General features: G+C 40.5%; 3 protein-coding genes across 3 annotated transcripts; all 3 read left to right on the top strand.

Moving 5' to 3' along the window:
- Nucleotides 1-16381: 16381 nt before the first annotated feature.
- Nucleotides 16382-34854, top strand: LOC132385049 (signal peptide, CUB and EGF-like domain-containing protein 3). Its single transcript, XM_059956753.1, has 7 exons — nt 16382-16484; nt 19455-19688; nt 29048-29198; nt 32167-32306; nt 32396-32542; nt 34114-34362; nt 34847-34854. The coding sequence occupies exons 1-7, from the start codon at nt 16382-16384 to the stop codon at nt 34852-34854; spliced, it is 1032 nt and encodes a 343-aa protein (XP_059812736.1).
- A 6729-nt stretch (nt 34855-41583) lies between these two features.
- On the top strand, nt 41584-55307 carry LOC132385048 (multiple epidermal growth factor-like domains protein 6). Its single transcript, XM_059956752.1, has 7 exons — nt 41584-41600; nt 41811-42013; nt 42371-42604; nt 45060-45311; nt 46704-46838; nt 53646-53822; nt 55111-55307. Exons 1-7 carry the CDS (start codon nt 41584-41586, stop codon nt 55305-55307), a joined length of 1215 nt encoding a protein of 404 aa, XP_059812735.1.
- A 2630-nt stretch (nt 55308-57937) lies between these two features.
- Nucleotides 57938-116419, top strand: LOC132385198 (neurogenic locus notch homolog protein 4-like). Its single transcript, XM_059957095.1, has 31 exons — nt 57938-58011; nt 59115-59293; nt 60366-60468; nt 60655-60819; nt 62081-62243; nt 63447-63550; nt 64718-64885; nt 65102-65209; nt 65832-65967; nt 67292-67425; nt 70258-70467; nt 73471-73668; nt 74509-74610; nt 81144-81299; nt 83359-83541; nt 84428-84589; nt 85750-85956; nt 86692-86871; nt 92480-92629; nt 93807-93929; nt 95123-95257; nt 100232-100456; nt 103223-103354; nt 104579-104743; nt 106435-106557; nt 107590-107767; nt 108782-108921; nt 110008-110199; nt 110806-111027; nt 113294-113443; nt 116259-116419. Exons 4-31 carry the CDS (start codon nt 60762-60764, stop codon nt 116366-116368), a joined length of 4314 nt encoding a protein of 1437 aa, XP_059813078.1. The 5' UTR covers nt 57938-58011; nt 59115-59293; nt 60366-60468; nt 60655-60761; the 3' UTR covers nt 116369-116419.
- The last annotated feature ends 27760 nt before the right edge of the window (nt 116420-144179 follow it).

Below are 144179 nucleotides of genomic sequence, written 5' to 3'. Positions count from 1 at the left end.
CTTATCATGCCTCTGTTGTCTCCTTGCTTACCAACTTGTCCTCTAAGATTTGAAAAAATGAGAAGAAACACATTAGGTAAATAGTTAATGCAGGTCAGAAAATAAAGGAGAACCAAAAGTAAATGGAGAGACTGACAAGAATAATGGAGAGTAGTTGAAAATGAATGGGTGAAACATATGTGACAATTCATTAATATATGGAAAGAAAATAAATCCACTGTTAACAAAAGGGTCATATTATTTCTGACCATTTGTATTAATTTTAATTACATTTGTATGTACAGTTATATAATTAGTATCTTTCTATGGGATGTAACTCTTTAAATACTCCTTTAAATTATCCATTGGCTTCAAATAAAGTGGACCAAGTATATCATAATGTAACTTGTATGAGATGGAGAGAGCTTTATCTTGCAATCATTCGCAATAAGTTGGTGCAGTAGTCTCCGGCACTGACTTGTCTACCATAGTATTACACTTGAAGACAATCGAAGCAAATGCGGCAGGCCCTGTTGATATTGTTGCATCCATTTAGCACTCATGATGAAATATGAAATTTCTAATTTGTGCAAAATTTTATTCCGGACAGGAACTCCTATTCCCATTCCATGTCCAGCTGGTACCTGGTCAAACAGCACAGGCAGTAAAACCCAAGAGGAATGTCAGCTGTGCCCTGAGGGATGGTACTGTAACAGCACTGGGCTGAAATCACCATCAGGACGATGTGCCCCTGGGTATGTCAATATATAACTTGCAAAGTGCCAAGTTGATTTCTAACATTATACTACACCATTAGCAAACCTCTGCTGGCTACCTTTCTACCATAAACTTCTCCTTACAGACACTGCTTTTGCAATGGCACCCAGGTGTCTTAAAGTAGAGAGAGCCTGAGTAGAGGGATAAAAAGTTTCTCTTAGATCCTGTGGAAGATGACATTCCTTGGTTCTATGCATTGGTAGATACAGTAGAACATCTTTCATTTATATCTGGCCCAAGCTTGCACTTAACCTGGCAATGCTTGATTATAGTGTCTTAAATAATAAAAAAAAGGATGTCCTATTCCTTAAAAATAACAACAATCCATTTAATACCTGAAGAAGGCTCTTGGCCCAAAATGTCAACTGTCTATTCATTTTCATAGATGCTGCCTGATCTGCTGAGTTCCTCCAGTAATTTGTGTGTGTTACTTTGGATTTCCGGCATCTGCAAACTTTCTTGTATTTACAATCAGTTTAATTACTTTGTTATATTATTATTTTCTCCATTGCAAAATTGATAAAAGGGATAATGTACCCAGATAAGAATACCAGCACTGAAAATACATGTTTGCAATAGAGAATTGCTTTGTAGGAATGGTGATTGTTCTTCTGAGAGGGGGAAGTAGTTTTGACAATTGATGCATATTGGGCTTTTCAAATATCTGAGTACAAATGTAGATGTATTTTTAATAAATGTCAGTACTAACTCTGGTGAATAATATAATCTCCCCAAATAGCCTGTGAGCTTTGTTTCCTCACATTTTACAATAGTCTCAGCAACTTAATCTAACAACAAACCATCTTCCAGGTTATTTCATTTCTGTTTTGATTGCCATTCATTTTAAAATTATGATAACTATTTACATACAGCATGAATGCTGTAAATGTATATCATTTTCCAAAAAATAATACTTGTTCTCTCTGCTGAATACCACTCACAAGTCTTTTGTAGACAGCAACATGCAGAAAAGAAGGTCCAGTCTCCACTGCTCTGTCATAGAAACTATTTTAAAAACACAAACCAAATCTATTTTGTCCTATGTGATTAAAGTCAATCCCATTCATCATAATTCTCAATCTGCATATGCTTGAAATGCTTTCTTAAGAGAAATAAAAGAGACACAACGGGCCTTTAAACAAAAATATATCTCCTAATATTTACCCATCCTTATGTTACATTTTGACAGTAATGGAAGTAATGAGTAAAATGAAACACTTTTGTTTTATTTTAAAACAAGAAAACTGATATTATCACAAGAATCACATTGAAGTAGCTCTTCTGAAATCAAGATTGACAATAATCATGTTTTCTATTTAAGTTGGTTCTGCAGTTGAATGTCAATTTGTGTCAGCTTATCTCAGTACTGAGTTCTCAATGTTAGTGAGATATGATGATGTGCGTTATTTTGTTTTATCTCTGTTCACAGGTACTACTGCACCAGAGGAGCTACTTCTCCCAGGCCCACTGATGGGATTACTGGGAACCCATGTACGGTGGGCCACTTTTGCCCAGAAGGGAGCATTGACCCCCTTCCTTGCAAATCTGGAGCCTATATGATGGCAACACATGCCAGTGAGTGTCTGGTCTGTCCAAGTGGCAGATACTGCATTACTGGGTTGGAACCATCACCATGTCCTGCAGGTATGGAAGATTCCCCAACTCACACAGTCTTATGAGGAAAACTTCATTATACAGTATGTAAACTTTGCCTGCATTACACGTAAAAATGTGGATTTCAGTACAGTGATGTCTATTTAATACATTGAAATGTTCAGAATAAAAACACAAAATGCTGGCAGAACTCAGCAGGCCAGACAGCATCTATGGGAGGAGGTAGTGTCGATGTTTTAGGCCGAAACCCTTCATCAGGAGTGAAATGTTCAGAAGCTTATTTTTATTTTATACAACAGGTTTCTATTGTCCACAAGGAACAGGCTATGACTGGCAGCCCTGTCCACGTGGAACCTATAGCCCTGTGGAAGGTTTGGCACGCGTCTCGGAATGCAGAGCCTGCGATGGAGGAAAATATTGTGCGTTTCAGAATTCAGTGGAAGTCACGGGGGAATGTTGGGATGGGTACTACTGCACGGAGGGAGCTGATTCACCAGCACCTGACTTCAGTCTTAGCGGTGAGCTCATAACCGGAAGGTTCCCCCGTGCTCATAGTGACAGGGTTCATTCTAGCTGTGCTCTGCCTCAAAATATCCCCAGAAAAAAAACACATATATAGCATAGAAATTTTTTCCAAGGTTCTTTGCATTCTCAAACAACATCATTATCAAGTCATGTAAGATTTTAAAAAATGATCAAAATCTTGAGCAAAGTTGTGCCTTAAGCTGCATTCTTTGAGAGAAGTGGTGGGTCACAGGTTTTGGAAAGGATTTCCAGAAATTAAGATCTTGGTTAACAGAAATGTGGTGCCAATCACAGGGTAATGACATTCGAGATGTTCAGAAGAACATAAGTACAAGAACACATATCTGAGAAAACTTTTTAGAGTAGCAAAGATAGAGAACGATATAGGTATTGTGCAAGGAAGAAGCACAACTGAAGGTATTCGAAAATTTTCCAGATGATATTGGCACACCTTTACAAGGAAACAGCAGGGCTACTGTTAATGAGGCAAAAGATTCTGCAGATGCTGAAAATCTTGATCACCATACAAAAAACGCTGGAGGAATGTAGCAGATCAAGTAGCTTCTATGGAGGGAAATGAACAAAGTCAATGTTTCAGGCCAACACCCTTGACAGGAAAAGAAGGGGGCAGAAGACAGGATAAAAGGTTGGGTAGAGGGGGAGGAGGACAAGCTTGGCAGGTGATGAGATACTGTTACCTTTGTGTCTGCAGAATAGGAAACCTTGATGTATAGAGACTTTTCCTTTCATCTCTTTTCCTTTGGCTTTCGGTCTGTTTTGTTTCATTTTCCTTATCTACATATTTTGGTCAATCTTCCACTCCTCAGTCTCTCTGTCTTTAACCTGTGACATTTTCTCATTAGTATTGTGTGTTGTGGAGGTTGTAAGGTTGTGGACCATGACAGCCCCTCAGATGTGCCAGAAAAAAAGAAGCCAATGACATTCTGATACCACAGCTTATCACAGTTAGAAATGAGTGTTCAGCCAGCATCCTGAAGCAGTTCACCCATTATACACTCAGTAACCTCTTTATAAAAATTAGTAGTGTACCTAGTAAAGTGGCCGCAGGAGTATGGTTTTCTGCTGTTGTGGCCTGTCCTCTCAATGTGTCATGCATTCAGAGATGCTCTCCCACACATCACTATTGTAGCACATGATCATTTGAGTTACTGCTGCCTTTCTGAAACAGTCTGGCTGTTCTCCTCTGACTTCTCTCATTAACAAGGCATTTTCGCCCTCAGAATTGCTGCTCACTGGATGATTTCTTTTCGGGTTTTTTTGCACCATTCTCTGTAAACTGCAGAGCTTGTTGTATGTAAAAATCCCAGAACAGTAGCAGTTTTTGAGATACTCAAACCACTCCATCTGGCACCACAGTCAAAGTCACTTAGAACACATTTCTTCCCCGTGCTGGTGTTTTATCTGAATCTCAATGTTTTTACACATTGAGTCGCTGCCACATGATTAGCTGGTTAGATACAATATTTGTATTAATGAGCAGATGTACCTAAAAGTGCAGGTCCTGCTTTATTGGAGTATTTTGCCTCTGTTCATTTTTCACACATACAGACACCCGGTAGTAGTTGCTGGTTAAACATCGTGAATGAAAGTCTATCTGGCTATATTTCTTTTCACCATTTTGGAAGCACTGAGTCTAGTTGTACCGCCCGCACTCTGACTCTGGCCCAGACCAAGATTTATATCTAGAACCAACTGGCAACATTCTGTAGAACGCCATGCATTCAGTGCTGGAAAGTACTATTTTAATAGTACTTATTTGATAGCAACTGGAAAATTGTGAGAGATGATGTAAAGGAAAGTCATGGTGTTGTAAGAGAGATTATTTTCATCACTCGTAAACTTGTTATTAATTAATACTAGCACATTAGTGTAAGCTAAAAGCTATATATTTTTGCTGAATATCTGATGTTCCATTTATTAACACAGGGAATGCTGGGCCTTGTCCACTGGGGTATTATTGCCCCTTGGGAACACCTAGTCCCAAGCCATGTCCATCAGGAACATTTAGCAACCGATCCAAGCTGGTTTCTCAGGTACTGTTTTAGAAGAATATGAATTGCACTATACACATCTATTGAAATTAAATCACAGACACCTGCAATTTGGCTCTAGATATTGATGATTGTGCCCCACACTAACCATCTGCACTTTATTCCATTTAATCCAATCAACTTTCACAATTGAGAGCATCCTGACTGGCTGCATCACTGACTAGTATGGGAACTGTACTTAATCGCAGGACTCTGTAGAGAGTGGTGCAGGCAGCCCAGCACATCTGTGGATGTGAACTTTGCACTATTCAGGATATTTACAAAATCAGGTGTGTAAAAAGGGTCTGAAGGATCATTGGGGACCCGAATCCCCCCACCCACAAACTGTTCCAGCTGCTACCATCTGAGAAATGGTACCACAGCATAATAGCCAGGACCAACAGGCTTCAGGACAGCTTCTTCCACCAGGCCATCAGACTGATTAATTCATGATGATACAATTGTATTTCTATGTTATTTTGACTGTCCTGTTGTACAAACTATTTATTCCAAGTTACTATAAATTGCACATTTAGACAGAGATGTAATGTAACGATTTTTACTCCTCATGTATATGAAGGATGGAAGTAATAAAGTCAATTGAATTCACTCTTTCCTTTCTCCATAATGCCATTAAGCAATCCAAACTATTTACTTCAACTGTTCTTTTTGGTTTTCAGCTTTCAAATTCCAACTACACTGAATAAAGACATTCTGTCTTTGTTTCTGGTAGAATTTCATGGTGACCTTTTTTTAGGGCCCACAATACTGAAGTTCCCAAAAGTGGAAACATCTCTGCATCCATCCTGGGAATTCCCTTAAAAATTGACCTCTGAACTAGCCAGTGCCCATTCTTTGCAAAACAACTTTGTAAGACATAAGCTTACACATAGACACATCTGTTAGATGTATTCTTTTTAATTTCTGATATGCATTGGATCTGAAAACATTAAATAAATGATAGAATTTTTTTTTTTACTTGTCAGAACTGATAGACGCAGGTGCAAAAACAATTTAGACACACAGACAGGCAGGGAGTGGAAGGAGATGAACCATATGCATGTCGATGGGATTAGTTTAGATCTACATCGTGGTCAGCACAGGTATGGTGGGCTGAAGGACCTGTTCCTGTGCTGTACTGTTCTATGTTTTACAACCATGTACCAATTGTAATTCATATATGTACTTTAAGCAATATAATTCTTCCTCTATTTTTTCTGCTTGAAAGAAATTACCCCATAAATTCAATAACATCAGATATTAAAGATTATTTCTAGGTTATCTTGTGCTACTGCACAAATTGGATGTAGCAGTTAATAGGATTTCCACATCTTGTTATGGAAAATAAATGAAAAGAATTTCATCACATAGCTTGAAGCACTTGCGTGAATTAGCTACAGTAGATATGCAGCCTCTGTTGTCCCATAGTTTAGATACACAATGTTGATTAAGCCTGCTGAATTTGGCTTAAATACAAAATATACCTTGTCAAGGCATAGCACAGACTTCGTGACAGCTGGCATCTCAAGCCCAGTCTCGGGAATGGATTCCAAATATGTGCAATGCCTGGCATATTGGTCCTTCAATAGCCTGAAGTGTTATTTGAAGAGTCATCAGTGGAAATGGTTGGTAGCTTGTTGATGTGACTCTTGTGGTTTCACAAGACTTTTTTTTAAAAAAAAATATCTTTTATGTAACCTGAATTCAGCCAGCATTTCCAGAATTCTCAGAATTTTTCAAAGTAAGGAAAAATAATTTATTCCCTCACAAAAATATTCTGTATTGAAGATACTGTGGTAATATTGTTTCATTTATCACAGATTTTAAGATCCTAAATATGGAATCCAAGGCAGTACATTACTGTTTATTATCTCACACAATATGCAAGAGGAACTCAGCAAGTCAGGCAGCATCTGTGGAGGGAAATGAGCAGTCAGTGTTTCAGACTGAGACCCTTCAATAGGATGGAGCTCCAAATGCTCCAGATTTCCAGCATCTGCAGAATCTCTATTGTCACAGCTTATTATCAATTGTCTTTTTCAGAGTGACTGTACTCCTTGTATCTACGGTCATTACTGTGGCTCAGAAGGTCTCGTGACACCATCAGGTGAATGCTGGGAAGGTTTCTATTGCTTACGAGGAGCAAAACTGCCAAAGAATCCAGTCGCAGATGGCACTGGAGGACCCTGCCCTCCAGGTAGGTACATTTTGGACTTTTTATCTGTCTATTAGTGCTTTACCTAGAATACCTAGAGCTAAGTATTAATGTTCTTTGTGGCCACAACTGCTATATTTTTTATTGTGACAACTTTAGATTAACAACCTGAATATGTAACAAATGTTGAAAACTACTGGCTTAGCTAAATTGTTCTGAATGAAAAGGGCTGCTTCCAAACTCAGAACAAATATTCATTTTTGTACTTTTCTATAAATAATGTGACAAACCTCTGGGGGAATGTTCAGAACAGAGACTGAATTCATAAAAAGTTTTTAAAAATCCATTTGATTTGGCCTGTTCCATCAATCAGTTGTTAAATGTTAATTTTACAACTAATTGCTGCTAAATTTTCTTTCATTTTATCCTCACAATTTTTTCTTTTGCTACCAAAATATTTATTAAATGAGTGACCATTATGGATGATATTGGAAAGATTCAAAGTGCATTTATTATCAAAGAATATATATAGAACCTAGAAATTGCTGGGTTGACTGAACAATTATCTGTCTTTTTATCCCCAATAATGTTAGTTTCTGCTTCCTTTCAAGAGACTGTTTTAAGCAGTAAGCACGCCATTAAAGTCTCTGAGTGAAGTCAAGACCCTTCGTTAGTGAATCAGCCATTCAGCTGTTGACAGCACAGGTTATTACAGTCAAATGTTCCAGTGTGGATATTTACCCAATATCAGAAATAGATTGATTTTCTCCTCTCTATGTTAGAGGTTGAAGGACTTCAATCTAGACTAAGATAAATTAACAACTATAAATTGGAGCATTCCTTAACTGCTTGTCTGCAGACAAATCCTGCTTATAAACTGGCCAAACATCATCACAAGCAGTTAAGGTGGCAAATGCTGGTAAATTTTGGAATGCCTCTATAAAGTTTCAAGTTAAATCGAACTGATTCTTGATAGAATCAGGACCAACATCAGGGACCTTAGCAGAATACAAGGTCTGCTCACCTTCAGCAAATCTTGCCCAGAATCTTCACTCAGCCTTAGCCACTGTCCAAAAATTGTTTTCCTTCTCTCAGCCACAAACAACACAGGATTTCCAGAGAAATTTTGTTATTAAACATTCTAAATGCAAAACAAAACAAACACAGAGAAACATCAATATTTTGAAGAGCAGAATCTTTAGAGAAAGAGTGATTTTGTAACAACAATCCCAGGTTTTCAAACATAAATTTTGTGGGATGGAAACGTTCATGAGGTTTAGGAAAGAATTAGAACGGATAACTTGATGACATTTGATGACTGAGCAGTTAACCTATTTTTAATGTTGAAGCAAGTAATTGAATTATTTAAAATGTGTGGTTCATTTGGGAGTGTTCCTGCTTAAAACCAGATAATTATAATTTCAGGTCCTAGCGTAAAATATTTAAATTGACACACTACAGCTGTGCCAAGAGAGTGTGACGTTATCACTCTCTGAGAATGCTGCACTGTTAAGCAGTTTATGGATTTAATGTTAAACTGAAGCCCGTCTGCTTTACCAAGGAAGGGGAAAAAAAAATCTGTGACTATTTTGAAACTAATGAGGACCAATATCAAAGAACAGACTCTGCTGATCATTACTACTCTACTGTTTCTGGAACCTTGCACAATGCCTTCAACTGTTTGATTTCCAAAATTTCAACAGTAATGATATTACAAAAATGTTTACCATTAACAATAGAAAATGCTGGAATACTCAGATCAATGGGAAAAGAAATGGAGTCAACATTTCAGGTCAGAACTAAGAGGGTGGACAAAAGAACCATTTTAAGGCTGCACAGAAGATGGAGGAGGGGAATATCTCAGGGCAAAACCAGTGTGGCCTTAGGGATAAACTGAAAGAGTGAATGGGAGCAGTTAAGAGAAAAAGAACCGAGACAAAAGCGTGTAAGAGTTGTGAAATGCACATCAGTAGGATATGTCCAATTGCAGACAAGAGAAAACTTGCAGAGGCTGGAAATCTGAGCAACACACAAAAAATGCTGGAGGAATTCGGCAGGCCAGGCAGCATCTATGGAAAACCCTTCAGTCTTGCTGAAAGGTTTGGGCCCAAAACGAAACGTCAACTGTACTCCTTTCCATAGATGCTGCCTGGCCTGCTGAGTTCCTCCAACATTTTGTGTGCGTTGCTTAGGACATGTCCAGCAGGTCAGGCCGGGAATTTTTTTCCACTCCCAGAGGAAATTTATGGGGAAAAGATAAATAAACTGACCTAAAACTACAGATGGATGACTGTAATATCAAATTATATGAAGTAATAGAATTCAGTATTGAGTCCAAGTGCTCTGCATTTCAGAACTCCTGCGTTATGTTGTCTGTATTCTCACTCTGTAACTGCTCCCTTTCACTCATTGATCAGATTATCTTGTTCAGTGTTTATCTCCATGGTCACCTTGGTTTTACCTTATTGGTGACACGCCCCATCTCCTACATTATAGTTTAACAGCTCCTTTTGTTTCCTTTCATAGTTCTGACAACAGGTCTTTGACCTAAATAGTTAGATACTTAATTGATCCCAAAGGAAATTACAGTGTCACAGTAGCATTATACAAGTGCACAGATATAAACATGAGAAAGAATAACAAATAAGTTACCACAAACAGGCTAAGAGGGGATCATCACTTCCCTAGCTGTAGGTTGACTCATTATAGAGCTTAATGGCTGAGGTTAAGAATGACCTCATATTCTGCTCTTTGAAGCATCACAGTTGTCTTAGTCAAATGAGTACTTCCAGCATTTTTGTTTTCTACTTAAATTTACAGCATCAGTTTCTTTTAATTTTCACTTACAAAAGTTCTTCCTTGGTTGTAAATCGATTTGGGGCATTCAAATGCTATGAAAGGATCTAAAACAATTTACTATTTTGCATTAACTTGTCAAAAGCCTCTTGTGTTTTTGACATTCATCATCTTTATTTTTAATGTCATAAAACAAGCTGAACTGTGTACTGAAGTAAGATGACAACACCTAATGCATTATGGTTTATTGTATCAATTGTTGCAATTACTCGCAATTGCATCTGACACAAAATATTAGGTTATGTTAGGATTATGTTTCACTTGCTCAATGTTTTAAGCATTTGGTAAATGTCATATTAATCTCTGTAGTTCATTTTTGTATGATCACACTGACTTTACATCATGGCACATTGCAGGGCACTTCTGTCTGAGTGGAACAACTTTTCCATTGGGATGTCCTGCAGGAACCTACAATGCTCTTGAAGGTCAGAGTTCCTGCAGTCCATGTGTTGAAGGGTAATTTCCATTTGATTAAACCACTTTGGCAAGACTATTGGAAACATTGAAACATCAAGACATGATACATGTTTAATCTACATATACAAATATAATCTCACTGCTCGTGTTGGGCAGTAAACCAATCATACAATCAACAGTAGGGAAAACATGGATTAATTTTAATACAGCCAGGTGGTATGCTCTACCAGTCCACCACCAGGGTAATGAGGAAGAAAATCATGCCAAGTTAGGTGAATATTTAAGGAACAGATGGGTATAAAACGCTTGTTTCTAGCTCATAATACAATGACAAAAGGGTACAAAAAAACAACAGTGGACAATTTGTGCATTCCCAGTGTAGAAATGATTATGAACATAGTTTTCTGAAAGACCTGTTTGATTTTCTGGCAAAGTAAAGATACTTATCAGTGTGCAGTACACTGAGATCTAAAGTACTGCCACATGTTCAGTGGCAGTTCCCTTGTGGGTTGCTGTACCCACTAATAAACAACATTTCTGGAAGATGCATTTAGGATTTTGGAAAAGTAACTAATGTGTTGATGAGTTGTCAGTATCTTTTGACAGGAATGGTCTGCTTTTCTATGGTAGACATTAAAAGCCTCTGCACTATCCTCCTCCACCCATCTTCATTTAAGCCACGTGCACAGTGTCATCAATTTTCAGCTTTCCTGGATTGAAAAGTTTAGGTTCAATCAGAATCTCAGGAGCTCAAGGGGAGCAAGAAATTGAGTAGGAGGTGAGAGATCTTGAGGGTGGGAAATCAGATGGGAGCAGACAGATAGCTTCGGGAAACAGAAATGACAGTGAATAAGCAGGGTGATGAGCAATAGGAAAGAGGGAATGGGAGACACAGAGCAGAGATGATCAGAAGATATCTCAATCAGTGAGATGAGATGGAAAAAACAGCAGTCAACACAACAGACGCGGCTCATCAACCTACACACGAGAGTACGCCATACATGCACAGCCTATCTCATTCATCTGTGCACAGCAGCTTTTGATAGTGACACCAGCAATTCTGAACAGTGATATATTATTTATAAGCTGGTCTGAATGTGCTTCAGTACTTCACATCACATCAGTCACATTTAAATTCACATTTATTTTCCATTTGCAGTATGTATGGGAAACTGTTGAACTAGAGACTACTAAATCTTTTGCCTTTTTACTTTGGACCGTTTCCATTCTGGCCGTTTTGCTGTGCTCCTGGCTTGTGTCTCCAGATTCCATTCAGATGATGTTTAAAATAGTACTTTTGTATAAAATAGTATTTAATCTTGAGCAGGAAATGCTGGAAATAATAAGTCAAGCAGCAATCATGGAAGCAGAAAGTGATGACAATGCTTCAGATTTGTGGCCTAAATAATATTTTCCACTTTTTAGAACACTTGGCACATATTATAGTGTAAGTGTCTGTCTCTGTTTAGAGACAGACACACAGTCCACAAGATGTAAAACTAAACATTTTTTTGTATTCCAGGAGTTCTCCCTAACTCTGTTGCTTCCCCACAGTTACTTCTGTCCTTCAAATACTTCATCTTATGAAGATAATATCTGCCCACCTGGCTATTACTGCCCTCCGGGAACAGAATCTAAAGACAAATTTCCCTGCCCCAGAGGGACTTATAACCAACAATCAGGAAGGACAAGTGTTTTGGACTGCGAGCCATGTGATGCAGGTAGAAAATTAAAATATTATTTCTATTCTAGCATTTCTTAATTATAATAAATGTAAAAATTAAATATACATTAGAGGTGCTTTTTTTCAAACAACGTACTATATGTGGAATTTTAGTTACTGGAGGTTTATTTTTATGCAATCTGCCATTCAAGGATTCAGCGGTGTTACCTTGGGGAGGTGTGATACCATGTACTTTAAGTAAATAATAATAAGACCATGAGACATACGTTGAGGCCATTTAGCCCACTGAATCTGCTCCCCCATTCAATCATGGTTTCCCTTCTCAACCCCATTCTCCTGCCTTCTCCACATAATCTTTGATGCCCTTATTAACCAAGAACACATCAACCTCAGCTTTAAATATCCCCAATGATTTTCCCTCCACAACCATCTGAAGCAATGAATTCCCCAGATTCACTATCCCCTGGCTGAAGAAACTCTGTTCTAAAGAGACATACTTCTACCATGAGGCTGTGCTCTCGGGTCCTAGACGCTCCTGATATTGGAAACATCTACGCTATCTTGGCCTCAATATCTGATAGGAATAAACGAAGAACTGCACAATGTTCAATGAAGAAGAAATGACAGCTGCCAATAAAGCAAGTCAAATAAGGCCATCATCAGCATGTATAATCCACCTGCTCCTGACATCTTCAGTATTGTTTCCAATTGTGCTCACTGATGACAGGTATAGGGCCAACAAAGAAAGCAGAATGTCAAAGTGGATCCCTGACGTCACAGTCCAGGGTAACAGAGGAAAAACTAGAAAACCTTGGCATTGAAAAAGGATTACAAAAGTATACAAAACCCACCTTTGGGTACCAGAGAGATAAATGTTTGGATTCCATTGGCACACTTCCTAGCTACACTGTGACCTAGAGAGTGCAGAGCCATTGCTTCAATGTTGTCACTTAAATCTTTCTCATTTCTTCCAATTTGTCAAGTGGAACCGTTCTGCTTCAAACAATCTTAAACTCGTGATGTCCTATTTTCATTCTATGTCAACTTCATTAATCTCAGGAGAAGATCTGGAACAAAATGTTGCAGTTCAAAAGTTAAAACCAACAAAAGTAAATTGTTGTTGCAACTTTTTGGAATCTTATTGATTCTGAGCAGCTGGACTTCAGACCCATTTGTAGTAGATCAGGTTAATGCACCATCAGCAAAATTGCACACAACTCTCCATTAATAGACAATGGTTCATTAATTTGTTCATTAGTAAGTACTGCACGGTAGAACGTGGGAATTAAGAACATAAATAGGCATTAGGTATGTTCTGCTGTTAAGATCCAACAGCTTTATCACCCCAAAATGAGGAAATCATTAGCTGTGGCATTAACACAACTCCCTTTGGGATACTACTAGTCACATTATGTCTATTGAATTCCTGCCTATTATCTTCTCCTTCTGGTTCATATCCAGTTTCTTAGCTAGGTCAATCATTTGCCTTAATTTTCACAAACATCTCATGGGGACTGTGTAAAAATAATTGAATGCACATTTGCCCCTGATTCAAAATTAATTTCCTTTGATTATCCAAGTGTGACAGAACTGAAAGACTTTACGTAACTCAGAATCAGGTTTATTATCATTGGCATGTGTTGTGAAATTTGTTAACTTAGCAGCAGCAGTTCAATGTGATACATGATAATATAGAAAGGAAAAAAAAGTAAATCAATTACAGTATATATATATATATGTATATTGAATAGTTTAAAAATAGTGCAAAAACAAAAATAACAGTATATTTTTAAAAAGTGAGGTAATGTTCATGGGTTCAACGTCCATTTGGAATCGTATGACAGAGGGGAAGAAGCTGTTCCTGAATCACTGAGTTTGTGCCTTCAGGCTTCTGTACCTTCTTCACTGTAACAATGAGGATAGGGTGTGCCCTGGGTGACGGGAGTCCTTAATAATGGACATCAACTTTCTGAGGCACTGCCCCTTGAAGATGTTTTGAATACTACAGAGACTAGTAACCAAGATGGAAATGACTAATTTTACGACTTTCTGCAGCTTCTTTCAGGTCTGTGCAGTAGCCCCCCCCCCCCCCCACCCCCCATACTAGTGATGTAGCCTTTCAGAATGCTCTCCACAGTACATATATAGAAGTGTTTTAGGTGACAAACCAAATCTCTTTAAACTCCAAATGAAATATAGCCACTGCTTTGCCTTTATAGCTGCATCAATATGTTCAGACCAGGATAGATCCTCGGAGATCTTGACACTCAGGAACTTGTAATTGCTCACTCTCTCCACTTCTGATCCCTCTATGAGGATCGGTTCGTTTTCCCTCGCCTTACCCTTCCTGAAGTCCACAATCAGCTCTTTCATCTTACTGACTTTGAGTGTAAGGTTTTTGCTATGACACCCCACAATTAGCTGGTGTACCTCACTCCTGTACACCTTCTCATCTCCATCTGAGATTCTCACAACAATGGTTGCATCATCAGCAAATATACAGATGATATTTGAGCTATGCCTAGCCACACAGTTATGGGTATAGAGAGAATAGAGTAGTGGGCTAAACACACATCCCTGAGGTGCACCAGTGTTGATTATCAACAAGGAGAAGATATTATCACCAATCTGCACAGATTGTGGTCTTCCGGTTAGAAAGTCAAGGATCCAATTACAGAGGGAGGTAGAGGCCCAGGTTCTGCAGCTTTTCAATGAGGACTGTGGGAATGATTGTGTTAAATGCTGGGCTATAGTCAACAAACAGCATCCTGACATAGGTGTTTGTATTGTCCAGGTGATCTTCTAAGGCCATGTGAAGAGCCATTGAGGTTGTATCTGCCATAGGTCTTTTGTGGTGAAAGGCAAATTGCAGTGGGTTCAGGTCCTTGCTGAGGCAACAGTTCAATCTAGCCATGACCAACCTCTCAAAGCATTTCATCACTGTAGCTGTGAGTGCTACTGCGCAATAGTCATTAAGGCAGCTCACACTACTCTTCTTAGGCACTGGTATAATTGTTGCCTTATTTAGGAACTCACTGTTCTAGGAGTCCTGAGTTCTGTGAGTTTGGCCTGATAGACTAACTGTAGATGGAAATATCTATAGTGCTTTTGGAATAGAAGAATGATCATTGTTAGCCTGGGGAACAGTGTCCACCAGGATAAGCCAATAACATCCTAGAATGTGTCTTTGTTGTCTGCTCACAAACTCTTGTGGTGTGGGGAGTGGAGCTCAAAGATTGAAATAAAGTTGACATACAAATTCCATGACAAAATATTAAGATAAAAATGAGAAATACTTTAATCCTTGAGCCAATCTGGTTATTCTCCTCTGAGCTCCCATTACTAAGGCATTTTTGCCCACATCATTTGATCTTTTTTTTTGTTTTTTGCACCATTCTCTCTAAACTCTAGAGACTGTTGTGCATGAAAATCCCAGGAGATCTGCAGTTTCCGAGATACTCAAACCACCCCATCTGGCACTAACAGTCAAAGGTCAAACAACAGGCACGGTCAAAGTCACTTAGATCACATTTCATCCCCATTCCGATGTTTGGTCTGAAAAGCAACTGAACTGCTTGATAATGTCTGTATGGTTTTGTGCATTAAGTAACTGCCACACAATTGGCTGATTGGATATTTGCCATAGCAAGCAGGTGTAGCTAGTAAAATGACCACTGAGTGTAAGATTACAGTTGCGAGCAAATTATTTGGCAGTTTTTGTTATTGTGTAGTAGTGAAATTTCTGTTTCTCTCAAAATTCTAGTTGAAAAATTATCAAATGAAATATTTCACACTTCTATATCATGGCTCATCCTAATCTCCTTTTAGCTCTTAGAGCCTTGGTGACTGGGCCACCTAACTATTTAACTTACAGATAATTTTAGTATTGAATTCAGATTATTCCACTTCTGAACAAAACTAGGGCCATCTTTAATTTGATTAAAAGTGTTCAATGTTCAGATGAATATCTGTGTACATCTCTATTGTTTGCAGGAAAAAAATCGGCATACCTCTGCTCTTAACACAGAAATGTTTTAGGAATTTTATTCAGACATTTTAGAAAGTGTGATAGTCTATTGTTTCAATCTTTTCACATTTGACAGCAGCTTTAATGATCTTATTCTAAAAATGACTTTCACGATGTTAGGTTTTAAAGTGGTTTGATTAATATTTATGTTTTAAGCAATACTGCCAAAAACAAATATCTGATCATTTATCTTGTCGCTCTTTATGGGATTCTGATGCCTAAATGGGCAGCTGCATTACATCCCTTTCACCAAATCCCTCTATTACTCTTTCTTTGGTGGCACTTCAGCATCAGGGATGACTTTCACTTCAAGCTCTGTAGATTCTGAGGTGACTAAGGCCAATGTGAGAACCATGGACTTTCCAAAGTTGGTAGAGGAGGAGTCTGACCAGATGGACAGTAGGGTTATTGGGAAGTAACACTCCTTCTACTGTTTATACTGAGCTTCTGTGCATTCCAAATTTATGCACTTGAGGTCTCAGTGCAAATCCAAAGGCCCCTTCTCCATTTAGAGCAACCAAGTGCTAGAAATTCCCTCTAGGTACTAGGAATGCAGTATTTTATCAAGATGCTATTTGTCTAAGTTGTTGTCTGTCACACTTGGTAGTATCTTCCCCTGCCAGCTTAGAACAGTACGACTGTTTCAGGAGTCTAATGTTTGGTAGTCAAATGACATTGTTTGGAATTGTAATTAAGATTTCAGTGCTGGGGATGTTGGTCTTGGAGAGGGCGTTAATGTTGGGTAAGTAATCCTTCTTGTGGACTGAAATCATTTAGTAGCGAGACTATTGGTTTTCATTGCAGTTAGGTGCATTTGTAAGTATTCTGAGCCTTAGAAGTATAAAGAAGGGCAGCAATCACTGGTGCCTGGTAAAATTTTGAGATATTGATCTTCAAATGCACATTTCATTAGCCATCCAAAGGCTGTGTTGGTGCACTAAAGATGACAATGAATAGCATCATTAATGTCTGCCTTTGTGATGCTATTAAGTGTACCTGTTCCAGAGTCTTAAACTTAAGCCAAGACCGTTAGTCTTTTGGATATAGGTGTCTAAAAGTTTTTGGGAAATTATATTAGCCTATATTTCAAAATACTATCAAATAAAATCTAGTTTAATTATCATTCAGACCATACATGGATACAGTCAAACGAGGCAGTGATCATCTGGGGCCCAGGTGTGTAACATACATTCAAAATAGCGAGAGAGAAACAAAAACACATCATTTCGCAAGAAAACACACATCCCTGGGTCCAAGTCCCTGAGGAACGTGCAAGTTAATGGTACAACTCCCAGCAATCCAGCCTGTCCAGCTGCTGGTCAAACGCTAGAGTGTAGTGCTGACAGGAGAGGAAGCTCCCAACCAAACACAGACTCCATGCTATACCGCCTCCAGCATCGTCTCTCCTGGATTGCAGCGGGACCGCTTATTAACTCAACTATTTTAGTTTCTTCCAAAGGGTCTTAGCTCTCAATAATTACTATTTTGAGTGGTGATTCCCCCTCCACCAAACCAAGGAGGATATAATTCCAGCTAACAAAGCAGATTAAACGTCACTGTTTTATTTTAAACAGTCATAGATTCACAGTCATAGAATCACTACAGCGCAGAAACAGGCCCTTTGGCCCATCTACTTGGTGTCAAGCTATTATTCTGCCTAATCCCATCGACTTGAACCTGGACTATAGACTTCCCATCCATGTACCTATCCAATCTTCTCTTAAATGTTGAAATCAAACCTGCATCCACCTATTCCACTGGTAGCACATTCCACATTCTCACCACCCTCTGGGTGATAAAGACCCCTTCAGGTTCCCCTTAAAAAATATAACCTTTCACCCTTAACCTATGACCTCTCGCCCAACATCAGTGGAAAAAGTCTGATTGCACTTACCCTATCTATAACCCTCATTTTTTTTATACTTCTATCAAATCTCCCCTCATTCTCCTATGCTCCAGGGAATGAAGTCCTAACCTATTCATCCTTTCCGTATAACTCAGGTCCTCAAGTACCAGCAACATCCTTATGATTTTTCTCTGTACTCTTAAATAGAACACATTTATTTTGAGTAATAACTTTAACCAAGATTTGTACGGATGAACATGCCATTGGCCTAAAAAAGGCTCTAGGAAACTATGCTCTGGGAAGAGTTCCTTCGCAAATCAAGGCTGAAGAGTGGACACTGTGCTCATCTCTGTAACTCCTTCCCCCTTACTGTCTTCCAATATTTATAACTTTGTTTTTGGCAGTCATCTGCATCGCTTCCCCCCCCCCCCCCCCCGCAGTTGCATTGATTAGGTCAGATGGCAGGAGCCTTAACACACAATACTTTTTTCTTCTGATCAGATTGGAGACTCAGTTAACAGGACACTTCCTGATCCTTGAAAGTATTATTCCTCAAAGATGATGAAATACTACAAATAAACATTAACAATAAACACCGTGAACCTTGAACAGTTTCTTCTGCTGTGCTAAAAAGCTGAGTTTAGCAAAAAGCCTCCTGAACCTGGATAGTGAATATCCTTTCCACCTTCACTGAAAGTTAGCTCCTGAGAAATGGGAAGAGAATTGAAATTTCTAAGATCTCATTATGATCCTTTGTTATTGAGAATGGTGTTGTACAGCAGGGGCTGGGTGGTGATAGGAGATGTTAAGTATAAAACTCGTATTCTTAATGCTTCAGTATAGTCTACAATGACTTGGAGCTTAGCCTCTGTATATGCACAAATGACCCATTATCTGCATACTGTATCTCGTTTACTGAGGGACCACAATAGCACATCAGAGCTGTTTTCATGAGTTGTGAACCCACTTCATGGAGTCCTGAATTTCAAAACACCTCTCCACTTTTTCCATACCCCTTTGTAGCAATGGCTTCATTTCAACATTGCTTTGAATGTTTACAAAGAAAAGAGTAATTTACTCAGAAAATTCTATTTTAACTTTCAGGCTTATTTTGCCACTGTCACTCATTCCTGTTCCTTGAAGGTTTTTCTGAGCTTCTAGATGCCATTGCTGGATTCCTCTCCGGCACTCTGGTTACAGTTGTCTAATTAAGACTCCCAAAATATCACTCTGCACTCCTGGTGTCAAAAGATAGTTTGCCGTTGCTGTTAATAGTTTCTTATCATTGTATTACTAATGTGAAATCATTTCTAAACTTAAAAATTGCCCATGGAAATTGATTTGGCATTAAAAATTGAACTGTTTTACTCAGGTTTCTGCAGGCCCAAAGAAACAAAAATCTTTATCTGGAATTTTGAAGTGAAAATTTCCTCGAGCGCTTTGTCAGAGAGCAATAGATGAATGACACTTTACTAAGAAAATGTAATACTCTTTGAAATTGATATCTTTATTGTTTCCCTTAGGACGTTACTGTGAAGGGGTTGGTCAAGCAGGTGTCACAGGACTCTGTGCTGCTGGATATTACTGTGTGAAGATGGCGACAACTCCAACTCCAAATGATGGTATTTCTGGAAAAGCCTGTCCTTCAGGACATTTCTGTGTCAGTGGAGCTACTGCTCCTCAGCCATGTCCACTTGGTTATTATAGCAACAGCTCTCAGAACTCCAGGGTAGAAGATTGTCTTTCATGCCCCCCAGGTAATCACTTCATTGCCCTTTGCTTCAAGTACATCAATGAGCTCAAGAATATTTGGTTTAGTCTGGCTGGCTCCACCTCTATTATTGTTCTTCTAACTCAACCTGGCTTTTTCTGGGAGATCATAAATTTGGTAACTTATGCTATACTGTAAAGTTTGTTAATTATATGTAAAAAAAAATGTGTAAAATTACACAGTTCACTGCCAATTTCCATGACAAAATTCCAGTGGAACATAAATATAAGAATATCTATTTCTTAAGGAGTTTCATCTGTATATGCAAAGATTGAATATCATAAATAGTATCTGTTGTAACATCTCCCTCACTGGGTTAAAAGATTTTAGATTCAAGATCAATACCAAGGATTTAAGTGAGTAATCTGGACTGGTATGTCACTGCAATACTATATTCTGTATTATTGTAATTGCCAATGCTCAGGTTAGGCACTAAATCGAAAAGGACTGCCCTCGTAGTTTGAAGAAGGCGGCCCCAGAATTCTATGCAAAAGACATCTTGGAATCTTTGTAATTTATTCCTTCTTCAGCACCTTGTTATTACTAATTTTAAATGCTGGAGCTCTCTGCCCAGCGGTATCACGGGAGAACTTTCACCAGAAAAACTGCAGCAGTTCAAGAAGGTGGCTTCACAGCACCTTTTGAAAGGCAGTTAGGCATAAATTCTGGCTTAGCTGATGATGGCCACATCTTAAAAATAAAACTGAATTGCTGTCTGAAAATTGACTGTTGGATTTCCTGCATTGTCAAAGTAGCTGCGATTCATGAGTAATACATCAGTTTTGGGGAGTAGCTTGATGTGATCAAAGCTGCTTTCCCTTTCCTCATGTTAATGCAGGCTTCCACTGATCAGGATGCAAATAGGATTTCTGAAAACCCTCTGGTAAATGATTCTGCTAAGCAAAGCATAGTTGTGGCCAAAGTTTCACTGCTGTGTTCAGGTATTTGATGGAGGGAAAATCTGTGTTACCTCTCACAGCGGTGCCAGGTTCTAACCCTACAACAGGAAACTAGTGAGTGAATCCTGCAAATGGAATTAAATCCAGAGAAATACGAAGTAGTATATTTGGGGAAATGCAATGCTGAAGGGATTATGCAATAAATGGGGTAATGTTGATCATATAGAGGAACAAAATGGGTCTTGGAGCATACTTCCAAAGAGCACAAATGGAGTTAGAATGCATGGAGAGTACTGTACATTATTATCGAAAAGGCATGGCATTTAACAGGGATGTTATGCTAGTTACCATATGACCATAAGTTATAGGAGCATAATTAGGTCGCTTAGTTCATCAAGTCTGCTCCACCATTCCATCATGGCTGACTTATTATCCCTCTCAATCTCATTCTCTTGCCTTCTCCCCATAACCTTTGACATCCTTACTAATCAAGAACTTATCAACTTCCACCTTAAAATATATCCAATGACTTGGCCTCCGCAGCTGCCTGTGGCAATAAATTCCACAAGTTCACCACCCACTGGCTAAAGACATTCCTTGTCATATCTGTTCTAAAGGGATGTCCTTCTACTCTGAGTCTGGTCCTAGATGCTCCTACTATAGGAAATATCCTCTCCACATCCACTCTATCTTGGCCTTTCAATAATCAGTAGCTTTCAATGAGATTTCCCACTCCTTCTGAACTCCAGTGAGTACAGGCCTAGAGCCTCATATATATGAACCCTTTCGTTCCCAATATCATTCCCATAAACCTCCTCTGGACATTTCCAATGCTTGCACATCCATTCTTGGATATGGGGCTCAAAACTGCTCATAATACTCTAAGTATGGTCTGACTAATGCTTATATAGCATCAACATTATATCCTTGCTTTTATATTTTAGTCCTCTCAAAATGAATGCTAACGTTACATTTGCCCTCCTCAACATGGACTCAACCTGTAAGTTAACCCCTAAGTAATCATGCACTAGGATTCCCAAGACCCTTTGCTCCTCCTTTGCTATTCCATCTCCCAAAGTGCATGGCCATATGCTTCCCTACACTGTATTCCATCTGCCACTTCTTTGCTCTTTCTGCTATTCTGCTAAGTTCTGCTGCAGTCTCTCTCCTTCCTCAATACCACATGCCCCTCCACCTATCTTCTTGTTATTTGCAAACTTGGCACAAAGTATCAGTCCATCATCCAGATCATTAACATATAATGTGAAAAATAATGGACCCAACACCAGCCCCTGTGGAACACCACTAGTCACTAGCAACAAACCAGAAAAGGTCCCCTTTTTTCCCACTCTTTGCCTCCCGCCATTTAGCCAATCTTCTCTCAAAGCTAGTATCTTTCCTGTAATACCATGGGCTCCAACTGTGTGTAGCAGCCTCATTTGTGGCACTTTGACAAAGGCCCTTTGAAAATCCAAGTAAATGAGGCACTCCTGGTGAAACATGCCAGCTTGCTACCAGTTGAGTGATGTTAATGTGAAGTGAAACGGATCCTTCTTGGTGGGGTCACTGCCTTGCAGAGCTTGATTCTGAATATCAGCTTTTAAGCAGAACATTTGGAATAAAAGATAATCTTGCACATTAAAGTTTTAGTAAATTTTAGTATCTCAGCAGCATGAAAAATATTGAAAAGTTTGTTTTCTTTGCTAGGATTTTCCTGTGACAGGAAAGGACTCATTTCACCTTCCCAAGCCTGTGATGCTGGGTTTTATTGTCCAGCTGCCCAGAATTCCAGCAGACCAGCTCCTTTCATTTGTGCTAAAGGACACCAATGTCCTCAGGGAAGTGCAGAACAACAACCGTGTTCCTCTGGCACATATCAGGACCAGGCTGGACAGGTACAAAGTACAAGATTATTCAAGAGTCCTAAGGCAAGGTTTTGATCCAAAACATTGGCAGATCCTTACCTTCACAGATTCTGCTTGATTTCCTATGTTCCTCCAGCAGATCAAGTCAAGTCGAGTCACTTTTATTGTCATTTTGACCATAACTGCTGGTATAGTACATAGTAAAAATGAGACAGCATTTTTCAGGACCATGGTGTTTTATGACACAGTAGAAAAACTAGATTGAACTACGTAATAAAAAACAACACAGAGAAAGCTACACTAGACTACAGACCTACACAGGACTGCGTAAAGTGCCCAAAAACAGTGCAGGCATTACAATAAATAATAACCAGGACAATACGGCAAGGTGTCAGTCCAGGCTTCGAGTATTGAGGAGTCTGATAGCTTGGGGGAAGAAACTGTTACATAGTCTGGTCGTGAGAGCCCGAATGCTTCGGAGCCTTTTTCCAGATGTCAGGAGGGAGAAGAAGTTGTATGAGGGGTGCATGGGGCCCTTCATAATGCTGTCTGCTTTGCGGATGCAGCGTGTAGTGTAAATGTCCATGATAGCGGGAAGAGAGACCCTGATGATCTTCTCAGCTGACCTCACTATCCGCTGCAGGGTCTTGCGATCCAAGGTGGTGCAATTTCTGAACCAGGCAGTGATGCAGTTGCTCAGGATGCTCTCAATACAACCCCTGTAGAATGTGATGAGGATGGGGGGGGGGGGGGTGAGATGGACTTTCCTCAGCTTTTGCAGAAAGTAGAGACGCTGCTGGGCTTTCTTTGCTATGGAGCTGGTGTTAAGGGACCAGGTGAGATTCTCCGTCAGGTGAACACCAAGAAATTTTTTACAATCTCTACTGAGGAGCCATCAATTTTCAGCGGAGAGTGGTCACTCTGTGCCCTCCTGAAGTCAACAACCATTTCTTTTGTTTTGTTCACATTAAGAGACAGGTTGTTGGCTCTGCACCAGTCCGTAAGCTGCTGCACCTCCTCTCTGTAAGCTGATTCATCGTTCTTGCTGATGAGACCCACCACGGTTGTGTCATCGGCGAATTTGATGATGTGGTTCGAGCTGTGTGTTGCAGCACAGTCGTGGGTCAGCAGAGTGAACAGCAGTGGACTGAGCTCGCAGCCCTGGGGAGCCCCCATGCTCAGTGTGATGGTGTTGGAGATGCTGCTCCCGATCCGGACTGACTGAGGTCTCCCAGTCAGGAAGTCTAGGATCCATTTGCAGAGGGAGGTGTTCAGGCCCAGTAGGCTAAGCTTTCCAATCAGTTTCTGAGGGATGATTGTGTTGAATGCTGAACTGAAGTCTACGAACAGCATCCAAACGTACAAAGTATGTTCGATAGTCCGTATAGTATGACGATAGTCCATCGGACCAGATTCCAGCACCTGCAGTCTCAAGATTAAAAATTAGCTTTATTTATCGCATGCACATCAAAACATACAATGAAATGCATTAGGGTTAGGATTGTGCCATGGCCACAACTTGCTAACCTTTACTAATCCATACGTTTTTAGAATGGCAGGAAACTGGAGGAAACCCACACAGTCACGGGGAGAACGCACAAACTTCTTACAGAAAATTGTGGGAATTGAACCCTGATTGCTGACACTGCAAACATTTTCACTAGGCACTATGGAATCGTATTAGGTGTACAAGAATGCTCATCATTTGCTATGGATGTACAGTACTTTGCAAACGTCTTAGGCACAGATTTACAGTGGGGTGTATTTGTCAATGTAGGATAGAGAGCGAGTTTGTAAAATCTGGCAGGAGCAAAGGATGTTGGGAATGGCAAGGGTGGAATGCCACAGGAGAGGGTGTGGGATAGGTGACAGAAGGAGTGCCAGGGTGGGGGGGTGGCATGGGTATGACACATCCAGCCCTGAGACACCAGGCAAGATCAATTGATTCCAATGTCTCTCTGGTGCTTTCTGCTCTCTCCCCTTCCCTTCCCAACCATGATTTCCCTCTCCCTGACCTCTTCCCACTCTCAGTCCACAACAGAGACCCATACCAGAATCAGGTTTATCATCCCTCACATATATCATAAAATCTGTGGGGTTTTTTGCAACAGTACAGTGTAATACAGAAAATTACTCCAGTACTGTGCAAAAGTCTTAGGCACCCTAGCTATGTGTACAGTATGTGACTTGGGCCTTTGCACAGTACTGTTATAGAACGGACATAATAGAAAATGAGTGCAGTCAGACTCTCAGCTGTGAGCAGTTTACCTATAATGTGAGAATTCCAAGCAGGGATTAGTCATACAGGCCCATGAGCCTGCTTTGCCTTTCAATGTCAAAAACAATTCTCAATCTCTTTCGCATTCCTGACCCATTTTCCCATAACCTTCAATTTATTCAGTGCCAAAAACACTCACTAAGTCTTGGGTGTACTGAGTATCCATATCCTTCAGAAGTGGAGAATTCAAAAAATTCACTATGTTTTGAGTAAAGAAATACTTTCTCATCTCAGTTTTAAACAGCAAATAATATCCTGAGCAGACAATGTTTTGCACATATTCCCCATCCAGAGGGATAGCCTCTCAGCATCTTACCTGTGGACCGACTGCACTATCTGATATGTTTCAAACACAGGAAATAAATAGACAATTAGGACACTTGCCTGCTCCACCATTTTATAAGATCATAATTGATCTGATTGTAACCCAAAATCTATATTCCCAGGAACTTTCACTCACTTGGTTATCAAGTATATAACTACCCCTTTACTCTTTTCTTGGTCCATGACCAAAAATATTCATTGGCGCCTCCTTCCACAGCTTTTGCTTGATTGGCTGAGTTCCACCAGTAATTTGTGTTTTTGTTTCATATTCCAGCATCGGCTTTTCATTTCCCATGTAACTAGTCACCTTAAGTTATTCAAAGGGTCTGCAATGGGGTTACCTCCTATTCTTCGAAACTCCACTGTGTTTAAGATTATCTTAATCTCTTCACCCCAAGTCTAGTGAACCCATGATGCCTACCTCCGGGCCAGTTTATCTTTCTCTGAGTTTGAAGAAATATATTTTTACTTGCAGATTTCAAATATAATAAACCAGCTCTGAAGTTTCACTTCATTTCAGATGTGGAGTAATCACCTGTAGAGAATTTATTGTTTAAATATTTGCATTGCATACTATTGCATAAAAATGTGTAATATTTGAATTCATCCTCAGAATCATTCACTGTTGCATTACTGCACCATGTCTGTAGGATAGACAAAAAAGAATCAGTTGATGTTGTGTAATTGGATTTTCAGAAGGCCTTTGACAAGGTGTCACACAAGAGGCTGCTTAACAAGCTACGAGCCCATAGTATTACAGGGAAGATTCTAGCATGACTAAAGCAATCACTGATTGACAGGAGGCAAAGAGTGGGAATAAAGAGAGCCCTTTCTGGTTGGTTGCAGGTGACTAGTGGTGATCCCCAGGGGTCTGTGTTGCAACCGTTTCTTTTTATGTTATATGTTAATGATTTTGATAATAGAATTGCTGGCTTTGTTGCAAAGTTTGTAGATGATATGAAGATAGCTGGAGGAGCAGATAGTTTGGAGGAGGTAGAGAGATTACAGAAGGACTTGGACAGCTTAGGAGAATGGACAAAGAAGTGGGTAGATGGAACACAGTGTCAGGAAGTGTGTGGTTCCCCACTTTGGTAGAAGACATGAAAGGGTTGACTATTTTCTAAATGGAGAGAAAATACAAAAAACTGAGATGCAAATTGCTTTGGAAATCCTTATGCAAGATTGCCTTATGGTTAGTTTGCATGTTGAATCGATGGTGAGGAAGGCAAATACGATGTTTGCATTCATTTCAAGAGGACTAGAATATAAAACCATGGATGTAACATTCAGACTTTATAAAGCACTGTTGAGGCCTCACTTTGAGTACAGTTTTGAGACCCTAATCTTAGAAAGGATGTGACGAAACTGAAGAGGGTTCAAAGAAGGCTCACAAAAATGATTCCAGGATTGAAAGGCTTGTCATATGAAGAGCATTTGATGGCTTTGGGCCTGTATTCACTGGAATTCAGAAGGATGAGGGATGACCTCATTGAAAATTATCGAATGGTGAAAGGCCTTGATAGAGTGGACATGGAGAAGATGCTTCCTATGGTGGGAGAGTCTAAGAACAGAGGACAAAGCCTCGGAATAGAGAGGTGTCATGTTAGAATGGAGATGGGGAAGGAGTTCTTTAAGCCAGAGAGTGGTGAATCTGTGGAATTCATTGCCACAGAGTGGCTGTGGAAGCCAAGAGTGTGTTTAAGGCAGAAATTGATAGATTTTTGATTGGTCAAGGCATGAAGGGATACAGGCTGGGGCAATCCCAGAAAATTCAGACTTCCACCACTCTCCCATCACAGAATCACCTCCTCCTACACCTGTATCTTCATGTTTTAATGTCCCAGTCCAAAAGTGGTCAAATCTAAATTTCTGCCCATAACTCAGGGTAGACTGATGTTACACAGTGTATGCAGAGGTACATTTGGCATAGAAGGATTGGCTGGCTAATAGGAAGCAAAAAAGGAGATAAGAAAGGGTTGTTTTTACTTGGTGAGATGAAGGGGCCCCAACATAAAGAAATTGACCATTTTAACACAGGAAAAAATAAGAGAAGCACTTTGTCTAACTGTTGAGAGCTTGCAAATCTCTGAGATGTAGAAAGGTCTGCATTGCATGCTTCATAAAAATAGTAAGCACATAGAGCAAGTAGCTAGGATAACTAACAACGTTATTGTTTATTGTGAGGAGAATGAAGTACAGAAGTAGGGAGGTCTGCTTCAGTTGTCTATAAGCCCATACCCGGAAAATCAATTATATTGTCACCTTACCTTGAGGTACCTTGAGGAAATCAATTCAGAGAAGGTTAATAAACTGATACCTGGAATGGGTGGATTATGAGAGGCTTGGAGAGGCTAGGCCGTATCCACTGAAGTTTAAAAGAGTGAAAGGTGACAGACTGAAATCTGAAAAATACTGAGAGGTCTTGAAAAGGTGAAGGTGGTGAGGATGTTTACTCCAGTGAGAGAATCTAGAACTGGGGTCACTGTTGTAACAATATGTGGTTCACATGTTTAAGATGAAGATGAGATTTTCTTTTCTCTGAAGGCCGTTGGGCTTCAGGATTCTTCCTTCAAGGCTGTAAAAGCAGAATCTAATGTTTTAAGGGAGAGTTAAAATGACAAGATGAAAGGTTGGTCTGATGGTAAGGAGAGTTGAGGTTACAAACCGAACAGCAATATTCTTATTGAATGGAAGAGCAAAATTGAGGAGTCAAGTGACCTACTCTGACTGCAAATTTATATATTTCTGCACACAAACACTGTTTTCATCTTTTTTTAAAAAAAAAATCTTAATTAAATTTAACTCTTCCCCATTTTAGATTTTACACTTTTGGATGTATTTCATGGATAACAATCTAATTAACTTATTTTTCCATTAAGGCCTCCTGCATTCCTTGTCCTGTTGGATTTTCCTGTCATTTAACATCCAGCAATTTTTCTAACTCTTTGCAAGGAGTGCAGGCACCTCACCCATGTCCTGCAGGATATTACTGCCCAGAAGGTAATGTTTAATTAGCTTACAATTTCAATTGGGATTCTTATAAAGTGAACACACTCATAAAAAGTTAGAACACAATAACATTTGTAATTGATACCAGCAAACTGGAAAGAAAAAGAAAAATTAAAAATAATTTAGATTAATAAGCTTATGATGATAGACATTTAATAGAATGAATGGAGTGGTACAAGAATTAGTATAGCAAGAATTGAATTAAGTGCTTAATGTAATACGGAAGGAGTTTCATTGCAGAGATTTGGTAGAATATAGGTATTCTAAGGTTCTGATAGAAATCAGAGCATAATTTATAAACAAAAGGTAATTAGTCCTTTTAAATAACAAGAATGCTGGGCTGAGACTCATTTCAAATAACCTTTCGGTTAATAAACCTGGGATGCTCCCCAGAAGATGTAAACAAAACTTGAATGATTTTGCAGACAGTAAATAAATATCAAGGGGTTTAATTTGTAATATCCAATGATGTCTTCTGTGGTTTCCATTCAAAAACTTGGGCGAGGAATCTTGTGGAGAGAGGTTGTACAAGTCAACTTTAATTTGTAAAGTGAACATGGGTGTATTGTAACGGAATAAGAACCAGCATCACACATTATGAATGAAAAATTATGGCCCATGCTCAATACTGTAAAATAGATCAATTTGGTGTTTTATTTACCAAACTAACATACAAAGGCCTGGAATATCAATCTGGTGTTGCAATTCATGAATATTACATTAAAAATACCATATTAAATTGTCATAGAAGTTCATTTTGCTCACCATTAAGAGAAGGACTTCTGCCACTCTTTATGATATTCCAGATCCACAAAAAGGTTGACTGCTCTTAACTTTTCTCTGCACTGGCTTGTTAAGGCATTCACTTCAGGGCCAGTTAGGGATCAATAATAGATCCTAAGAAACCTACGAATGAATTCAACAATAACTATGACTTGTCACTGACTCATCAGTTCTCTTTCAATTCCAGGTTCAGGGTTGCCTTTCCAATCTCCATGTCCAGTTGGAACATTTAGCAACCATACTGGGTTGGGTGCAGTTTCAGATTGTCTGTTGTGTCCTCGTGGGAAGTACTGTGACCGAGAAGGCCTGACTGAACCAACGGGAGACTGCTGGGAAGGGTGTGAGATGGCAATTTTAATTTTTAGCCATTTTTGTATCAATAGTTAGTATAAACATTCTTGAAGCATACACAGATGCTCCACGGGAGATTTATCAAGTCAAACTAAATGTTTCTGCTGGTCAGAAGCATTCAAATGATGTCAAAATCAGATAAATTATTACAAATGTTAACTATTAAATGATCAGAGATTAAAATCCACCAGATAATTTAATGCATAAATAAATGAAAAAAAATCAAACAAATGCAAATACTATAAGCTGTTCTATTCTTGCTCATAACTGTGAAGTCTCCATTTAAAAAAGATTGGATCCAGGCACCTGAACGAAATACAGTACATCCTGATGAAGTGTGATTGAGTAGATTGCCCATTATAAGTGCTGGAGCATCTTGGCAAATTTGTGGTCCTTCAATTAATCCAGTGACAGAGTATGTTAACAGATTTGCACAGCAAAGAGGTGGTCGCGGGAGGCTGAGGAGCAGCTGTGGTTTGCTTCGAGTCAGTGGACTGGGCCATGTTCAAGGACTCATCTGTGGATCTGAATAAATACACCTTGATGGTCATGAACTTTGTAAAAGCAATCATAGACGAGCATGTCTCCACAAAATCATTTAGCGTCTTCCCCAACCAGAAGTCATGACATTTGCAATCTGCTGAGGGCCAGATCAATGACATTCCAGTCTGGCAAATAAGTTGAATACAAGAGGTCCAGATATGATCTCCAGAAAGTCATCTCACCTGCGAAATAGCAATTCCGGACCACACTTGAATCAGTGAAGGATACTCGACAGTTGTGGCAGGGCTTGAACGCTATCACCTCCTACAAAGTGAAACCAAGTAACATGGGTGACAGCAAGGCTTCACTCCTAGATGAGCTCAATGCCTTTGATGCTTGCTCCATCAATACATGGAGGAACCTTCACGAGTTCCCACAGCCCCTGATAATCCTGTGATTTCAGTCTCTGAGGCCAATGAGAGAGTAAACCTACGGAAAGCATCCAGCCCAGATGGGGTACCCGGCTGAGTACCAAAGATCTGTGCTGATCAGCTGGCTGGAGTGTTCACTGAGATCTTTAACCTCTCAATTTAGAAGTCTGAGAAGCCCACCTGTTACAAGCAGGCTTCATTATACCGGTGCCTTGGAAGAATGTGGTAGTCTGTATCAATGACTATCATCCAGTAGCACTTCCATCCACAGTGATGAAGTGATTTGAGAGGCTGGTGATAAACATGTCATCTCTTGCCTGAGAAGTGACTTGGAAACACTCCAATTTGCCTACCAGCACAACAGGTCCACAGCAGATGCCATCTCTTCAGTTTTTCACTCAACCCTAGACTATCTGGGCAGTGAAGATGAATGCATCAGGATGCTCCTTATTGACTACAGCTTGGCATTCAATATTGTCATCAGTAAGCTTCAATACCCCCTTATGCAAATGGATCCTCGATTTCCTCACTTGCTGACCCCAGTCAGTTCAGATCAGCAACAACATCTCCTCCACTATCTCCATCAGCACAGGTGCAACATAAGGCTGTGTGCTCAGGCCCCTGCTCTACCCGCTTTATACCGATGACTGTGAGGCTAAGCGCAGCTCCAATGCCATATTTAAGTTTGCTGATGACACTGCTGTTGTAGGCTGAATCAAATATGGTGATAAATCAGCCCATACAAGTGAAATTGAAAATCTGACTGAGTGGTGCCATAACAACAATCTCTCACTCAATGTCAGCAAGACCAAGGAGCTGATTAGTTACTTTAGGAGGAGGAAACCAGAGGTCCATGAGCCAGTTCTCATCAGAGGTGGAGAGGGTCAGCAACTTTAAATTCCCTGGTGTTATCATTTCAGAAGACCTGTCCTGGGCCCAGCACATTAGTGCCATTACAAAGAAAGTACAACAGTGCCTCTACATTTGGACAAGTATACTAAGATTTGTATGTCATCTAAAACTCTGACAACTTCTATAGATGTGTGGTGGAGAGTGTATTAACTGGCTACATCACAGTCTGGTAGGAAAACACCAATGTTCTTAAAGGAAAATCCTTCAAAAAGTAATGGATATGGCCCAGTCCATCATAGGTAAAGCCCTCCCCACTATTGAGCATATTTACACAGAGAGCTGACACAGGAAAGCAGCATCCATCATCAAGGACCCCACTATCTAGGCCATGCTGTCTTCTCACTGCTGCCATCAGGAAAAAGATTAAACAGCCTCAGGATCCTAACCACCTGGTTCCAGAACAGTTATTACCCCTCAACCATCAAGCTCTTGAACCAGAGAGGATAACTTCATTCAACTTCATTTACCCCGTCACTGAACTGTTCCCACAAGCAATGTACTCACTTTCAAGGGCTCTTCTCATGTTCCTTCTATTTATTGATTTTTATTTATTGTCGTTATTATTTCTATTTTCTTCTTTTGTATTTGTGCTTTTTTTTTTGCACATTTGTTGTTGTCTGTCCTATTGGGTGTGGTCTTACATTGATTCTATTGTGTTTTTTGTATTTACTATAATTGCCTGCAAGAAAATGAATCTCAGGGTTTTATATGGTAACATATATGTACTCGGATAAAAAATTTCCTATGAACTTTGAACTAGAAATCTATCAGCCACTTTGGGCATCTGCATTTGAACACGCATGCTCAAAATTGCTTATATTTACTCGAGTAAGTGCCAGCTGTTTGTGTTGCAGCTGCTGCCTATCTCATCAAGTTTCAAGTCATTATTTCTTTTGTTTCCATTGCTCATAAATATTGAATTGTGGGTGATAAGTTATGTAGTTTTAAAGATGAAGCTTTCATATTTCTTTCTCAGCTAATATTTTTTGCGAGTGAAATTACTGAAAGGTGGTGAATGAAACCAGTGCTGGCTGGTGTTTTGGTTTTAATTCCATCAGTTGCATGTTTCTAAAAGAAGCGGCGAATGATGGTGTAAACGTTATAGAAATATGTATTGTCTGAATTCCAGGTATTATTGCATTGAAAGATCTTCCTCTCCAAATCCAACTGATGGAATAACAGGTCAGAGGTGCCCCAGAGGTTCATACTGCCCCAAAGGTACTGAGAATATTCTACCCTGTCCAATTGGACACTTTGGGCCTATGCAAGGTAACTAATGCCTTATTACCGGTATATTTATTTTCTTCTGTAGGCCCGTTTGTTATGCTGGAAGTAAAAACTGCTTTCCCTGTTTTTAGGTAGTGGGTCAGAAATTGATTGTCTCCCCTGCCCGCCAGGATTATTCTGTAACTCCTCTGGCTTGGTGGCTGCAACTGGAAAATGCAATGCTGGCTACTACTGTACAGGAAGTTCAAGGACAGCAACACCCATAGATCATATGACAGGTAAATTGCAGTACGTCCATCCATTGTTATTATTAATCCAATCAATCAACCTCTGATCTGTTTAACAACATTAGTGAAAATAACATGGTGGATGCAGATTATCTTGAACTATTACTATTAAGCATTGGGAAGGGATCATCTAAAAATTGGAGTGCAGTTAGGAAATATTTCTTCATACCAAATGCTGTAACTTCGAAGCTCTTTGTTATATAAACCTCAGTTGGTTGTGGTTAAATGTTAATTTTAAATGTTATCCCTTTATTGAAAAAGGATCTAGTGCTTTCCTGGCATATAGGACAAATAAACACTTCTTGGGATTCCCACCAGGTACAGGTATCGATTATCGATTACTAACGTTTCAATGACAAACACTGCCATCTTCATCAGGGGTGATGCCTAGGCAAGTCTAATCCGGTGGTATCGGTACTCCCCTAGTCCATCCCTTCTGACTGGTTAGTCCTCATCCAAATCAGGTTTCTGCTGTCCCACCTTGTTTACTTTGAATTCCAGTTCTTACTTAGAGCAAGACCTTCACCTTTGTTAAAACTCTTTTCCTCCAGTTTTATTTTAATGGCTTCTGTCACCAGGCAGTCCCAAAAACTGTTGGCACTGCACAGTAATTTTGTGCCATTGCAAATGAGGTGTTCTGTTACCACCGATTTCTCCGGGTAACCCAAATGGATTAACCTCCTGTGCTCCTTGATGTGGGTTTCCACCATGCGCCCTGTCTGGTTGATATACGCTGCTCCACATTCACAAGGAATCCTGCAAACGCCAGCTGTCCTGGGTTTCAGTTTATCTGTGACCCGTATAAGCTGTGATTTGAGTTTCCTCACGGGTTTGTGGATGGTATCTGTCCAGTATTTCTTCAGGATCCTGGCGATCCTTTCAGAAGCTGTGGAAATATAGGGAAGACAATGATTGTGAAGGGTTCCTCCTTGTCAGGTTTCCTGGTTTTTCTGTTGGCCCTTTTAAGGGTCCAATTGATTTCCTTCACTTTGTAGTTGTGCATCTGCCCTTTAAGTATCTGAGTTGAAAGTACGTAGAATTTGTTTTGTTCTCCAGCAAGCATTCCTCTTCTAATGAAAGAACTAAATCGCACAGAGACATGCTATAATTTGCTGAAATAGTTAGTTGATTTGTTTTCCAAGTAAACAAGATGCATTGAAGATAATGGAGATTCAGAAACTGAGTCGATATTCAGAAACAGATTGGCAACTAAATAGCAAGGGTGTGGAACAACCAAGAGTGTAAACATAGCAAATTTATTCAGTGATTCTGATTTAGTTTTAAACATTTCTGGAAGGCACGTGAGCAACAAGCAATGATGTGCTAATTAATGAGCTGCCAGAAGTGAGTGACAGAGATACAAGCATTGTAAATTCTCACTTGTAAATAATGAAACGGTCTGAGGTCAAAGTTTATACTTAGCACTGCTCAATAACTTGTTTGATCAGAAATATTTTAATTACCCTCATTTCTGAATTAGTTATTAAAAGATATTAATTTGCATGAGCCAGTAGAGATTTTTGAAGAATGATAATAAGCTGTTTTGTAATGAACTTATTCAGGTGGTATGTGTAAGCCTGGGAGCTACTGCCCAGCTGGTGCTGTACATCCAGTTCCATGCGATCCTGGTGAACACTGCAATGGGTTTGCTCTGTCAACTCCTTCTGGCCCCTGTCGAGCTGGTTATTTTTGTGATGGAAACGCTTATAGACCTGATCCACCGGAGAATGTTTGCCCACCAGGACATTATTGTCCTGCAGGATCAAAAGCTGCCTCACCCTGTCCACCAGGGTCTTTTGCTGGTACAGCTGGTAAGACCCATAGCTTCTTTCTGTTTGGTAGCTTTCTTTGCATAATAGCAAGTATATTTTTAAGAAAGGTCACTGAGTACAACTAACCATATAAGTACTTTATAAATCGGTAAAGTTTTTCCTTCCACAATGTAATCTTTTTGATTAGTTCTACACATGTAATTCTACCAGCCGGTGGTGTAGTGCCATCAGCAAGGGACTTTGATGCAAATAACGCTGGTTTGAATCGGGCTGGCTCCTTCCATGCTTTCCATCCGTGCTAGGTTGAGCGTCAAGGTAGCAACTAAGCCTCGTAAAAAAACAGATATGCTAAGGAAATGACAAAAAATGACACCCAATGCACCACAAAGGTGCAAAAGGTAACAACAAGACACATGTAATTCATTTGGAGACCAAGGATAAGAAATTCAAGCCCTTGGATTTGTATCATTATTCAATAAAATCATAAAATGATTTATTTTGCATACATTTTTTCTCAAACTAGTTCTGTAAGCTTTCATACTCCAAACTAATAAAAAAAAGTCTACCCTTCTCAGTATTGACACTAGTTATGTCATAGCTGTTGGAAAGTGACTTTCAAATTCCTATAGTGAATGAAAATCAAAAAGAGTTGCAGGTGCTGGAAATCTGAGATAAAACAGAAAATGCTGGACACTCTGCAGGTCAGGGCAGCACCTGTAGAAAGACAAACAGGTAACATTTCTGGCCAAAGACCCTTCATCATCAAAACCAATTATTCTAGATAGTGGAGAAGGCAGGGTGGAAAATGGGTGGAGCAAACAGATTGCCTTGAAAAGGGTGAAATGATATGTCTGTTAAATGGACTGTTCATCTCCTTTGTCAGTGTAATATATTGCTGGTGTTGTGAAATCTGGCTGATGTGTGCTCTGGCTGATGAAGACATTCCATAAAAGAGGGAAATAAAGTGAGGAATAAAGTGCTCAAAAGGCCAGTATATTTAATGGTGACATTGCTTTCAGTCCATAATGGAGACCCATATCAGAATCAAGTTTATCATCACTCACTTATATCATGATTATATTTGCAGCAACAGCGCAGTGCAAAACATAAAATTACTACAGTACTGTGCAAAAAAAAGTCTTAGGCATACTATCTTTATATATGTGCCTAAGGCTCATGCATAGTATAGTAAATGTAATGTCCTGGGGTTGTTTTTGACTTTCTTTATCCATATAGACTAATATTGTATGGAAAATAGGGTATCATATGAATTCTACCATGCCTTCCTAATAGTAGACTGCAGGGCCTGTATGTGGTACCACAGAGACAGATGATCTACTGTGATAACTCATTTCCAAGGTATCCACACACAACCCATTTTTCCCATAGGGAGAGCTCACTGTTACCTGGAGCTTGTTTGCCACTTTTCATGTTTACCTGTTTTCCACTCTATCCCACATGATCTGGTTGCCTTGGTTCACCTGAAGTCCCTTTTATGCTGAAGAATAATCTCCGCCAATATTTTGTGATCCATATCTTCTTTCATTTAGACATTATAAAGAAAACAATGAGAATAAGATGGACAATTGAATGTGTTATTTGTCTGCTCACTGCCAATAGCAATTCTGGAAATGTGGACAAAATATAGTGGGCATTCCTACCATTAACAAAGGAGAATTACAATACACTATGGTGTCCTTCAGCTCTGTCATGCTGAGCAACTTCATGCAAAAGAGAAATGTGGATTGCTGTGTATTTCTGAAACACTATCTGAAGCATCAGGTGATATTTAAGGAATTTTAGAACTTTCTCATTAAGCTTAAGATATTAATAACTTTGCATGCTGAACAGTCTGACCAATCTGACCAATATAGTACCTGACCAATCAAGTGTGACAGTGGAAAAGTGTATATGGAATGGGAGGAGATGGCAGATGTACTTAATCAATACTTTGCTTCAGTATTCACTATGGAAAAGGATTTTGTCAATTGTAGAGATGACTTACAGTGGACTGAAAAGCTTGAGAACGTAGATATTAAGGAAGAGGATGTGCTAGAGACTTCGGAAAGCATCAAGTTGGATAAGTCGCTGGGACCGGATGAGATGTACCCCAGGCTTCTGTGGGAGGTGAGGGAGGAGATTGCTGAGCCTCTGGTGATGATCTTTGCACCATCAATGGGTATGGGAGAGGTTCTGGGGGATTGGAAGGTTCCAGATGTTGTTCCTTTATTCAAGAAAGGGCATAGAGATAGCCCAAGAAATTATAGACCAGTGAGTCTTACTTCAGTGGTTGGTAAGTTGATGGAGCAATCCTGCCTCTCAGGATCTTATAAACATTTGGAGAGGTGTAATATGATTAGGAATAGTCAGCATGGCTTTGTCAAAGGCAGGTCATACCTTACGAGCCTAATTGAATTTTTTGAGGATGTGACTAAACACATTGTTGAAGGAAGAGCAGTAGATGTAGTGTATATGGATTTCAGCAGGGCATTTGATAAGGTACCCCATGCAAGACTTATTGAGAAAGTAAGGAGGCATGGGATCTAAGAGGACATTGCTTTGTGGATCCAGAACTGGCTTGCCCGCAAAAGGTAAAGAGTGGTTGTAGATGGGTAATATTCTGCATGGAGGCCAGCGACCAGTGGTGTGCCTCAGGGATCTGTTCTGGGACCCCTACTCTTCATGATTTTTATAAATGATCTGGATGAGGAAGTGGAGGGATGGGTTAGTAAATTTGCTGATGACACAAAGGTTGGCGGTGTTGTGGATAGTGTGGAGGGCTGTCAGAGGTTACAGCGGGACATTGATTGGGTGCAAAACTGGGCTGAGAAGTGGCAGATGGAGTTCAATCCAGATAAGTGTGAGGTGGTTCATTTTGGTAGGTCAAATATGATGGTAGAATATAGTATTAATGTTAAGACTCTTAGCAGTGTGGAAGATCAGAGGGATCTTGGGGTCTGAGTCCATAGGACACTCAAAGCCCCTACACAGGTTGACGCTGTGGTTAAGAAGGCATATGTTGCATTAGCCTTCATCAGTCGTGGGATTGAGTTTAAGAGCTGAGAGGTAATGTTGCAACTATATAGAACCCTGGTCAGAACCCACTTGGAGTATTGTGCTCAGTTCTGGTCGCCTCACTACAGGAAGAATGTGGAAACCATAGAAAGGGTGCAGAGGGGATTTACAAGGATGTTGCCTGGATTGGGGAGCATGCCTTATGAGAATAGGTTGAGTGAATTCGGCCTTTTCTCCTTGGAGTGACGGAGGATGAGAGGTGACCTGATAGAGGTGTACAAGATGATGAAAGGCATTGATTGTGTGGATAGTCAGAAGCTTTTTCCCAGGGTTGAAATCGCTAACACGAGAGGGCATAGTTTTAAGGTGCCTGGAAGACGGTACAAAGGAGATGTCAGAGGCAAGTTTTTTTACACAGAGAGTGATGAGAGCATGGAATAGGCTGCCAACGACAGTGGTGGGGGCAGAAATTATAGGGTCTTTTAAGAGACTCCTGGATAGATACATTGAGCTTAGAAAAATAGAGGGTTATGGGTAACCCTAGGTACTTTCTAAGGGAAGGACATGTTCGGCACGGCTTTGTGGGCCGAAGGGCCTGTATTGTGCTGTAGGGTTTCTATATTTCTATCTCTTTGCTTTGCATTTGTCACAGCAAGGAGGACAAGTCAACAAGATTGCAGGAAGACCATTTCAATTTTTTTTCCAAATCTCTTTTCATCTGTCCAAATTTCTCATCGTATTGATGTAGATATAAGCCTTTATCATCAGTGAGTATATTTTCTGAAATTTCCTATCCAATACAAATGTGGAGGTATTAACTGTGTTCTAAGGATAATGTCCATGTTCTCAAGACCCACTAGTAAATGCCCACATATCATTTCAAATTGAACAAAAGTAGTATCAACAGGAATTACTTGTGCTGCATAAATTCTAACAAGGATTTATTTTTTGGATTCAGGTAAGACAGATGTCTCTCACTGTCATTTGTGTACTCCTGGATTTTACTGTCCTGGATTTGCAAATATTAATGCTACCAAAGAGTGTCAAGCAGGGTACTACTGTCCTAGTGGTCAATCAGAGCCAGCTCCAGTAGGTAAGAAATCACAAATGTGAAAGGCTATGATTTTGTTCTCAATTTATCTACCCCTTGGATATGAGTGAATGGATAATCCAGCCCACTTTTTGAAAAGAAATGCTCATACCATCCATTCATTGGGTGAAACAGAAATACATTTGTTTCCATCCATCTTGTACTTGCAAATAGGAGAAGATGGTTCACACTTTCTCTGCAGATGAACAAAGTATGACATTTTTATACATAATCACATGCAAGGAACATCAGCGTACAGCATTTTCACCCATTTTGCTTTCAGCACAGGCTCAATCAGATGAAAGTGACCTTGCAATCAGTCATTGTTGACATCACTGTGTTTGTAAGCCTTCCCTCCACCAAGGCCTATTATACTGAAAGAATGGAATGTACTGTCCTGCTATGACTGAGTGCTAATTAGCTGAAAAACACATGCCTCCACTTTCTTCATTAACCTTCTACGCTATTCACCCTTCTAACTTCACTATCTCTTCTTATACCTTTACCATTCATCCTTTACATTGGGGATTATCAATATTCGTTCCCTGCTGCAGCAGAAACCCTTATAAAACTTTTTTCTCCTTTGCATAAGTGGGTAACCACAATTGGGTGGGAAGGGTCAACTTGGAGCTGTTAAATAACATGTAAATTATCAAGTCTATTTTTGACTTACCTAACACCCACCAAGTTTTCAATGAATTTTGTCAGTAAATCAGTTGTAGGTGCTGGAAATCTGAAATAAAGATAGAAACATTAACTCTTGTTTCTCTTTCCACAAATGTTGCCTGACCTGTTGAGTGTATCCAGGATTTGTTATTTTTATTTCCCCTTCCCCTGATGTGCCACTTTGCTTGTTCTGTGAAATTGGTGGTAATGAGAACAGTATCAATGACCCTGAAATAAATACTTCTTAAACTATTATCTTCTCCTTCATCTGAAGGATGTCTGTGAAACTCTTTCAAATGGCTGATTATATGCCTGTGGTAATGTTTAAACATTTTAAGTTACCTTGTGGACATAGAGTTCTATATCACTATTACTATTCCCATTCCAATATGTCAGTCCATGGCCTCCTGTACCTCCAGGATAAGGCCAACTCAGGTTGGAGGAGCAACACTTTATGGTTAGCCTCCAATCTGACGACATGAACATCAATTTCCTGAACTTCCGGTAATTACCCCCTTTCTTCTCCTTCACCATTCCCTATTCTTCTTTCCTTCTCACCTGCCCATCTCCTCCCTCAAGTGCTTCTCCCCTTCCCTTTCTTCCATGGCCTTCTGTTATCCCCTATCAGATTCCCCCTTCTCCAGCCCTTTATCTCTTTCACTAATCAACTTCCTAGCTCTTTACTTCACCCCTCTTACCCTCAACCCCCCCCACCCCGGTTTCACCTCACCTTGTGTTTCTTCCTCCTCTTCCCTCATCTTCTCATTCTGACTTCTCCCCTTCTTTTCCAGTCCTGATGAAGGATCTCAGCCCGAAACATTAACTATTTACTCTTTTCCATTGATGCTGCCTGGTCTGCTGAGATCCTCCAGCATTTTGTGTGTGCCTACAATATCACTATCTTTCCTTCCTTCCTTATCTATGTACATCTATCTCATCTCATTTATTTACTCCTTCTCTTTCAATTTCTATTTTTGGTCTCCACTGATTTTCTATTTTTGCTTCGACTCTTTGCTGAATCATTTTCTTGTGAGTTTTTTAACTTTCCATTTCTCTGTCCTTTCTCTCTCCTCTGCTTTTACTCCCTTATCTTATTTGTCTTCACAACTTTTGATATCTGCTGTCAGTGCATGTTGACCTCAGTCAGGTTTGTGGTAGCATCATTTGACATTATTTCCACAGTTTATCCCAACCTTCTCCTATCCAAGCTTTCAACCTGACAAGCCAACAGTTCCTATCCCCCCAACAGATGCTCTTCGACTCACTGAGTTCCTTCAGCAGATTGTGTGTCTGCAGCTCACCTATTCATTCTATCTTTCACAGGGTTCATTTGTCCAATTGATCACCACTGTCCCTCTGGCAGTTCAAATCCCAAGCCATGTCCTCCTGGGCAGTATCAGGATCAAAATGGACAAATACATTGCAAGCCATGCCCATTTGGAAAGTAAGTTTCCACAAAACAGAAATATTAATTTAAACATCGTCTTGTTCCGGTTTTGGGAGAAATTGGTGTTCTGCTTTTCACAAAAGGATTTTCAGAAGCATGTTAACTAAAGAGAAAAGCTTTAGATGAGAAGATCCCAAGCATGGAGCCATAAGCAGGGGGTGATTATCCAAGGAATGGGCAGGTGTAAGATGGATAGTAATTTTTAAGATCAAGGAGGTATAGGGAGAGATCATGAAATGGATTGAATATTTTCATCCCTGTGTTTATTTTGAAAATAAATGAACCAATGTAGAATGTAGTGAACAGCTTTTTAAGGGAGACCAATGAACAGAGGAACAGCCAAGATATATTGGCATAGTAAAGCTTTGTGAAGGCAAGAGGCATCAGTAAAGGGATCAGAATTATACAGCTAAAGTAGATATAGGCAATAATGGGCCAAGTCGTTATGTATATTTAAGGCAGAAATTGATAAATTCTTGATTGGTCAGAGCATGAAGGGTTACAGGGAGAAGTCAGGAGATTGGGGCTGAGAGGGAAATGGATCAGCCTTGATGAAATGGTGGAGCAGACTTGATGGGCCACATAGCCTATTTCTGCTCCAATGACTTATGGCAACAATGCATGCTAAGAGACACATGCACAAAATGCTGGAGGAACTCAGCAAACTAGGTAGCATCTAGGAAAAGAGTACAGTAAATGTTTCAGGCCAAAGCCCTTTGGCAGGATGGGAAGATTTAAACTTCTTCAGGGTAGTCATCCCTGGAAGAGACTTCACAGTGTTGCAATCGAATTACAAACAAGAGAAAATCTGCAAATGCTGGAAAGAGAAGAATTAAACTTCTCCAGAGCAGGCCTGAAATGCCGACTGTACTCTTTTCCTCGATGATACCTGGCCTGCTGAGTTCCTTCAGCATTTAGTGTGTGTTGCTCAGATTTCCAGCATCTGCAGATTTTCTCTTGTTTATACTAAGAGCCAGATGGTCCATGGGAGCAATTTTATACGTTTGACCATTGAATTAAGACTGATAAAACAACTAAGATAATGGGACTGGATCAAAGGTGAAGAGAATCTGTGGAGGACTCAGGAGGAGAAAGCCATAACTGATTAATGGTTTAATGAGACGAAGGCAGCTCAGCTTAAAAAAAACAACAAATTGAGTCCGCTCAATGAAGCCATCCGTTTTAATGCTGTTTAACTTTTTCCATTGCATTGAAATGTTTATGTATGAAATTTGCAGGCGAGTAAAATGCTAGTTTATATTGCTCTAGGTATTGTGGTCCACTCCACCTGTCTGGACAACACATCGAAAATAAACCAGTCTCAGTCCAACCCATTGACTGTCCAGCTGGCTATTACTGCATTCAAGGAATCCAGTATCCATGTCCACAGGGTTCTTACAGTAACCAGACGGCTCAAGTCAGTGCTGAGCAGTGTGAGGCATGTCCAAGAGGGAAATATTGTGCAGTAGAAGGTAAGAGTCTTGCTTCAGTAGTTAGGAATGAAGTAAATAATAATGATACTATCACCAAAGTTCACATCACCACTGGTGAAAAACATGTACCTTTTGTGCATTTGTTAGAATTTGATATTTCCTTGCTGAGACCTTGCATATTTCAACTCTTTGAGTTATAGAATAATACAGCATGGAAACTGGTCCTTTGTCCCAATTCATCCATGCCAACCAAGATGCCCATCTAAGCTCGCCCCATTTGCCTGTATTTGGCCCAAATCTCTCTAAGTCTTTTCTATCCATGTACCTATCAAAATGTCTTCTGTCAAAAGTAGTTTTTGCAGTGCTCATTTTTCAATTGTTTCAATTGTTTTTCAGGTCTGAGTCATTACTCCGGTCTTTGTGACCCAGGCTGTGTTTGCTTGCTGCGGGCCACCACCTCCTGCCCTTCAGATAACATCACTGGTTACCTGTGTCCACCTGGGCACTATTGCCCCCAAGGTTCTGGCTATGGAATAAGATGCCCAGCTGGAACATTTGGCCCTAGGGATGGTCTGTCATCTGTTATGGAATGTGTTCTGTGTACACCAGGTTTCTACTGTGACATGGAAGGTATAGGAAAATAAAAGCTATAAAATAGATGTCTTATTGGCATGTGATAATAAATAATTAAAGTAGTTTAGCACTTAAACCTCCATGTGTTGTTCAAATTTATGAAATTCAAAATGTTTTTGTATCAACAACTAGAATTGCTTGAAATGCAGATCTCTGATATCTATAAGAGGAAATAAATGCGTTTTGAGGATTTAAATCAATGAGGGAGAAAGAACACGTCAAGGTTGCTACAGGATGTTTAAGGAATAACAAGATGATATTGGAAAAAAATATATAAAAATGAGTGTAGTATGCTTGATGAAAGAACAAGTCTCACACCTTTCTGCTCATCAGGCACTCCAATTTACAACAAGTGGTCTAGAAAATCTCAGAGATCCTTGGATCCTTGGCACAGATCCGGCCGAGAAGTACAAAGAGCTTGTTTGCTACTCATATAATCAAGAAAGTCCACACTTCTTTTCTAATCTATGCATTCCAGTCAGCTACAATTCTGAAACTAATTATTCCTTAACAAGTTTTATGTTATCAACTGAACCAGACTCACTTGTCTCCAAGAAAATAACAAGTGATCTTGTCATTTCACATGCATTAATGTACCTCATCTGCATGCTTCAAAGCTTCAAGAATCCTATGAATCAAGATCTCTTGCTTTACTTATCTTCCTGATTTAATGTACCTGCTCATTATGGAGACTGTGGGCTTTTAACTCTTTCAGTACAATATCAGACAAGAATTCTATCATTGAGGTGGAGGAACATTCCCATCACTTACTGACAGATACTTACCTAGATACAATGCCAGTTATTTTAATTATTAAAAACCTGGACAAAAGGTACACTGATTTCTATATCCACAAGTTGTGAAGACATGATGTAACCAATTCATTGAGTAGGCGAGTTTCAGACACTGTACACAAATGTTTAAGACCCAACTCCAGCTTTTTGGAGCTTATTAACATTATGCATTGTTCATTAAAACCATAACTCAATCATTCCTAAGATATTCATAATCAGATTTGTCTGTAGTCTTCAACAAAATCAGCAAGAATATCTTCTAGTGCATTTAACTTAAGAATTGAAGCACAAGGTGTTTCAAAGGGATATTATCAAACAAATTAGACCTTAATAGGAGCAGAATTAGGCCATTGGCCCATTAAGTCTGTTCTGCCATTCAATCATATTTTATTTAACCCTGTTCTGCCTTCTCATAATCCAAACAAGTGCCTCTCAATCTTTCCCTTAAATATACCCAAATGAATTGGCTTTCTCCATCCTCTGTGGCAATGAATTGCAGAGTCTCTGCCCTTTGGCTGAAGAAATTCCTCCTCAATTCAGCTTTAAAGGGCCATTACCTTAATTTGAGGCTGTGGGGAATGATGGACATTGGTTTAGTCTTCTTAGTGTTTAATTGAGGAAATGTCTGTTCATCCAAAGCTGGATTTGGTGCAACTAGTTTGATAATTTCAGATAATGGAACAGCCCTGAAAGGGAATGCAGAAGTAAAAAGGAAATAATCACCAAACACCTGGAAGCCAATGTTGTATTCATGAAGAGCAGGAAAAGAAATAGAATGGGTAGATGGCTATATCCTTCATGAATGCCAGAAAGAAATGTGGCCACAGGAAAATAAACCATCACTGGTATCTCCTTGACTCCAGTGGATACATTTTAATGGAACTAGCAAGGCCAGTTCTATTCAGTTATACTGTAGCAGAGAAACATTGGTGGAGGATGGTGTGGTCATCTGTGTCAAAGATTGCGCTGGAGATAGAGGGTCAGATTATCTTTGTCATGATCTCATGGCATGCCAATGACTTTGACACTGTGCCAAAAAACTGCAGTTTGACTGGAGAGGTTCAAGTACAGTGTTATAAACACATGGATCTGGTAGGCGACAAAATGCTCAAATTTTTGCTGGAGCAGGCATTTATCAGGACTATAAAATCAAAATTGCATTTTGCAAACATGAAAATGAGGTTAGATTTGAAGGGGGCACGATTAAGAATATAACCAAACACTACAACCATGAGCAAATCAGCTGTAATCATATTTTTCCTTCCTAGCTCAGTTACTGGAGATAACATCAGTATTTTCTTTGTTAAGTATTTTCATAGACAAATAATATTATTCACAAGAAAATGTTTCTGGTTCCACTCTCAACTTATTTTAAACCTATATAAACTTCAATATTTATTATTCTACAATTGTACAGATTTAATGTTACAATTTTATGAAGTACTTGATTACCCACTGTAGGTCAGATTAAATACTAGAGTTGTGTAAATGTATTATTCTCTACATCATGATATGCTGTAACCATATGCTTGGATCTGTACTCTGACCAAAGTCTCTATTAGCCAGGTAGGATCATGGAATTTGCCAGATAGTGTTTTACAATTATTTTGAGTGTTTCAAATGTTCAATTTCTCTACCTCTTATCTTTTTTTCCCCAGGGCTTGCTTCTCCAACTGGACCTTGTTTCCCAGGGCATTATTGTGTGCTTGGTGCCAGAACAGGGAGTCCTTTTGGAGATCAAACAGGGGATAAGTGTCCACCAGGTTATTTCTGCCCTTCTGGGACTAACAGTCCTAAACCTTGTCCCCCAGGAACTTACCAACCTTTGTCAGGTGTGACATCCAGAAATGAATGTCTGCCTTGTCCAGGTGGAAAATATTGTGAAAGTCAAGGACAAAGTAATGTTTCTGGTAAGGATTTGTTCCGATAAAGTATCGGATATTAAATGTGATATTAAATATTAAATGTGTCTAATCACATCACGTTCAAAGGTAATTTAATATGTGTTCTTCAATATGATGAAATGATATTAATTCAGTCAAATAGTATGTCATTCAAAATTTAACAAATAATATAGCAAAGCATGCTGAGCAGCAAATGAAATCAAAGTCAAGTTTATTGTCATATGCACTAAGAAATGAGTAACTTTCTTGCAACAGATAAGCAGCGTTCTCAAGAAAAACAACCAAGTTTTACAGGAAAGAACACAATTACAGCAAAAAGGACAAAGTACCGCAAAATGATCAAAGTAGCCATGGTGTTGCTATACTGAAGCAATGATTAGAGTAATGCAGATTGGTTCAAGAATCAAATGATTGAGGGCTATTGAGGGCCTTGAACTTGGTGGTGTTGAACTTCTGGAGCTTTTGCATGATGGTAACTATGAGAAGATGGCTTTGCCTGGATGGCAGGATCTTTGATGATAGGGCGATATGACCCAGACTCAGATCACAGTGATCTTCCTTCCATTATCTCTTTGAGTTCACCAATATAGTTTGGAAACTGCAGCCATTCTCATGTTTATCAGACTAGGGTAAGATTGGGAAGTGTGGGTTCAAGAGAAAAGTCGGAGAAAATGTATTTCCACAGAATCAGTTCTGTTTCTCTCGTACCCAGCTTTACATCCAAGCTTTTCTTCTGCCAGAAAGCCAAACCAGTTTTCAACACAGTTGTATGGTTGAATGAAGATTGCGAAGTCACTATTTAAGTAGTAATATCACTAAACATGAATTCACAGCAATTAGGCACATTACCTCTAGAGCCACTTCGAAAGGAAAGATAACCTTTTGTGTTGTTGGTTTAATATGATTAAAGACAGTATGAGGGAAATATATTAAGAATTATGAGAATAAATTGTTCCAGTTTTTAGGAAGATGATTCAGCCTTCAGCACACCTTGTATTCTCCCTTTAGATTGGAATTAGCATGTGACCGATTCAGTCTTGCAAAACCATAAGGAGCAGTCTATTTTAAGTTGTTACCAATAAGGCTGCAATAAAAATAATGTCAGAACAATTTTAAAATAATAAAGTATTTTATCTATCTCTATTTAACTCCATTATATTGCTTTTATATATCTCTGTGTATCAAATCAGTCAGCAGGACTGACCAGAATATATCAAATAGAAGGTGTAACTGCAGAATATAAAGTGTTCATTTCCAGAATGATTTAATAAACTGGAAGGAAATTAAAAGATGAACAGTTTTTTAAGTCAATCCTATATTTGTCATTTTTAACAATGGAGCAATAAATTTATAATTCCAAGTTCAATTTTGAAAGAAATCTCCTCCCTTTTCTTCCAGGAGACTGTTCAGCTGGATTTTACTGCGTCTCTGGTTCGAGAAGTGCCTTCCCTTTGGATGGCAGCATGGGTGCTCCGTGCCCTGTGGGGCATTATTGCCCAGCTGCTTCTAGCCAGCCTTGGGCATGTAGAAATGGCAAGTAAATCTTTCAAGCATGCATTCATAACAAGTGAATCTGTTTGTGCAAGGAGTTTGGATGTAGAGTCTTGCCCCGAAGTGTTGACTGGTTATTCATTTCCATGGATAGTGCCTTACCCGTGAGTTCCTCCAGCATTTTGTGTGTGTTGCTCTGGATTTCCAGCAACTGCAGAATCTTTTGTGTTTATAATTGTTTAACAAAATAACTTACAAATCTCAATGGATAGAAAACAGAATTCAATTTTTCAAGATGCAAAACAGTGAAGCAGTTTGGGCTTAAATTGCACATTTGGTCCTACAACTGAGTTCACAAGGTTTTTGGCATCCTGGGCAGCTAGCTAAAACTACACAATTAGCTGAGGGGTTAATGCTGACACTTTTGAGAGCTTTGAACAACTCTGAGCAAGATCCACTCCAATCATAATTCTTCAGTTTCTGCTACTACCATAGCAGTTAAATTAAAAAATAGACCTTCTGGCTCTGGCACCTACCATCCTGAGGTGCTTTGAGAGGCTGGTCATGGCATGCATTAACTTCAGCCTCACAGACAATGTGACCCATTGCAATTCACCTACTGCTGAAAAAAGTCTATGTCGGGCACAATCTCCCTGGCCCTATGCTCAACTCTGGAGTACTTGGACAATCAAGACACCAATATTAGACGATTGCTTATTGACTAACAGTCAATACTATAATTATGCAATACTATAATTCCAATCAAAGTCATCTTCAAACTCCTACACCTGGGAATCAACATCTCCCTTTGCAACTAGATAACTGACTTCCTGTCTGACAGACAGCAATCAGTAAGGACAGGCAACAACACCTCAGCCATGATTATCCTTAGCACTGGTGCCTGCAAGGCAGAGTCCCTTTTGCCTTATTCTACTCCCTATGCACTCACAGTTGAGTGGCCAGATTCTGCTGTAACCTCATCTACAAGTATGCAGCTAATATGTGAGCTGTATCTCAAGTGATGATGTACTAGACTACAGGAAGGAGATAGAGGACCTAGAGCCATGATGCCATGACAATAACCTTTCCCACAATAACTGCAACACCAAAGAGCTGGTCATCGACTTCTGGAAGGCAGCAGTTTACATCAATGGTGCCGAGGTCGGCAAGGTTGAGAACTTCAAGTTCCAAGAAGTGTAGGTTATCAATAGCTTGTCCTGTTCCAATCATGTTAATGCTATGACCAAGAAAGCTCAGGAAGTTAAAGAAATTTGGCATGCCCCCTTTGACCCTCACCAATTTCTATCAATGCACCACAGAAAACATCCTATCTGGATGCATCACAGCTTGATTGGCAACAGCTCTACATGAGACTGAAGAAACTGTAAAGCATTCTGGACACCACACATCATGGAAATGGTCACCTCCCTATAGACTCTGTCGACACTTCTTATTGCATCAGTAAAGTAGCCAGCAACAGTAAGGTTCCACACGGTAGGCTTATTCAGAAAGTCAGAAGGCATGGGATCCAGGGAAGTTTGGCCAGGTGGATTCAGAATTGGCTTGCCTGCAGAAAGCAGAGGGTCATGGTGGAGGGAGTACATTCGGATTGGAGGGTTGTGACTAGTGGTGTCCCACAAGGATTGGTTCTGAGACCTCTACTTCTCGTGATTTTTATTAACGACCTGGATGTGGGGGTAGAAGAGTGGGTTGGCAAGTTTGCAGATGACACAAAGTTCGGTGGTGTTGTGGATAGTGTAGAGGATTGTCGAAGATTGCAGAGAGACATTGATAGGATGCAGAAGGTGGATGAGAAGTGGCAGTTGGAGTTCAACCTGGAGAAGTGTGAGGTGGTACACTTTGGAAGGACAAACTCCAAGGCAAAGTACAAAGTAAATGGCAGGATACTTGGTAGTGTGGAGGAGCAGAGGGATCTGGGGGTACATGTCCACAGATACCTGAAAGTTGCCTCACAGGTAGATAGGGTAATTAAGAAAGCTTATGGAGTGTTAGCTTTCATAAGTCAAGGGATAGAGTTTAAGAGTCACGAGGTAATGATGCAGCTCTATAAAACTCTGGTTAGGCCACACTTGGAGTACTGTGTCCAGTTCTGGTTGCCTCACTATAGGAAGGATGTGGAAGCATTGGAAAGGGTACAGAGGAGAATTACCAGGATACTGCCTGGTTTGGAGAGTATGCATTATGATCAGAGATTAAGGGAGCTAGGGCTTTACTCTCTGGAGAGGAGGAGGATGAGAGGAGACATGATAGAGGTATACAAAATATTAAGAGGAATAGAGAGTGGACAGCCAGTGCCTCTTCCCCAGGGCACCACTGCTCAATACAAGTGGACATGGCTTTAAGGTAAGGGGAGGGAAGTTCAAAGGGGATATTAGAGGAAGGGTTTTTACTCAGATAGTGATTGGTGTGTGGAATGCACTGCCTGAGTCAGTGATGGAGGCAGATACTCTAGTGAAATTTAAGAGACTACTAGACAGGTATATGAAGGAATTTAAGGTGGGGGTGGGTTATATGGGAGGCAGGGTTTAAGGGTCAGCACAACATTGTGGGCCAAAGGGTCTGTACTGTGCTGTACTATTCTATGTTCTATAATCAAAGGCCCCAACTACTCCAGACATCCTCTCTTCTCTCTCCAGAAGTTACAGAAGCCTATCAAACAGTTCCATAATATAAGATGGACTGTTGATCTCACAATCTACCTCATTATGACCTTGCACCGCATTACCTACCCACACTGCACTTTATAGCTGTTACTCTGCACTCTGTTATAGTTTTATCTTGTGCTTCCTCAAAGCACTGTTGTACAGAATTACTCGGTATGAACAGAATGCAAGCATTTCACTGTACCTCAATACATATGAAAATAATCAACTAATTTTACCAATTTAAAAGCTTGCCAAATTAATTTAATACTTTTCAGTTATCATAAGGTCTTTCTTCTGCAGGAACACTACCCCAGTTAATGTATAGTTATCAGCCTCTCCCTTACTCTTCCTCTCACTGTAGTCCACCTTAGTCTGCCCTTTGGGAAGTGAGTGAAGCACCAAATGAGTCAATGATGTCAGTGAACCAACTTCCATTGAACCTCCACCTTGTGTGAGCGTTAGCCAAGCAGAGCCATGGATGGTAGGACCCAGAATTTCTTGGATCAGGAAATTACAATGAGCACTGAAATTTGAGTGGCAAAATATTATTGCCTAGAATTTGCAGATCTTTGCTTAGTCCATGGTTTTAAATCTATCAAGTTTCAGGGAATTCCAGTGCAGACAACACATTTTTATTGACTTGTTAAAAATTAGTAAGTAAATCAAGGGATTCGCAATTCCACATGGGAGTTATACATAGACCCCCGAAAAGTAGGAAGGACGTGGCCTACAAATTTCAACAGGAGATATAAGATGCATGCCAAAAGGGCAATGTTACAATGGTCATGTGGGATTTCAGTATGGACGTAGATTGGGAAAATCTGGTTGGTGCTGGATTCCAGAAGAGGTAATTTCTAGAATCCCTATGAGATGGCTTTCTAGAGCAGCTCATGGTTGAGCCCACTTGGGGAACAGATGTTCTGGATTGGGTGTTTTGCAATGAACTGGAATCGATTAGAGGGCTGAAGGTAAAAGAACCCTTAGGTGAAAGTGATCATAATATGATTGAATTCACCCTGAAAATTGAAAAGGAGAAGCTAAAGTCAGATGTATCAGCATTACAGTGGAGTGAAGGGAATTACAGAGGCATGCGAGAGGAGTTGACCAGAATTGATTGGAAAAGAACACTGGCAGTGATGATGGTAGAGTAGCAATTGCTGGAATTCTTGGAAGCATTTCAAAAGGCACAGGATAGATACATCCCAAAGAGGAAGAAGTATTCTAAAGCCAAGATGACACAACCGAGGCTAGCATATAACAGAGCAAAATAGTGGGAAGTTAGAGGAATGGGAAGCTTTTAAAAACTAACAGAAAACAACTAAAAACCAATTAAGAAGGTAAATATAAAATGCAAAAGTTAAGCTAGCCAATAATATTAAAGAGGATACCAAAAGTTTCTTCAGATACATGAAGTGTAACAGAGAGGTGAGAGTGGATATTGGAGCTCTGGAAAACAATGCTGGAGAGATAGTAATGGGGGACAAGGAAATGGTAGTTGAACTAAATAAGTATTTTGCATCAGTCTTCACAGTGGAAGACACTAGCAATATGGTGAAAGTTCAGGTGTCAGGGGTCATGATGTATGTGAAGTTACCATTACTTGGGAGAAGGCTCTTGGGAAACGGAAAGGTCTGAAGGTAGATATGTAATCTGGACCAGATGATGTACACCCAATGTTCTGAAAGAGGTGGCTGAAGAGATTGATTGATCTTTCAAGAATCACTAGATTCTGGAATAGTTCTGGAAGACTGGAAATTTGCAAAGGTCACTCCACTCTTCAAGAAGGGAGAAGGACAGAAGAAAAGAGATTATAGGCCAGTTAGTTTGACCTCACTGATTGGGAAGATGTTGAAGTGGATTATTAAGGATGTGGTCTCAGGATACTTGGAGGCACGTGATAAAATGGGCCGTAATCAGCATGGTTTCCTCAAGGGAAAATCTTGCCTGACAAAACTGGTGGAATTCTTTGAAGAAATATCAAGCAGGAGAGATAAAGGAGAATCAGTTGATGTTGTGTACTTGGATTTTCAGAAGGCCTTTGACAAGATGCCACACATGAGGCTGCTTAACAAGTTACAAGCCATGGTATTTCAAGTAAGATTCTAGCATGGATAAAGCAGTGGTTGATTGGCAAGAGGCAAGCAGTGGGAGTAAAGGGAGTCGTTTCTGATTGGCTGCCGATGACTAGTGATGTTCCACAGGGGTCTGTGTTGGGACTGTTTCTTTTTACATTATATGTCAATGATTTGGATGATGAAATTGATGCCTTTGTTATAAAGATTGCAGACAATATGAAAATAGGTGGGAAGAGCAGGTAGTTTTGAGGAAGCAGAGAGGCTACAGAAGGAATTAGACAGATTAGAAGAGTGGACAAAGATGTGGCAAATGGAATGCAGTGTCAGGAAGTGTATGGTCATGCACATTTTAAAGAAATGAAAGTGTTGACTATTTTTTAATGGAGAGAAAGTACAAAACTCTGAGGAGCAAAGGGATTTGGGAGTACTTATGCAGAATTCACTAAGGTTAATTTACAGGTTGAATCTATGGTGAGAAAGGCAAATGCAATGTTAGCATTCATTTCAAGAGGTCAAGAATGTAAAAGTTAGAATGTAATGCTGTAATGTTGAGGCTTTATAAAGCACTGGTGAGGCCTCACTTGGAGTATTGTGAGCAGTTTTGGACACTTTATCTTCGAAAGGTTGTGCTGAAACTAGAAAAGGTGAAAAGGAGGTTCATAAAAATGATTCCAGGATTGAACAGCTTGTCATATGAAGAGCATTTGATAGCTTTGGACCTGTATTCACTGGTACTCAGAAGGAAGAGTGACCTCACTGAATGGTGAAAGGCCTTGATGGAGAGGATGTTTTCTATGGTGGGAGAGTCTAAGACCACCAGACACAGTCTCAGAATATAGGAGCGTTATTTCAGAACAGTGATGAAGAGGATTTTTTTTTTGCCAGAGAGTGGTGAATCTATGGAATTCTTTGTCACGAACAGCTGTGGAGGCCAAGTCATTGAGTATATAGATTCTTGATTGGTCAGGGCATGAAGGGATATGGGGGGAAGGTAAGAAATTGGGGTTGAGAGGAAAATTGGATCAACCATGATGAAATGGCGGAGCAGACTCGCTGGGCCAAATGGTCTAATTCTGCTCCTATGTCTTGTGGTCTTACAATGTTCATGAATTTTACCTTCACAATGTAGGTTTTAACCCTTCTGAAGCTCTAGGAACCTTATTTATTTAATTTTGGAACAGGAAACTTATCTTTTGTTTCTGTAGGAACATATATGCTCTACACACATGCTGATGGCTGTGACATATGCCCTTCAGGACACTATTGTACTGATGGTAATAGAATTGAAAAATGCCCTAAAGGATATTATTGTCCAACGCAAACTGGTCTCAACTGGAAGAAATGTCCAAAAGGTAACAAATGTAGAAATTGGTGCTTGAGTTAATTTCTCTTACTTTTGCTTAGGAAAGGTTCTCTGTAAACCACAGTACTTTCAATCTCCTCCTCAACCCCTTCAGTTGTGACGGATATTCACTGTCCAGGGCCACAAGGCCTTCTTTTTTTGCCCAGATCAGCTTTGCAAAAAACATAGCAGCTCTCACTTGTAGAGATCAAAGTGCCTTTTCTGAGTAAGTTAAAGACCCAACCAATATTCTTTGTTCAATGTCTTGTCGTAAGCAGGAGCCCGTCTTTGGTTCTTAGTGTAAATGGCAAATAATATTTTCAATACTGGTGCCCCACAAGGCTACATCCTCAGCCCCCTATTCTACTCCTTGGACACTCCCAACTGTGTGATCAAAGTCTACTCTAACTCCATCGACAAGTTTGTAGATTTTACCAACATAGAGAGCCTACTGACATGGTGTTACGATAAACGCTGTCATAGTTCAATGCCGGAAAAATAGCCATTCAACCTTTCCATTTTGTGAACTTCTTAATTATTGCAGAAGCTTAGTTTTAATGGATGTTGCATTTAGAAAGTGAATGCTTCTGTCGACCAGTACAACTCTGACTACCGATTCCAATCGCAAAGCTGGGCTTTCTCTTAAAAATGGAGCCAAACATGTTAATTGTATTTTGGACAATGTATCTTTATGATCACAGACATCATTATGACAAACAATTGTTAACTTCAGCAGCTGTAAACATTTTATATTTTGCTTTCATAGGTACATATGGTGCAGCTCTGGGACTACAGGCATTGCCTGACTGCGCGCCATGTGATGCTGGTTTCTTCTGCAGTGAAGATGGAGCAGATCAAGTGACTGGGCCATGTTCACCTGGGTATTACTGTCAGATGGGAGTTGATACTCCTACACCCGAAGGCAACAACACAGGCATAGGAGGTGAGCTTGCAGCCAGCATAGTGAAATATTAATACTTCTTCAGAGCAGCGTATGACTGTAGAGACATGTAATTGGATTCAATTTTCTGCTGGCACATTGCAATACATAACCCAGCTGGAGTAATTGTCCTCCTTTCATTCTCTCAAATCTTACACAATTGTCACCACCTCTATCATATCTTCCTTTAGCCTTTTTGTTTTACAATAGGCATTGCATATTTATGATACACATGCAACTACCAGTTACTTCCAATAGTAATAAGTATATCTGGTCATCACAATGATGTGCACACAATTTTCATTTTAGGACCATGTTTGGAAGGTACATTTTGTCCACCTGGGAGCTCAAAACCAACCTCATGTCCAGCAGGGAGCTATAGTGACAGAAGCCGTCAATCAGAGTGTGATCTCTGTAAACCTGGGTATTACTGTGCAGAATCCTCTACATCATTTCTCTTGACACCTTGCTGGCCAGGTAATTTCATACTTAATAGCCTTTAATCTGAAAATCATCTTATATCAGATACGTGCATTTTTATCTGCATATAGAAAATCTGCCAAATTAACTTGCATTGTTACTGATGGTAAATTCCACAAGCCAATGCTACCTTTTGTTCATGGTGACAGCGTTGCTTACAGCAAGCTCTTCATAATTGATACTGATCGTGTAACAAATAACAAAGTTATCTCTTTGATTGAAATTAGGTTATTATTGCCCTGGAGGTACTTCACATCCTACTCAATATCCATGCCCAGTTGGAACTTATAACAATAGAACAACAGCTCACAGTGACTTGGAGTGCCTTGCTTGTCCAGGTTAGTGAAACAACCAATGACTGTGGCTCACTAGGGCAGTTAGCTAGTTGGGTTGGGTATGGAATAAAATTTGAGAATTTGATTATGAAAAAAACGTTGCTGATGCACCTAGAAATTTAAATCACATGATGTTTTACTCTGCAATCTAAAATAAAAGAACTTAACCAAGTGTAAATCACATTTATTACCATTTCAAAGTCTAATCATGCTTTTAGTGAAATTCATCTGGGCACTTATAGTCACAAGTCACCTTGCAACCCTGATATAACCTTGTTATGAACCAACAGTAAAGGATGCACCTTAAGATATATTTACAATGTTCAGATCCTTGGCCCAGCAGTGAATATGATATTTATGGTGGCTATCATATCTGGTGAATAAAATTTAAACTGTAACTGCCAACTTCAGCTTGAATTCTGATTGCTTTCTTTCATTATTAACCATATCTTATTTAATGAATTTGTCTTCTGTAGCCGGTCATGTCTGTGACAGAAAAGGTCTTAGTGCTCCTTCAGGCCTTTGCCGCCCGGGTTTTTATTGCCCACGTGGAACATGCAACAGCCAAACTCAGATTCAAGCCAATGTGTCCAGGTATCTTGGGTCCCACCCTCACTCCCTTGACCAGCGTGGAAACTTCACAGAGTTTGTTTGTCCTCCAGGTATCCATTAACACATGTCAATTATTAGAGTATGCAGTGGATTCCGGTTAATTGGGCCATTGGTTAATCGGGGCAGCCACTTATTTGGGACAACTATTAAAAAAACAAATATTAATTTAGAAAATAGATGTGATTCCTTTTGTTTATTTGGGACACTATGCCTCTTAACTGGGACCTTCTGTTCGATAGTTTCCAACTAACATCAGTCACGTGCAATTGTGTGGCTGTTAGACTATGTTTAGAGCAAGCAGTTTTGAAATAGCGTCAATTGTGTGTGTTCTTATTCAAAAAATTGTGCTTTATGTCATTGATAGTTGGTGGTAAATAAGCAGTAGGTGATTCAAAACCGTTTTGCTCCCTATGGTTTCAAGCATTGCTTGGAGTTGTCAGAAATGGCTAGGATTGATAATGAAACAATTTCACTACTTCAACAAGTTGGGCATTACAAAAAATTTTGAAGGTATCAACAATCATCTTGAATATTGCAATGAAAATTAAGATTTGGAGGATGCAACCATCAAAAACATTGTATGAAGGTAGTACATTATCTGCATTCGGTGTCTGCGCTGATTTTGTTCATTTACAGTCAATCAAAAGAACACTGGATGAATTGCAAAGGCAAACACGAGGAAATCTGCAGATGCTGGAAATTCAAGCAACACACATAAAATGCTGGTGGAACACAGCAGGCCAGGCACCATCTATAGGGAGAAGCACTGTCGACGTTTTGGGCCGAGACCCTTCATTAGTTCTGACGAAAGGTCTCGGCCTGAAACGTCGACAGCGCTTCTCCCTATAGATGCTGCCTGGCCTGCTGTGTTCCACCAGCATTTTGTGTGTGCTGGATGAATTCCATCAATAACTATTAGGAACTATGGCACAATTTTATAGTACTGTAATATTAGTAGTATTCCAATTTGTTCTGTATTTCATTTAATACATAAATTGTTGCTCAAATCATAGTTTGTCTTTTTTTAAGACCTTTTTAAACTATTTCCATGAAAATTTGGCTAATTAGGGAGCCACTTAATTGGGCCAAAATGCACTGTTTTCCCAATGTGTCCCAGTTAAATGGAGTCCACTATTTTTTTCAAATTAAAAAAAATACTAATGTTATGTAAATCATGTAGCTAGGAGCATTATGGAGAACTTCAGTTGGTTCAGAGTTGAATGGAAATCATATCACCAGACTAAAACATTATGAACATTTTTGAATGCTAATACATGATAGAATATAATAGTAGAATATAATCCTAGCATTATATTCTGCTGTCAAATTCTACTGATTTTTAAACCAAAATCAACAGGGATGCTTCAAGTGCACATAGGGTCAGATATCACAGAAAGCCAGAAGCACTGTGGGTAAGCCATTGTGACCTTTGCAGTGGTAATAGTAGTAAGACATCACTAGAGTCGAGCATGATGTGGATCATAATAGATGACAATGTCATTGCTGCGCCTTCAGTTGACTTCGTCTCTGTAACGAGTTGGTTCACTCTCTGAAATGCTGTAAGGAAAAATATGTCTAGTTGTGGAATCTCTTCTGAAGGTGGCAGAAGTGATATGTTGAATGGGGAAGCTGATAGGATGAAAAGTGAGGACCTGAGAAACTCCTTGTTCTGTCCCAGAATATAAGAGCAGAGATAGAGGAAACAAATGAGATACTGTCGTGAGCTTTGTTAATGATGGTAGGGGTAAGCACAGTTCAGTTAGAATGAACCCTTTTTAGAGGCTCATCATCACAGCAAATGCAATGGATGGAGAATGGAATAGAGTCCTACGGGAGGCAGGGTTAGATAGACAGTAGGCTATCTGTGTGAATCAGTAGGCTTGTAATGGATTTGGATAGACTATCTTCTTAAATGGAGACAGAGAGATCCAGACAAAGATGAGGTGACTTAGATGAGACCCTGTGAAGATGAGGACAAGGTGGTATTTGGCCTCAAAGTAATGAATGGTGAGTTTTTCTAGAGTAGGGGAAGCAGCACCAGTGCAGCTACTGATGTAGCGGAAATAGAGCTGAGGGAGTGTGTTCGGGTAGGACCGAAACAATACTGCAAAAAACAGATGTAGCTGAATCCATGTGAGTGCCCAGAGCTATACTGTTCGTATGAAGAAAGTGAGGAGATTTGAAGAAGTTATTTAACGTTTAACCAGGTGAATGCATGTGCAGGTGAAGGAGAAAGGTTGGGCCTCTACTCAAGAAAGAAATGGAGGATTCTGTATATTATGGAAATATAAAGGGATTATACAGCCATAGTAAAGATTTTATATAAGCTATATTTCAGTTGAATCTTTAGAGGTGAAAAAACAGTAGGTGATGCTGTGATTTTGTTCTTAAAAATGAATCTATGGTTGCCTATCATCTCTTTAGTTTCCCATTCCATGTATCCAGCAAGTCATCTTGATAATATTAATCCAGTATATCATTGTATTATCCATACAACTTATTATTCAATTAACAGTTGATCAGTAGGTGACAATGATTTCTTCCCTTAGGATTCTATTGTCCTGAAGGTTCTTCTGAACCAGTTCCATGTGATGTTGGATTATACTGTGAGCAGTCCGGTCTCTCAGCTCCGACTGGCCTATGTACTGCTGGGTTTCTGTGTGAGGGTACTGCAACAATTCCCAACTCCAAGCCCTGTCCTGTAGGACATTACTGTCCAGAAGGAACAAGCTATTCAAAACCTTGCCCTCCTGGGACCCTGTTGGGTAAGAATATTAGTAATATTGATTTCGAGTTCTAGTTTTATAGGGTTTGTTAAAATTTTAATGATTTTCTTATGAAGGTACAAATATCTGATAAGATCTGGACACAAATGACCACATTGACCCCCCAAGCTGACCCTAGACATCCAATAAGATCTTCCCCCCCCCCCCCACCACTTCCATTTTACTAATATATCCATCATCTATCCTTTCCATCGTAAGATAAAAGAAAGGGAAATTAAAAACTCCTAACCCAGGTTGGAGACCAAAAAGACATTTGAAATTCCAGTGTTTTGATTGCTGCTTAATAAATATTCTTACCTATATTCTGGCAGGATATTTTAGGCTACAGTTGCATCAGTATTTTCATATCAGTATGAAGATGAACCTACTGAATCTTAGGGAACCTTGTGCTCCAGCCAGTTCTTTGTTGGTCCTACAGAACAGTAAACAAATGGATTTAATTACAGTTTTGTTCTATCATATTTTATGTTGATACTTTTGATGTAATAATCTAGATATGGATAATAACTTCCATGCTGAAATTTTTAAAATCTAATTCAGCTACATTTCCTCTTGTTGCCAGCAGATGGCAAGCAGGCAACATCTCATTTCCTCTGTATAAGCATAAAAGAAAGAGTCCCTCAGCAGATAGATCTCATTCAGTTATTTTCTTGAATAATTTCCCATTTTCTGGTGTGCAGTGATCCTAAGAAGAGTTACCTAGCTTGTGTCTTACTACAGCCACACCTGTTGAAGGTGTACAAAAGCACAAATCATATTAAGTTAATGGTTAAATTGGTGGCCCTCTTAGATGAATCTTTTTATGTATAATATGGAGCTGAAATAAAAGGTGCACGTTTACTGTGGAAAGGCTTCAATTGGTGTGAACCTACAATTTCATTCTGGTCATCATCAATAATATTATTAGGAATATACGATCTACAAGAAGAATACTAATAGAAGTATTATCAAAAGCTATAACATAAAATGTTACCCTACACACATTTTTTAAGATAATGATACAAGTCCTCATTTATTGACTATAAAATAATGTTTTTTGTCTTGCTGTTTTTAACTTTTTTTTTGTCATTTTCCTCACAAAGCTGTTTTAGGAGGAGCTGCTTTAGCTGATTGCAGACCTTGCCCATCCGGTCATTACTGTACAGGTTACGGCTTGTCAACTCCATCGGGTGTTTGCAGTGCAGGATACTACTGTCCAGGAGGGCAGATTGTGCAACGGCCTTTGGAGTTCACGTGTTCGCCAGGTCATTTCTGCCCTGAGGTCAGCAGAATTAATATTCTCTTTTGTTTTTCTAAAATGGTGCAAGTAGCATGCAATTTGAAGGAAGACCATTGTGATGTTTAAATCATATGTTATATTCATTAAACTTAACCTTCTCCCCAATATTTTTCCAGTAGCCTATTAATTACAGCCACCGTACACTTTTTTTCAGGCACAAGCAGTTGTTTGCCTGGATAATTTGCTTAGTGTACTATTTAAAATCTGTTTAATTTGAAAAGATAAGATTTTTGTTCATTGGTGCCATAATCTTAGTAACATTTTACGCTGACTTATTTATTTTATAATTCAACATTAAGTCCATCTTAAAAACCTCTAATGGGGTTCCCTATGGAAAAATGGGGTTTCATAGATAGTGCTGTAGGCACTTCACTAAGTATAAGCAGGTGTTAGAAACTACTGTCAGGTTTACAGTGAAATGATGCAAATAAATTTCAGTACGATGATGATATTACTTATCACTGGGCTTTCTGTAACAGTCTCTGATGTTGATCATGGAAGATCAATCCTGATGCCAGCTATTTAATTCCAGCTTGATGCCAAGAATAGCTGAAAATTTCAGCACATTACCGAACAGTGGAATCTGAGTTGAACCCTGGATGACTTTGATTCTAGATATTAGTTGCTCCATTTGGAGATGTTTTAAGCTAGTGCATTAAAATGAAGGATTTCTACTATTCCATTATTTGCCACTTTATGTAATTTAGAATTTAGCATCCCATCCAATTAAAAGAAACAGATGTGACATTAATTGAGTGCTTTCTTTGTGTAGGTTTATCGGAATTCCAATGATCTCTCAATGTCTATCGTATCTCACTTGCATATGAATCTCTTCTCCAGCACAGAAGTCTTTGTTTTCAAGTAGAATTTGTTAAGAATAATTGAAAACAGAAACAGAAAAAATAAGTTAAGAATAAGTAGTGTTGGATATCTGTGAAACAAGACTGAAGTTGCTCAAATACAGAGTGGTTCATGAAAGTGACTGACATTGTCTCAGTGAGTTAAAATTATGCTGGTGCATTATCTTGATATAATAGCACTCTCAAATTCCTAGGGAAGTGCCAATCAAACTAGCTGTTCGCCAGGCCATTACCAATCTAAATGGGCAACGGAAGAGTGTGAAGTTTGTCCCGCAGGATTCTTCTGCCAATCACAAGGTAACAATGGAATACCTTTCTGTTGATGTGGCAGAGAATAATCTTAAGAATAAAATTATGTAGAAATGTATAACTGGCTAGTTCACGCTTGCCGTTATATTTATTAGTGTTTCATTCTCATTTATTTATATGTTTGCTTCCAATCCCTCCCACCCACCCCCCCACCCCACTGTGTCTCTCTTCAAGGAGTTCATCAACCTATCATCTGCCCATTAGGCTCATATTGTCCACCAGGTACTGCATCTGCAAGCCAGTTCTTCTGTCCTGAGGGTACCTACGGGAATCGAACCGGGATGCACAATGCATTGGACTGTTTACCTTGTGATCCTGGAATGTACTGTCTGGGTTCAGGTATCCTCTAGACACTTATGCTTCACTTGCGCCTCAGCTTCACAATTCCCGAAGTCCCCAATTAAACAAATGAAATAAAAATACTCCCAAAAATGAATCCCAAAAATAAACCTGATCCTGCTCTACAGAGAAATTCGGGGAAATAGTGCACACTGAGTTCAAGTTCAAGCTGCTTTCAGATTTACTATTCACCAAAATCTATAGAGGTTGAGTACTCCTTATTCGAATTTCCAAAACCCTAAAACCTCCGAAGTGTGAATTTTTATTTAGCGCTAACATCAGAATCAGGTTTATGATCACCGCATGTGTCATGAAATTTGTTAACTTAGCAGCAGCAGTTCAATGCAATACATAATATAGAAGAAGAATAAATAATAATAAAAATAATAATAAAAAATAAGTAATTCAATTACAGTATACGTATATTGAATAGATTAAACATCGTGCAAAAAGCAGAAATAATATATATTAAGAAAATGAGGTAGTGTCCAAAGATTCAAAGTCTATTTAGGAATCAGATGGCAGAGGGGAAAAATCTGTTCCTGAATCACTGAGTGTGTGCCTTCAGGCTCCTGTACCTCCTACCTGATGGTAACAGTGAGAAAAGGGCATGCCCTGGGTGCTGGAGGTCCTTAATAATGGACGCTGTCTTTCTGAGACACCACTCCTTGAAGATGTCCTGGGTACTTTGTAGGCTAGTACCCAAGATGGAGCTGACTAGATTTACAACCCTCTGCAGCTTCTTTTGATCCTGTGCAGTAGCCCCCCCCCCCTCCCATGGTACAGCTATAGATGTTTTTGAGTATATTTGTTGACATGCCAAAGCTCTTCAAACTCCTCATACAGTATAGCCGCTGTCTTGCCTTCTTTCTAACTTCATTGATATGTTGGGACCAGGTTAGATCCTCTGAGATCTTGACGCCCAGGAACTTGAAACTGCTCACTCTGTCTACTTTTGATCCCTCTATAAGGACTGGTATGTGCTCATTATATTAGTGGTTTGTAATAATTTTTACTGTTAAGTACATATGTGTGAAGAACAAGCGTAAGACAAAGACCTCTTATCAGTAGCACATAAATTCAGAGTTGGAAATGATGGCGATCCCAAGCTAGCTCATTATATATTCCAAAATCCTAAAAAATCCACAACTCTTCTGGCCCCAAACATTTTGGATAAGGGGTATTCACCTGGTATTACGAAGGTTAATTAGATTGCTGTATGCAGAAAGTAGAATGTATTGTCTTTTTATTTTTTTCTCAGGAAACACTAAGCCATCTGGACCGTGCAGTGCTGGGTACTTGTGTGTCCAGGGAGCTACTGTACCAACCCCAAATGATGGGATTACAGGAAAGCAGTGTTTACCAGGATCCTACTGTCCAGCTGGTAGTATCACAGCACAGCCTTGTCCAAAAGGAACCTTCAGGTATTTTTGATAAGACAGAATCACTGTTGAAGCACCATTGTGAGTGTTTTTAAATGCCAGTTATTTAAATGCAAGTATAAAAAGTTTTGTGTAATTATTAATTCACTATCAAAACACCCAATAATTTTGCTCACCTTTTCAATATTGATCTTAAGGTTGAAGACTGATTCTCCAAATGGAGGCTCCTGCATGAGTAAAGCTAGACAGAAGCCTTTAAAGCCCTCTTACTGGGCACCAGCTTTGTGGCTCCAAGAGGACCACAACCTTGTCATATCTTGGTGGCTTACATACCTCAGTGACCTGGAGAGCTATATTGGCTGGAGTCAAGGCTGTTGGTAGGGTCACCCATGCCAAACAGGTCAGAGGATAGAGGACAGACTGAGTGGTCCACCAGTCCTCCAGGTTCGGGGGTTGTTAACTTTGAGCTGAACCCCAATTAGTCAAATAAAACTGTTATGGTAACAGCAATGAAGAATCTTTCTACATCTTTGTGTGATAGTATTCCTGGGTCTCCACCTGGGACTTGCATTAGTAGTAAAAGCCAAGTGGAAGTTACTGCAATGATAAAGGAAGCCCTGAGCACTGCCAAGCAGAATGAGGACCTTTATTGCTGTCCTAAATACCAGCAAGTGTAACAGGCAGCTTGAAATGTTATCCAGTGGATGTTTAACCTTTCATAGCTGGCACAAACATTATATCTGGATATCAGTTTTTGAACTTTAACTCATGTTTGATGGGATGGGGTGAATTACATACTCAGATTTTGTTGAAAGACTAAAGTAGATTAATCCTTCCATCAGCCTCAGTGCCTTTCATTTTGAAATATTCCAATCAATGCTTGTTGGTTTTCCATTTTATATTAATCTCTTTTGGTTATAATTAAATGTGCACCATTTTAATTTGTCACTCATTGTTTTGTGCAACAATTTTGAAAATTGCCCAGTAACAATTGTTCTTACAATTCCAAAACATTAAGAAAGGGAAGTATTGACTTTGGCCTTATGATTTTGTATTCCTCTTTAATGAATTCATCTGAAAATATTTAAAGCAGGGGTTCTCAATCTGGCGTCCATGGACCACTTGCTTAATGGTATTGGTCCATGGCATAAAGAAGTTGGGAAACCCTGATTTAGAGTAATACTGACACTATTGCATTCCTATCTGTCATTTGGTATGTAACGTTTAATCTTGTGGCTTTTACAGCGAGAAACGAGGACTAACTGGAGCCTCACACTGTCAATCTTGTACCCCTGGACAGTACTGCAATGAAATGGGAGCTACTGCGGTGTCAGGGCCTTGTCAGGCAGGTAATGTGTCATATCGAGTCCTGGTAATTTCTTATTCAGGCCATCACCAGTTTACAAACATTTTCCATTTTTACAGATTTTGTCCATAAGTCAGAAAATACACAAAAATAATTTGGTGTGATAACCTTATTTTCATAATATTGAATACAGTACTGAATAATGTGATATGAACCTGAACACAATCATTAATTTATTGTCTTCCCCTGCCCAGTTACAGTGGAGCAGTATCAGGATGGTCCACACTGCCTTTGTGCCTGTTCCTTATTAGCGGCTGTTCCATTGTTTAACAGAGTATTATTGCACAAACAGCAGCAATTTCTTGTCAATTTCCAAAGCAACTCCTTCAAGTGGCCTCCTGCAATGGAATTGTCAGCCCATGTTCTTAAGACGTAATAGAGTCTGGTTATGGTGGGGAAGTTGCATACTTTTCAAGACTGGTTCTCGTTTGAGTTTAATAATTTGGGGAGCTCCTTCATATGTGCAGGTGTCCATAGGCATACATTTATAATGCATCACTACCACTGAATTATTGCTAAATTAACTGGAAGTAAGCTCTATCCCTTCTACTGCCCCCTTTTTTTCCAGCAAGGAATCTTACCCCCACCACCCCATTGATGAACTTTTATCACATCTCCAGCACTTTCTTTCTACTTGGACCCCCCCCCCCCCCCCCCCCACCCACCTCACCTTCAAGCTTCTCACGCTCTCTTGTTCTATTGATTTCTAATTGTTAACTTACTACAAGCTTTGGGTCGTGTTACTATATCTATGAGGTTTTGGTTAACAGTATGATTCATGAATAAAGCAATGGGACAGAGTAGTACTTGATTTAATAATGTAAAAGATTTCAAAATCTTGTATTCCGATGGGCTGTCAAGTGGGCTATTTTTATGATTGGCAAAAGCCATTAGAAATATGTGAAGGATTGAACAGAATTAAAATTGATTGTCTAAGGTAAAAGTATGTGCATACTTAACCAAAGATGAAGAATGCCTTTTCCAGCTGACTAAAGATTCCATGCACAAGTAGTAACTCTGGAAGACACCTCAGTCTTTCTCATCTTACTACATGTTCTGAAGTTAAACTGGATTAGAGTTCAAAGGCAAACCAGAATGCTGTTAATTCCACCACTTTTCAATCACTGTCCCGAGTTTTTTTTCACTTTAGGATTTTTCTGCCTCGAGGGATCCCAATCTCCAGCTCCCACTGGTGACATTTGCCCTCCTGGTCACTACTGTCCCAAAGCTGCGGCCATACCCATCCCATGTCCATCTGGAACGTTCCGATCAACAACACAAGGCAAGAGTGAGGAAGACTGTGCACTGTGTCCCTCAGGTTTGTGTGCAATTAAAACTATATTCACCATTGATATTTGAGTGCATTTACCAGCTTAGGTCCTTATTTAAATCTAGATGGCTCTGGACGAATAAATAATATACATTTGTGCAAATGAAATGATCGTTGACCCACAGTGTCTAACAAAGCATGCCATTTTGGAGCTCACGCCTAAGTTTATTGTCATGATATGAGCCTGATTTTGCATTTCTGAAGGTTTCTATTGTAGCAAAATGGGCAGAGACAGTGCTGGAGAATTTTGTGACCCGGGATTTTATTGTAAGCAGGGAGCAAAGAGTGCCACACCTCTTGACGGCATTACAGGTACCATATTTAATTATCAACTGTTTTTGATTTGGCTCTGCGTATAGCCAATGAGAGTAAATGCTATCATCTCTCAAGCAGTTCTCGAGCGAGCTTAAACATGTTTTGAAAAGTCTTCCAATATAAACATTCTATTCCTTAAAGAGTACAGCTCTAATTCTATTTACAGAATAAATGCTAAAACATAAGTATATCTATATTGTATTTATTTGCAATGTAATGGGTAAAGATAGTTACATATCCTATTGAAAATGCTTCTGAGAATATTAAGTCAGCAGTGAGATATGCTGATAAACAAACCTGTAAATAAAACTCAGATTATATTATGAAACAAATCTTCCAAGACCCTCTATTTAATTTTTTAGTGTCATTTGGTTTTAAATTGATCTTTCTGGGATCAGTGAAATGCACTTTTGTGCCTAACCACTAATCCTATTCCTACCTTGAGCAGATCTCCCTCAATAGAGCTCTGTGCAAGTATGAATGACTACAGAATACACAGTAAGATTAAATAATACTGGTAATTATGCAGGAGAACAGCAGCAAGGTGCTGCTGTTACTAAATTCTCAATGTTCTCTTGAGCATCACTCAGACGTTGTTTAATACTTTCTATGAATTCAGGTGACATTTGTCCTGTTGGTCACTATTGCCCATTGGGTTCTGCTGTGCCAACACCATGTGAAAATGGGAAATTTGTGAACCACACAGGAGCAAAAGAATGTTTCACCTGCCCTGAAGGATACCAGTGCACGAACAGGTAAGATGCAATGTACATTGCATTGGAATGTACTCTTATAGAGATGACACATATTCGCTTTCAAAATCTATGCAAGACACCAGAAGCTTCTAGACTCAGACATGCAATGACCAGGTGTTATAATCATTATATCACACTTGTTTATAATTCATTTACGTGATTTGAGTGAGTGTAGTGCTTGATCTGTCTCGATAGTGATGTCAAATCAGGTTCATGCAACCTTCATCCGTGAGTGCCACATAATGAAATCAAAACATTAAGGAAGGAGAAAAATAGAATACAAATTAAACTGTAAATACTGTATTTCTAAATGTAAAATGCATATTTAGCAATCATGACAGATGAGGTTATTTTCCTTTGTTTGCTTGCTATATTATCCCATGTAAACTATTAGCCACCAGAACATGCTCCATCACATTTAATAGGAATTCAGCACAAAGCAGATGGAATTTAATATTTCAGAAGGTTCATTTTAACTAAAATTTGAATATCTGCATTTTTCTAAATTTATATATGGTATGTAATTATTTTAAGCTTCAAGTATAAAATGAAATTAGAATATACAAGCACATTTTGTAACTGCTTAACAAGCATTTACAGTCATATTGTGAATTGATTTCCACATCAGTAAATGTATGTCAGATCAAGGCCTCTATATGAAACTACATAGAATTTCAAATCCTTATAATGTATTGGTTCTATTCTTGCACCTATCATATTAACCTACAATATTTTCACTGCCTCATTCCCACAAGCTTTCTTTGAAGGCTTCATTTTGCCTTTTAGATATTTTAGTGCTTCGATTTCAGTTGGCTAATTTAGTTCTATTACTCACCGAAGAAATAGCCAGCTGGTGGTGCAGTGGTATCAGCGCCAGACTTCGAAAGCGAAGGCTCCCAAGTTCGAACCCAGTGGCTCCCCAACCCCCCCCCCCCCCCCTCCCCAGGGCACGCTTTCCATTTGTGCCGGGTTGAGTGTCGAGCTAGCCACTCAGCCTCGTTTTTTAAAAAAAAACAAGGGTCGAGTCAGGAGCATTCATTTTGTGACCCAGTTAATCCAAAAGGAATCCAGTCCTGACACTATGCACCAGACAAGAATGACTGACTGTCTGGTGTGACAAGCTATGAAGTGACCTAAGTAATATTAGGGGTGAAACTGGTCATGAGTAAATGTGACAGGTAATTGTGTATTTTAATCTTGGGCAGATTATAAAATGAGTTACCTTTCATTTCATGCTATTGCAAAACCCCTAATTTCACCAATATTTCTTTAAGGTTTGATTAGGCATTTCTAATCATCCTCATGCCCATCTCTTTCTTGGCAGAGAACAAGCTGAACCTTGCCCCCAAGGTTCATACTGTCCGAAGGGTACTGGTGTATCTCCCCAACCTTGTCCTGTTGGAACATTTGGAGAATCCCAGGGACTGAGGAAGATAACGGACTGTACTCCATGCCTTGGTGAGAGAATGGGGTCCTTGATTTGCGTAGATTTTGCTTCTGATTTCTTAATAAGTCTTCCCAATTGGTGACTGATACTCTGAGACATTTGGTAAATTTATTCTCAGACCTTTGAAGTGTTCTTGTATGGAAGCCACCAATCACAATCACAATCCTCCTCCTCCTCCTCTCTCTCTCTCTCTCTCTCCCTCTCCCTCTCCCTCTCCCTCTCCCTCTCCCTCTCCCTCTCCCTCTCCCTCTCCCTCTCCCTCTCCCTCTCCCTCTCCCTCTCCCTCCCCCTCCCCCTCCCCCTCCCCCTCCCCCTCCCCCTCCCCCTCCCCCCCTCCCCCCCTCCCCCCCCCCTCCCCCCTCCCCCCTCCCCCTCTCCCCCTCTCCCCCTCTCCCCCTCTCCCCCTCTCCCCCTCTCCCTCTCTCCCTCTCTCCCTCTCTCCCTCTCTCCCTCTCTCCCTCTCTCCCTCTCTCCCTCTCTCCCTCTCTCCCTCTCTCCCTCTCTCCCTCTCTCCCTCTCTCCCTCTCTCCCTCTCTCCCTCTCTCCCTCTCTCCCTCTCTCCCTCTCTCCCTCTCTCCCTCTCTCCCTCTCTCCCTCTCTCCCTCTCTCCCTCTCTCCCTCTCTCCCTCTCTCCCTCTCTCCCTCTCTCCCTCTCTCCCTCTCTCCCTCTCTCCCTCTCTCCCTCTCTCTCTCAGTTAACATGGTCTCTACCTGCTCCCATACAACAGAAGCTAAAATGCAGGCTCGCCACATTCCGTTGAACTCTTGCAGATGACATAGTTAGCATTGATGTTAGCACCGACTTTGATAGGATGTTTAATGCTCTCGCACTATAGGTTGCCAGAGCCATCTTTGGCTGCAGGTCAATTCAAGCTCTTCTGAAGCTGGGGGGACATAATCACAAATGTTCTTGTAGGGAGTGAAATACATTCTACCCATCTTTTGACACAACTTTTACAATAAATCATTGGCATGTATATCCCTTAAACAACATGAAGATACAAGAGACTGCCGATGCTGGAATCTGGAGCAACAAACAACCTACGGGAGGAACTCTGTAGGTCAGGCAGTGTCTGTGGAAAGAGAAACAAAGTTAATATTTTGAGTACAGGACCCTTTGACTGTTAATAAATCTTGGACCTGAACATTAGCTCTCTTCATCTTTCCACAGATGATGAAACCCTGAGGAGGATTTCCAGCATTTTCTGTTTAGGTTCTATTATAGTTAGGTTCACTAATATTGTTAATTCACCTTCTGTACACAATTACTTTGCTGCAAATGTCTTTCAGACCTCCAATACCAGACCCCAGGATACGTTGTACCCCTGATCCCATCCTGTCCTCCCTTCTCACTATTTAGATACCTCTCCAAACTCCTCCTCCTGCCCCAACCTCTCACAATTTCATTCCAATTTACTGAGGCTCAAAGGTGATCACAAACCTTCCATCCCACCCCACCTCAACCATCTAATATATTGATCTCATTCACCCATCCCAATGTGAACCTTACAGTCTTTGGAACTGGTGTCCTGTGATCTGTCACCTGCCTGCATGCCCCTGGTTGATCCATGGCGGTGCTCAACAACCTGACCTTGGTAGCAACAATACATTGTCATAACAAGGTTGCTCAGAAAGCAGAAAGCCTTTGCAAACCTCCAATATCTCTGACAGTGTGGCAACTTCAAAGACTTGTATTGAAACATAATTCTGTGTATTTATCCACTAACACTGTTAATTATTTAGCTCTTTGTTAAATAAAACTGTATAATAGGCAGTTACATCTTCAATTTTATTCATTTATAAATGATACCTGTGAGACAGTTGAGTGCCTCTTTGTATAATTCTGCTTTCTGTGCTTTGTACAGCTAAAAAATCATGCAGATAAAAAGTTCATATTTTACAGAATCTTCAATAACTGAAACTCTAAAATACAACAGGAAGAATGCCTTGAAGATACGTGAATCCATTTCACCAATACTTAACCTGTGGAGGTTATAATTTCTTGACGTTGGAGTTAAGATCACAAAACATGACAACCATCTAGGTTCTCCTGATTTGGTGAACACATATGTTGGGTGGGAGCTAGTCTTTATCACTGGATCCTGCAAAATAATCTTTAAGCATGGAATGGATGCAACATAAAGTGGGTTTAATTTGTCCTTGCAAAAACTCCTCCACACCGCCCTATCAAGACTATGGATCCTTTCTGTCTTGGGCTATCACTATGCGGAAAAGGCATCCTGAATGTTGAGTGAGTTAGTTTCCTTGGAGTGCTAGAGCAGGGCACAGTAGTTTAATATTTATATTTCCAGAACAGCAGTCCTGAAGTATGAACCAGTAATCTGGAGGCAGGAAATCAGAAGCCACCACAACAGTCAGAGAATTGAACTTTAGTTACCTAACTGAATGTGGAATATAAAGCCAGTATCAGATGGATTGTCATGCAATATCTTTTGAGAAGGAAGTATGCTGTCTTTACTTGGTTTTGCTGTCATGTGACTCCAGACCCACACTACATTCATTGACTCTTAACTCCCAGTTAAGATGACCTAATAAGTAGCTTGGTTAAAGAGCTATTATGCTGTGCAGAAAATACTTAACTTGCCAGTCACAACCAAATAGTGAGTAAGAGTTAAAAGAATACAGATTTTTACCTCTAGTTCACGTACAACGAGTCCTTGATCTAGGCTGGTCAGTAACCAGCTCAAACAAAACAACCTTCTTGTCTGAATTAAATCTAAAGTCCCAGGGAAGGAAAATATTATAAAATAAGATGTATTTTTTGCCATTTCTAGTGTAATATATTGGGAAATTTCAAATCAATCCTCATTCTTCATCCTTAGGTGGTTTCTACTGCAGTAGCCTAGGCCTAACACAAACTGAAGGCCCCTGTGATCCTGGATTTTATTGTGTATCTGGTGTTAATACTCCACGTCCCTCCATGCACTTCAATCACACAGGGAATGGTGGAGAATGCAGTGCAGGTGCCTACTGTCCCAGAAATTCTGCACTACCTACCCCATGCCCACCTGGGACCTACAACTCTGAAACAGGTACAGAGCCTCCTGGTGGCACTCTGCTTTCATTTGTGTTCAGGCTGAAACTCAGCAACATAAATCATCTCACAATGTCACTTGAATACTATGCATGCTTATACATAATGACTATGGAAAATAATTTAAATAGATTGATTTATTAATTTGTTAAATCAGTCTCCTCTTACTCAAATTTTCTTACCACATGCAAGCAGGACATTTGAACCATCAATGTCCTGGTCTCAGAACAATCCGTCAGTCCCATTCCCTCACTTATTTCTCTGTAACAGATTCTCTCCTGATTTTCCTATAGCCTCCCATCCTAAGAGGAATTGAGAGTAGCAATATAACTAATCAACAGATCTTTGGGATGTGGCAGGAAAACAGCACCCAGGTCAAAACCATTCAGTCACAGGGGGACCAGAAACCACTGGGGGTCAAGATCAAGCATAAGAGTGTGGAACTGAGAAAATAGCACAACCTGTTGTACAGAGTGCTGTCTGTTTCTGTTGTCTTAAAAGAATCTGTGTTTAACATTTCATGAAAAGTAAGCGGAGTAGTTGAATATTAACTCCTAAAAGTTATGATATTGAGCCTTACTATTTTTAAGTGCCACACGATATCAGAATGTATCTCAGATTACAATTGATAAAAGAGTGATGCACCATCAATAACTCACACTGAGACGTAAGGCGAGATATCGGCTTTTATTGACTGGAAGAAGGAACCAGGAGTGAGTGTCTATCATACGAGGTCTTGGAGACTGAGGCCGAGCGTCAGGCCGCAGATCTCCTTTATACAGGGGCCTGTGGGAGGAGCCACAGGAGCAGTCAGCAGGGGCGTGTCCCGACAGGCACATAGTTCACCACAAAGAGCAAGATAAGTCCATATCAATTGTCAGTAAAAGGACTGTTTTTCAGTTACTGTGTAGAGTAAATAATCCAAATTAAATTATTTCATTGAGAAGATTTTAAGAAGTATGATTAAGTAGAACATAGAGCAGTGCAGTAAATAGAAGTTCAAAGTCAAGTTCATTATATTAGAGTTGTCAAACTTTCCTCTTGTAATATTTACTCAAAGACATTGTGCTACAGGTGTTTATATTGATATTGGGTTTGATGTCTTCTTTCTATAGAAGACAAGCATCTGTTTCCTAGATTTAAAATGTTCTGAAGGTTGACATTGTTTCATTGTCAGTCTTTGGAATAGTCACTTGAGTGGCAAAATAAAGTAAGGCTCTTCTTTTCTGAAGCATTGTGAAATGTAAGATAGTTGAGGTTTAATGTGGAAATCAAAATAATAGGATTTTCTATATTGACTTGTTTGTAAGAAGTTTTAGCAGCAGTAAATACCCTTCTGTAATATACTGCTCCAATTACTGCTTGAATTGAATCATGCTTGAAAATGACTATTAATAGAGGAAAAAGAATTTGTTAGGTTAACAAAAAGCCATCATTCTACACAAAAATCTCACGTGGTCTAAGAAATAAAGTTTATGGCCACTGGTGCTGTCTGTGTGGAGTTTGCATGTCCTCCCTGTGATTGCATGGACTTTTCCCAGGTGCTCCAATTCACTCCCACTTCCCAGAGTTTCATGGATTGATCAGATAAGTGGTGCTGTGAATCAGCCCAGGTGTAAGGTGAAAGGGTGTGGGGGAAAAGAATAGGATGGAAGCAAATGGGTGACCAGTGTGGACTTGGGGAGTCCCGGGGCCTATTTCCATTCTGTTGGATTCTGTCTTTAACTTCTGCATTGCTACGGAAAATGCAAATATTATATCAGTCTGCATGCCTTTGTGCGGGGCAGGTCATGTCTAACTAACTTGATTTGAGGTGACAAGGGATTGACGAAGGTAGAGCAGTGTATGTTTCCTATATAGATTTTAGTAAGGCATTCGACAAGGTCCGTCATGAAAGGCTCATACAGAAGATTAACATACATGGGATCCACAGTGGCCTGACCATTTTAGTTAACAATTGCTTGCCCGTAGAAGACGGGGTAGTAGTCTTATTCTAACTGCAGATTTGTGACAGATGGTGACTAATGGATGCATACTAAGACCACTGCCATTTGTGATGTACAAGTTTGCAGCTGACAGGAGATTAGTGGAGTTGTGGGTCATGGACAAAGATACAACAGGATCAAAACAATTGCAAATATAGATGGAGAAATAGTAGATGAAATTTAATCTGAGCAAGTTTGAAGTGTTGCACCTTTGGGAGATCAAATTTAAAGAGAAAATACACAGTTAATGGAAGGGCTCTTAAAACTGTTGATGTACAGAGGGACCTTGGGGTCCAAATCCAAAGCTCCCTGAAAGTGGCCACACAAGGGTAGTAAAGAAAGCATTTAGTATGCTTACCTTTATTAGTCAAGACATTAAGTTCAAGAGTAGGAAAGTTACATCACAGCTTTTTAAAACTACACTTAGCTGCATTTGGAATGTTGTATTAGGTTCTGGTCACTCCATTATGCAAAGGATGTCGAGGCTGTGGAGCTGGTGCAGAAGTAGCTTACCAGGATGCTGCCTTGATTAGAGAGCATTGGCTACGAGGAGAGGTTGGACAAACTTGGGTAGTGTACTCTAGAGCAGTGGATGCTGAGAGGAAACTTGATAAAGGTTTATAAAATTATGAGCAGCATAGACTAGACACTGTAAAATGAGAGGCATGCATTTAATATGAGAGGGGGTGATTTCATAGATGTGCAGGGCAAGTTTTCGTACTCAGAGACTGATGGGTGCCTGGAATGCACTAACAGTAGTGGTGGAGGCAGATAAAATCAAAGCATTTAAGAGGCTTTTAAATAAGTGTGTGAATATTTATAAAATGGAGGGATATGGACCAGTGCATGCAGAAGAGACTTGTTTAATTAGGTGACATTAGTTTCATTTGTTTGGCATAACTTTGTGAGCCGAAGGGCCTGTCACTTGAACAAGTAACACTCAGTATTGAATGAATATGGGTGATTCCTTCTCTGTATTCTTCTACCTAACTGTGTGACTCTTTGAAATGTTTCAGGTCAGGGTATCTGCCAAAGATGCTTAGCTGGTTACTTCTGTTTCGGTGGTCTTTCCAACCCCTTTCCACAACAATGCCCATCGGGACATTACTGTCCAGAATCCACCCGCTTTGCAAATGAATATCCGTGTCCCCCTGGGACCTATGGCAGTTTGCTTGGCCAACAAAGCTCAGCTGGATGCTTGTCTTGCCCTCCAGGTAAGCAAACATTAACATTCTAAACCAATCACTGACACTTTTACTGCTAACTCCCCATTCCCCCAATAACCAAAACTGTCCAGGTAGTTAGCATGTCAATCACAGTCATTCTCAAGACCATTGTATATCACATTGGAATGCTGTAGGACCAAAGTCATTCTGTTTTTACCACTATGCAGACCCATCGCCTTTAATTTATCAGAAAAATTTCTACTTTTATTTTTGGGTTGAAGTGTTTTGCAGTGAAATTAATATTATCACCTAGCCTGAAGGACCACTTTCATTATTCTGCTTGACTAGCATTCCATGTAGGACGCAGCTGTATGGGAGAAAAATAGCTTTAAATAACTTTAAATATGCTTCAGGCAATGTTCCATTATTTTATCCCAGTGTAAAATTCCAAATTTGTGGAGCATTCCTATATAAAATATGCTGAATGTGATCAAAGTGAATTCACTTCTGTGTGGTGCATATACTGTAAGACTGTGTCTGTACACTGGGTTGCAGAAAGCTATTACATGGAATGCGCCATGAAACAGGACAGTGTTGTTTGCCCAGATGTCAACGGTGTTCAGGTTTATACCCACAATTCTTTCCATATGCATGTGGTCAGGGTACAGCTGCTGTTAATTCATTTGACCATTGAAATAATACTAATCAAGAACATCACCTTTTACATTGCATACTGTTAATCCCTACAAAATACGTACTGTTTCTATGGGATTGCTGTCCTGAAGTATGAGCAATATTTCCTCAGTGAATAGCTCTCTGGTCATAACAGAATGTTGCAAATGTAGTAAACCTGAGCTATTTTTCTCCTCAAAATACTAATATTTATAGGTCAGTTCTGTGAAGGAAATGGTTTGAGTACGCCCAGCGGGAACTGCTCTGCAGGTTGGTTTTGTACTGGAGGTGCATCCACAAGCAAACCCTTGTCTTCAGGTAAGTTGCTGCAGTGTAGGCTGTGCTTTTTGGTAAAAAACATTTGCTTGATGATGGAAGATCACCTTGTATTTAGAATGAAAGGACTAGATTTGCATTGTTCAAGTTGTTCAATGAAATTTCTATAAATATGGGAAAAGACATTGATTGGGCAGGTTTTAAGTATGCCTTAACCAAGTGTATCCATGTACAGGTCCTCTTGCAGGTTTTGCTTAGATCTAGTCATTGTCTATGTGTGTACTATCTTCAAAATGTTTAACCTAACCTCTTAAACCAACTGTTCTCCTGTCAAACTTCAGCTGCCTTCTAATTATCAATGAAGCGACCAAGGAGTTATCAAACATCATCTAATCATCAGTGATTACTAATTATGACTTAGGAGCAGGAATATTTCTGGCTGCCCATCAAGCCTGCTCTGCCATTTAATACAATCACAGCTGATTTGATTGTTAAATCAGTTCTGCATTTGTGTCAATTGACAATACCCTTTCACTCTCTGCTCGTCATGTATCAATCTACCCCTACTTTAAAAATATTCAAAGACTCTTGTTGCACTCTGCTTGGGGGAAGAGAGCTCCAAAAACATACAACCCTCCAAAATAAACAAAAATTCCTTACCTCCACTTTAAGTGCAAGAAAATTTACCCCCAACCCCATTCATTGAAGGTTCTCCCACATTGACTCTCATCCACCCTTTCATGCCTTGCATGTTTCAATCAAGATCCCTCTCACTCTTCTAAACTCCAACAAATACCAGGTTAACCTATCCAAGCTTTTATCTTGAGATGATCTACCCATTCCAGATATTGGGCAAATGAGCCACCTCCAATCTTCTCATCCTTTCTTAAATAAGCTGACAGTATTATACACAATATTCCAGATATGGTTTCAGTAATGCTCTACATAACTAAGGCACTGTCAGAATCAGAATCGAAATCAGGTTTATTATCACTGGCATGTGTCATAAAATTTGTTAACTTTGCAACAGCAGTTCAATGCAGCACGTGATAGTATAAAAATGCATAAGTAAATCAATCAATTGCAATAAATATATATCTGTATATTAAATACATATCCCCTACATTTATACTCTGCTTCCCTCATCATAAACATTTTATTTGGCATTTCTTCACTGCTGTACCTCCACACTACCATTTTGTGAATCATTCACCAAAACACCCAGATCCTTCTGCATCTCAGAACTCTGCAAACTCTCACCACAGGGAAGTACAATAGTGTAGTGGTTAGCGTGACGCTGTTACAGCGCCAGCAACCTGGGTTTAATTCCTGCCACTGTCTGTAAGGAGTTTGCACGTACTCCCCTTGACTGTGTGAGTTACCTCTGGGTTACCTCAGTTTCCTCCCACATTCCAAAGAAGTTCAGGTGAGTAGGTTAATTGGTCACATGGGTGCAATTGGGCAGCATGGGCTCATTGGGCTGGAATGGCCTGTTACCATGCTGTATCTCTAAATTAATGAAATAATCTTTCTATTTTTGTTTTCCTTTCATATTGGATAATTCCACAGTTTTCCATGCTCTACACTATTTGCCAGATCTTTACCCTCAAGCTTAACCTATCAACACTCTTTTGTGTCCTCATTATATTATCTTCAAAACTTAGAGTTATGCTGAACAAAATCAGTAATGCAACTGATGCAGGCCATCAAAGACTCATTTGCACTAATTCTGCTTGAATCCCATTGGGGCGACATGGTATTACAGGCCCAATGACTCGGGTTCAGTTCTCACTGCTGTCTGTAAGGATTTTGTACGTTCTTCCAGTGACTGTGTGGGTTTCCTCTGGGTGCTCAATTTCCTCCCATATTCTAAAGCTGTCTGGGTTAGTACATTCTTTGGTTACGTGGATGTAAGGAAGGTGGCTTTATAAAAAGCTAGTCACAATGATCTTGAGCATAGTGGTCTATCAGGGATTTGACCATCTTCAAGTGACCTTCTCTGGGCTATAATGACAAAAACGGTTTAGTTCATGCTCTTTACTCATCTTTCTAAAGTGTTCCGCTCCACTTATTTTCTAGATCAGATAGACTGCTAAATAGCAGATTGTATTTACTTATAATTAATGTACATTTGAAAATTCTATTTATTTCTCACCTGTGTTTAAAAGTATAAATATCTTCAAATGAGACCTCTGCCAAAGCATCTTAATGAGTCACCATTAGCCAGAATGTAGCATTTGAAATGTGAGCAGATTCCAGGTTTCTCCAGCATGGAGGTAATCATCCATTCCACCAAAGCCACTATGTCATCAACAAGGCTCCATTCAGCAGCAGGATGGATGAATCCAGTTGTGACAATACACAAGATACTTGCTTCTGTGCATGACAAAACAGTTTGCTAAACTGGTACTCATGATCATTAGACTCAGTGGCCACTTTTTTAGATACAGGAGTATTCCTAATAAAGTGGCCACAGACTGGAACCCAGTGCGGTCTTCTGCTGCTGGAACCCAACCACTTAAAGCTTCAACATGTTCTGTGTTCAGAGATGCTCTTCTGCACACCACTGTTGTAACTCACAGTTATTGAGTTACTGTTGCTTTCCTGTCAGCTTTAACCAGTTTGGCCATTCTCCTCTGACTGCTCACATTAACAAAGTATTTTTGCAGAGAGAACTGCTGCTCACTGGATGTTTTTTTTGGTGTTTCTCACATCATTCTCTGTAAACTCTAGAGACTGTTGTGCATGAAAATCCCAGGAGATTGGCAGTTTCTGAGATACTCAAACCACCCTGTTTGGCACCAACAATCGTTCCACAGTCAAAGTCACTTAGATCACATTTCTCCCACAATCTGATGTTTGGTCTGAAAAACAAATGAATCTCTTGACCATGTCTGCATATTTTTAAGCATTGAGTTGCTGCCACTCAACTGGCTGATTAGATGATTAGGTAGGGGCACCATGGTAGCATAGATGCTATTACTTCTCAAGACATTGGAGATTGGAGTTCAATTTCCAGGAGTTTGTATGTCGTATATAAGTCTCCAAATAGTAGCCAAGGTGTGGAGTTGAGATTGCAAACTGATCTGGATAACGCATGTAATAAGGGTAGTGTCAGAAATTGTAATGGGGGCCTTCATTATGCAAGGGGATTGGGAAATCAGGTTGGTGTTGGATCACAAGAGAGGGAACTTGTTGAATACTTAGGAGATAGATTTTTAGAGCAGCTTGTGTTTGAGCCTACTTGGGGAAAGGATTGGGTGTTGTGTAATAACCCAGATGCTTATTGTAAAGGAACCCTTAGGAGGCAGTGATCATAATATGATTGAATTCAGACTGCAATTTGAGAGGGATAAGCGTAAGTCACATGTATCAGTATCGCAATGGAATAAAGGGAATTACAGAGGCATGACAGAGGAGCTTGCCCAGGTAGATTGGAGGAGGATACTAGTGGGGATGACAACAGAGCAGAGATGGCTTAAGTTTCTGGGAATAGTTCACAAGGTGCAGGATAGGTATGTCCCACAGAGAAAGAAGTTCTCAAATAGCAGGGGTAGGCAGCCATGACTGACAAGGGAAGTTAAGGACTGCATAAAAGCCAAGAAAAGAGCATATAAGGTATCAAAAGTGAGTGGGAAGTTGGATGATTGGGAAGCTTTTAAAATCCAACTAAAAAGCTATAAGAAGGGAAAAGATGAAATCTGAGGGCAAACTAGCCAATAATAAGAAGCAGAATACCAAAAGTTTTTTCAGTTATATAAAGAGTAAAAGGGAGGTGAGAGTTGATATTAGACGACTGGAAGATTATGCTGGTGCAGCCATAATGGGGGACGAAGAAATGGCAGATGAACTTAATGGGTACTCTGCATCAGTCTTCACTGTGGAAGACACTAGCAGTGTGCCAGAGGTCCATGAGTGTCAGGGAGCAGGAGTGAGTGCCATTGCTATTACAAAGGAAAAAGTGCCAGGCAAACTCAAAGGTCTTAAGGTGGATAATAAGTCACCTCAACCAGGTGAACCACATACCAGAGTCCTGAGAGAGGTTGCTGAAGAGATAATGGATGCATTGGTCATGATCTTTCAAGAATCACTTGATTCTGGCATGGTCCCAGAGGACTGGAAGATTGCAAGTGTCACTCCACTCTTTAAAAAAGGAGGAAGGCAAAAGAAAGGAAATATTAGGCCAGCTAGCCAAACCTCAGTGGTTGGGAAAGTGTTGGAGTCTATTATTAAGGAGGAGGTTTTGGGGTATTTGGAGACCAATAATGAAATAAATCAAAGTCAGCATTGTTTCTGTAAAGGGAAATATTGTCTAACAAATCTTCAAGGAAGTTACAGGCAGAGTGGAAAAGGGAGAGGCAGTGGATGTCACTTACTTGGATTTTCAGAAGATATTTGATAAGGTGCCACATATGAAGCTGCTTAACAAGATAAAATCCTGTGGCATTACAGAAAAGATACTGGTATGGATAGGGGAATGGCTGACAGCGTGTGGGAATAAAAGGGGCCTTTTCTGGTTGGCTGCCGGTGACTAGCAGTGTTCCTCAGGGGCCAGTATTTAGACTGCTATTTTTCACATTGTTTGTCAATGATTTGGATAACGGAATTGATGGCTTTGTGGCAAAGTTTGCCCATGATACAAAGATAGGTGGAGGGGTAGGTAGTGTTGAGGAAGCAATACGATTGCAGCAGGACTTAGACAAATTGGAAGCATGGGCAAAACAGTGGCAGATGGAATACAGTGTTAGAAAATCTATGATAATGTATTTTGGTAAAAGGAACAATAGTGCTGGCTGTTATCTAAGTGAGGAGAAGGTTCAACAATCAGAGGTGCAGAGGGACTTGGGAGTCCTCGTGCAAGACTCCCAGAAGATTAGTTTACAGGTCATGTCTGTGGTAAAGAAGGCAAATGCAATGTAGGCATTTATTTCAAGGGGAATAGAATATAAAAGCAAGGAGATAATGCTGAGGTTTTGTAAGACACTAGTCAGACCACACTTAGAGTAATGTCAACAGTTTTGGGCCCCGTATCTCAGAAAGGATGTGTTGTCATTGAAGAGTCCAGAGGAGGTTTATGAGGATGATTCTGGGAATGAAGGGGTTAAAATATGTGGAGTGTTTGCTGCTTTGCACCAGTACTCACTGGAATTTAGAAGAATGCGGGGGGAGTGGGTCCTTATTGAAACCTACTGAATGTCGAAAGGACTAGATAGGGTGGATGTGGAGAGGAAGTTTCCTATGGTGGGAGTATCCAGAGGGCACAGCCTCAAAATTGAGGGGCAACCTTTTAGAACAGAGGTAAGGAGGAATTCTTTTTAGCCAGAGAGTAGTGAATCTGTGGATTATCCTGCCACAGACTATGGTGGAAGCCAAGTCTGTGGGTACGTTTAAGGCGGAAGTTGATTGTTTCCTGATCAGTCAGGGCATCAAAGGATATGGTGAGAAGGCAGGTGTTATGGGGTTGAGGGGGATCCGGGATCAACCATGATGGAATGGTGAAGCAGACTCAATGGGCTGAATGGCCTAATTCTCTTCCTATGTCTTAAGGTCTTATGGTCCTTCCCGTGAGCGATGTGTTTCCTACCATATTCCAAAGGTGTACCGGTTAGTAGATTAATTGGTCATTGTAAATTGTCCTGTCGCAGACCATTCAGCCCATCGAGTCTGCTCCACCATTCCATCATGGTAGATCCCGGATGGGGTTAGACTAATAGGTGAGTGAGTTGCTAGGTAGTGCTGCTCATTCAGCTGGAAGTGTCTGCTCTACACTGTATCTTTAAATAAATATTTGCATTAATGAGCAGGTGTACCTAATTAAGAGGACATTGAGTATATAGACTTTGTGTCGAATTCCCACAGTCATTCTACCAAAAAACTGAGCATTTTATAAAGTGCATTTTGTAATCTTGGAACATACCAAGGAAGTACGCAGCTAATGAAGCAAATTTTGAAATATATTGCTGCTTTTATATACAACAGTGCAGCAACATTATGCAGAGTAACGGTTTGAGATAAAATATTCAGATCACTTGCTTTGGGTGCAAAGAGAATAACTAGTATTGGTCAGTCCATTAGGAGAGCTTCACTGCTTTGCTTTAATGTAGTTGCTCATTTTCACATCCTCGTAAAAGAAGAGTCTGCAATTCATTTGCTAGCACCTCCATAAGTAAAGCACCAAATTATCAAGCTGAATTATGGTTACATTTTTAAATTGGGATTTGAACCTGTGATTCACTATCACCAAGCCTCAGCTAACACCCAATCAGAAAAACATTACCTCCAGATCACATACCATCAGACTTAAATCCATAATGAGCACTCCGTAATCATTGGATGAATAAACTGAGTTTCCCAACAGGGAGCTAGCATGATGACACAAGCTTGTCGGCACATTAAGGAAAAATTGCACTATAACTTTCTCAGTGTAACAAGGAATAGCAGCAAATCAACCAATATCAACCATGTCCCAGGACAAATGTGTTAAAGAAATAGTGTTGCTTTTCATTAAGAAGAATCTCAAATATTTCCCAGAAGTCGTGATTCACATTTTGTTTTGAAATTGTATCTTTTTACAGGTGAATTATTAAGCAGTTCCAATTGTGGCAACCCAGAAAGTGTTTCCTCAGGAAATCATTGTCCTTTAGGGTCATTCTGCCCAGAGGGATCCTCTCTCCCACAGAAATGCACAGCAGGATACTACTGTGATCAACATGAGCTTGCTGAACCAATAGGTTTGATTTCTCGATTGTCTACTCAGAGATGAATTTAAGTTCAGGCAATTTCATTGCATATCTGATCCACAGTAAGCAATAAATGAGCATCTTCCAATGGGGAATCCACAACATTGAGTGTTAATGTGTCATTTAGTTAATCTTTTATTAGCTTCCTTTCTTGGAGACCTGCTCTGTAAATTCAGATCAATATCAAATTTGCTGCAGGTGAGCAGGTAGCAGCATCTGCAGATTATCATGGAGAACAACTCTGAAGAAATAGCTGCCCAGATCAGCGAAGAAAATATTGTTTATTTGAGATAGCAATGTAGATGGATTATTGACAAATTTTAGACAAGCCGCTCGTATACCGGTCGGCATATGTCAAATTGAAATATATTAGCTATACTTTTGAAAAATCAATAAAAAAACAGGTCAGTTTTCTAACATTCAGTTTGTGATTGATTATCAAACCCAGTGGGCATCTGCATCTCCATATTAGATATTTTCCTATTTATTAGACATACAATGCATTTTGGAGCAGGGATCTCCCTAGCCACAAATACAAAATCTTTGAATATTTGAATAAAGGTCCTGCTGGAATGCTGCCACCACTGGACTTTGTACAATTGCCAACCAAATCTATCTGCATCCCGATACTTTGGAGTACAAAGCAACTCCAGTCTCCTCTCCTCTAGTTCCAATCATTTCTAACCTTCCTATGCCATACAATTCACTCCCAATTCCAACAATGAATGTAAGGAACATTTGGCCTCCTTAGCCCCAAAACGAAGGGATTTCACAAGATCTCTGCTTCATGCCTCCACTGCTCTTCTGGCTTCTCAACTGTGAGTAATAATGGTTAATCTCTTGCTAAATGAATTCCCACTGCGATAGTTTCTGCTTAATTTTAGCTCCTTCCTTTCCTGCCTTCATCACTTCATTCTCAGTACACTTACTTCCTTCACAAAGCCCTTTTGATCCCTTTCATTCACATCTCTTGTATATGGTAATTCTCCATTAATCCACTATATGATTATTTGGAAATCCTGATAGTTTAGTATCTGGCTCACAAGGTGCTGGTTCCTGTGTTCCCTTTGACTCAATGGAGCTCCAGTTTCCACATTCCTTCACCTAGTTCTGTTCATCAGTTCTATTGACATTTACTGAGGATCTACTCCCATGCTTCCTTTAAAACTTCTAGTTTCACTGGAAAATGTATTATTCTACAGTGCAACATCTTTTTTAAAAAAAAACTATTAATAGTGTGTTGGAGAATTATTGAAACCTGATAATAATAACCAACAATTCGGAAAAGCACCAGAGTCACAGATGTGCTGTATGAATGGAGCTTTACATCATTCAGTTTCCTCTACCACGTTCCATGGCTACTAATAACATTAACCTGTCTATATCTTCTCTCGGACTATTAAGACCTCCTTTCATAGGAAAAAATATCATCATCCTACTATCCATTCTTCCAAAGCACATTTAAATCTCCAAGTTTGTCATTCTTTGTGAATCAATGCAAAGTCTGTCACCTCAAAAATGCAACATTTTGTATGCATTGCACAATGTAGAACTGAAAATTATTATTTTGATTTGGTTCCCTGTAAAGAGAGACTTCCATTATCTTTGAGAAAAGACTGAGAGTTGCTGTTCCTAAAGTATGAAGAATGTTCCTCACGCTACATGGAGAAATCACCTACCTAAGCTGATGGAGTACTCTTCTTTGAGCTATTTTAGTACATGGAACTAGCCCAGATAGATTTAAGTATCTAATACAATTGCAGTAATTCTGAATACTTCATTTAGTGGAATTACAAACAACAGGCTTAAAATTTCATTTCACACAAACTACATATCAAGTGTCATATCTAATGTCAAGTGAACTGTTCATATATAACACAATGCTGGTTAGATTCAACAAGATCAAAATACTTGATTTATTTTAGTCCACAGAATGCAATTTTCAGATACTTTTCAGAAAATTGTTGCATTTCAATGACATATTAATATTAAAAAGTACATTGCGATCAAAAATGTTAGTGATATTTGCTCTATTTTTATTATAATTTAGGGCCTTGTGATGCAGGGTATTATTGCCCTAGTGGCAGCACTGATCATGCTCCAGACCAATTCAAGTGTATTGAAGGGCATTACTGTCCTGAGGGTTCAGCGGCGCCTGAACCATGCCCTGAAGCAACGTATTCCACCACAGCTGGGAACAAGGCATTGGACAACTGCCTGCCATGCACACAAGGTAAAACGGTGCTTGTCTATCAAATTGTTTGATAGGCAATGAAAATATTACATGGTGTTACATGAAATCCACTTCAAGATAATCTAGGCCCTTCTGAAATACTCTCAGAAGCCGCTTTGTTCAGTACAGAAGTGTACCTAATAAAGTGGCCACAGCAATGGAACCTGGTGAGGTCTTCTGCTGCTGTAGCCCATCCACTTCAAGATTCGACATATTGTACGTTCAGAGATACTCTTCTGTACATCACTGTTGTAATGCATGGTTATTTGAGTTACTGTCACCTTCCTATCAGCTTGAACCAGTCTGACCATTCTCCTCTGACCTCTCATTAACAAGCCCACAGAAATGTCCTTCACTGGATGTTTTCTTTTCACAGCATTCTCTGTAAACTCTAAAGACTGTCATGTGTGGAAAATCCCAGTAGATCAGCAGTTTGAGATACTCAAGCCACCCCATGTGGCATCAATAATCATTCCATTGTCAAAGTCACTTAGATCACATTTCTTCCCCATTCTGATGTTTTATCTGAACAACCACTTAACCTCTTGACCACGTCTGCATGCTTTCATGCGTTGAATTGCTGCCACGTGATTGGCTGATTAGATATTTCCATTAACAAGCAGATGTACAGGAGTACTTAACAAAGTGGCCATGTTAGTAAAACACTTCAGTAAAACATGTTGGCATTAGTGAAAAGTATCTGCTGCACTTACTTGCAAATCAATTCTAATTAAAGCTTAAAAGTGATATCTAATCATATTTAAAATTAATACAAATGTGGAAATCTGATATAAGAACAGGAAATGCTAAAAGTTTCAGCAATTAGGCAGCAAAATTACTGTTTCAGATCAATGACCTTTCATCAAAACAAGTTGCCCTTTCCTAGGGTTCTTCTGTGAAGGCACTGGGTTACTTCACCCCACTGGTGTCTGTTCATCTGGTTACTACTGCCCGGGAGGCCAGAACTCTCCAACCCCAGCAGATTTCTTGTGCCCTGCTGGGTCAAGGTGTCCAGCAGGAAGTTCCAGTCCCGAACCCTGCCCAAGAGGTAAAATAATTTCTTTTAAAAAATACTTCAGCAATCTAATATGATTTTTGAAGACTTTCCTCTTTTCTCATTTTTGCTTTTTCTCTTCAAAGTTATCATTGTCTTTCCTTCTGTCCTTTCTCCCTCCTGCTCTGTCTAGTAGATTAGCAATGTCTTCAGTCGTAGCTCGAGTGCAGTCTTGTTTTCCCTTTGTTCACTTCAGAGGGGTAGTGTAGCTCATCTGGATATGACTAAACTCATCCCAGTTAAGCTAAGAAGGCAGTCAAGTAATCTTCCACTTCCATGCAAAGAGAAGGTTTTCCTGGTTCTACCGTTTGTCTTGGATCATGTACGTGTAGTGAAACAGAGCAGACAAGGAAGAATCCAGTCATATTCAGCTTTAATCATTACCTGAATGGATAGATCATTGAATGCTTCCTTAAAACGTCTTCCTGCATTATTGCTGCATCTAACACACCTAGGATTGGAAAGCTCTACAATGGGTAGTCAAAACAGCCTGACGCATCACTGGCACCAGCCCACCACCATCAAGGAAATGTATACAGTAAGATGCTGGAAAAGTGCCAGTAACATCATGAAGGATCTCATCCATTCTGATCATGGACGAGGTTATGCAACATCTACACCAAAACCGGCAGGCTCAAAAACAGATACTTTCTCCTAGCAGTAAGGTTGATCAACTCCTCCACCTATTAATCCTGCCCTCCACTATTTTATCATTTCTTGTCAGTCACCTTATGTACAGACACTCCTGTGTCGAGTGTCACTTTAAGGACAAACAGTCAATCTTTGTATATAAGCTGTCTTATGTATTTATATTTTTTGTCTTTTTTTTATTATATTTGTGTATTTATCTTGTGTTTCGTCTCTGCTGCATCTGCTCAGATCCGGAGTAACAGTTATTTTGTTCTCCTTTACACTTGTGTACTGGAAACGAGATTAAACAATCTTGAACCTTTGGTGTGATTTTTGAGGGCTTTGTGGTGCTCTCATGCACCTATTGGCTTTGAAAGATGCTTCCATGATGATCTGATCATCTTCAATCTCTGTGTGGACACCAGAAGTGCTCAGCAATTCGATTTCTATTGAGAATCACAATGAGGATTCTTAAAACTTAATTTTCTCTCCATCAAGATTACAATGCTTTCTGTGATCAATAGGTTTCTATCAAGCTCTGACAGGCCAGCCTGACTGCAATCCATGCCCTACTGGAACATATTGTAGCACATCGGATTTGGAGAACGGGGGAATAAAAATCCCCCAGCTCTGTCCATCAGGACATTTCTGTCCAGTCAAAACAGAATTTGCTACCCAGTACAAATGTCCCCGTGGGACTTTCAGCAACAAAGAAGGTCAAACCTCAGCAGGTAAATGCTTAATCTATTTCAATCATCTTTCCTTTTGAAAAAAAATGTCATATCTGCAAGTAATTAGATTCAAGCTTTCACGCTTGTTCAACGATTAGTTCAACGATAAAAATGTTCTTGACTCATCAAAAGAAATTCTAGGTTAATGCTATGTCTAAATTAGTCTTTTTGGCTTGTCATTTTCTTTCCATCTCCATTTTTGTGATGACTTTGTGCATTGATTGAAATTTATTTGACTAGTACCAAAATACAAACTGGAGTCCGATTAAATTACGCTTACTGACAAAGCCCAACAATTCCCAATGGAATCCATCTTGTGATTTATGCCCTGTATGATTTTTTTTGCACTGTGTTGCTCTAACTGTTCAGCACGTACCTTGTTGATGTTACTTCCAACCAGGAATGTTACACTTCAAACTACCTCTTTATGCTCTATTGCTCCCTTTGACCTTTCTTAAAGTGAGACAGTTCATTGATCCTTAGTATTGGAGTATTAACACATGAAATTTAGTATTAATACATATCGATCTCTTTAATTAAAGATGCCTTCAATAATGCCCACTTGAGTGCAAAAAATCATACAGTACAGAAACAGGACATTTGGTCCACAAACATGTGACCGCCGATGGGGGGCCATTTATATTCATTTCAATTGCCAGCACTTGATCCATACTCTTCTATGCCTTGGAAATTCAAAAGATAATATTTAAAATATTGTCTATCCTCTAATTCCAGCTCAATGTGATCCTTGCTCACCTGGCCTTTTCTGCAGCCAAGAAGCTCAGACTGAACCCTCTGGTTCCTGTTCGAAAGGCTTTTACTGCCTTGGAGGAGCCACAACTCCCACCCCAACTGATGGCGTCACTGGTGACATTTGCCCAGCGGGCAAGTATTGTGTGGCAGGCTCTACCACAGGTAAGAAGCCTCTGTGTTTAAGTTTGTATAATTCTGTATAACTATATATGGGAAATAAATTTACTTTTATTTATTTTTGGGGACGTTGACATCACTGGCATAGCCAGCATTCATTGCCCAACCCTAATACTGGTGAGCCACCTTATAGGACTATCTCAGTCCTTCTGGTAAAAGCAGTCCCAGAGTGTAGCTGAGTCAGGAGTCACGGGATTTCTGTCGAACAGCAATATTGGAACAATAATGCATTTCCAAGTCAGGGTAGTGTGAGACTTGGGGGAGAATTTACACTGGTTTGCATGCCTGTTGCTCTTGGCATTGGTTTTATTGCAGATGTGGGATAAATACATTTTGAACGTGTCCCAGAAAACATGAAGCATGTCCCCAAGCATATTTATAATGCATTTATCTTGAACCTACAATCAAAGACCAGGGCAGCAGTTGCACCATGCCATAACATATCTGTGTCAAGAACGAGGAAGTGTTTGAGGTACTGGTAAATATTAAGGTGGATAAATCTCCAGGCTCAGAAGGATCTGTTCCAGGGCGGTATCAAAAGCAAGCGAGGAGATTTCTGGACCTCCAATGGAGATTTTTGCATCTTCATTCGCCATGAAGAAGGTACCAGATATGTAAGGCAGTTAATATTGCTCTCTTATTCAAAAAGCCGTGTAGGAATGTTGGATCTCTGTTTATCTTCTGATCCTCAAGGTTCTTCCTGGAGTCAAGAACAATGAACAGTCTTAATTCCAAGATTTCAGTCTATTTTAGAACCATAGAACATTACAGCACAGAAACAGGCCTTTTGGCCCTTCTTGGCTGTGCCGAGCCATTTTTCTGCCTAGTCCCACTGACCTGCACCTGGACCATGTCCCTCCATACACCTCTCATCCTTGTACCTGTCCAAGTTTTTCTTAAATATTAAAAGTGAGCCCACATTTACCACTTCATCTGGCAGCTCATTCCACAATCCCACCACTCTCTGTGTGAAGAAGCCCCCTCTAATGTTCCCTTTAAACTTTTCCCCCTTCACCCTTAACCCATGTGCTCTGGTTTTTTTCTCCCCTGGCCTCAGTGGAAAAAGCCTGCTTGCATTCACTCTATCTATACCCATCATAATTTTATATACCTCTATCAAATCTCCCCTCATTCTTCTACGCTCCAGGGAATAAAGTCCTAATCTGTTCAACTTTTCTCTGTAACTCAGTTCCTCAAGTCCCAGCAACATCCCAGCAACTTCCCTGCACTCTTTCAGCCTTATTAATATCCTTCCTGTAATTAGGTGACCAAAACTGCACACAATACTCCAAATTCAGTCTCACCAATGGCTTATACAACCTCACCATAACTTTCCAACGCTTATATTTAATACTTTGATTTATAAAGGCCAATGTACTAAAAGCTCTCTTTACTACCCTATCTACCTGTGGCTCCACTTTTAGGGAATTATGTATCTGTACTCCCAGATCCCTCTGTTCTACTGCACTCCTCAGTGCCCTACCATTTATCTTGTATATTCTATCTTGGTTTGTCCTTCCAAAATGCAATACCTCACACTTGTCTGTATTAAACTCCACCTGCAATTTTTCAGCCCATTTTTCCAGCTGGTCCAGATCCCTCTGCAAGCTTTGAAAACCTTCCTCACTGTCCACCACACCTCCAGTCTTTGTATCATCAGCATATTTACTGATCCAATTTACCACATTATCATCCAGATCATTGATAAAGATGACAAATAACAATGGACCCAGCACTGATCCCTGTGGCATGCCACTAGTTACGGGCCTCCACTCAGAGAAGCAATCCTCCACTTACCACTCTCTGGCTTCTCCCATCGAGCCAATGTCTAATCCAATTTACTACCTCACCATGTATACCCAGCGAATGAATCTTCCTAACTAACCTCCCATGCTGCACCTTGTAAAAGGCCTTACTGAAGTCCATCCACTGCCTTCCCTTCATCCATTTTCCTGGTAACCTCCTCGAAAAACTCTAATAGATTTGTTAAAAATGACCTGCCACACACAAAGCCGTGTTGACTCTCCCTAATGAGTCCCTGTCTATCTAAATACTTGTAGATCCTATCTCTTAGTACTCCTTCCAATAATTTACCTACTACCGACATCAAACTAACCAGCCTGTAATGTCCCGGATTACTTTTAGAGCCTTTTTTAAACAACAGAACAACATGAGCTATCCTCCAATCCTCCAGCACCTCACCCATAGATACCAACATTTTAAATATTTCTGCCAGGGCCCCTGCAATTTCAACACTAGTCTCCTTCAAGGTCTGAGGGAATACCCTGTCAGGTCCTGGAGATTATCTATTTTGATTTGCCTCAAGATAGCAAGCACCTCCTCCCTTTCAATCTGTATAAGTTCCATGACATCTCTACCCGTTTGCCTTATTTCCATTGACTCTATACTAATTTCCTTAGTAAATACAGATGCAAAAAACCCATTTAAGATCTCCCCCATTTCTTTTGGTTCCATACATAGCCAACCACTCTGATCTGCAAGAGGACCAATTTTATCCCTTACTATCCTTTTGCTCTTAATATAACTGTAGAAGCTCTTTGGATTATCCTTCATCTTGACTGCCACAGCAACCTCATGTCTTTTTTTTAGCCCTCCTGATTTCTTTCTTAAGTATTTTTTGGCACTTTTTATACTCCTCAAGCACCTTATTTGCTCCCTGTTTCCTATGCGTGTTATGCATCTCTCTCTTCTTTATCAGAGTTCCAATATTCCTAGAGAACCAAGGTTCCTTATTCTTATTCACTTTGCCTTTAATCCTGACAGGAACATACCAATTATGCACTCTCAAAATTTCTCCTTTGGTAGCCTCCCACTTATCAATGACATCCTTGTCAGAGAACAACCTGTCACGATCCACGCTTTTTAGATCTTTTCTCAATTCTTCAAATTTGGCCTTTATTCCAGTTTAGAACCTCAACCCGAGGACCAGATCTATCTTTATCCATGATCAAGTTGAAACTAATGGTGTTATGATCACTGGAACTAAACTGTTCCCCTACACACATTTCCGTCACCTATCCTAATAAGAGATCTAATATTGCATCCTCTCTAGTCAGTACCTCGATATATTGATTTAGAAAACTTTCCTGAACACATTTTAACCCGTCTAACCCATTTAAACTCTAACCTGTCTAGGCCTTTAACAGTATGGAAGTCCCAATCAATATTTGGAAAATTAAAACCCCCTACTATCACAACTTTATGTTTCCTGCAATTGTCTGTTATCTCTCTGCAGATTTGCTCCTCCAATTCTCGCTGACTATTGGGTGGTCTACAATACAACCCCATTAATGTGCTCATACCTTCCCTGTTTCTCAGCTCCACCCATATGGCCTTGGTAGAGAAGCCCTCTAATCTGTCCTGCCTGAGCACTGCTGTAACATTTTCCCTGACCAGCAATGCCACCCCACACCCTTATCCCTCTGCCTCTATCACATCTGAAACATCGGAACCCTGGAACATTGAGCTGCCAGTCCTGCCCCTCCTGTAGACAAGTTTCACTAATGGCTATAATGTCATAATTCCACATGTCAATCCACGCCCTCAGCTCATCAGTCTTCCCCACAATACTCCTTGCATTGAAATAGACACACCTCAGAAGATTAATACCACCACATGCAACCCTTTTATTTGTGACTTTGCATGAACCTGTAACATTATTTACTTTTATCCCTGCTGCACTATCTGCTCTGGCACTCTGGTTCCCATCCCCCTGCAGATCTAGTTTAACCCCCCCCCCCCCACAATAGCACTGACAAACCTCCCTGCAAGCATATTAGTCCTCCTGTAGTTCAGGTATAACCCATCTCTCTTGTACAGGTCCCACCTGCCCCGGAAGAGGTCCCAATGATCCTGAAATCTGAAACCCTGCCCCCTACACAAGTTCCTTAGCCAAGTGTTCCTCCTCCAGAGCATCCTATTCTTACCCTCACTGGCACGTGGCACAGGTAGCAATCCTGAGATTACCATCCTCGAGGTCCTGCTTTTTAACTTCCTACCAAGCTCTCTATACTCACTGTTCAGGACCTCCTCACTCTTTCTTCCTATGTCATTGGTACCGATGTGTACCATGACATCTGGCTGCTCAACCTCCCACTTCAGAATGCTGTGCATGCGATCAAAGACATCCCTGACCCTGGCACCCAGGAGGCAACAAACCATCCGGGAGTCTCTGTCATGACCACAGAACCTCCTGTCTGTACCTCTAACTATCGAGTCCCCTATCACTACCGCTCTCCTCTTCTTCCTCCCTCCCTTCTGCACTACAGAACCAGACTCAGTGCCAGAGATCCGGCTGCCGCAGCTTAACCCAGGTAAGCCATCCCCCCCCCCCCCCTCCAACAGTATCCAAATCGATCATTTAGAGTACAAACGTACAAATATTAAGCAAGCTAAATAAAGAACTGATGAGCGATGCTGAAGAATATTAGACAAAGGAATAAAGATGGCACTACTGAAAAATTTGTCACTTTTATAATAAGCTGAGGAAAGTTCCTTAGATAGGATTGAAGTAGTTAATAGGTTGCATAATTCAAACAATTACATCAATGTGCTAATACTTAGCCAATGAAAAATCAGAAAGGTGATAAACCGTTAGTTTAGCTGCTATACTGCTTTCTGCCAATAAGTGTAAAAAATACGAGTTTGTTAAAAAACAATAGTCAGGAAATTATTGAAAAAAACTTCAAGTGGCAAGTTGGATAGACAGAATTCAAATCTGCCTGTCTGGAAATTGTGTCTCAAATTTGACTGAGCTTTTTTAAGGAGCAATTGATGAGTTTTTTTGAGAAAGCCAGTTCCTGTACTACATATTTCTGCCTGTATTATCTATTGTCCATTGCCAACTACTAAAGCATTGATGAGGCATTGCAGTTAACGTTTGATGATTGTGAGGCTGGAGTTGCAGAACATGTAGCAGTGACATATTTCCTTTCCTGACAAATATTAATGAATCCTTTTGGGTTTTTATAACAATTAGTGTTTTTTTTTTTGTTGTCACCGTTACTGACAAATGGTGTTTTGTTGCATTTTATTCCAACTTGTATAATTTCTGAATTTAAGTTCCCCCATTGCTGCTGCTATTGTCTTCCTGTCAATAGTTCAGGTCTCTAGATTGCCTGGATATGTTATTGCTTGTCCAATAACATATCCAGTTGGAACCATGTAAAAGATAAGATGAGAATAAATGACTGCACACATGGCACTGGGACATCATGTGAGATCATGCATATAAGAGTATTCTGAGGTCTTGACACAACACATAACCTCACGAAATGGAGTGTTGCATAAAAGATTGGGAACGTTAATCAGGAAGCCGAGTTATTGAATCCCTGGGTTTCCAAATGTTAAAATAAATTAACTGAAAATTTGATCACCACAAGCTAGGTATCAGCAGCAGATGTGTATCTGCTTACTAATTTGCTGATCTGTGCTCCCACCAAGCAAAGTTTGCTGGAGAAAGGACATTCAATTCCCCATGCAAGTTGCATTTCCAGAAAGTTATAAGAAATACCTTTTTGATCTTAGTTGCCATGATCATTGAAAGCTTTAAATGTCTATTATTACAAAACAGGTGTTGATTGTCCAGTTGGCTATTACAGCAATAAAACTGGTTTGACATCTCCAGATGATTGCACCATTTGTGACCCTGGGTTTTATTGCAATCGCCCTGGGATTACATCACCCCAAGGTCCATGTGCAGCAGGGCACTACTGTAAACTGGGTAAGAGAATAGTCTTTACATTTTGTTTGCCTGAAATGTGGGTAAGACTGGGAAGACCACACATACTACCATTCCTGATGAAGGGTCTCGGCCCGAAACGTTGGCTACTCTTTTCTCACAGATCCTGCCTGACCTGCTGAGTTCTTCCAGCATTATGTACGTATTCTTTGATCCACAGCATCTGCAGTTGTATTTTTGTGTTTTCACACACACTACCTGCTCCAAGAAAATACTTTTACCAAATTGCTCGGTAAGCAAATTTAGATAATATTTAATAATAAACACCTCAGCCTGAAGTGGAGCACATCTGTGTTAGCCAGATGATGTGGAAATTACACTATACATCCTCTTTCCTGTTAAATAAAGTCTAAATTCCCATTTATTAACTTAAAGTGGTTTGGGTAGCTATTCCAACATCTCTCCCTGTTACTTACAATGCTTTACTTATTTGACTTGTAGGTATATTCATTTTTCTAATATTTAATGCTGTAAGGAGTATTTTCTTTGCAGGGATATTGGTGCAAATAGAATGTGGAATAAAACGTCATTCATACTTTTAAACAGGCTAATTGGGAGCACATGTATGCATTCCTTAATATGTCTTAAATTAATTTTACTATATTAGATTCATTTTGTATATTTAATGTAAGTTGACTATTAGTAGCAATGCAGCATTTTATCAGTGATAGATACTCATTGTTTATTGCTTACTGTTTAATATGAAAATAAATACATTTATGTGGTTACAATGTTATAAGCAGCAGTGATAATTATTTCATATTAACAATTCTTATACTGTCAGATGATAGGAAATACTGTGCATTAATGTAAGAAACAAATAATCAGTGTGCTCATATAATATTCTCTGGTACATGAAGAGGGGCACTAACATTTTTGTGACTACCTTTACAAGTAACTCCTGCAAAGGTCTGAGTACAGTGATACAAGTGCAAGTGCAGCAGTTGTCCCTTTTTGTGAGCTACTGTCCGCTTTGCATCAGTGCATTTCTACATATATCATATGTTAAAGCAATGTGGAATATAAATGAATGAGTTCCGGTATTCCTTGCTTAGAATATTCACTAACTATGTCCTAGTCAGCAAAGCCAATGACTATTCACTTGGATTCAGGGAGATTTTTGGAATTAGGATTATAAAGCATATCTTATTGTTCACAGGTGCTCAAACACCCAATCCGAACAATGGGACTGAAGGATTTCTCTGCCCTGCTGGTTACTATTGTACAACTGGAACAACAAGACCAGCCTCTTGTCCAGTTGGGACCTACAATCCTTCAAAAGGTATAAATGCTATTTACTATATAAATTTATCTTTAATGGTATGTGAAATTTCAGAGAAATTTTCAATCATGTGTAATAAAGCTAAATAAATTTGCTTTTATGATGCATTATGCATACATAAATCATCTTTGTTCATTAAAGTTGAATCAGAGAAATGATTCAGTGACTGGCCACTAGTAAAGGCACTGACATGTGATTTGAAAAGAAACAGTACTGTAATGTCTTTAAAGTGACTCTAGTTCTAATGTTCTCTTCACTAAGATAAATTAGTAAGTCTAAAATACAATCTTTTTAAATGAAGTTCTTAATTTTGCTTTCAGAGGAAGTCAACTTGCTAGAAATAAATGTTGAAATTAACTCAAATTCTATTTATCTAAATTTGACACTTTCATTTCCATCCAGTATATGTGCATGATCAAAGGAACTCACAAAATAAGACATTCATTGAGCCAGACTTTGGCTGCCAGTTTCCCTTTGTAACTCTCAGAACTGTTGGGTCTGTGTGGACATGCCAGCACTGAATTTCCTCAGAACTGATCACCATCAATTATAGAACTATAGTTTGACAGCAGACTCCTCATTGAATCAAATGAAAGAATAGTAAATCTGTTCTGCCCATACAACCTGTGGCAGGGTGGTTCGGGTATACATTGAGTGATTCCATTCCTCTCAAGGAAGGGTGAAATGGATAGGTTTTCTTGGTAATTTGCATTTAAAATGTTTTCTAATGTTTGTTAAATGTTTTAACTTCTGAGTTTTTTGAATGTTCGTGAAAGGCAAAGGCATTTGCAAATATCTCAACTGTTTAGACAGACACTTCACCTGAACACGAATGTCAGCCAGATGTTACCTGATACTTTTTAATGTGAACCTAGCAGTTAAGGGAGCAGTAAGCAGAAGCAGTTTACAGGAAATGACAGCTTATGATTTGTGTCTGGATGCAAAAATAAATGTCACCCTAACCTAACTGATTGCACTATAATTTCCTGGTCAGGTGGGTATCAGCAAAAATTCCAGAACCTGAACATGAGAAAAGGCTGCTCCAGAGGCCTGGTTGCCTGTTCAGCTGGTGTATCCCTGGCACACTGAAGAAATGTTCTTGTGCCCTGATCAGCATCCAGTTCTCAAAGCTGTCATTTTACATGCTCACTCTGATCATTTCTGATCTGGGGATGTTCCTGTGCTTTCTGTAGGGATGTCTTCATCATCTGATTGTTTACCATGCAAGCCAGGACATTACTGTTCAACTGCTGGTCAAGCCCAACCCAGCGGCTTGTGCTTTGAGGGTTTTTATTGCACCAGAAGTGCCTCCCAGCCTAATCCACAAGGTACGTGTAAACATTTCTGCTTACGGTATAGACTTTTTTTTCTTGAAGAACATTCCATGCAAATTGTAAGAGTTCCCTGCATTTTGGCAGGTAAATTCCAGTAAACTCTGAAATCAAGATGCCTGCGCTTGTACAGAGATGGGGTTTTCTTTTAATATCTAAAGTTTTCAGAGAAAAACAATTTATTCCAATCCTTTGGAACAGAATGTTTTCCTCTGAAGCGTGTTTATTTAAGTGATGTACTTTAAGCCCGGAAAACCTTACTAAATGTGTTCTAACTACCCAAGATATTGTCTGATTTCATAGCATTTATCTGAAAATAGTGATGACCTAAACAGAGCTTTAAAACTGTAGCACACCAATGCACTTAAGGTTGACTTCTATGAAAATGGTTTCAGCAATAAACTGGTTGATAAATCTGATTTTCAAGCACACACATGCAATTGCTTAATGTGCGAAGTTGTGCATTCTCTGTGACTCTACGGGTTTCCTTTGAGTGTTCCATTTTCCTTCTATATTCCAAAAACATGCAAGTCATTTGGTCGATTGGCACTAAATTGTCCCCAGTATGTAAGTGAGTGGTTGAATCCAGTGGGAGGTAAAGGAGAGTTGATGGGATTGTGGGGAGATGTGGTTAGAGTCATAATGTAGAGCACAGGAACAATTTCTTCAGCCTGTCTAGTCCATGCTGACCTGTTTTTTTTTCCTGCCTAGTCCTATCCACAACCACCCAGACCATAACCCACATACCCCTCCCATCCATGTACTTAAACTAATTTCTCTTAAATGTTGAAATTAAACTCACATCCTCCACTTCCACTGGCAGCTCGTTCCACACTCTCATTACCCTCTGAGTGAGGAAACTCCCCTTCATGTTCCCCTAAAACATTTCATGTTTCACTTTTCATGGCTCTAGTCCCTGTTTCATGAAACCTCAGTGAAAAATGCCAGTTTGCCTTTACCCTATCTATTCCCCTCATAATTCTGTATATCTCTATCAAGTCTCCCCTCAGTCTCCTACACACCAGGAAACGAAATCCCTACCTATTTAACCTTTCCCTACAACTCAGGTCCTCAAGTCCTGGCAACATCCCTTTAAATTTTCTCTGCTCTCTTTGAAGCATATTGATATCTTTTCTGTTAATAAGTGACCAAAACTGCACACAATACTCCAAATTTGGACCAATGTCTTATACAACTTCATCATAACATGCCAGTTCCTGTACTCAATACTTTGATTTCTGAAGGCCAACGTGCCAAAAGCTTTCTTTACAACACCCTATCTAGTTGTGCCTGCACTTACAAAGAATCATGTATCTTTATTTCCAGATCCCTTTATTCTACCACACTCTGCAGTGCCCTAACATAGAAGTCCTACTTTGGTTTGTCCTCCCAAGGTGCAAACACCTCATATTTGGCTGCATTAAGTTCCATCTGCCATTTTTCAGCCTATTTTTCCAGCTGGTCCAGATTCCACTACAAGCATTAATAGTCTTCCTCATGGTCCACTACATCCCCAATCTTGGAAACATCTGCAAATTTGCTGATCCTGTTAACCATATTATCATCCAATTCATTGATATGGATGACAAAGAACAACAGACCCAGCACTGATCCCGGCAGTGCATCACTATCCGCAGGCCTCCAGTCAGAGAGGCAACCATCCACTAGCACTTTCTGGCTTCTCCCACAAAGCCAATTTCTAATCCAGTTTATTACTTCATCCTGAATGCCAAGCCACTGAACCTTCATGACCAACATCCCATGAGGGACCTTATCAACGGCCTTACTAATATCCATTTAGACAACGTCCATTGCCTTGCCTTTATCCACTTTCCTGGTAACTTCCTCAAAAATCTCTATAAGGTATGTTAGAATCAACCTACCATGTACAAAGCCATGATGACTATCCTTAGTCAGTCCTCGTCTTTCCAAATCAAGTCAAGTCACTTTTTATTGTCATTTCAACCATAACTGCTGGTACAGTACACAGTAAAAACAAGACATTTTTCAGGACCATGGTGCTACATGAAACAATACGTAAACTACACTGAACTACACAGAAAACTACACTAGACTACAGACCTAACCAGGACCGCATAAAGTGCACAAAACAGTGCAGACATTACAATAAATAATAAACAAGACAATAAGCACAATAGAGGGCAGTAAATTGTTGTCAGTCCAGACTCTGGGTATTAAGGAGTCTGATGGCTTGGGGAAAGAAACTGTTACATAGTCCGGTTATAAGAGCCTGAATGCTTCGGTGCCTTTTTCCAGACAGCAGGAGGGAGAAGAGATTGTATGAGGGGTGCATGGAGTTCTTCATAATGCTGTTTGCTTTGTGGATGCAGTGTGTAGTGTAAACAACTGTAATGGCGGGAAGAGAGACCCAGATGATCTTCTCAGCTGACCTCACTATCCGCTGCAGGGTCTTGCGATCCAAGATGGTGCCATTTCCAAACCAGGCAGTGATGCAGCTGCTCAGGATGCTCTCAGTACAACCCCTGTAGAATGTGGTGAGGATGGGGGGTGGGAGATGGACTTTCCTCAGCTTTTGCACAAAGTAGAGACGCTGCTGGGCTTTCTTTATTATGGAACTGGTGTTGAGGGAGCAGGTGAGATTCTCCGCCAGGTGAACACCAAGAAATTTGGTGCTCTTAACGATCTCTACTAAGGAGCCGTTCACTGGGGAGTGGTTGCTCCGTGCCCTCCTGAAGTCAACAACCATCTCTTTTCTTTTGTTCACATTCAGAGACAGGTTGTTGGCTCTGCACCAGTCCGTTAGCTGCTGCACTTCCTCTCTGTAAGCTGACTCGTCGTTCTTGCTGATGGGACCCACCACGGTTGTGTCATCAGCAAACTTGATGATGTGGTTCGAGCTGTGTGTTGCAGCACAGTCGTGGGTCAGCAGAGTGAACAGCAGTGGACTGAGCACACAGCCCTGGGGGGCCCCCATGCTCAGTGTGATACTGTTGGAGATGCTGCTTCCGATCCAGGCTGACTGAGGTCTCCCAGTCAGGAAGTCCAGGATCTAGTTGCAGGGGGAGGTGTTCAGACCCAGTGGGCTCAGCTTTCCAATCAGTTTCTGAGGAGTGATTGTGTTAAATGCTGAACAGAAGTCTATGAACAGCATTCAAACGTAAGTGTCTTTTTTGTCCAGGTGGGTTAGGGCCAGCTGGAGAGTGATGGCAATGGCATCAACTGTTGGAACGGTTGGGACAGTACATGAACTGCAGGGGGTCGGATATATAAGTATAAATACTTATATATCCTGTTGCTTAGATTACCCTCTAATAGCTCACCCACTACCAACGTCAGGCTCACAGGCCTATAATTTTCTAGCTTATTCTTAGAGCCTTTCTTAAAGAATGGAACAACATTAGCTGGCCTTCAATCCTTTGGCACTTCATCCCTATCTAAGGATGTTTTAAATTCCTCTACTGGAGCCACTGCAATTACTGCACGAGCCTCGAGCACGAGCCCTGGGGATTTATTCACCCTAATTTGTCTCAGGATAGCAAGCACCTCCTCCTCTGTAATCTGCATGGGGTCCATGACCTCGCTACTGCTTTGCATCACTTCTATAGATTCTGTGTCCATCTCCCAAGTAAATACAGAGGCAAAAATTCCATTTAATATCTCCCCCATCCCTTTTGGCTCCACACACACATTACCATTCTGATCTTCCAGAGGATAGATTTTGTCCATTGCAATCCTTTTTTCTTAACATATCTGCAGAAGCCCTTAGGATTCGCCTTCACCTTGTCTGCTAAAGCAATCTCATGCCTTCTTTTGGGCCTTCTTAAGCGTTCTCCTGCATTTCTTATACTTTTCAAGTATCTGATTTGTTCCTTGCTACCTATACCTGTCATGCACCTTCTCTTTCTTCTTAATCAGGTTCGTGTTTTTAATGGTCAGTGCAGACTCATTGATGATTATTTCCATGCTATGTGATGTGATTTCCATGAGAAGGCAGGGCATCTTCACTGCTCAAGGACTACTTTGTCCCAAAAAGACTCAGCATTACTGACAGTGACAAGCATGCAATATTAAACTAATAAATAATACCTGAGGCTAAACATCTTGAAAATATTATGTAATTGAGTATTTCTGTTTATACAATGGACTGAAGCACGTCATTCTCCAATTAAAAGATGCATCATTCTCTCATTACTGCATTATTTACTCTGCCTCATCCAATCTCCCAGTGCAAGGCCATGGATATCCTGAAGTAGAAATTTAGCCTTGGTTAGTTGCATTCCAGAGATATTATGTATTTAATCCAGGCTGGCATTTTACTAAGGGAGTACTACGTCATTGAAGATGCCATCTTTCAGATGACATTAAAGCATTCTCAAGGCAATAGAAACAGACAAGTTAATGCGTTTTGGAAGTGCAGAGGTGGTTTTTTCTATCATTCTGCTTTACACTTATCAACCGACATTGTTTTAAAAAAATACTAATTGTCTGGTCATTGCTATTTGTGAGAAGCTAATGTGTTTCCTACATTACTACAACAACAACAACTAAACTTCAAATATACTTGGCTGCCCATGAAACACTGTAGCACATTTGACTTATGAAAGGCATTATATAAATGTAAACATTTTTTTTTCCATCTGTTATATCCTACTCAGTAGCCAGCCAGTGGTGCAGTGGCATCAGCATCAGACTTTGAGGCCAGTGGTCCCAGGTTCGAATCCAGCCAGCTGCTTGCATGCTTTCTATCTGTGCTGGGCTTAGTGTCAAGCTAGAAACTTGGCCTTGTAAAAAAAAACAAATCAATTACTTCCAGTAAACATGGTGACCCCACAAGAGTGTCCATTTATCTCTTCTAGATCTTGCCTCTTTTGGCACTCATGCTAAAATAATCCCAACATCCAGCCTGATGTTGATGACTGTAAACAAATGTATTAAAGCATAAAATCAAAACTTAGCTTTTGCCTGCGTTTTCAATAATTTTTTTTGTAGATGGTCAAAGTGGTGGAATTTGCCCTGTGGGGTTTTATTGCAAAGCTGGAGCACATAATCCTGTCCCCTGTCCTGCCACAACATTTCTGAATCACAGTGGTGGTGTTGAGTGTGTTATGTGTCCTGCTGGATTTTACTGCACTCATGGCAACAGGATTAATCTCTGCCCACCAGGATTCTACTGTCCAGCCAGCACTGGGGTAGAAATCCCAGCATGTCCTGTAGGTGAGTGGAATACAACAAAAACGCTTCATGGTTTTGACATTTGAATTATTTGTGATCTACAGTGTTTAAATATTTCATGCATGGATGAATTTCAATGTTTGAACCTGTGATTCTTTCAAACCAATACTGAAATATACTCAACATTAGAGAAATGAATTTAAACTTTAAAAAAACATTCATGCATTTTAGTGTAGATTTGTCCAATGACTCACTCTTACTGGGTGTTCTTTTATTTAATTATGAACCAACAAATCTAAAATCTAGAATTGGAATGTTGCAGCAGGACAACTGTGGAGGCTTTGAAAAAGGATGCAGGGGTTTTTCAGGATGTTTCCTGCACCAGATGGTACTGATTTTAACAAAATTGGGGTTGTTTTCTGTGGCATGTTGGCGGCTAAGGGAAGTTCAGATAGAAGTTTATAAAATAATGAAAGACATAGATAGAGTAACACAGTCAGAAGTTCTTTCCTGGGGTTAAAATATCATATACTCAACAACATAGCTCTAAGTTGAAAGGGGGAAAGTTTAAAGGAGATAATTGGTGCAAGTTTACTCTTACGCAGGGATTGGTAGGTGCCTGGGACATGTTGCCGGGAGTGATGTGCAAGCGGATATGACAGCAGTGTTTAAGAGGTTTTTAGATAGAGGAATATGCAGGGATTGGAGGGTTTGGATTATGAAGGAACTGGTTTAATTAGACATCATGTGTGGAACCACATTTGATAATTCAGCAATCAGTAGTCCAACACTCTCCTCAATATTTTTCCCCAAGGGTGTTCATTACATTAAGTATTTAAATTGTTGACTATTATACCTGAAGAAAGTATATTGATGATTAAGAATTCCGATGGGTTTCTGAGGTGACTTTTGAGGTCAAAGTGAGACCCACAGAATGGTGTATTGAAGGCAGAATCATTATTTGGCTTTTGTAAGAGGAGGCTTCTGAGATATGGGGAGTGGTCACCATTTCACACTATGAACCTTGATTTTTGGAAGGTACAGCAAAGACAGGGTAGACATTTGATACACAGATGTTGAGGGTGACACCTATATGTATGTTTTGTGAATAAGTCACAAGTGGCCTGGCATTTATCTCGTAAGATCTTGCAAACCTAACCTTTCAATCTACATCACACACAAGATGCTGGAGGAACTCAGCAGGCCAGGCAACATCTATGGAAAAAAGTACAGTCAATATTTCAGATTGAGACCCTTCAGCAGGACTGGACAAAAAAAGATGAGGAGTAGATTTAAAAGGTGCAGGAGGGGAGAGAGAAGCACAAGGTGATAGGTGAAACCCAGAGAGAGAGGGATGATGTAAAGAGCTGGGAAGTTGATTGGTGAAAGAGATGCAGGGCTGGAGAAGGGAGAGTCTGATAGGAGAGGACAGAAGGCCATGGAAGAAAGGAAAGGGGGGAGGAGCACCAGAGGGAGGCAATGGGTAGGCAAGGGAAAAGGGGATGGGGAATGATGAAGTGGGGGTTCATTACTGGAAGTTCAACAAATTAATGTTCATGCCATCAGGTTGGAGGCATCCCGGACAGAATATAAGGTGTTGTTCTTCCAACCTGAGTGTGGCCTCATCACGACAGTAAACAAGGCCATGGATAGACAAATTGGAATCAGAATGGGAATGGGAAGTAGAATTAAAATTAAAAATGACAGACAGAGCTTAGGTGATCAGCGAAGTGGTATCCCAGTCTATATCGGGTCTCACTGATGTACAGGAAGCCACACTGGGAGCACTGGGCACAGTATATGACTCCAACTGACTAACAAGTGAAGTGTCACCTCACCTGAAAGGACTGTTTGGGGCCATGAATGGTAGTGAGGGCGGAGGTGTAACAATTGTTCCGTTTGCAAGGATAAGTGCCAGGAGGGAGATCAGTGGGGAGGGATGAATGGACAAGGGAGTCACATAGGGACTGAGCTCTGCAGAAAGCAGAAAGTGGGGTGAGGGAAAGATGTGCTTTGTGGTGGGATCCTGTAGGAGATGGCGGAAGCTGCGGAGAATTATGTACTGGACACGGGCTGGTAGGGTAGTAGGTGAAAACAAGAGGAACCCTATCCCTGGTAGGGTGGCATGTCCCGGCACCTCCTCCCACGCTACCATTCAGAGCACAAAATCAGCCCTTCCAGGTGAGGCGACACTTTACCTGTAAGTCACTTATGGGTAGCCTCCAACCTGATGGCATGAATATCGATTTCTCGAACTTCCGTTAATGCGCCCACCCCCTCTCCTTCACCATGCCTCATCCCCTTTTCCATCTCTCACCTTATCTCCTTGCCTGCTCATCACCTCCCTCTGGTGCTCCTCCCCCTTTCTTTTCTTCCATGACCTTCTGTCCTCTCCTATTAGATTCCCCCTTCTCCAGCTCTGTATCTATTTCACCAATCAACTTCCCAGCTCTTTACTTCATCCCTCCCCCTCCCGGTTTCACCTATCACCTGGTGTTTGTCTCTCCTCTCCCCCATCTTTTAAATCCACTCCTCGACTTTTTTTCTCCAGTCCTGCTGAAGGGTCTCAGCTGGAAATGTCTACTGTAAGTCCTCCAGCGTTTAGTGCATGTTGCTTGGACTTCCAGCATCTGCAGATTTTCTCTTCTTTCTCTCTGCATGCTACAACTCAAATCCTGTAATTGCATTGTATGGTGAGCATTAAGAAAAAACAAGTTTCAGAAGCAGAGTTTAATGGGCTCCTGTCACCAAATCAACATGTAACACATACACAAGTTAAAATTCCACCTCGTGTCCCTTCTTCCTCAGGTACGTATGGAGGCCGTACAGGACTGAAGGAAGAGAAGGATTGTCTGCCATGCAAAGGGGGGTTCTACTGTGCCCAAGATGGCCTTCCATGGCCTCAGGAGAAGTGTTATCCTGGGCATTACTGTACATCAGGTATGACAAGCTTGTCATTAGATTGCAGCAATAGTAATTGAGAGAGCTCCAAAAGTAGCTGTCAGAATTTTGATGTAGTATCCTTTTAACTATGAATAATTTAGTTATTTTTAAAAACATGACCTTACAGTTCAGACATAGAATCTTTTTCACATGTGCAAATCATTAATATCTGTGCAATAAAAATCTTGTTCTATAGATTTTATTTCTCTTAACATTGATTATGGACAAAGATAGTTGAAATCATATGGATCAGTCCTTCAATATATCCAGTTATCTTATTAAAAGTTTTTGGTATTATGCAAGCTGAATTGTTAGATTATAATCTCCCTTTCATAGATTTTATATTAATGGTGTTCAAATTTCAGTTTGTTTTATTCTTTCTAACACTTTTGACAAAAAATGTATCATGACTTTAGCCATTTAAATACATTTGATGCACAATGATTGGCCTACTAAGGCTAATGTAATGTGAAATACTCCTTCTACGATAGAGAATCATGGTATATCAACTTAAAGAAAACCAATTTAATGTAAATTTCAAAGTATTAAAAATGTTTATGGATGTACAATGCAATTGTTCTTACGAACCTCATAAATCACATTCTTGTTTCTCTTGCTGGGAAGCAAAAATAATTTAACTCACCATGAACAACTGTTTTTACTTTGCTGACTGAGAATGCATGTTGTACTAATGATATATAGTATCATAGAGGAGTTGATCCTAATATTTTATTAACCAGGAAGGATATAACCTATGAGAGTTTGGCAGCAAGTTATGAAGCACATAATAAAATGCATCCAGCCATGAAAATTACGAACTTGTAATTTTGTGAGTTAATCCAGTGAATAATTGATTTTTGTTTTACAGAGCTAGATAATCCCATTTACAAAGTGATGGCATAAACAGCCAAGATCCCAACAATTGATTAGTATCCAACAGTTTTTGCTCATAAGATTAGAAATTTAGATGTGATTCCTGTACTCTTCATTACCCTAGTTATCATCATACTGCCCCAAAACACAGCCAAATAACTTCTTACATATTACCTCTTCATTATCTCTTCAAATCACTATGTTAATGTTCTGGGTACTAGAAGGGAGTATAATAATATGAAAAGTATATTGTAAAAATCTATTAAAATTATTATAGAGAAGCTGTAATAAGAAGAAACCACAGTAAATAAGCAGTTCAAAATAATTTCGGTATTGTCTTATTTGCAGGAGTGAACATCCCCAACCCTGGGCCAACACAGGAGTTCTTGGGAATAGGTGGAAAGTGTGGTGTTGGACAGCATTGTCCTGCTGGATCAGCCCAACCACAGCCATGTCCATCAGGAACCTATGCTGAAGAAGAGGGAATGGAGTATTGTCAAAAATGTCCTCCAGGTGAAACATTCCTGATTATTTAGCAAGTATAATCAGTTATGCATATCAAAATTCTGGAATAGAAGTAGTGATTTTTATAGCATATTCTTTGTGAGGGAGTGTTGCATATGCAAGAAGTTCTCTTCCTTCATTCTTCCTTTCGCTATCATTGGTTTCACCATTATCTGAGAAGCTTTACCTGCACCTGGCTGCACCATTACCTGCAGCAAATTCCAATTTGAGGACCTGCACTGTGATCAAACTACTGATAATTCCAAAGCTATTTACATTTTTGAAGAAATTCTAACCTACTTTTATACCCTGATTGTGCAGTGAACTTTGATGTATTGCATTTTGATGTATTAACAATTCATCGTCAAGGAATTGCCAATGTGTATGTTGCTTGATGAGGTTTTACATTAGTTAACATTTTGTTTTAAACCTTTGCATGTCACTTCCCAAATTGCTGTCCTGATTATCACCTAGAGCAGCAGGATTTGAAGTCAATCATTTTTTTGTGCAAGTTTAGATAATTTAACATTTTCAGGTACTTCAGACCAAGCAAAAGATGTCCTGGTGACCAGAGTAGCTCACAGAGCCAATTTGGTTAGTGAAAACTTGTTCACATGTGCCAAGATTGAACTTGCATTATAATGGCCCTCTATTGTATTGAAGAAGCCTCAATAGACAGTGTAGGATGACTGCCCAAAGGCCTTGCTAAGATCATAAGTTATTAAGAATGGCCCATTTGAACTAAGGCAGGCAAGCACTGATGTTCATAGAAAGAAATAAGTTGATGGCTGATGCCACATCTTTTACATCTTGCATGACAGCCAAACTACAAGCTGGTATACATCTCAGTTTACATATGCTATTATATTGGGTTTCATCATGACAGTGCAATTTGGACAAGGCAAGTATTATGGATATGATATCTGTGAATCAGAATAGTACTGCAATGTAGGACTAAATCACTCTACCCAAAACACCGTCACCAGAAGGACCAATGAAAAGGAATATAGAAAAGTGCAGCATAGGAACATGCCCTTCAAACCATCTGCTATGGCTGTGTCGGCCATAATGCCAAATTAAATTAATCCCATCTAACTGACATTTACTTCGCATCCTGTAGTCCCTACCTGTTCATCTGAATGCGACTCATCATATGGGGTCCGAGTCCATAGGACGCTCAAAGCAGCTGCGCAGGTTGACTCTGTGGTTAAGAAGGCATACGGTGTATTGGCCTTCATCAATCATGGGATTGATTTTAGGAGCTGAGGGGTAATGTTGCAACTATATAGGACCCTGATCAGACCCCACTTGGTACTGTGCCAGCAACGGTGGTGGAGGCAGATACAATAGGGTCTTTTAAGAGGCTTTTAGATAGGAACATGGAGCTTAGTAAAATAGAGGGCTATGGGTAAGCCTAGTAATTTCTAAGGTAGGAGCATGTTTGGCACAACTTTGTGGGCCGAAGGACCTGTATTGTGCTGTAGGTTTTCTATGTTTCTGTGTTCTAAAGGTGTACTACAGAAGGGTTCTATGTCCTTGTCTTGCCCGTGGGGCCAGGTTCCAAAAAGTCGGTAAAGAATATCCAGGTTTCTCATTAATAATGTGATGAGCAGCAGACAACATAGATCATGCTGACAAGATTTTTTAATGATCAATGCCTCATTTAACAATGTGCAAACCTTCTTATGTTAATGGTACAGGATATTACTGTCAACCTACAGCGGCGACTCCTGAGCCCTGTTTACCGGGTTATTATTGTCCCTCTGGAACCGAGGAAGCCACACAGTATCCCTGTCCTCCAGGAACATACAACGAATGGCCAGGTATTATTGTTATCAGTGTACATCCTGGTATAGTAAGTATAGTGTTTGAAGTTTCAAAGGTACATTTAATTTCAGAGAAATGTATACAATATACATCCTGAATTTTTTTTTCTTCACAAGCATCCACAAATACAGAGGAGTGCCCCAAAGAATGAACGACAGTTAAACGTTAGAACCCCAAAGTCCGCCCCAGCTCCCCCACCACCACCCACACATAAGCAACAGCAAGGCAATGACCCCCCCCCCCCACACCAGCAATAAAAACATCAGCGCTCCCCCACCAAGCACTCAAGCGTGCAGCAAAACATCAATAAAGACACAGACTCGGAGAACCACAAAGACTACTCGTTCACCCAGTAATTTGACATACCACAGGCTCTCTGTCCCTAATAAGGGAAAAGATGTGTCCCCCTTTCACAGTGAGAGGGGAGACATAACAAACAACTCACTGATTTCACTCAAGTCTGTTGCTTTGCTTTTTCCGAGCTCTGTGTCCTACGAACTCGGGTCTCTGGGCACACAGCCAGCAGCCAGCTCACTGCTTTCAATCTTTCGTCTCCGACGACTCACCAATTTCCTGCAGAGGCACCGACCTCAAGTCAGCCCGCCTCCAGAGACACGAAATCCTGAAGGCACACTAGTCTTCTAGGACGAGTGCTTGGTATGTCGAATAGCGGCCAGTTGTGAGACCTCGAGAGCGGGTCTCATTTCCGCAAAGAACCGAAGTTCATCCAAGTACTTCCACATACTGTACATGAATTTCAAGTGTGTCATGAATTTCAGAGTAATAGCAGGTGCATTTTTTAAATGTTGTTATATTGACTTATTCAGAAGAAACTGTTTTTGGTTGCCATTTGGAACCAATGAAGGATTTTTTGCAAATTGAACCTGTTGAATGTGAAATACAGTATGTTGGTGCATATGTAGTTTAGGTGCTCATCTTTTTGTAGACAGGCAGCAAATATATTAATGAGCCATGATCTGCCTTTGCACTAACCTGTAAACCTAACTTCTTGCTTTAACTTTCCCCAGGTAGTAGAAGTGAGGGGGAGTGCGAGACCTGCCCTCCAGGGCAGCACTGTAGTGGAGTTGGCCTTGCGAAACCTTCTGGGCCTTGTGCTGCGGGTTACTACTGCACAGGGGGATCTGCAACCAGCGAACCAACCACTAATAATTTGGAGTTTAATACTTTCTTGAACTCCACCTCTGAGTATGTTTTGCCAATATATCTTTTACCATCAAGCTAAAATTTAATATTCAGGATAATTTGTTTTTACACACACCATATTGGATCTACATCACAGTTTTAAGTGCACGTAGACACCATCTTTGGAATAATTACACACATTCAAGTTCTAAATTGCATCTGGAACTGAATTCACATGAATCTAATTTAAGACCTTGTTGATCTTTAGATGTATTCAGAATATGTTCTCTCATTCTGAATAAAAATGAAGGGAATTTTTTGTTCAAATACACTGAGAGTAGATATTCTAAATATCAGTTTCCTGTAGTTTATCTAGCATATCATCTGAACATCAGATGCATGCTGCATGTACAGTCTTCTCATCGTCCCAAAATTTAAGTCATAGTCAATATCATGTTCAATAGGATTATGTTTAGATAGCCGTTATTGATTTAATTTGCTTGTGGCCCTGCATTCCAATCTCATTTCGGTTGGCCAACTTTTCAGAACAAGAGCTACAATTATTGAAGCGTAAAGATTATGTTTCCTTTTTCTGAAATGCACATTTTAACTGTTCTCATTAGCACAGTGACAGCAATGAAGTACAGTAAAACTTCAATCATTGTTTGGCATTCCTGATAGTTTGGTATCCAGCTCATCCGTTAGTTCAATATCAGGGCCCAGGAATATGAGTAGATTTGCAGCTTGTAAATTTCCTGCTACATATGAACTCACTGGATTCACTGGAAAATGTATTGTGCAACTGTGTAATATCTTTAAAAGGAAAGGGGAATAAAGTAAGTTATAATAAAATAAGTTGGGTAATAGATTACAGAGTTTAAGTGTATTGTGATTTTTGATTCTTTATTGTATTTACTTTTCCATTTGTGACACTTTTTCTGTTACATTACTGTAAAACAGAAGGCTAGATGTGACTCTTCATAGCAAATTTGGTCATCAGATTTTTTTACCCTTCTAATGCTGCATGTGAATAACAATCTAGAAACCAACTTTTCTGATATTCATTGACATTTTTAGGTGCACGTTCAGTCTGGAACAAAACCAAATGACAGGTGGGCTTTGCCCAGTTGGTTGTTATTGCCCACCAGGATCTCCCTCTCCAGTACCATGTGATGCAGGGACATACTGTTCAGATACAAAACTCTCTGCACCAACAGGTATAACAATTGTCAATATTGTTCAAGTAAATTATAGTACCAGTCTGTTTAATTTTGCAGCATTTACAAAATCTTACACAATGATAAACATTTTATTCGAAAATAAGTTGCCCTGATGTGCTGTGAATCTCTCTTTGGGTTGCTTGTAAATCACAAGTCAGAAGCACATGAGAAGGGCTGTAGATGCTGGAAACCTAGAGCAATGCACACAAAATGCTGAAGGAACTCAGCAGTCAGGTCATGCCAGTGGAGAGATATAAAGAGTTGACATTTTGGGCCAAGATGCTTCATCAGGACTGGGAAGGAAGGGGGAAGAAGCCAGAATAAGAAGGGTGGGAGAAGGGGAAGGAGTACCAATCAGAAGGTGATGGGTGAGGCCAGGTGAGTAGGGAGGGGTGATGAGGTGTGATGGTGGAGAAGATAAAGAATTGAAGAAGGAATTTGATGGGCGGGGAAACTGGACCCTGAGAGTAAGGGGAGAATGGGCACCAGAGGGAGGTGATAGGCAGGTGAGGAAAAGAGAACAGGCCAGAATGGGGAGTGTAAAAGAAGAGAAAGGGGGAGGATGGACAACCATTTTAAATCCAATCCCCATTCCCATTCCAGCATGCCAGTCCATGGCCTCCTGTACTGCCACATTGAGGCCACTCTCAGGGTGGAGGAGCAACACCTCATATTCCATCTGTGCAGCCTCCAACCTGATGGCATTAACATCGATTTCTAGTAATATCGCACCTCTCCCCCTTTCTCTCTTTCCAGTCCTGATGAAGGATCTCGGCCTGAAACCATGACTCTTTATTTCATTTCTACAGAAGCCACCTAACCAGCTGAGTTCCTCCAGCTTTTTGTGTGCGTTAATTAAAAATCTGTTTTGTTCCTTTTCTACACTGCAGCTCTTTTGCTTTCTTGGTTTCATTGTTCTAAATACAGTTTTATGGTCACTCCCATTACCCTGAGGATCCTTAAGCAAACCCTTTATGTATTCCTGCAGAGACTACCTAGTCTGTAGAGGGGGAAAAATATTTTCTGAATTAACACGCAAAATGTAATTGTATCATAGTTTATTATTTCCTCTGCTTGATACAGGAGGCTGTAATGCTGGATATTATTGCAATACTGGCTCCTCACAGCCTGACCAACACATCTGTCCTGCTGGTTTTTACTGCCCAGACAGCACAGCGGTTCCTATACCTTGTCCAGCTGGTACCTACAGCAACAACACTGGGAATGAAAAGGAATCAGACTGCCAGCTTTGTCTTAGTGGACAGTTCTGTGAAGGTAAAGAAGTGTTAAAATCCTGCACTCAAAGAAAATGCAATGTACTGAGAAACATGCATGGCAACGAAAATGTGAAAAAGCCATTAAAGCTAAATTTACTTTAATCTTTTGCAAAAGGTATAAAAATTAAGCATTTACAACATTAGAACATTTGGCATAAATTCTAACACTGCAAGGTAAATACTCCCCAAAAGATCCTCAGAGCAAAATCTATTGATAAGCATAGAAATTATTTGTGAACTTCAATAAAAGCTTTGTTCTTGCTCTTTGGTGATCTAGTGTACTTAGACTGTTGAAGGAACACATTAAGAGCTCTTCAACATATGGCCACGAGGAGAAGTTCATGTACTCACTCTAAGTTACCTTTATCTCTAAGCAACACATCAGTCCTTCATTCAGCATCACCTCTCAAGCTGGCACAATAAATAGAGTCTGAAACCAAGAATACTCTGAAGGGTGTGGGAATAGCTCTGGGCCGTGGCATGGTGCTGTGCACTAATGTACTGTGACACCAGGCAAGGTGAAATATACTGACACGATTATTACTTGAATCAAATGAGCTGTTTAAAATTTATTTCTCTTAAATAATATTACTTTGTTTTTAAGGGCATGGCAATGTTGCTCCCGATGGTCCTTGCTTGCATGGATTTTATTGTCCCCCTGGTCAAAGCTCAGCCAGTCCTACTTCATTCCTCTGTCCACCTGGTCACTATTGTCCTAGTGGAACTTCCATTCCACTTGCATGCCAGGGAGGAACTTACCAAGAGCAGGAAGGCCAAGAGATCTGTGAATCATGTCCAGCTGGTTTCTTTTGTGAATTCTCCAATGGTAAGAAAGCTTATTTATTATTATACTAATATTAATGATAATACAGTGGATTCTATCAGTTAATCAGGACAGCACTGATTTGGGACAACTCTTAAAGAACAAAAGTTAATCAAGAAAATAGCTAGGATTATGTTCTTTTATTTGGGACACTATGCCACTTAATTGGGACAGAAGACGGCTGCCTAACAGTTTCTAACTAGCGTCAGTTGCGTGGACGTGTGACCATTAGACACTACACCATGCTTAGAGCAAACAGTTTTTACATAGTATCAATTGCGTGTGTTTGAGTTCAAAATGCAGTGCTTTTTGTCACATAGTTGTTGAGAAATAAGTAGTAAAATGATGTAGAATTGTTTTGCTCACTGCGGTTTCAAGCATTCCGGCTTGGAGATGTCAGAAATGGCTGGGAGTGAAAATGAAAGTATTTCACTACTTCAACATTTACCTATGATAAATGTCGTTTTGAATGTTGCAATGAAAATGAAGATTTATTAGATCCAATTGTCGACAGCATCGTATGAAGACAGTCCATTATGTACACTAGGTGCCTGTCAATCAAAAGAACACAGCAGCATGTTCGTTGTCCGTTCTATCTGATGATGACAGTGAAATCTGTGCGGGAGAGTTTTTAAACTGGAAAAGCCATTACCCTGGGACAGCTCCACCCTCTCAATCTTGGAAGTCGGAGTCCAGTAGTACAAGTGTTCATAACAAGCTGGGATCTTCCTTGTTGCAGTGGATAATCCTGACTACTTCTGTGCCTTATCACCTCTGTCACCCTCCAAGAAGCGTTGCAGGTCTGCCGCCTTGGGAGTTGGATTTCACTGTTGATCATATCCACCCAATCTGCTGGAGCTGACTTCACATGCTTGGTCAGACTTGTCCCTCTTTCACCGACTACCCTCACCTTTGAGGACTGTCACCATCTGGGACATGCCCTCTTCTTGTTACTACCCTCAGGAGGGAGAAACAGGAGCCTGAACACTCACACCCAATGATTCAGAAACAGCTTCTTTCCCCTCCATGATCAGATTTCTGAACAGTCCATGAATCCAGGAAGGTTATCTCATTATCCTTTTTATACTATTTACCTATTTATTTATTTTTGTAACTTATAGAAATGTTTATCTGCACAGTACTTCTACTGCAAAGCAACAATTTCACATGATCTAAATTAATAATAATAAATCTGATTCTATGATTGGAAAGGGATCACATTCCAGATGGGTATGAAATAACAGCCCTAATGGATAATGCTAGCTTCCAATGCATGCCACTTGGGATCTCACAACATTCCTCGCATACTTGCTGCTTTGCTCATTTACATCTAGTATGATGGTTACAACCTGTCTGAATCCATTCCTGCTGCATTTTCTACTGAAAGTCAGCAGTAACCTGAGTATATACTGTAACTTCATATTGCAGTATGCTCACAAAGAGCATGTTTTAAAAGAAAACAAATGGAAGGGCGATACTGCAAGATCTTCTTGGAAATTAAGTCATTATTGTTCAGGATTGTATCTTCAAAGTTCAAAACTCAGTAAATTTATTATCAAAGTACATATATGTCACCATATACAATCTGAGATTTATTTTCTTGTGGGCAAGCTCAATAAATCCAATAAAATCAATGAGGAACCATACTCAACACGATGGACAACCAATGTGCAAAAGACACCAAACTGTGCAAATGCAAAAGGAAAATAATAATAATAATTTTTTTAAAAATGAGGAATAAATATTGAGAACATGAGATGAAGAGTCCTTGAAAGTGAGTCTATTGGTTGTAGGAATAGTTCAGTGATGGACCAAGTGAAGTTCAGTGCAGTTATCCCCACTGGTTCAAGAACCTGATGACTGAGGGTAATAACTGTTCTTGAACCAGTGGTCTGAGTCCTGAGGCTCCTGTACCACTTCCGGATGGTAACAGCAGGAACAGAGCATGACCTCACTGTGGTGGCAGTCCATGATGATGGATGCTGCTTTCCTGTGACAGCGTTTTGTGTAGATGTGCTCAATGGTGCACATCTACAATGCACTTACGTGAGTGATGCAAATGTAGCCTTCCCTGATGGTAATTGTGGAAAACCATTTTGTAATCTTAAGTGTGGCCTCTGGTAATAAAATGAGGTCTGTTAGATAAAACTAATTGAGTTTATCTGGAATATATATGACAAATCTAGCATCATTTAATATTACAGTGCATCAAATTATCTATGCTCCTCGTTTTCAGTCACATTGTTGTCATTTTCCTTGTCACTTGAAGGTTCTGGTGGGAATGTTCCTGAACTGTGTCCTATGGGCTTCGTCTGCCCTCCTGGCACTGCTTTGGGTACAGAGCATCCCTGTGCTGCGGGTACATATGGTCCTTTGCCCGGTGCAGCGAATGAGGCAGGCTGTTTACCCTGTTCACCAGGTTAGTAATGACAATTAATGAGCAATGAAGTATATATATCTCTGAGGAAAACAGTATGACTTTGTTCATTCTGTTCTTTTGGAGTTGGAGCAAGCCCAAGTACTTTATGTTCTGAAGTAATAGTAATCAAGTGTACCTGTAATTTTATAAAATAGTATTTTGGAATTAAGGAAATAAAGTAGCTAATGTTGATATTATGTTAAATTTGTTCTTTTGGAGTCGAAGCAGCCCCAAGTTTGCTAATGTCCTGAAGTAACTATTAATAAATTGTTCTTGTAATTTTGGAAGTTAAAGAATTAAGTAGCTAATGTTGATATTATGTTCCTGGTCTTTCCTGAGCAAAGCACGTTAACATTAGAATAACTATTTGTACAGTACTGAAAGAGTACAGAAGTTGTATATTTTGCCTACACACTTTCCTCATGTAGACAGAAATCAACAAATGTTTGCCTTAAAAAGCTGCAGGCACCCATAAGAGACATTTTGTACTATCAAATATATATATTTAATGTTGCATCATTAATTTTCTTTTCCTTTCAATTAAATGCACTTTAACTTGTTTCTTGCATAAACATATTTCAAGCTGTAGTCAATGATGATGTAGCTTGATATTCCATTTATCCTTTGTTAACCTAGAAAGGTGATCGGCCAATGGGATTCCAGGTGACTTTCAGATTTAATCACATTGTGTCAACTTGAGTTAAATGGATTTTGGCTTTTAAGTTCAAAGTAAATTGATTCTCAAAGTATGTATATATTACCACGTACAGGCAGTCCCTGTGTTACCAACGGGTTCCATTCCGAAGTCCGCCTATAAGTCGGATTTATACGCAAGTCAGAACAGGTACATTATTTAGCGTCAGTCAAACGTTTGTCTTAGTATATAGCATAGATTTTACCTTTCTATGCATATAAAACACTTAAGAAACATATGTATTTCAATAATTAATCCACTGCGTTGCTTAGAAATAATTGTAGCTTTCATTGGGACAGGGCCTTTCACATGCTCCATTCTTCTCACTTTATCCTTTAAAATTGTTCCGATCGTTGACCGACTGTAGCCTAAAGCTTTTCTAATGACTGATGGCGTTTCACCTCTTTCCAATCGCTTTATTATTTCCACTTCATTTTCAATTGCAATCGTTTTCCATCAGTGGAACAGAAAACTGCAGATTCAGCAGCAGCCACGGGTCCCCTGCTTACCCCGGTCCTAAAGTCCACCCGCACTGAGACAGGTTAAATGGGACAAGTGGGGGCGGTGCTGACTGGAAAAGGAGGGGTCAGGGTGAATCTTGCTAAGAAATATTTAAGCCAAATACAAAGTTACACACTCAACACAGTGTCAACGGCAATGACTTAAAATAGCGGATGGCGTCGTGGTCCAACTTAAAATGGCGGATGGTGTTCTCCTCCCTCCGTTCGTAAGTATGAGTTGTTCATAAGTCGGATATTCGTAACTCAGGGACTGCCTGTATACCCTGAGATTAATGTTCTTGCAGGCATTTACAGGGAAAATAATTCAGTAGAATTTATAAAAAAAAAACTATACTTAAAGACTGACAAATAACCAATGCATAAAATACAAACTGTGCAAAGATAAAATAATAATAATTAGAGCTAATTCAATTGGTTTAAAGTTGCCACATGTACTGAGATACACTGAAAAGCTTTATTCGCATGGCATCCAGTCACATCATTCCCCACCCATAAGTGTGTCAAGGTAGTGGTGGTTGGTGGTTTGGCATCCGTCTGTCTCAAAGGACAATGGGTGATGATGATCATCATCAAAAGACTGGGAGGAAGGTATGGAGATCCTGAGACGCCCAGTTGTCATGGACCCCTCTTGGCACCATCAGTGTAGCCCAAAGGAAAGCTTATGAAACAATGTCTTCACATACACAAGGCAGTGGGGCTATTTACCCATAGCTGGGGATCTGGTTCACAATTACCAGGGCATGTCCACACACCGGTGGGCCTGCGCGCTACGTGTGCAGAGACCAGACCTCCTCCCCATCCTCGGTAGTTCAGCCTGAGTCTGAAAGGAGTTCAGTTTCCATTTGCCGCCAGCAAGGAGGCACTACATGAGGCTTGCTGCTGGAGAGGCTGTGTACTGGCAGGGAGAGACTGACACATTCAGCTCTCCTTTTCACAAGACCACTAGTCAGCGGTGGAAGCTGAAAGTGAGAGTGACAAGCACTACTCACTACACTACTGCACTAGACGCATCACAACAGCCATTTTGACACCATCATGGTAGTACAAATATATAACCATATAACAATTACAGCACGGAAACAGGCCATCTTGGCCCTTCTAGTCCATGCCAAACGCTTACACTCACCTAGTCGCACCGACCTGCACTCAGCCCTCCATTTCTTTCCTGTCCATATACCTATCCAATTTTTTTAAAATGACAATATCGAACCTGCCTCTACAACTTCTACTGGTAGCTTGTTACACTCAAATAGAAAAACAATACCGAATGTATTGTTATAGTTACGAAGTGCAGAGTAGGTAGATAAGTGAAGTGCAAAGGCCACGTGAGGTAGATCGAGAAATCAAGAGTTTATCTCTATTTCAACATATGAGGTATCTGTCCAGGAGTCTAATAATAGTGGGATAGTTTCCCCCTCCCCCCCCCCCAACTGATTAGCTCCATAAATTGCTACATTAGGAGTGAGGCTACACCTTAAGTTCCCTGTTTAAAACAATAAACAAAGCACTACCATACAAGCAAAGTGATGCTCAGCTCAGTTTGTTATTTTTAGTTCTTTCTTCAACCTATTGCTGTAACTCTTGTGTCTCTCCCTGATAGGTATGTTTTGTGCTTCCAGTGGTCTCTCCAACCCCAGTGGACTGTGTTATCCTGGATATTACTGTACTGGAAGTGCCGTCACTCCGACTCCCAGCAAACATTGGGTATAATCTGCACAGAAATATTGGAATCAGAATGAATTAAAATAATGTTTGAACCAAGTTGATCCAATCTAATATCTATTTATTAGATATATTAATGTTGAACTATAATATGTTGGTTTTATTATCTTACGAAAATATTGACGAGTAGTAAAAAGGAGTAGGCCGATCAGCATTCAAAATCATGTTGTTCTGATCGCCTATCTGAATACCTTATTCCTCTTCTCTCCACTGATGCTAGTTATGTTAACAAATCTATCTGCCTCCTTCACATTGTCTGGTGACTTTGCCTCTAAAACCCTCTTTAGTGACGGATTCCACAGCTCACCATCCTCTGGGTGGTGTAATTTCTCCTCATCTCTTGCCCGTAATCTGAGAGTGTGACTCTTCATTCCAGAAGCCCCAGCTAGGGAAAGCATCCTCTCTATATCCAACTGACCCAGCCTGTGAGAATTTTGCAAGATTCAATGAGATTTCTCTTATTTCTAAATTCTAATACCTAGATAGCAGCATGGCAACAGAACAGTGGCGTAATGCTTTACAGTACCAGTGATCACCGCTGCCTGTCAGGAGTTTGTCCGATCTCCTCACGACCGCATGGATTTCCTCCAAGTGCTCTGGTTTCCTCCCACATTACAAAGATGTACAGGCTAGGAAGTTATTGACATGCTATATTGGGCCAGATGCATGACAACACTTGATGATACCCTCAGCACGTTCTCAGACTGTGTCGGTCATTGGTGCAAAGCGATGCATTTCACCATGTGTTTCGATGTACGTGTGGCAAATAGAGCGAATCTTTAATTTTTAGAATCTCTCCTCGTAATGAGAATCTCACCATCCCAGCAGTGTGGTGAACTATTATGTCTTCTATCTCCAAAGCATAAAAACTAATTTGAAAGAGAACAAAGGAGCTGGAAATACGAGTCCAACTTTATGTTTACTTTAAACAAGGCACGCACATCTGAAGAGAGAGTTAGGTAGAGCTCTTATAGATAGCAGGGTCAAGGGATATGGGGAGAGGGCAGGAACGGGATACTGATTGTATATGATCAGCCATGATCACAGAGAATGGCGGTGCTGGCTAGAAGGGCCGAATGGCCTACTCCTGCACCTACTGTCTATCGTCTATTGAAGTGGTAGTGTGATAACGTATGTCGGTGATCCCCAACCGCCGGTCCACGGCCCGGCGGTTGAGGACCACTGACGTATGTCATCCACGCACGTTTACATATAATGTAATGAATTATTTAAATGCACAAGAATGCTTAATCAAACAATATATTTGCCAAATTACTCAAATGTCACTAAAACATTAAATACACAACACCACTCCCTGCTTAGCTATAAACTCCAACTCAGTATAGAATGTATCTCAACTATATACAGAGTATACAAAATTGTGGTGAGAATTTGGTCCAGAATGACAGAGGAAGAAACTCTTAAACTCAACAGTTTTTATTGTGATACACAGCAAAATAGGCCGGGCCCATAACCCAGAGAGAGAATAGCTCCATTTCATACAGATGGGGAAGTGACCATCACACACCCCGGTTACAGTTAGGATGACCCAAGGATACACAAGCAAATAACGGTACAACCCAAGCCAAAATACAACAATAAATGAAATGAAACTTCCCACCGTAATTCCACGAAAGCATTTTAACACAAGAACCATGAACGGTGCTGGTCATTAGAAATGCAAGGGTGAGCTGTCGACCACGCCCCCCCACCCCCTGGAGCGTCACACTGGCCCCACCTAAGGGATCAGCAGCCATCCGTGGCAATCCCAGAGTCCATCACAAAGTCCAAAAGTCCCAGTGGTGGTTGTCGCTGCCGCCTCGGGTGCTGGGGGTTTCCTGGAGCCTCCCCATGGGACACACTGTTTGGGGAGGCAAGAGGCAGGGCACTCAGAGTGCTCCCGCACGAACATGAGCACAGCCGGCGTACACCCGGTGCTCTCCTGAACTGCTGCCCAGTATGCCCACAAGACTAGGGGAAGGTGGCAATCCCAATCGCACCAGTGCTGGCTGATGAGGGTGGCAAGCTGCGTAGCCAGCGTGCGATTAAAGCGTGTCCACCAGCCCATCGCTCTGCGGGTGCACGGGGGTGGTCCGCGTTTTTGCAAACCCCAGCCGCTAACCACCTGCACCTCAAAGTTGCATCCATGGTCACTGTGGAGTTCCTCAGCGGCGCCGAAATGGCAGAAGCACTCCCCCACGAGTCTCTCAGCAGTGCTGGTGGTGCTCTGGTCCGGGATCACACACGCCTCTGGCCACTTTGTGAGGTAATCCGTGGCCACGAGAACGTAGCAGTTCCCGGCGTCAGTGCGGGGGAAGGGGCCCAGGATATCCCCCCCGCCCACACGCTCCATTGGGGCTCCCAACAGGTACTGCTGCTTCGATACTCTAGACTGGTGGCCCGGCCCATTCTGGACAGCAGTGCACGAACAGCTCCACGTCCTGCATGCACCCAGGCCAATAGAGTTGTTCACACAGCTTGCCCAACGTCTTTGTCACTCCAAAATGGCCGGCCGTGACCAGCTCATGCTCTGACCGCGGCACTGTGGCGCAGAGCCCCCGGGGCACCACCAGCCATAGGAGGCGTCTTGTCGCCATGCGGGGTCTGCCAACGCCAGAACAGCAATCCGTCGTGCACCTCCAGCATACTCCACTGGGAGTATAGTGCTTTGGTCTCTGGATCCAGAGCGGAGACCTCCCCCCACCCCGGCTGCTGTCCCACGCTCCGCCATCGCCTCACTCAGGCCAGCGTGGGATCTCTCACCTGCTCGCTGCGCAGCTGCTGCTGGTCAGTGGTGGGGAGGGCACCGCCGCTCGCTCTCGGCTCTGCTCCTCAAGTCGCTGACATTAGCGACACTTGGTGGCCTCACGGGGATGGCGAGAGAGGGCGTCAGCATTGCCGTGGTGTCTTCCGGCACGATGCTGTATCTCGACATTGTAGTCCTGGAGAGCCTCCAGCTGCCCCTCAGGACCGCGGACACTCAACGACAGGTCAGCGACGCATGATCTGTGTGAAGCAGGATCCGTCGTCCGAAGAGGTAGGGGTGCTGAGCCATGGCCAAGAGCTCCTGGTGGTGGGTGCGCTGATGTCCGCCAGGGCATGCTCTCCTTGATCCCCCTCCCTGGACAGCACTGCACCGAGCCCCCTATTGCTGGCATCTGTGTCATCATTGAAGGGGCATACTGGATCGGGGCATGCCAGCTGCAGGACCTGGGTGAGCACAGCTTCGGAGCTGGTCGAAGGCGGCCATGCAGGTGTCAGTCCAGGCAGAGGGCCTCCCCTTCTCAGTGAGTTGGTGCAGATGACTGGCAGTGGTGGCGAAGTCCTTAATAAACTGGTGGTAGTATGATGCCAGCCCTAGGAAGCTGCAAAGCTCGGAGACATCGCGGGGGCTGGGCCATTTCTTGACTACTGCCACCTTCTTAGGGTCAGTTGCCACTCCTTCTGCACGAAGCTCCTGGGGCATTACCTGGAAGTGCATAACCCTTGACCAATGGTGAAGACAGTCTTGGGCAGGGCCTCTGGGGCCAGTTCAACCTGCCAGTAGCCACTGGGGAGATCGAGAGAGCTGAACTAGGTTGAACTTGCGATGTAGTCCAGAGCATCATCAGTTCTGGGCAGCGGGTAGGAATCCTGGGTCACAGCATTGAAAAGGCAGGCAATGCCATGCAGAACCGCCACGACCCATCTTTCTTCCTCACCAGCACCACTGGGGCTGCCTACGGGCTGTCGTTGGGTTCGATGATGCCAGCTACTGCCATCTCTTTGATCCGCTGCCCGGCACTTAGTGAGGGCCAGGCGATGAGGACGCAGGTAGATGGGCCAGGCGTCCCCGGTATTAATGTGGAGGTGGACCAGCCCCGTGCGCCTGCAGTCCTCACCCCTGGCTGTGAAGATATCGCTGTGCTGGCCCAGCAGGTCCGTCAGCCGCCGCCCCGGTCCTGATCCGGTGCCACAGCTCTTGCTCTGCCCGGACGGTCTCACTGGAGGATGCTGCAGAACCCCTACCAATGTCACTGTGCTGTATTGATGCATTTGCTGATGACAGGAGCACGGTGTGCTGCGCTGGGGAAACCAATGGTGGTTGTTACCGCACCTTCCTGGAGCTGCCCTGCCAAAGAGCAATGGCTTCAGCACCGAGGTAGAGTGTTGCCCCCGGCACATCCACACAGGCCCCCGCCTCCCACCAGCGGGACAACAATTCCAGGCCAGTGATGCAGGACTCCCGTATGTCAGCTCGCCACTCCTCATGCTCCGCTGTGTTTTTCCCCACTGCAATGCGCAGTCACCTCCTCCCTCTCATCTTCGCACAGATGTCGGTGACTGGAGCCAGCCAGACTGCCATCGCGGGATGGGTGATGGTGATGGTTGACCCCGTGTCCACCAACGCCCGGCATCTGATGCCCTCCACCATGCAGTCCACACTCTGCCCCTTGCCCAAATGGCCCTCCCGGGGAGGCGACAACAGAGGAATACTGCTGGAGGTCTCGGGCGATGCTGGAATGCCTTGGGGTGGGGGGGGGGGTTAAAATTGTTTCTGCTCTCCCTGCTTCAGTCAGCAATGATGGTGATCTCAGGCGAAGGGGCTGCCGAAGGCGCTTCAGCGTTTTTACCAAAGGGTGCTCTTACTGGGCAGTGGGAGCCATGCTGAGCATGGTAGCAGCGATCTGTGCTTTCCCCTGTACGGCGCTGTCTGCTGCACGGTTCTTCCTTCATTGCTTCCGCCAGTGGCCTCTGCTCGAAACTCCACTCCAGCACCACTACGAGGGCCCTGTAGTCATGTGGCTGCGCCAGCATTAGGTTGAGTGCCAGGGCAAGGTGTACCACCGTCTCGGTAGGACTCCACCCCTTGTGCCATGCAGCAAATTTGACTTGCGCCTGGTAAGGCTCCAGGTGGCTGTAACAGTTGTATCTGGGAAGCTTCAGGGTGTCCCAGGAAGCACTAATTGCCGAGACCCATCGGTCTTCCTCTTGCTCCGGTGGCGTCTGCTATAGGGTCCTACCATGCCTGTGGCATCTTGGGTTCCCCAGTGTGGGTCACGAGGGAGGCGGGTATTGCATTCCACCGTGCCCCCCGGGTTGGGGATCCTAGGCACACTCACTCCATCGGGGCTCCCTGGGAAGGCACGATGCTCGGTTCCCAGGTCCACCCTTGGGGTCCCGTCTTCAGAAACCCTACTCGTGGGTGCAGGAGAGGTGTAATGCTCGGCACCTCGTCTTATTCCACGGCTCTTAAGGCAATCTGTCTCATTGATCTCGCATCCCACTCCTGACACCAATGTGGCGAGCATTTGGTCCATAATGACAGAGGAGGAAACTCTTAAACTCAACAACAGTTTTTATTGTGATACACAGCAAAACAGGCTGGGCCCATAACCCAGAGAGAGAATAGCTCCATTTCATACAGATGGGGAAGTGACCATCACACACCCCGGTTACAGTTAGGATGACCCAAAGATACACAAGCAAATAACGGTACAACCCAAGCCAAAATACAACAATAAATTAACTGAAATTTCCCACCATAATTCCACGAAAGCATTTTAACACAAGAACCATAAACACTGCTGGTTGTTAGAAATGCAAGGGTGAGCCGTCGACCCCCCCCCCCCCCCACAATTTTTATATAACTAATATAGAAACACCCACAGCATAATAAATTTCAAACTGTCCCATTCCGGCCTAAAGATTTAATCACTGTGGAGAATTCTTTACTCTTGTAAGATAACATCTTTCCTAACAAGGGTGGGGGGAGCGGGGTCACTCTCTTTGGCCATTGACACTTGTGACTGTGAAACATTTTCTGCTCTGGGGCCTTCTCCATGGAGATTGTAGGAGTTGGTTCTGGGACTGCAGGAAGTGGTTCTGACCTCTCTGGACACCTTTCTTCTGGGCATGTTGGCATCACGACCAGCATATGTGAAGCTTCACTGGACAATGTGGATCATAATGTGTGAGTAGAGTGTCTGATGTCATCATTTCCTTTGTCTTTTGGAAAGCCACCTCACACTGTTTTGTCCATTGACATTTCTTCCCAAACTGTAGTAATGAGTTCAAGGGGTGGAGCACAGTAACCACCTTTGACAGGAAACTGTTAGAGTAATTGGCAAATCTTAAAAAGGACCACAACTGTGACATGTTCTTTGGCCCTGGGGCATCCACCACTGCTTGAATTTTATCAGCACACTTGTGTAAACTTTGTTTGGTTTAAAGAATGACCTTTTGTGTTGATGGTGTGACCAGAGTAACTGATGCTTGGTTTAAAAATTCACATTTGTTGTGCTATGCTCTAAGCCCATAATTTTCTCATCTTTTTAACACTGCCTTGAGATTTTGGAGATGTTCCTTGTCATCCTCACCAGTAACAATGATGTGATCCAGGTAACACTGGGTGCCTGAGCATCCTTGCAGCACCTGAGTGCAGGTGCAGATGCTCCTCCAAAAATAAGTCTGGTATTGTGATAAAGCCCTTTGTGAGTGTTTACGGTGAGAAACACTTTGGACTCTTCTTCCACCTCCATCAGTAGGTAGGCCTCAGCTAAATCCACTTTGCTGAAGTGTTTCCCTCCCAAAGGTTTGTGAAGATATCCTCCATCCTGGGCAGAGGGTATTGATCTACTTTCAGTACTTAAAATCACCACAGATCCTGACAGACCCATCCTTCTTGGCCACTGGGACCACTGGCATTGCCCATGGAATCCTCTCAAACTTGGAAAGAATTCCTTCAGCCTCCATACAATTTCGCTCACTGGCGACTTCATCACGGATGATATAAAGAACTGGATGGGCTTTGTATACCTTGGGTGTAACATTTTCATTTAACACTATTTTACCCCTGAGTTTACCAATACCATCCTTGATCACTGCTGCAGCGTCGTCCATTTAGGAATTGGATGGCAGAGGGGAAGAAGCTGTTCCTGAATCGCTGGGTGTGTGCCTTCAGGCTTCTGTACCTCCTACCTGATGGTAACAGTGAGAAAAGGGCATGCCCTGGGTGCTGGAGGTCCTTAATAATGGAAGCTGCCTTTCTGAGACACCGTCCCCTAAAGATGTCCTGGGTACTTTGTAGGCTGGTGCCCAAGATGGAGCTGACTAGATTTACAACCTTCTGCAGCTTCTTTCAGTCCTGTGCTCCTCCATAATAGGTAATAATAAATTCAAATAAATAATTTTTTAAAAATCAAGTATTATACAAACGTAAAAACCTGAATCACAAGGAACTGTTAAATGATTAAAAACATTTCAACAAACTAAGTGAGACTAGAAATAGAGGTGAAAGGAGAATCTGAGGGTAACTTCACACAGAGGGAGCTGTCAGTGGAATTGGATGTGGGTTCAATTGCAACATTTAAGAGAATTTTGTCTAAATTCTTGGATAAGAAAGGTATGGTGGGTTATGATCTGGGCGCTGGTGGATGGGACCAGGCAGAAAAACAAATTAGCACAGACTGGATGGGCCAAAGTGCCTGCTTCTGTATTGTCGTGCTCTATGGCTCTAACATTTGACCTAGGGGTCCAAGTCCGTCGGTCCCTATGGTAACATTGGTGAAGGAGGCTTGTTTTAATAGGCGGGGGCATAGAATGTGATTGAGCTGGAGAGAGTGTAAAGGACATTCACCGTGATGTTGCCTGGATTGTAGGACTCTCATTATGGGAAGATATTTAAATAGGCTGGGCTTGTTTTCCCTGGAGTGAAGGAAGCTGAGGGGTGACCTTTGACATTTTTAAAACCAGCTATTTAATACTTAAGTCACTAGAAATACTTGAATGTTTTTTCAGCTCAGTTAAGCCGGAACTTTATTTAAAATTGAGTGTGGTTTACATGTCAGGCATAAACTTGACGTGTGGGTTGGACAGTGAAACCCAGAAGTATATATATTTCCCTGTGACATTGATGAACTCAAGTCAGAACCTTACTCTAAATTTGTAGACCACAGACAGCAAGCTTGGGAAGTTTGTTGGCTGTTGGGAAAATAGATCTTCACTAGGCTGTGTGTAAAATAATAGACAATAGGTGCAGAAGTAGACCATTCGGCCCCTCGAGTCTGCACCGCCATTCTGAGATCATGGCTGATCATTCACTATCAATACCCAGTCCCTGCCTTGTCCCCATATCCCTTGATTCCCCTATCCATCAGATATCTATCTAGCTCCTTCTTGAAAGCATCCAGAGAATTGGCCTCCACCGTCTTCCGAGGCAGTGCATTCCACACCTCCACAACTCTCTGGGAGAAGAAGCTCTTCCTCAACTCTGTTTTAAATAACTGACCTCTTATTCTCAATCCATGCCCTCTGGTACTGGACTCTCCCAACATCTAGAAAATATTTCCTGCCTCAATCCTATCAAATCCTTTAATTATCTTAAACGTTTCAATCAGATCCCCTCTCAATCTCCTCAATTCCAGCGTGTACAAGCCCAATCTCTCCAATCTCTCTGCGTAAGACAGCCCTGCCATCCCAGGAATCAACCTAGTGAATCTACGCTGCACTTCCTCAATTGCCAGAATGTCCTTCCTTAAACTTGGAGACCAAAACTGTACACAATATTCCAGGTGTGGTCTCACCAGGGCCCTGTACAAATGCAAAAGGACATCCTTGCTCTTGTACTCAATTCCCCTTGTAATAAAGGCCAACATTCCATTTGCCCTCTTCACTGCCTGTTGCACTTGCTCATTCACCTTCATTGACTGGTGAACTAGGACTCCTAGGTCTCTTTGCATTTCCCCCTTACCTAACTCTACACCGTTCAGACAATACTCTGCCCTCTTGTTCCTGCTTCCAAAGTGGATAACTTCACATTTATTCACATTGAATGACATCTGCCAAGTATCTGCCCACTCACCCAGCCTACCCAAGTCTCCCTGTATTCTCCTAACGTCCTCTTCGCATGTCACACTGCCACCCAGTTTAGTATCATCAGCAAACTTGCTGATATAGTTTTCAATGCCCTCATCTAAATCATTGACATAAATCGTAAAGAACTGTGGTCCCAATACAGAGCCCTGTGGTACCCCACTAGTCACCTCCAGCCAGTCCGAGAAACACCCATTCACTGCTACCCTTTGCTTTCTATCTGCCAACCAGTTTTCTATCCATGTTGAAACCCTGCCCCCAATGCCATGAGCTCTGATTTTACTCACCAATCTCCTATGTGGCACCTTATCGAATGCCTTCTGAAAATCTAGGTACACAACATCCACTGGCTTACCCTCGTCTAACATCCTTGTTACACCCTCAAAAAACTCCAACAAATTAGTCAAGCATGATTTGCCCTTGGTAAATCCATGCTGGCTCAGCCTAATCCTATTACTGCCATCAAGATATGCCACTATTTCGTCCTTAATAATGGACTCAAGCATCTTCCCCACGACTGACGTTAGGCTAACAGGGCGATAGTTCTCCGTTTTCTCCTTCCCTCCCTTCTTGAAAAGTGGGATAATATTAGCCACTCTCCAATCTTCAGGAACTGATCCTGAATCTAAGGAACATTGGAAAATGATTACCAATGCATCCGCAATTTCCTGAGCCACCTCTTTTAGAACCCTCGGATGCAGACCATCTGGACCCGGGGATTTATTAGCCTTCAGTCCTATCAGTCTACTCATCAGTTTCTTTCCTAATGTCAATCTGTCTCAATTCCTCTGATATCTTATGACCCTGGCCCATCCATACATCTGGGAGATTGCTTGTGTCCTCCCTGGTGAAGACAGATCTAAAGTACGCATTAAATTCTGTTGCCATTTCCTTGTTTCCCATAACAATTTCTCTCAATTCATTCTTCAAGGGGCCAACATTGTTCTGAACTATCTTCTTTCTCTTCACATAGCTAAAAAAGCTTTTGCTATCCCCTTTTATATTCCTGGCTAGACTGAGCTCGTACCTGATTTTTTTCTCTCTGTATTGCTTTTTTAGTTAAGATCTGCTGTTCCTTAAAACTTTCCCAATCATCTGTATTCCCACTCATCTTAGCCCTGTCATACTTCTTTTTCTTTAATGCTATACAATCTCTGACTTCCTTTGTCAACCACTGTGGCCCCTTCCCCCTCTTTGAATCCTTCCTTCTCATTGGAATGAACTGCTTTTGCATCTTTTGTATTATGCCCAAGAATATCTGCCACTGCTGATCCACTGTCTTTCCTGCCAGGGCATCCGCCCATTTAACTTTGGCCAGCTCTTCCCTCATGGCTCCGTAGTCTCCTTTATTTAATTGCAACACTGACACCTCTGATCTGCCCTTATTCCTCTCAAATTGTAGATAAAAACTTATCATGTTATGATCACTACTTCCTAATGGCTCCTTCACTTCAAGATCACTTATCAATTCCTGTTCATTACACATCACCAAGTCCAAAATAGCCTCGTTCCTGGTTGGCTCAAGCACAAGCTGTTCCAAAAATACATCCCTTAGACACTCCACAAACTCCCTATCCTGGGGTCCAGCACCTACCGGATTCTCCCAGTTCACCTGCATGTTGAAATCTCCCATAACGACTGCATTACCTTTAGCACATGCCAATGTTAACTCCCTAATCAACTTGTACCCAATATCCACGCTACTGTTTGGGGGCCTGTACACAACACCCATTAGGGTCTTTTTACACTTACTGTTCCTCAGCTCAATCCACACAGACTCTACTTCCCCTGTTCCCAAGTCACCTCTTGCTAAGGACTGAATCTCATTCCTCACCAACAGGGCCACCCCACCCCCTCTTCCCATATTTCTGTCTCTACGATAGCACGTATACCCTGGTACACTCAATTCCCAGGCCTGATCCCCTTGCAGCCATGTCTCCGTTATCCCAACAATATCGTAGTTCCCCATTTTCATCTGAGCTTCAAGCTCATCTGTCTTATTTCTGACACTACGCGCATTCAAGTATAGAATTCTTAGCCCATTCCTCCTCTCTTTGCTTAAAAGACTGTCTACTGTACCTAACCCAGCTCCTTGAACTTCCATTGGACTAATTGCACCCTGAATTTTGATGACCTTCTCAAGATCACCCAAACCTTCTACACATTTAACCCTATGCTCCTTCTGACCAACCCTCTGGATCTGGATCCCTGCCCCCTGCACATCTAGTTTAAACCCCCCCCCCGAGCAGCACCGGCAAACACTCCTGCAAGAATGTTAGTACCCCTCCAGTTCAGATGTAGACCGTCCCTTCGAAACAGATCCCAATGTCCCTGGAACAAAGACCAATTATCCAAAAACCTGAACCCTTCCTTCCTGCACCATGCTCTCAGCCTCGTATTAATGTGCATAATCATTATATTCTTCACCTCACTCGCACGTGGCACAGGTAGCAATCCCGAGATTGTCACCCTGGAGGTCCTGCCTTTCAGCTTCACTCCTAACTCCCTGAACTCTCTAAGCAAGACCCCCTCACTCACCTTACCTACATCGTTGGTCCCTACATGGACCACTACATCTGGGTCCATGCCCTCGTTCTCAAGAATAGCCTGCACCCGATCTGAGATGTCCCGGACCCTGGCACCAGGGAGGCAACATACCATCCGAGACTCCCGATCTGCCCCACAAAATCTCCTATCTGCCCCCCTAACTATAGAATCCCCTAAAACTATCGCTCTCTTCTCTTCCTTCCTCCCCTTTCTAGTTGAGGGTTCAACCTCTGTGCCAGAGGCAGGACCACTACAACTCATTCCCGGTAGGTCATCTCCATCAACAGTATCCAGTACGGTATACTTATTGTTAATGGGAATGGCCGCAGGGGTGCTCTGCTCTCTCTGCCTGCTCCCCCTGCCTCTCTGGACCGTCGCCCATCTGCCTACTTCTTGGTTTTTTGGTGTGACTACCTCCTGATAACTCCTATCTATCTCTGCCTCTGCCTCCCGAATGATCCGTAGTTCATCCAGCTCCAGCTCCAACTCCCTAACTCGGGCTGATAGGAGCTGCAGCTGGACGCACCTCTTGCAGGTGTGGTCATCAGGGACAACTGTGTTGACCCTGACTTCCCACATACTGCATACGGAGCACACCACTGCTCTGACTGTCTCCCCCATACCTGAACTGGATTAATAGAATAAGTCTAAAAAGCACCTAGCGACCTTACCTTCTTCCCCTCAGCGAGCAATCACAGAGGCTTGCCGAAGTCCCCTTACGCCGAAGCCCACTTAGCCAAAGCCCAGGACTCTGCTTCCATGGACTCCGCTGCCCGCTCTGAAAAGAAGTCCTGCCTTTTAAAGTGCGCGCTCGACGCTGACGTCACTCGCGCCTGCGCAGTTCCCCCTCCTCCACAGGTATTGACCAGGTAGGCTTAAATCCTACCTACACGGTCGAATTCTCTGAGCTCCCAGCTGAATCACAAGCTGTAACTTGCTCCCGATTCAAAAATAGAGGGAGAGTGGTATGAGATTTTCTGGGAGATCAGCGGTTTTGCCAATGAAGGATTTCATACCTCCCTTAAAGCCAAGTAGAGACAGGGTCAGATACAATTTCCAAATTTGTGCATTTTGCGTGCCATCCAATCTGAACAAACTGATATTGTGGCTTTAAAAAGTGCCTGAATGTTTCTGGTAAATTAGGTTTAAATTTAAACCCTTCAAATTCATGTTCTGTTCTGTTCTGGATGTGTTAAATCATTAGCAGGCCCTCAGCTGCTCTGCCAACCCACTTCTGCATCTGCTCTGCTACTGCAATATCCTCTTTGCACTGCATTGATGAAAGCAATATCCTCATTCAGTTAGGCATGATTTATGACATGATATTTGGTAGCCACATGTTGATGTGTTAATACATCCCAATACAGGTCCTCCCCACATTATGAACACCCAAATTATATACAGCCCATATAAACAAATGGGTGTTTTTGAGACCAGTGAGTTGGACTTACAGGCTGGCTGCGGGCATCATCTGCCCTATAGGAACTTGGCTTGCAGCTTTATATGAACTGTTAACTGCATGCATCTCTTGGTTGGCTGATGTTTTAATTGAAAGATATAGCAAAGTGACTGCATTTCTGATTTCTGAACTGTTCAGGAACAGAACTCTGTTGTAACCAGGGAGAACTTGTATTTGATTTACTTTAATTCTGTCAACAATTATATTCTGGCTTACTGTCAGTCAAATTGTTTGGATCACTTGCGATGCATATTATTTTGGTCCCAATTAAGTCATATTCTTTGTAATTTTATTTTGATATGAAGCATTTTAATATTCCATAGAGTGAAGATTCTCTATCATTACTCTGCCCAATACTCAAATAACTTCAAATCTCCTGCTGCCTATCTTTATTTAGCATTTCAGTTGATTGCATTCTTGGGGAGTTTTTAATCATAGTCTGGTATTGAAATAGGCTGAGGTGCTGCATCAGCCAATTCATCCATTTTACTTAGATGCATAGCCAGTAAGAATTACCAAATGAGTGAGTAAAAAGAGTAAATGCAACTTCAAATGCATAGTCCTAAATGAAAACTGCTCACAGAATAGATACTCATCAGCTCTTATAGCATGAAAATAGTACCTTTGGCCCATTGAGTCCATGTTGACTATCAAACATCTATTTATACTAATCCCATTTTAGTTTCCCCACATTCTATCAACTCCTGCCACTCTCCCCACAGCTTCCCTCCCAGTTTGCTCACCTGCACAAGAAGATATTTACAGTGACCAGTTAATCTACCAAGCTACACGAGATCATGATCACGGAAAGAACATGCAAACTCCACACGGAAAACACTTAAGGTCGGAATTGAAACCTGAGTTTCTGGAGCTGAAAGGGAGTAGCTCTACCGAATTTGTCCACTGTGCTGCCTCGTAATATCTCTCACTAATTAATTTTCAAATCATGCAATTATTTTGAAATTAACAGATTTTCAGAAGATCTTTAATGTGTACGTATGTTTTTGTACAATTTATTCTGAACTTGTATTGCGAACATATTAGTCAACAGAGGCAAATTTACTGCTGCCTCATAAATTATTATCTTTATGTATTTAAACATGTCTATAATAGGTTAATTCTGATAATGCCACTTTTAGTGGTAACGATATCTGCCCCATGGGTCACTTCTGTCCAGAGGGCAGCAAGTATCCACTGCCTTGTCCAGCCGGAACATACTCTCCTACTGCAGGGCTGACCAGTGAAGACCAGTGTCAACCCTGTCCTATTGGGCACTATTGCAGTCAATTAGGACTGACAGACCTGAACCAAGCTCAACTCTGTGACCCTGGGTAAGTGTTACTCTAATACTCTCCTACATTTTAATGTGAAAACTTTAATCTGTTCTGTACAATCAAATTCTCAAGCATCAGGCTTATTGTATGATAAATCACATTGTATTTTATGTATATAAAGTCAAAACACTGTACTTCTGAATACCCAATTTGTCAGACCTTTCACCCTCTTCATGAATTTGGTTTAATTTTACCTTAATTTTTGATCAGCACCATTATTTGAACTAACAGCACAGTTCTGAAAAATTCTTCCCACAACATGCTTTTAATTGATGAACCTGAAAGCTGGTGATATTTTGGTAAATGTCATCACTGAGTTTGCTATCCATTAGTGATGTGATACTTCTCGATGTCTGATCGACCCAGTGACATTACAAAATGCTGTTCATTAATCAGATAACCAATATTTTAAGGTGGCATTTGGGTGAACAAAGAGGCAAATAACTACTCTGGAAACCTTAGCCTGTACATAAAATACGTAACTAAAGTTACAACCCTTTTGGATAGCAGTAGCACACACAGAATGCTGGAAGTAGTCAGCAGGTCAGACAGCATCGTGACCTCCTGAGGTCCCCCAGCACGTAATGCTTTGGATAGTAACATTAGTAGTCTGCACATACTGTATTTCCTGGATTATTTGTAAATGAATTAATTCTGGGAAAAAGCAGATTGCTACATAATGGAATGCTCGTCTGTTCACCAGCTGTGATAAGAATAGAAAATGCTCGAAGGACTCCACACTTTGGACAGAGAAACGATAGATGTTTCATTTCCAGGCCGCTTAATTTGAACTGGGAGAGAGAGAGAGAAATGAGGTGGTTTTAAGTAGTAGATGGAGGGAAGGGGAATAGGTGGAACAAAGGGGGTTTCTGCCATAGGTTGAGACAGGATGACCTAATGTGGCAGCTACAATCAGATTAAGTTTCTTGGGTAAAATGTTAATACCCAGCAGGCCTGCTCTATATTCCAATTTCAACCAAATGTGATTTTTATTTTCACTTTTGTCCACTGTTTTTGAACTGAATACTTCTTCATCCATTATCAACAACAAAAACTGTTATTTCTGAAATATTTATTTTTTTGACATTTTAAAGCACCCATAAAGCACCATCTGCTCCTGTAGATGTCATTTATAATCTGAAATGCATTGTATGCCCTTGTCACTGATGAAGGGTCTCGCCAGCAAGAGAAAATCTGCAGATACTGGAAGTCTAAGCATTGCTGCCTGGCCTGCTGAGTTCCTCCAGTATCTTGTGTGTGTTGCAAGGGTCTCGCCTGACCTGAGGTCTCCAACATTTCATGTGTGTTACTGTGCATCAGGTACATCTGCTATGCTGGAAGTACTGTGCCTTGTCCTTCGGATGGCATTAAGGGTTATGTGTGCCCCCGTGGTGTCTGCTGTCCTCCTGGTACAATTAGTGAGTTGCCCTGTAATCCTGGGACCTACAATCCATTTCCTGGAGCTGGAAGTTGCTTACCTTGCCCTGCTGGCACTATGTGCATCAACAGCAGTACAGTCGAACCTGTTCTCTGCCCCAGAGGTAAGGTTTTTATTTATCACAAGTTAAAACTGACAAATTGATGTTGTCATTAGCACAGATGTCTGGAGTTTTATGAGCAACATGCACAATGCATTTAGGCACTTAAAAGGATTCCTAATAAAAATCTGCACTTTGGATCCAGTTTAGTCTCATTCGTCTTAATATTAAAATCAATCTACATCACCATCAAGAAGTGAAAATTCCTGTAGGTAGAATCATATAATTTCACAATCAAAGTAGCCAACTTCCTTTGTTGATGAATAATAAGAGGAAATTTCTTCACCATTGGGTCAGTGTGGACTATCACGAAAGGTAAATTTAACCTCAGAGCCAGAGAGTGATTGGTAGCTAATCAGCCTTCCAACATACAAATGTAATGCTCAAGCAATCGGCTGGTGTATGTCTAGGGCAAACCAAGAAGCCATTTTGATTAACATATGCAGTAACATAAAGAACCCCTTACACACAAAATGAAATATTCCTTTCCCTGCTGAAGTTGAACTGGGTGACCACTGAGAGTATGTGCATCAACTCAAATCACGTATGTATATACCCTTCTCCATAACATTACAGGGAAGTATATGCAGATTAATGAGAAACAAAAAGCACTGTATAAAGAACCTCTCTAGATGGCTTTGAAGTCAATAAACATCCATTGCATTTTACAACCAATGAAATAGCTTTGAAGTGTTAATTTTGTTCCCTTGAGCACCTGATGGATTGATGGCCTGACTTCCTCATCCTTTCATCTCCAGGATACTACTGTTTCTCAAAAACAAGTGTCCCGGTGCCATGCCCAGAAGGGACATACAATACATTGGAAGGTGCGTCCTCCATTGACGCATGTGTAAGCTGTCCAGCTGGCTTTTACTGCCAAGGTGTGGCAAACTCTGAACCCGATGGTGAGTGCCTATTCCTGATATAAAAACATATTTCTTATGTTCCAAACCATGCAAAATGGAAACTGATGCTATTTGGAGCAAAAGTAAAGAATCAATAATGAGCTAAGCAGGTGGAATATATTATCTTTGTGAAGTCTTACTCAACCTTGCCCACCTCTTTGGTTTCCTGGTTATACAAGCTTCTGAATTAATCTGGTCCTGATAATCAATTTAACAGGAAAACTCACTGGTCTTCACAAATTTTTTAAATCTTCCAAAGGCTATCGGTTTAAGTATGTTCCTGAGGGGTTGCAGTGTGATACAGCTAGTATGGCTCCAACAACCCTGGCTCAACCCGAACTGATACTGTCTGAGTGGAGTTTGCACTTCCTGCCTGAGCTTGCATGGTTTCCTCAACACATTCCAAGTCTTTGCAAGTTGCTAGATTAATTTGCCATCTATTTGCCCCTAGGTGAACCATAAGTTGCCTTGGCTATAGTTTACAAGTGAGTGGTAGAGTTTGGTGGACATTCATTAGAATGAAAGGAAAATAAAAGAGAGTTGGTATTGGATGAGTGTAAATGGAATGTGATGGTTGGCATGGACTGTTGGTGAGGAATGAGATTCAGTCCTTAGCAAGGGCTGACTTGGGAACAGGGGAAGTAGAGTCTGTGTGGATTGAGCTGAGGAACAGTAAGGCTATAAAAACCCTAATGGGTGTTGTGTACAGGCCTCCAGACAGTAGCGTGGATATTGGGTACAAGTTGATTAGGGAGTTAACGTTGGCATGTGCTAAAGGTAATGCAGTCGTTATGGGAGATTTCAACATGCAGGTGAACTGGGAGAATCAGGTAGGTGCTGGACCCCAGGATAGGGAGTTTGTGGAGTATCTAAGGGATGTATTTTTGGAACAGCTTGTGCTTGAGCCAACCAGGAACGAGGCTATTTTGGACTTGGTGATGTGTAATGAACAGGAATTGATAAGTGATCTTGAAGTGAAGGAGCCATTAGGAAGTAGTGATCATAACATGATAAGTTTTTATCTACAATTTGAGAGGGATAAGGGCAGATCAGAGGTGTCAGTGTTGCAATTAAATAAAGGAGACTACGGAGCCATGAGGGAAGAGCTGGCCAAAGTTAAATGGGCGGATGCCCTGGCAGGAAAGACAGTGGATCAGCAGTGGCAGATATTCTTGGGCATAATACAAAAGATGCAAAAGCAGTTCATTCCAATGAGAAGGAAGGATTCAAAGAGGGGGAAGGGGCCACAGTGGTTGACAAAGGAAGTCAGAGATTGTATAGCATTAAAGAAAAAGAAGTATGACAGGGCTAAGATGAGTGGGAATACAGATGATTGGGAAAGTTTTAAGGAACAGCAGATCTTAACTAAAAAAGCAATACAGAGAGAAAAAAATCAGGTACGAGCTCAGTCTAGCCAGGAATATAAAAGGGGATAGCAAAAGCTTTTTTAGCTATGTGAAGAGAAAGAAGATAGTTCAGAACAATGTTGGCCCCTTGAAGAATGAATTGAGAGAAATTGTTATGGGAAACAAGGAAATGGCAACAGAATTTAATGCGTACTTTAGATCTGTCTTCACCAGGGAGGACACAAGCAATCTCCCAGATGTATGGATGGGCCAGGGTCATAAGATATCAGAGGAATTGAGACAGATTGACATTAGGAAAGAAACTGTGATGAGTAGACTGATAGGACTGAAGGCTAATAAATCCCCGGGTCCAGATGGTCTGCATCCGAGGGTTCTAAAAGAGGTGGCTCAGGAAATTGCGGATGCATTGGTAATCATTTTCCAATGTTCCTTAGATTCAGGATCAGTTCCTGAAGATTGGAGAGTGGCTAATGTTAACCCAGTTTTCAAGAAGGGAGAGAAGGAGAAAACGTCAGTCGTGGGGAAGATGCTTGAGTCCATTATTAAGGACGAAATAGTGGCATATCTTGATGGCAGTAATAGGATTAGGCCGAGCCAGCATGTATTTACCAAGGGCAAATCATGCTTGACTAATCTGTTGGAGTTTTTTGAGGGTGTAACAAGGATGTTAGACGAGGGTAAGCCAGTGGATGTTGTATACCTAGATTTTCAGAAGGCATTCGATAAGGTGCCACATAGGAGATTGGTGAGTAAAATCAGAGCTCATGGCATTGGGGGCAGGGTTTCAACATGGATAGAAAACTGGTTGGCAGATAGAAAGCAAAGGGTAGCAGTGAATGGGTGTTTCTCGGACTGGCTGGAGGTGACTAGTGGGGTACCACAGGGCTCTGTATTGGGACCACAGTTCTTTACGATTTATGTCAACGATTTAGATGAGGGCATTGAAAACTGTATCAGCAAGTTTGCTGACGATACTAAACTGGGTGGCAGTGTGACATGCGAAGAGGACGTTAGGAGAATACAGGGAGACTTGGGTAGGCTGGGTGAGTGGGCAGATACTTGGCAGATGTCATTCAATGTGAATAAATGTGAAGTTATCCACTTTGGAAGCAGGAACAAGAGGGCAGAGTATTGTCTGAACGGTGTAGAGTTAGGTAAGGGGGAAATGCAAAGAGACCTAGGAGTCCTAGTTCACCAGTCAATGAAGGTGAATGAGCAAGTGCAACAGGCAGTGAAGAGGGCAAATGGAATGTTGGCCTTTATTACAAGGGGAATTGAGTACAAGAGCAAGGATGTCCTTTTGCATTTGTACAGGGCCCCGGTGAGACCACACCTGGAATATTGTGTACAGTTTTGGTCTCCAGGTTTAAGGAAGGACATTCTGGCAATTGAGGAAGTGCAGCGTAGATTCACTAGGTTGATTCCTGGGATGGCAGGGCTGTCTTACGCAGAGAGATTGGAGAGATTGGGCTTGTACACACTGGAATTGAGGAGATTGAGAGGGGATCTGATTGAAACGTTTAAGATAATTAAAGGATTTGATAGGATTGAGGCAGGAAATATGTTCCAGATGTTGGGAGAGTCCAGTACCAGAGGGCATGGATTGAGAATAAGAGGTCAGTTATTTAAAACAGAGTTGAGGTAGAGCTTCTTCTCCCAGAGAGTTGTGGAGGTGTGGAATGCACTGCCTCGGAAGATGGTGGAGGCCAATTCTCTGGATGCTTTCAAGAAGGAGCTAGATAGATATCTGATGGATAGGGGAATCAAGGGATATGGGGACAAGGCAGGGACTGGGTATTTTTTTTTAAAACTTTTTTTATTGCATTTTTAAATGGTTACAAAGTATGAAAAAACAATGTATATAACCCATACCCCCTCCCCTTAACCCCTCCCCCCTAACTGCCCTATAGAAAAAAAAAGAAAGAAAGAAAGAAAGAAAGAATGCCTGGTTGTTGGAAGATCTCCACATGCTCCATGGAATTCGTAATAACTTTAATATGTATATTTATTTCTTTCCCCTAATAACCAATTGTTTCATCTTCAGAGTATCTATATATTTAATCCTGTCTTTTGTAAATAAGGGCTCCAAATTTTCAAAAATGTTTCATATTTATCTCTTAAATTATAAGTAATTTTTTCTAATGGAATACAACCATAGATTTCTTTCTTCCAAGAATCTATACTTAAATGTGTATCTGATTTCCAAGTAACTGCAATAGCTTTTTTGGCTACTGCCAGTGCAATTTTTATAAATTCTTTCTGATACTTATTTAGTTTGAGTTTCGGTTTTATCCCTTCAATATCACCTAGTAAAAATAATATTGGATTATGAGGAAATTGTGTTCCTGTAATTTGTTCCAGTAAAAGTCTTAAATTTGTCCAAAAAGGTTGAATTTTAGAGCAAGACCATGTCGAATGTAAAAAAGTACCAATTTCCTGGTTACATCGGAAACACTGATCCGATAAATTTGGATTTAATTTTTTTATTTTTTGTGGTGTAATATATAATTGATGTAGAAAATTATACTGCACTAATCTTAACCGAGCATTTATTGTATTTGTCATGCTATCAAGACATAGTCTTGACCAATTTGTTTCTTCAATTTTAATATTCAAATCACTTTCCCATTTTTGTCTTGACTTATGGACTCCTTGTTTAATTACCTGTCTTTGAATCAAGTTATACATGCAAGATATAAATTTTTTGATATTTCCTTTTTGAATTAAAATTTCTATTTCATTAGATTTCGGCAATAACATTGTTTGACCTAATTTTTCTCTTAAATAAGCCCTTAATTGAAAGTAACAAAATAAAGTGTTGTTTGATATTTTATATTTATTCTTTAATTGATCAAATGACATTAATATACCTCCTTCAAAACAATTCCCTATATATCTAATCCCATTTTGAATCCAATTATATAAAAGTTGATTGTCCATTGTGAAAGGAATAAGTCTATTTTGAATTAAAGATCTCTTTGCTAATAAAGATTTTTTTGTCTCATCATCAACATTTATCTTATTCCATAAATCAATCAAATGTTTTAATATAGGAGATTCTTTCTTTTCCCGTATCCATTTAGATTCCCATTTGTATATAAAATCTTCTGGTACGTTTTCTCCTATTTTATCTAATTCTATTCTAATCCATGCCGGTTTATCTTTCTCGAAAAAAGATGCAATAAATCTAAGTTGATTTGCTTTATAATAATTCTTAAAATTTGGAAGTTGTAATCCTTCTAGATCAAATTTCCATGTCAATTTTTCCAACGATATTCTTGACATCTTACCTTTCCAGAGGAATTTCCTCACATATTTGTTTAACTCTTGAAAAAACTTCTGGGGTAATTGTATTGGTAATGATTGAAATAAATATTGTAATCTAGGGAATATATTCATTTTTATAGTATTTACTCTACCTACTAATGCAATTGGTAATGCCATCCATTTTTCAAGATCTTCCTGAATTTTTTTCAAAAGTGGTAAGTAATTTAATTTGTATAAATTTTTTATATCATTATCAACTCTTATACCTAAATATTTTATACCATTTGCTGGCCATCTAAATTGAGTTATTAATCGACATTGATTATAATCTCCTTTAGTAAGAGGTAAAATTTCACTTTTATCCCAATTTATTTTATAACCCGATATTTTCCCATATTCTTCTAGTCTATAAGATAATTTGCGTAGTGAATGTAATGGATCTGTTAAATAAACTAGAACATCATCAGCAAATAAGTTAATCTTGTATTCTTCCTGATTAACTCTGAAACCCTTAATATCTGGGTCCATTCTGATTAATTCAGCTAGTGGTTCTATTGCCAACACAAATAAAGCAGGTGATAGTGGGCAACCTTGCCGAGTTGATCTTGTTAACTGAAATGATGTTGAAATTTGACCATTTGTCACTACTTTAGCTTTGGGATTAGTATTTAAGGTTTTAATCCATTTTATAAATGATGTTCCTAGTCCATATTTTTCCAATACCTTAAATAAAAAATCCCATTCCAATCTATCAAATGCTTTTTCTGCATCTAAAGCAACCGCCACACTCATTTCCTCCCTCTTTTGTGCTAAATGGATTATACTAAATAACCGAGTTACATCATCTGCCGATTGTCTATTTTTGATAAATCCTGTTTGATCCATATGCACTAATTTTGGTAAGCATTTAGATAATCTATTAGATAAGATTTTTGCTATTATTTTATAATCGGTGTTTAATAAAGAAATAGGTCTATATGATGCTGGTTTTAAAAGGTCTCTGTCTTTTTTTGGCAATACTATTAAAATAGCTGTTGAAAAAGATTCTGGAAGTTTATGCGTTCTTTCCGCTTGATATATTAACTCCATAAAAGGAGGAATTAATAAATCTTTAAACTTTTTATAAAATTCAGGTGGAAAACCATCTTCTCCTGGAGATTTATTACTTTGAAGTGATCCCAAAGCTTCTTCAACTTCCTTCAATGTAAAAGACATACCTAATCCCTTCTGTTCTTCTGTATTTAATTTTGGAAGAGTTATTTGTGATAAAAATTCTTCTATCTTAACATCATCATTCTTTGATTCTGATTTATACAACTCAGAATAAAAATTCTTAAAAGCCTCATTAATTTCTAGAGGTTTATAAGTAATTTCATTCACTTTTTTTGAATTGCATTTATTGTTTTAGAAATCTGATCTGTTTTTAACTGCCATGCAAGAACTTTATGTGATCTTTCACCTAATTCATAATATCTCTGTTTAGTTCTCATAATTGCTTTTTCTGTTTGATATGTCTGGAGTGTATTATATTTTAACTTCTTATTAATAAGTTGTCTTCATTTTTCTTCTGTCATATTTCTTTGAGATTCTTTTTCTAATTTTATAATCTCTTTTTCCAATTGATCTATTTCTATCATAGATTCCTTCTTAATTTTAGAAGTATAACTTATTATCTGACCTCTCAACTATGCTTTCATTGCTTCCCACAATATAAGTTTATCATCAACTGAATGTAAATTTGTATCTAAAAAGAACTGAATCTGCTTTTTCATAAAATCACAAAAATCTTGACGTTTTAGTAAAATTGAATTAAATCTCCATCTATAAATTGATTCCTCTTTATCTATCATTATCATTGTCATTATTAAAGGAGAGTGATCAGACAATATTCTTGCTTTATATTCCACGTTTTTCACTCTATCTTGAGTATTTGTTGATAATAGGAAAAAATCTATCCTTGAATATGTTTTATGTCTATTTGAATAGAATGAATAATCCCTTTCTTTTGGATTGATTCTTCTCCATATATCAATCAAATTTAAATCTTTCATCAATGATAGAGTTAATTTTGCTACTTTTGATTTTGTAATAGCCTTTGTTGATCTATCTAAAACTGGATCTAAACAAAAATTAAAATCTCCACCTATTAATATTTTATCATGTGCATTAGCCAAATTCAAAAAGACCTCCTGTATAAATTTTACATCATTTTCATTTGGTGCATAAATATTCATAAGAGTCCATAGTTCTGAAAAAATTTGACAACGTATAATTAAATATCTTCCTGCCGAATCAATTAATACATTTTGTATTTTAATTGGTAAATTTTTATTAACCAAAATTGCAACTCCTCTTGCCTTTGAGTTAAATGAAGCTGCAATAACATTTCCAACCCAGTCTCTTTTTAATTTCTGATGTTCTATATCTGTTAAATGAGTTTCTTGTAAGAAAGCTATATCTATTTTCCTTTTTTAATGTATGTTAAAATTCTTTTTCTTTTTATTGGTCCATTAAGCCCATTAACAGTAAAACTTTAAAAATTCAATAAATTAGTCATTATTTTTATTTATGTTACTCCAATCTATAATAATACCTAATCTTTCAACTTTCATTGTATCCTGGGAAATCTTTTTAGAAGTCTCCATGTTGCTATGTGTGTCCCCACCAATCATCCAGGCAAAAGAATAGAAGAAAAATAGAAAATAAAGAAAAAAACAAAATACCCCCCTACTAATGTTGTGAAAGAAAGGAAACACAACATTACCCCCCTCTATTGTACGGGTCATGGCAATCGCCATGATTACACACGTGAATCCCGTAGTAACCGATTCAAAGCTCCCCAGCCCCCCCGCAACATAAAACATATATATATAAAAAAACATACTATTCTCAATTAATATTTCTAAAATATTACTTTTCTCCCTTATATCGTCCTTAAATGTCCATCAGTTCCATTTGCTTTCTCTGTCTTCGTCTTTAACCATTACATTTAGAAATCTCTGCTTTTAATTAACGAAGAGATGAAAGTTTTTGTGCAAACACCTCCGCATCTTGATAATCAGAAAAAAATCTTTTTCCTTCCTCCAAAAAAATTATCAGTGTTGCTGGGTGACGCATTAAAAACTTATAACCTTTTTCCCACAAAACCTTTTTAACTGGATTAAATTCTTTCTTTCTCTTCAAAAGGTTATAACTTATATCAGGATAAAAAAGAACTGGTTTCTCAGCTATCATCAACGGACCTTTTCTTCTTTTAGCACCCTGGGCAGCCGCCCTCAAAATCTTTTCTTTATCCTGGTATCTTAAACATCTTATCAAAATTGATCGTGGATTTTGATCATCTTGAGATCTTGGTCTTAAGGCTCTGTGCACCCTTTCAATCTCAATTAAAGTTTCTTCTCCCATTTCCAATTTTTCAGGAATCCATTTTTGAAAAATATTTATTGGGTCTTCTCCTTCGGTACCTTCTTTAAGTCCAACAATTTTAATATTGTTGCGTCTACTAAAATTTTCAAGTTTATCAATTTTTCCCACGAGTTGTTTTCTTTCTGATGTCCAGGCATCATTATCATCTCCCATCCTCTTCATTCTTCCCTCCATTTCTTCCATTTTGACGTCCAAATCTGTAATTTTCTTTTCCATTTTTTCATGTTTCTTTGTCATTTTATCAAACATAGCCTCCATATTTGTTATTTTTTCTGTAATTACTTTTTGGTTACTTTTAATTACTTTTTCTAATTTTAGTAATCTATGCATTATTTGCCTCAAAGTCTTTTTTGTATTTTCAGAGGAACTTTCATCTTCTCCATCTTCATCTGATTTTTCCAGAGAGTCCGGCTCTCTCTCAGACTCACTTTCACTGTCGGTTTCAGTCGTTGCTGGGTTTTGTAGTTCTGGTTGCTCTCTTTTGCGCATGCTCGTTCCTTTATGCTTGCGCAGTTCTCGTTGATCTTTCCCTTTAGAAATGGCCGATGCTGCCGCAGTCTCCTTTTCTGTTTCACCGGTGGTGTGTTGTACCTGAGTCCGCAGTTCTTCGGTAGAAGTAGGCCTTGATTCTGTTCCAACTTGAGCGGTCTTCGCGGTAGCAGTTTTCTTCGTCCTCTGTTTATGAGGCATAGCTTAAAACAATCCGGAGTAGTTTATAAGTAACCTTAAAAAAGTATTAATTAACTTTTCTTCACTTAAACATTAATTTATTAACTTTTTTACGGGAGGGCTGGGTTCCAGCGTCTCGATCCTACGTCATCACGTGACGTCCCCCCAGGGACTGGGTATTGATAGTGAATGATCAGCCATGATCTCAGAATGGCGGTGCAGACTCGAGGGGCCGAATGGTCTACTTCTGCACCTATTGTCTATTGACTCAGTGAGCTGAAGGGCCTGTTTCTATGCTAGATAATTCTTCGGATTCAGTTATTATTGTCACGTAACGAGGTACAGTGAAAAGCTAATCTTGTCTGCTGTTCAGGCAGATCAGATCATTACACAGTGCATTGCAATAGGTCATGGTATAACAATTACAATACACCTACAGAGTGGTTCCTTAAGGTTTTTATAGCCAGGGTGGTAATGGGGATAAGCTTCCACTACCTTTTAGATGCTCCCATTGGCATGTCTCTCAAATAGCATTTTGACAACCAAGTCCAGCTCCTGGCCTTCGCATGTGGCTTAGCTACTAAACCCAGCAGAAACATTTCTACTGACAGGAGAAGGGGTAAAGGCGGGTGACTGGCACCCAAATACCAGTCATTTTGGGTAGATGGGGCTTGTCAGCCGTGGTTAGCAGCTCATCTAGGAGAAGGAAAACTCTGATCTCAAATCTCAGCTGCCTTGTGGCCATATCCACACATGGGGAAGGCTTTGGGAGCAAACCCCAAGGGAAATATCCAGAGCTGGAGTCCCTAAGGCAGTCTTACATTGAGTTCAATGCTGACTGGCAACTCCTGCAACACTGCTGGTGCCAAACTGTATCGGTCTCTGCCGTTCCTTAGGGTTCATCAGATGCGTGGAGAGGGAGAGCTTGCTGCGTGGGCAACAGCTTGCTTTCCATATTGTACCAACATAGCATGTGTATCTAGACAGGACGCAACATCCAAGTTTGACCCTGATTAGTGGAGACCTTATTGACACCTACAGAGAAAGTGCAGTGCAGGCGAACAATAAAGTGCAAGATCATAACATTGTAGAATGTGAGATTAAAAGTCCAATTTATCATACTAGAGAGCTATTTAATAGTCTTATCACAGCAGGGTAGAAGCTGCCTTTGAACCTGGTGGTATGTGCTTTCAGGCTTTTTTTTTTTAAATCTTCTGCCCAATGTAAGAGGGGAGAAAAGAGTATGTCCAGGCTGGCTGGGGCCTTTGATTTGTTCCATTGATTCTATGATTTGAAATGCAGTTTCACTTACTGTTACAGGTCCATGCATAGGAGGACATTACTGTCAGGGAGGAGCAAAAGTTCCCATACCACATAGTGATCCAATTTTTCCACTGAGTGGTCCATGTATTGAGGGACATTACTGTCCAACAGGCACAAAAGCACCAATTCCATGCCCGGTGGGAACATTTAAGAATACAACTGGTGAGTGAAGAGGGTTGATTTGTTGTGCTAGGTTGTTCCACAATTGTGCTCTGTTTTGAATGAATAAACTAATCTGAGAGGTTTTAAATTATCAAGCGGCATTCATATTGGCAGGGAATGAATAATTCAATGGTTTTCTGATTTTGGTTGAAAACCACACAGGCCAGTGTCACATGTCAGAATCTGGCGAGGAATTTAACCAGCAAAAGGAAGAATATGTCATCTGGAGCATGTACATTGGCTGGCAACATGCAAAGTGGTTCTACTCAAAAGCATTGTCAACCAAGGTGTCATGGTAGCATAGTAATTAATGTGATGCTATTATAGCTCGGAGCATCAGAGTTCAATCCCAGCATCCTCTGTAAGGTGTCTCTATGTGAAATATATGGGTTTTCTCCAGGTCCTCCGGTTTCCTCCCATAGCCCAAAAACGTACCAAGTAGATTACTTGTCCCATGATTACATTAGGGTTAAAGTGAGGTTTTCGGAAGTTGCTAGATGGTGTGACTCAATGGGCCGGAACTGTATTCTGCACTGTATCTCCAAATAAATAAATAAAATTATCTGATTGCTTTCAAAATCTTAGATATTATTCTCCCAAAAGACAGGAAAATTAATATTTTATAATTATACTCCTAGAGGGAAGGTTTGAGCTAACATTTTGATTTGGGAAAACAAACTACTATTCCACATTTTTACACCCTTCATATTTAGCATAACTGGAGTAGCACTCAAACCATGACTGTAAATTCAATTAGATGTGTAACCATAGCAAGTAACAGATATGACAAGTACCATGATGCATGCTGAGATCATACTGAAGTTTATTTTAGAAGCAACACACACAAAATGCACAGGAAAATGACGGTCGACGTTTCATGCTGAAACCTTTCATCAAGACTGGAAAGAAAGAGGGCAGAAGCCTGAGTTAAAGATTGGGGAAGGGGAGG

Source organism: Hypanus sabinus, chromosome X2 (genome assembly GCF_030144855.1).
Source record: "Hypanus sabinus isolate sHypSab1 chromosome X2, sHypSab1.hap1, whole genome shotgun sequence".
Classification (NCBI taxonomy): domain Eukaryota; kingdom Metazoa; phylum Chordata; class Chondrichthyes; order Myliobatiformes; family Dasyatidae; genus Hypanus; species Hypanus sabinus.
Note: the sequence above shows the minus strand (reverse complement) of the source record. Positions and strands in the feature narration are given on the sequence as shown.

What these genes read in the sequence shown, in the direction of transcription:
- LOC132385049 (XM_059956753.1), top strand. Translation starts at nt 16,382, where the DNA reads ATGACTTTCACTTCAAGCTCTGTAGATTCTGAGGTGACTAAGGCCAAT. An exon ending in GGAGTCTGACCAGATGGACA is followed by an intron (nt 16,485 to 19,454) that starts GTAGGGTTATTG and finishes TGTTTCCCTTAG; the next exon opens with GACGTTACTGTGAAGGGGTT. An exon ending in ACGGGAGACTGCTGGGAAGG is followed by an intron (nt 29,199 to 32,166) that starts GTGTGAGATGGC and finishes TCTGAATTCCAG; the next exon opens with GTATTATTGCATTGAAAGAT.
- LOC132385048 (XM_059956752.1), top strand. An exon ending in GAAATATTGTGCAGTAGAAG is followed by an intron (nt 42,014 to 42,370) that starts GTAAGAGTCTTG and finishes ATTGTTTTTCAG; the next exon opens with GTCTGAGTCATTACTCCGGT. An exon ending in AGGACAAAGTAATGTTTCTG is followed by an intron (nt 45,312 to 46,703) that starts GTAAGGATTTGT and finishes CTTTTCTTCCAG; the next exon opens with GAGACTGTTCAGCTGGATTT.
- LOC132385198 (XM_059957095.1), top strand. Translation starts at nt 60,762, where the DNA reads ATGCACAATGCATTGGACTGTTTACCTTGTGATCCTGGAATGTACTGT. An exon ending in GGATACCAGTGCACGAACAG is followed by an intron (nt 65,968 to 67,291) that starts GTAAGATGCAAT and finishes CTTTCTTGGCAG; the next exon opens with AGAACAAGCTGAACCTTGCC. An exon ending in TAGTGGACAGTTCTGTGAAG is followed by an intron (nt 110,200 to 110,805) that starts GTAAAGAAGTGT and finishes TTTGTTTTTAAG; the next exon opens with GGCATGGCAATGTTGCTCCC.